At 45.3% G+C, this 144,179-nt stretch overlaps 1 protein-coding gene across 3 annotated transcripts; it reads right to left on the bottom strand.

Annotated features, from left to right (window-relative positions):
- Nucleotides 1-55,693: 55,693 nt before the first annotated feature.
- Nucleotides 55,694-131,184, bottom strand: PDE6D (phosphodiesterase 6D). Of its 3 annotated transcripts, none has more exons than XM_066602675.1 (6): nt 131,112-131,184; nt 129,450-129,619; nt 82,157-82,245; nt 71,646-71,771; nt 71,044-71,149; nt 55,694-58,751 (listed from the first exon to the last, which is right to left on the bottom strand). In XM_066602675.1, the coding sequence occupies exons 2-6, from the start codon at nt 129,491-129,493 to the stop codon at nt 58,670-58,672; spliced, it is 447 nt and encodes a 148-aa protein (XP_066458772.1). In that variant the 5' UTR covers nt 129,494-129,619; nt 131,112-131,184; the 3' UTR covers nt 55,694-58,669. The 3 variants fall into 3 exon arrangements, with proteins under 3 accessions (XP_066458772.1, XP_066458789.1, XP_066458781.1); XM_066602692.1 differs by lacking the exon at nt 131,112-131,184 and adding an exon at nt 130,855-130,926; XM_066602684.1 differs by lacking the exon at nt 131,112-131,184 and adding an exon at nt 129,890-130,286.
- Nucleotides 131,185-144,179: the final 12,995 nt, after the last annotated feature.

Raw genomic sequence — 144,179 nt, 5'->3', positions numbered from 1 at the left:
AGGAAACATGGTGTGCAATTCAGTAATAGTCCAGAATTTACGACCAAGTTTACATCCTGTTGTGTTAAGTGCCCCCAGCCAGGGCGTAAGCTTACATCCTTTGGCATTCTGGCACTAGAAAAAAAAAAAATAATCAAAGTGCTAATGACCAGTTATCCGTCCGTGTGTGCTGTGTGACTTACATGCAGGGCCTTACAGCAAATGTGATGTCAGTTACCGGCTCTTAACTCTGCCCCCTGATCACATGACAGTGACATAATCACAGGTCCTTTATCCTTGTGCATTGAATGTGGGATTATGAGCACACTACATCCCCCACAAACCCCTGCAGTCTCAGCTGCCATGGATACAGCAGTACTGAGTCTGGAAGTTTGTACCTGGTTGTTGCACATGTGTGTGGAGACTCTAAAAAAATGACACCTCACAAATTTACACATAGTTTGTGTACTGCCAGGACCTGTAATGATGTCACAGTCATGTGCTCAGTTACATGGTCTCTGAGTTGAATGAGAGATTATGGGTGGACTACATCCCCCGCGGCCTCAGTTGCTATAGATACAGCAGTACTCAGTCTGGCAGTTTGTATGTTGTGATACAGCTGCACACCTGTGTGGGGAGTCCAATAAATGACACCTCACAAATGTCCACATACATAGCTGGCGGTGCATATTGACCAACAACATTGAAGCATAGTCCTTCACCACTATCTTCATATCTCCTGAACATATCATCCCAAGTGCTAATGCCGCCAACAGCAGTCCAGCCTTTATCTAATTGAGAACCTCTGTCCAGTGCTGAAACAAACCATCGCTGTCATGCAAACATGTCACCACAGAGGGTTCAGCGCCACCGAGAAGCTAATGCAGCTTACATGACACAGAGACAAGCCACGATGCCACCTCAGCCACCAGCTGAAGTTTGTAAATCTCGTGCAGCAGATATGCGAAAGTTACGACCGAACATGTCTCCTCAGCTCATACGCGAAAACGTAGTTGTGTGTGACATGCATGTAGCAGAGTTGTGTGGTGCACTGCGCCACTAGAAACACTGATACTATGATTTCCTAATAATTACTAGTACACAAGGTAACAGTAACAGGAAATATGAAAATGAACTCAAATGTGGTGGGGATTAGCTACTTAAATGTGTGGAATTGAAAAAGATTTCTGATACTTCTGGCCTAGAAGGCAGACAATATATCAGTGTAAAAGGATCTAGTAATTGAACGCAGTGGCAGTCATTATACTGTCCCCACAGCAGGCGTGGTTGATGCTGTATAGAGGCATTGATATAGCAGGTTCTATTATATGGGTGTCCCCACAGGTAGAGAATTAGCTATGGATTTTTGCAACATTTTCAGGCATATCTGCTGCAGACTTCATCTGTTCAATTGAAAGGCTGAAATGCCCAGCAGATCCTTCCCAAAATCTGCACCAAAATCCACAGTGAACAATGTAATACAGATTTTGGTTAGGATCCGCACCAAAATCTGGCACATGTGAATGCACCGTTATAACTGGCAAATGTCTATAGGCAGCAATTTGCCTTGAATTACTATATTGCAGTATTATTTGTAGAGTGTATAGCATGGATGGCCAAACTGCTATCAAGTGCAGAAGTCTTTTTTTCCCAGTGGTGCGAGATCTTTCATAGACATAAAGTTAGTTGCCAGTTGATTTCATTTAGGAGTATTGGCTCTAGTATTCCTAGAGTTCGTTCAGCCCTGTTTAGGATAATGCAGAAACAATCTTAGAGACTGTATGACATTGCTGTGTAGATATGACGAGCACAATCTTCCTGCACCATCATCAATCAATAGACTGTTGAGTCAATGGCTGTGCAACTTTGCCCACAGCTGATCAATTGGAGCTAATTAGCTCACTAGCGTGGTCAACCAACCTGGTTTAGGGAAAAGACCCATTAGCTAAGCTTCCCTAAAGTATCTCTGGCAATATACTAAAGTGTGGCAGCATAAAAGGTGCGAAACAGCTTCTTTATATAGAGAGGTTTTATTATTCCATAGTCAGAAGTGTAGGCCTACACCTCTAACTATGGAATAATAAAACCTCTTTATATAAAGAAGCTGTTTTGCACCAAAACTGGGGAAGGTCCGCGGATAAGGATCCCGTCAGGGGACCTCGCCGGTGGCCTTATTTAAGTAATTTCAGCTCCCCTCACGGATCCGATCCATGACGGGAGGTGAAAATTGGGCTTTCTTTTACTTTTACGTGATCACCATTATCCATTGGATAACGGCAATCACGTGACTGGGAAAAGCGTACCATGGCATCTCATGAAATCTCCAGGCTCTTGGCTACATTTAGTAGCCAGGTGCGGGGAGATTTTAAATTACCCCGCCAATCTGCGGCATTTGCGCCTGCGTCCGCCATTTTGGCGACGGACGCGTGCGCAGAAGCCGGGCAAGGTCCGCGGATACATCTGTGGGCTTAAGGTACCTAATTTCATCTCCCCTCATGGATATGATCCATAAGGGGAGATGAAACAAACTTTTTATCTTTTTTTTTTACACTTTTTAAACTTTTTTTTTTACTTTTACATGATCGCTGCTATCCATTGGATAGCAGCGATCATGTGACCGGGAACCGCATACAGCAGCTCCCAGTGACAGCTCCCTGCTCTCGGCTACTCATACTAGCCAGGAGCAGGGAGTTTTTAAATTTCCTGGGCCTCCCAGCTCTCTGCGCATGCGCGTGACGTAATGCGTCTGGCGCGCATTGCGTTACCGGGGGTGGGGTCCCGCCGCCCTGAATGACAGCTCCATGCTGTCGGCTACCTCCGGTAACCGGCAGCATGGAGCTATCACGTCTTGAGCCTGCAGGGCCTTCTTTTCCTAGAGGATGCATATTTCTACGTCCTCTAGGAATAAAGCCCAGCAGGCCAGGACGTAGAATCCCGATGGGACCGTCACTAAGGGGTTAAAAACCAGGTCTAGTCCAGTTTGTTCTGGTCAGTGTCTTGTTTGTAGGGTTGTCTAGTCCAGTTTTGTTTCCAAGCCTTTGGTATTTGTCCACTCATTCCTTGGTTTGCATTCTTCCAGGCCTTGGTTCATCATTCAGGTTGTGTTTGACTTCTTGTCTGCATCCTAGTGTATACGGGACAACTAAAGCTCAAGTTTGCCATTTCCAACAATTATTCGGATAATAATTGTGACGATGCTGCCGCTAGCCCCATTGAAAAACCAATGGGTGCTACAATAGCACGCAGAAAGATAGAATATTCTGCGATTTGCTTCTTGCATTGAGGCGCTATACAGGAACATTGTTCATGTGCATGACCCAATTCAGAAGACTGGGGTTCATATTTCACACGATTTTGACACCCATGTGAAGGCAGCCTTCCTCTTAATTCCAATGCAGTAAGAATGTGCTTAATAATTTCACACACTGTTTCTGCATTTTGGCCTAGTTTTTGTAAAATAGCGGAGACTGTGAAATTTATAGTGTTGCGATCTTCATCATTAGTTGTATTTACCTAATTTTAAGAGACTTTAAAAAAATAAACAAAGGTATTTTACAAAGTCCCAATATGTAAAAATCATACAATTCAAAAAGGTATTCTTAGTGTTTATAATAAATATATGTAGAACTCTATTTAATGTGCATACAAAAAGCAGCTGGCACATGCAATATATGTGAGCAATATAAACATATCACATTTTTGTTTTTTGCAGGGCAACATTTTTCCTTCGTCGACATTATTTCTCTCTCGGCACAGTAATTGTTTAATTGTTCAATATTTTTTATTGAATATCAAAAATTACAGCACATGTATAAGACGTTTGATAACAAATATCAACATGGAAACTTGTTACAGACAAAATACATCTTGTAGAAATGTTAATAAAGCCAGCTTCTCCTGCTTCAAACTTGGAATGTTCTATACGACAAAACTATCGCAAGTATGAATACTATAGTATATATTGTTATAGCTCTATCCAAATACCACTAGAGTTTGGATGTGCTGTGTAACTTGGACTAACCTATAGAAAGGGTTGGAAGGTTATAGGATCTCTTTTGAATAAGAAAATCTATATTCTTCAAAATGTAATACAGAACTATAGTTAAAATGGAAAAAAAAAATCACACACACACAACCAGATTGCATATATTTGGGAAATTTCGTCACCGAGACAGAAAAGTTCCCTGAGGAACAAAAAGTAGATCACCGAGGGAACCACTAAATAATAAATAAAATATAACCTTTATTAATATAAATTAAAACTATATATACAAAAGGGCGTGATCAATCCTTTCTAGATATCGTGCCTGTCACGACCAATCGGAACCGTCCATAAAAATATGATACCTTAGACAAGTGAACAGTAGTATTAACTTATGCAACTATCACGGTCAAGATTCCCCACACTATTACTATTCTCTCAGTGTGTGTTCACCGTGTGCATACAACCACTGTATATCCAACAGTCTGTTGGGTCTGACCCAACAATATTGGGATAGATCTTTTTATGGTACACGTGATGCACGTGTCCAAACCACAATGTGACCATAGGCAATATGTCGAATTATCCTAAAATGTCTTAGTATTGGATGGACACACTTCCAGAGCACTTCCGATTTTATCTCTATGGCTATAAGCATCAACAGATGGACACTGATGCATGTGCTCAATTAGAAGTATTTATGATCACATCACCATATCCTTTTTCTGGTAAGTATATAAAAGTAGTGATGATGAAATAGAAAAAGAACTATCTCCCATATGATGAAATAGTGATAGGGATTAGTGTATTCATGTGATAACTATGACATACAACAGGTCCTACACTCCAACTGACTGATAAGACCGTGGGGATGAATCTAACAACTGGCCAAGGTATCAGTTAATATGGTGTAAAGCTGTTTAGCTCGGATGTATTGCTAACAGTGTTCATACACCATGCTGCTTAAAGTGCTTATTTATGGTTTTATTAAAAAACACTTCATCAACTGCTAGAAGAAGATCCAATACAAGAGGCAGGACCGATTTATGGTCCATAAATTGCCTAAAAATTGATCCTCTAAATAGTACTAAGACCCGTTTAGGTAGCACAAATAGATCAAGTGTCTCGGGCAAGAAAGAAGTCCAAGAAAAACGCCCAATACTTGATCTATTAATAGCCAGTTTTGCTCACTTAGTCGCACAATAGTGAAATGACTCCAGCAAAAAGCCTATTAAAAGTCACAACACTGATTGCTTAAACAGAAGAAACCATCTACGCGTTTCAACAGCTCAATCATATAAGCTGTATCCTCAGGATGGTATAGTGTGATGCACTCAAGATAGATTGATTGCATAGAAAATCCAGCTAAGTATTGCAACAGTCATTGATGTATAAGACTGTGCTATACAAATAGCTAGGGTTAGCAGATAGATTCAGCTAAGTATTGCAGCAGTCATAGATGTGTAAGACTGTGCAAACTAAATAGCTAAGGTTAGCAGATAGCGAAGTGAACAGCCTGACGGGCTGTGTGTAAATGAGCAGCAATGGTCAGTAGCCCGATGACAGGGCTTAAAAAGACCAAACCACGCCTCCCTGTGTGGAGGGCTCGTCCCCGCTCAGCCAATCTGCTTCATTTCTTCACCCGGCACTTAGCTTACCGAGATCTCGCGATAATAGAGATCCCGCGCATGCGCAGGGCCACACAGCGTCCGTAGATGCCAACCAACGCCAACCAGGAAGCCGGAGGGAGCAGCGGCATCGGGACACTGTGCAGAACTAGCGCACGTAGTGTGCAGGGAAATGCGAGGCACAATGAAGCCCAAACCAGGGCGATATCCATATAGGTGTGGAATGAATGTGACTCTGGGAAAAGGATAAAATAAATCTATTACATATAGACAAGGATTTTATACAATTATTATTAGGCACATACCGTGTATGAAAGAAGGTAAGTATACAATTGAATGGATTACTGCATATATGATGGTGTATACAATAATAGGAGTTGATAAATAATGCAACACAGGCATATTTAGTTAACACCCAGCACCCAAACTAGTGAGATGGTAACACAACACCATTATTATGGCAGTGATAGGTGACATACCTATTGACTATAGAACAATAGTCACAAATGCATAGAAAAAGTTATATATAGTAAAGAGGCATCTCCATAGATGTAATAAGGGAATCAAAGTTATGCCACTCCGAAGTCATCCCAATTCAAGCCATGATGAAATTATATAAACGCAGCAAACGATAGCTGGTCATTTAGGCCCTTCGGACTACAGCAATCCAAGCGGTGTATCCACCTTGTCTCTTTTTGTAGCAATATTCTATCTACGTTGCCCCTTCTTCCATTGGGTCTAATAATCTCAACTCCTTGAAACTGAATACAGTCTGGGTCATTATTGTGTACATCCCGTACATGTACTGCCAAGCTTGTCTTATCACCTCGATTGACGTTCCCGATATGTTCCAGTATACGTCTACGTAGTTGGCGGATGGTTTTGCCTACGTAATCGAGTGGGCAAGGGCAGGTCGCTTTGTATATAACACCACTGGACCTACAATTAATGAAATCCTTTATTTGGTAAGTCATACCAGTGGAGGAACTGGAAAATTCGCTACCCCGTTTAATGTACTTGCATGCCTTGCAACCTGTACACCTAAATGTCCCCTTCGGAGGATCAGAGCCAAGCCATGTTCTCGTAGATGTCTGTACCGATAGATGGCTATGGACTAATCGATCCTTCAGATTGCGTCCCCTCTTATAGGTAATCAAGGGTTTGTTTGGAAGATGTTCTACTAAATCCGAATCTTTACACAGTATATGCCAATATTTATTCAAAATCTGTCTAACTTCAATGGATTGATCGTCATAAGTGCCAATTATGCGCATCTTTGCATCACCATCACCTCTATTTCTCGATTTCAAACAATCCTCCCTCTTTACACTCTTAGCATAGATGTTAGCTTTATCAACTACCTCCGCCGGATAGCCCCTGTTGGTAAATCTGCGGCTCATCTCCTGGGATTTTATCAGGAAGTCATCATCAGAGGAACAGTTACGTCATGTACGGATCAACTGTCCCTTGGGTATACCGCGTTTAAGGGAAATGGGATGATGACTCTCCCAGTGCAAAAGAGTGTTGGTTGCTGTTGCTTTTCAAAATATAGATGTTTGCAAAGATCCGTTTGGCATTTTATTTATGACGAGATCCAGAAACGTGATTTTGAAAGGGTCAATTTCGGACGTGAAGTACAATCCTAGATCATTGTTATTCAGATGATTGACAAATGTATGAAAATCGCCTATTTCCCCAGTCCAGAGGATAAGCACATCGTCAATAAACCGGACCCAAAGATCAATAGACTGGGTCCAGGTCTCATTGTTCTCACTGAATACGGTGGTCTCCTCCCACCAGCCCAGGTACAGATTGGCATAGCTGGGGGCACAGGGGCTCCCCATAGCCGTACCCCAGAGCTGGTGGAAGTACCTCCCCTCAAACAGGAAGTAGTTTTTTGTGAGAACAAAGGACAACAGAGTCATCAGCAAGTTGTTGTGCTGTTTCAAATGTGTGCCCCTCTGGTTCAGGTAGTATTCTACGGCTTTGAGTCCCCCACTATGCGGTATCGAACTGTACAAGGCCTCAACGTCGAGGCTTGCCAGTTTTGTATTCGGGGATAGGACTATATCCTCCAATTTCTTGAGGACATCCGTTGTATCTTTAATAGAGATGAGCGAACGTACTCGTCCGAGCTTGATATTCGTGCGAATATTAGGGTGTTCGGGATGCTCGTTACTCGTAACGAGCACCACGCGGTGTTCCGGTTACTTTCAGTTTCCTCTCTGAGACGTTAGCGCGCTTTTCTGGCCAATTGAAAGACAGGGAAGGCATTACAACTTCCCCCTGTGACGTTCAAGCCCTATACCACCCCCCTGCTGTGAGTGGCTGGGGCGATCAGATGTCACCCGAGTATAAAGGTCGGCCCCTCCCGCGGCTCGCCACACATGCCTTGTGACTTAGCTGAGAGAAAGTGCTGCTGCTGGTGCTGCTGTAGGGAGAGCGTTAGGAGTCAGTGTAGGCTTCAAGAACCCCAACGGCCCTTCTCAGGGCCACATCTACTAGTGTGCAGTACTGTGTTAGCACAGTATTTTTTTTTTTTTTTGTCCAAAATTGGATCTGCAGAGCATTGCGCCCAGCAATAGGGACAGAAGTGGGGGTTAGGCAGGGAGAGTGTTAGGAGTTAGTGTAGGCTTCAAGAACCCCAACGGTCCTTTCTAGGGCCACTTCTATCTGTGTGCAGTACTGTCCAGGCTGCTGTTAGCAGTGTTGCATTTTTTTTTTTTCTTCTCAAAACCGGCTGTGCAGAGCATTGCACCCGGCATTAATACTACAGGGATAGAATTGTGTAGGCAGGGCCAGAAGACATTTATTATTCATTGAATACACGCAGTGGGGTCTTCCCTTTGCTAAAAAGGAAAAAAATTATATTTGGCCTGCCTGTGTCAGTCCTAAGGTCTGCGTGTACGTGTGTGCTGCGTGTACAACGTACAAAAATCTGACGCAACCAGCTACACTTTACTGCAGCCTAGCGCCATTGTGTATCCTGACTGGCAAATACCTGCTCTGCTAGAGTTAATAACTCTGCTACACTATACTTGTGTGACACTTTTTGAGGGCCACACCACAGATATTAAACTTCTTGTTCATTGAATATACGCAGTGGGGTCTTCCCTAAGCTAAAAAGGAAAAAAATTATATTTGGCCTGCCTGTGTCAGTCCTAAGGTCTGCGTGTACGTGTGTGCTGCGTGTACAACGTACAAAAATCTGACGCAACCAGCTACGCTTTACTGCAGCCTAGCGCCATTGTGTATCCTGACTGGCAAATACCTGCTCTGCTAGAGTTAATAACTCTGCTACACTATACTTGTGTGACACTTTTTGAGGGCCACACCACAGATATTAAACTTCTTGTTCATTGAATATACGCAGTGGGGTCTTCCCTAAGCTAAAAAGGAAAAAAATTATATTTGGCCTGCCTGTGTCAGTCCTAAGGTCTGCGTGTACGTGTGTGCTGCGTGTACAACGTACAAAAATCTGACGCAACCAGCTACGCTTTACTGCAGCCTAGCGCCATTGTGTATCCTGACTGGCAAATACCTGCTCTGCTAGAGTTAATAACTCTGCTACACTATACTTGTGTGACACTTTTTGAGGGCCACACCACAGATATTAAACTTCTTGTTCATTGAATATACGCAGTGGGGTCTTCCCTAAGCTAAAAAGGAAAAAAATTATATTTGGCCTGCCTGTGTCAGTCCTAAGGTCTGCGTGTACGTGTGTGCTGCGTGTACAACGTACAAAAATCTGACGCAACCAGCTACGCTTTACTGCAGCCTAGCGCCATTGTGTATCCTGACTGGCAAATACCTGCTCTGCTAGAGTTAATAACTCTGCTACACTATACTTGTGTGACACTTTTTGAGGGCCACACCACAGATATTAAACTTCTTGTTCATTGAATATACGCAGTGGGGTCTTCCCTTTGCAAAAAAGCGAAAACATTATATTTGGCCTGCAGGCTTGCGCCAATTTATTTCCTGCCTGGGAAATCAAATCACTGGTAATAGAGCATGCTGAGGGGTAGGGGTAAGCCTAGAGGACCTGGACGTGGACGTGGCCGAGGACGCGGAGGGCCAAGTGAGGGTGTGGGCACAGGCCGAGCTCCTGATCCAGGTGTGTCGCAGCCGACTGCTGCGCGATTAGGAGAGAGGCACGTTTCTGGCGTCCCCACATTCATCGCCCAATTAATGGGTCCACGCGGGAGACCTTTATTAGAAAATGAGCAGTGTGAGCAGGTCCTGTCCTAGATGGCAGAAAGTGCTTCGAGCAAGCTATCATCCACCCACAGTTCTGCGCCGTCCAGTGCTGCAAATCCGAATCCTCTGTCTGCTGCTCCTCCTTCCTCCCAGCCTCCTCACTCCACTACAATGACACCTGCTCAGGAGCGGGAACACTCCCAGGAACTGTTCTCGGGCCCCTGCTTAGATTGGGCAGCAGCGGTTCCTCTCCCACCAGAGGAGTTTATCGTCACTGATGCCCAACCATTCGAAAGTTCCCGGGGTCCGGGGGAAGAGGCTGGAGACTTACGCCAACTGTCTCAAGAAGTTTCTGTGGGTGAGGAGGACGATGACGATGAGACACAGTTGTCTTGCAGTGAGGTTGTAGTAAGGGCAGTAAGTCCGAGGGAGCAGCGCACAGAGGATTCGGAGGAAGAGCAGCAGGACGATGAGGTGACTGACCCCACCTGGTGTGCAACGCCTACTCAGGACAGGTCTTCAGAGGGGGAGGCAAGGGCATCAGCAGGGCAGGTTGCAAGAGGCAGTGCGGTGGCCAGGGGTAGAGGCAGGGCCAGACCGAATAATCCACCAAGTGTTTCCCAAAGCACACCCTCGCACCATGCCACCCTGCAGAGGCCGAGGTGCTCTAAGGTCTGGCAGTTTTTCACAGAGACGCCTGACGACCGACGAACAGTGGTGTGCAACCTTTGTCGCGCCAAGATCAGCCGGGGAGCCACCACCAACAGCCTCACCACCACCAGCATGCGCAGACATATGATGGCCAAGCACCCCACAAGGTGGGACGAAGGCCGTTCACCGCCTCCGGTTTGCACCGCTGCCTCTCCCCCTGTGCCCCAACCTGCCACTGAGATACAACCTCCCTCTCAGGACACAGGCACAACCGTCTCATGGCCTGCACCCACACCCTCACCTCCGCTGTCCTCGGCCCCATCCACCAATGTCTCGCACCGCACAGTCCAGCCGTCGCTAGCGCAAGTGTTGGAGCGCAAGTGCAAGTACGCCGCCACGCACCCGCACGCTCAATCGTTAACCGTCCACATAGCCAAATTTATCAGCCTTGAGATGCTGCCGTATAGGGTTGTGGAAACGGAGTCCTTCAAAGCTATGATGGCGGCGGCCCCGCGCTACTCAGTTCCCAGTCGCCACTACTTTTCCCGATGTGCCGTCCCAGCCCTGCACGACCACGTCTCCCGCAACATTGTACGCGCCCTCACCAATGCGGTTAGTGGCAAGGTCCACTTAACTACGGACACGTGGACAAGCACAGGCGGGCAGGGCCACTACATCTCCCTGACGGCACATTGGGTGAATTTAGTGGAGGCTGGGACAGAGTCAGAGCCCGGGACCGCTCACGTCCTACCCACCCCCAGAATTGCGGGCCCCAGCTCGGTGGTGGTATCTGCGGCGGTGTATGCCTCGTCCACTAAACCACCCTCCTCCTCCTCCTCAACCTCTGTCTCGCAATCTAGATGTGTCAGCAGCAGCAGGACGTCGCCAGCAGTCGGTGTCGCGCGGCATGGCAGCACAGCGGTGGGCAAGCGTCAGCAGGCCGTGCTGAAACTACTCAGCTTAGGAGATAGGAGGCACACGGCCCACGAACTGCTGCAGGGTCTGACAGAGCAGACCGACCGTTGGCTTGCGCCGCTGAGCCTCCAACCGGGCATGGTCGTGTGTGACAACGGCCGTAACCTGGTGGCGGCTCTGCAGCTCGGCAGCCTCACGCACGTGCCATGCCTGGCCCACGTCTTTAATTTGGTGGTTCAGCGCTTTCTGAAAAGCTACCCACGCTTGTCAGACCTGCTCGTAAAGGTGCGCCGGCTCTGCGCACATTTCCGCAAGTCCCACACGGACGCTGCCACCCTGCAACATCGCTTTAATCTGCCAGTGCACCGACTGCTGTGCGACGTGCCCACACGGTGGAACTCTACGCTCCACATGTTGGCTAGGCTCTATGAGCAGCGTAGAGCTATAGTGGAATACCAACTCCAACATGGGCGGCGCAGTGGGAGTCAGCCTCCTCAATTCTTTTCAGAAGAGTGGGCCTGGTTGGCAGACATCTGCCAGGTCCTTCGAAACTTTGATCAGTCTACCCAGGTGGTGAGCGGCGATGCTGCAATCATTAGCGTCACCATTCCTCTGCTATGCATCTTGAGAAGTTCCCTGCAAACCATAAAGGCAGCCGCTTTGCGCTCGGAAACAGAGCCGGGGGAAGACAGTATGTCGCTGGATAGTCAGAGCACCCTCCTGTCTATATCTCAGCGCGTTCAGGAGGAGGAGGAGGAGGATGAGGAGGAGGGGGAAGAGACAGCTTGGCCCACTGCTGACGGTACCCATGCTGGTTGCCTGTCATCATTTCAGCGTGTATGGCCTGAGGAGGAGGAGGAGGAGGATCCTAAAAGTGATCTTCCTAGTGCGGACAGCCATGTGTTGCGTACAGGTACCCTGGCACACATGGCTGACTTCATGTTAGGATGCCTTTCTCGTGACCCTCGCATTCAACGCATTCTGGCCACTACGGATTACTGGGTGTACACACTGCTCGACCCACGCTATAAGGAGAACCTTCCCAGTCTCATTCCCGAAGAGGAAAGGGGTTCGAGAGTGTTGCTATACCACAGGACCCTGGCGGACAAGCTGATGGTAAAATTCCCATCTGACAGCGCTAGTGGCAGAAGGCGCAGTTCCGAGGGCCATATAGCAGGGGAGGTGCGTAGATCGAGCAGCATGTACAGCCCAGACAGTGCAACAGTCTTTAAGGGCCTGGCCAGCTTTATGGCTCCCCAGTCAAGGCTGAGTCGGCGGGAGCACTGTAAAAGGATGGTGAGGGAGTACGTAGCCGATCGCACGACCATCCTCGGTGACGCCTCTGCCCCCTACAACTACTGGGTGTCGAAGCTGGACACGTGGCCTGAACTAGCGCTGTATGCCCTGGAGGTGCTTGCTTGTCCTGCGGCTAGCGTCTTGTCGGAGAGGGTGTTTAGTGCGGCTGGGGGAATCATCACAGATAAGCATACCCGCCTGTCAACCGACAGTGCCGACAGGCTTACACTCATCAAGATGAACAAAGCCTGGATTTCCCCAGACTTCTCTTCTCCACCAGCGGACAGCAGCGATACGTAAGCAATACGTAGGCTGCACCCGCGGATGGAAGCTACGTTCTCTCTCACCATCCAAAACGGGGACATTTCTGCTTCATCAATCTGTGTCTAATATTCCTCCTCCTCCTCCTCCTGCTCCTCCTCCTGAAACCTCACGTAATCACGCTGAACGGGCAATTTTTCTTAGGGCCACAAGGCTCACTCATTATTTTTCTAAACAATTTTTAGATGTTTCAATGCTCTGAAAAGCGTTGGAACTTTAACTTGAACCAATTTTTCGTTAAACTGGGCTGCCTCCAGGCCTAGTTACCACTTAAGCCACATTACATTAACCAAAGCGATTAATGGGTTTCACCTGCCCTCTTGGTTGGCCATGGCCAATTTTTTTCAGGTACATTAGTACTGTTGATACAGCAATTTTTGTGGGCCCTCGCCTACAGTGTAATCAAATAAATTTTTAGCCCACCTGCATTAAGCACGACATTACTACCTCAGCTGTGTTGGGCAATGCAATGGGATATTTCTATGTACCGCCGGTGGGTTCCAGGGAGCCACCCATGCTGTGGGTCGACAGGGACTTCACAATAGGGAGTTGTACCTGCCTGTGTCTATGAATTAAAAACCGCGGTCTGACTGGGGCATGCAGACACCTTGACAGAATGAATAGTGTGTGGCACATAGGTTCCCCATTGCTATGCCCACGTGTGCAGCTCCTGATGGCGGTGGCACAGGATTCTATTTCTCATTGCTTCTGTACAGCATTGTGGGCTATCGCCCCGCCCCTTTTAAAGAGGGTCGCTGCCTAGCCGTGCCAACCTCTGCAGTGTGTGCCTGCGGTTCCTCGTCATGGCAGACGCACTTCTAAATAGACATGAGGGTGGTGTGGCATGAGGGCAGCTGAAGGCTGCGCAGGGACACTTTGGTGTGCGCTGTGGGGGGGAGGGGGGGGGTGGTCAGCATGTAACCCAGGAGAAGTGGCAGTGGAGTGTCATGCAGGCAGTGATTGTGCTTTGTTGGAGGTAGTGTGGTGCTTAGCTAAGGTATGCCATGCTAATGAGGGCTTTTCAGAAGTAAAAGTTTTTGGGAGGGGGGGGCCCCACTCTTGCCGCTATTGTGGCTTAATAGTGGGACCTGTGAACTTGAGATGCAGCCCAACATGTAGCCCCTCGCCTGCCCTATCCGTTGCTGTGTCGTTCCCATCACTTTCTTGAATTGCCCAGATTTTCACACAAGGAAACCTTAGCGAGCATCGGCGAAATACAAAAATGCTCGGGTCGCCCATTGACTTCAATGGGGTTCGTTACTCGAAACGAACCCTCGAGCATCGCGAAAAGTTCGTCCCGAATAACGAGCACCCGAGCATTTTGGTGCTCGCTCATCTCTAATCTTTAATGTAAGCCGGTAGCAATTCCACAAATGGTCTTAATGCAACGTCTAGGTACGTACTGATACCTTGTGTCAGGCTATCATTGCCTGCAACAATCGGTCGGCCTTTTAGGGGCGTCAGGCCTTTATGAACCTTTGGTAAACCGTAAAATGTCACTATTTGAGGTGTAGAGGAGAATAGATACTGAAATTCTTTATCATCAATTAAGTCATCCGTTTTAGCTTGCATCAAGATATTCCTGAGTTCCGTAAGAAAGGTGTCCGTAGGGTCGTCCTTCAGGATCTGGTAGTTAGATCTATCCAATAATATCCGAAGGCACATTGCCCTATATGCATCACGATCCATCAAAACTATATTGCCCCCCTTATCGGAGGGCTTAATAATTATAGTTTCATCCCTCTCGAGCGTTTGGAGAGCCATTTTTTCATCAAAGGTAAGGTTTTGATGCTTAAATTTCTTGTCTTTGGACAGCCTCTCAAGGTCCTCAATCACCATTGCTTCAAAGATCTCTACATACGGAGAATCCCCAGATGGGGGTAAACTCGTATTTTTTGATTTCAAGTTGGTGAACGGACCCTTACTAGGATCTCTCATATTCTCATTTTCCAGCGCTTCCAAGGCCAGAATGGCTTCAAGGTCCTGATGGTCCAGACCCAAGTCTGCACATTTTTTTTCTATCACGGATGGCACGATATCTAGAAAGGATTGATCACGCCCTTTTGTATATATAGTTTTAATTTATATTAATAAAGGTTATATTTTATTTATTATTTATTTGGGAAATTTACACAATCCATCTGCAACTTTAACTGCTATAGACCACTCTGCTCTCCATGTTCAGAGTACAAAATTAAAACATTTACGTTAAGGCACATTAATGGTTTCAAATGGTTTGCTACATTTAAGAGGAACCACTCCAAACAAATTTAATGTAGCTCATCACTCCACTTTCAAGATTTTCCCCAGTGGATTCCCCGAAATATGGAGGTCTAATGGGAAGCACCACCAAGTCGGCAGTGCATCACTGAATAGAAACTCAGAGACACTGAGCAGGGTTTTACAAATGATAATCATAGTCCCCTTTTTACATAAATCAGGACAGAAACAGCAAATTCAGCCACATTATGCAAGTATACAATTACATACTTTGACTGCTATCTATGCAGACTGGCCTATCAACACTATTGTTTCAGGTTCCAACCAGTTCTGTTTTTGTTCTAGGTGAGTCATACATCTGCCTAAAGGTCCATTTACACGGGACGAATGACCGCTCCTGCTGACCGCTCCGTGAGCGAGCCAGCCCTACAAGCTCACGTGCAACAGCACGGGAGCGCGGACACACAGGAACGAGTGTTGGGCATAGTTTGCCCTACAGTCGGCCCGTGTAAATGGACCTTTAGAAGCATGTCTGATACTTTTTTTTTCCCTCTATGGTACAGATTTTCCCCACTGACTGGCATTAAACCCACATGCAAATGTGCAGCTGAACTGTCAGCTTTCGATTTCTGCAGTGGATTAAGAATCAGATTTTTTAAAAATGAAAAAAAAAAATCGAATGGATCGGACAATTAATTTGTGTCACGGCCTTAGATGGCACTCTTCAGACCCCAACCCCCCCACGGCCCAAGCGTCATATGCAGCAGATCTTATGACGATGGAGACAGAATAACACCATTTGCAAAGTTCACATTTCAGATTTGCTGATGTGGTTCTTCAACATAAAACTTAAACATTCAAACTGGAGTCAAGAATCTGCAAAGCGGGAACTCATGTTAAGATACCGTACAAGACAGACAGAATGGGCAATAGTGAACCAAAGTATGCTGGACTCAATCCTAGAACTTATTCAGGCAGGCATTGGGTGTCAGTATTTAATAAGATCCGTCGCCATCTATTTGCACTTCTCATCTAGAGCAGCATAAGGTAGTGGCTGTTAAACTGTTTGCAGTGATGTCTGCTGCGTGGATCTCTACAGTAGTTTTGGAGAAACTTGCATTTTACTAGTAGTAGCCAGACACAGAAGTAGTCCTGCATATTCATGAGCTGCAGGCTAGTCACACCCACGAACCAATGATTGAAAGCTCTCCACTTGAGTGGTAGGCGTGGCTAGCCTGCAGCACATGAATATGCAGGACTAGTTCTGTGTCAGGGTGCTACTAATAAAATTAGGTGACAGATTCTCTTTAATTATACTACCAGAGGTATACACGCCTATAATCAATACTCTAACCACATTAAATAATGCAAGGTTCTTGGTATATAATTTCAACAAATTACATTGGCTCATCTACCAAAGTCCAGGTGACCAAGCTTTCAGATGAGTCCTAATGCCAGGTGGTTTAATCTCAACCTGGAAAAGTTGGGTTCCTACCTCTTAGAATGCTCCCCTCTTGGGGCTAATACCAAGGATTATACCACCTGGGATTAGCTTTAGGGCCCTTCTGTAAACTTGGTAACCTGGAAGTTGGTAGATGGGCCAATGTAATTTGATCAAATTATATACCAAGAACCTTGCATTATTTAATGTGGTTAGAGTATTGATTATAGATATGTATACCTCCGATAGTAAATTTATTTTGCGTGCTGTTGCCATTTTTGGTTTCTGCTTCTATTGTTGTCAGGGTAATACTGCGTACAGCACCAATCAGGCCCACCACAATGCCCCGTAGTCGGCGGTAAAGAAAAACACCACACACAGAGGTCTGGTATAGTTCTCCACACAGGAGTAACTGCACGCTTTATTGCAGGTTACATGATGTTTTATACCCTTTGTTACGTCACTAGGAGTGTGTAATTGTCTAATTGGTTCAAATCCATCGCATAACCATATATATATTGTCCGCAGTTCCGCCTGAGGCAGGGTTAGTCATATAAGCAGTTAAGTAGTCATTATCCAAATAAGGCACTTCTGGTTTTCAGTCTCTGTGCGAGAAATCACATAGTCAATTCTAAGAAAGCAGCCAAGCACGCGGTCAGCGCATCCTGTTCTTCTCTTAGTCTCAGGATATATTTCTCTGCCTTGCAAAGCTCTGGCATAATATCTGGTCGAGTATTATTAAAGGTCCATATTAAGTTTTTTTTCTTTTTGCATTACAACATTGCATAGAATTGCATACGTATAAAAAGAGGCACCAGGCCTCACACCCTCCCCCTCACTGCTTCCCCACTGCCCACACGGCCCTACTCTTAGAAGGGGAGCTCCCTACCTCACCCCAGAAGGAGGCCATGGATTCCCTGGGCTCGTCTTCTGGGCATCCATACCCTCCACCTGTACAAGTTGACACACCCTAGGATGCCCCCTCACCGGAACCTATGGCTTTCTATACTAGCCCTGGGCAGATGGGAAATCCGCTGACAATCCATCTAGGAGAGAGGGGCAGTCCTAGTCCATCTCTCCATTTCTTTGGTAACATACTGTAGTTGGCATTATCGGGACTGGATCCTCATCTCTTTCAAACAAGGGAAATGTTGGTGTCACGTTGTCCAGTCCCTTACTCAAACTCTTTTTGATCAAGGGGATAATGCACCTACAGTAAATCAGCAGAACTAACAAAATGATGCCCAGGATTATACCCACTTGAATCAGGACTTTCTGCCATCCCTTCAGCCATGAAAAGTATTGGTCCCAGGGATCAGCGATCCCTGAATTCTTTTTAAGTTCTTCTGACAGGCTGGTCAATTTTTTAATGGTGATAGTCACTTTACCTGTAGGTCCGGTGTTGTCAGGAATGTAAGTGCAGCAAGTTTCACCAATCATCTTACATACTCCACCTTTTTCTACTAAAATCATATACAGGGCCATTCTATTCTGGAACATCATAGATGCAGTGGGCCCTAACTTGTCAGCTAACCCTTGTAAAGCATCCCTGCTGTCGTTTACAAACCTCTGCTGATTATAATTGATATAATTTATCCAGTCTATGTTCTTGTTAATAGTGATAGCAAATAAGGACTCAAAGCCTGCCTTGACTAGGTCTCAGGCCTTGAATTCATCTGGCACCCCCCTAGGCACTCCTATTGCATATATATATATATATATATGCATCAAAACCACCACCTGGGCCATTAATTTCTCTCTTGATACGATGTGGTGTAACATATTTATTCTCAGTACGATCTGCTGGTAATATGTGTAAGTGCATTATGGCTTGGGCTATGGCACATTCCCCAGTCCACTCCCCTTTGAGCCTGGCACGTATCTTACCATCTCCACATATCAAGTAGACATCTCCCAAAGACTGGAGCTGTCTTTGAGCCCGGGCACCATCTTTCCTGCTTGCACAATAATCGTCAGTGAAGTTCCCCTAAGATCTGCCAGCACCATAATTAACAAAGTAAGTGTAATTCCCTGGGTAGATCGTGATACCTTCCCCAGGTCGGGGAGCCTCAGTAATGATGGGGTACTCCTTCCACCTCTCACACTTCATCCTGTTTGTGGTGGTGTTAGTAAATTAACTAATAAAACAAGTCTCATGATTTTCAGGCACCTCAAGGGGGACCGTACCCAGATGGGGCCTAGCACTACCGCAGACATAACAGCCAGTTTGATTATGGGTGTCTGCATTGTATTTCATCCATTCCAGCCATAGATTGCGGTCAGAAAAACCTGTCTCTATAGCGATGGTATCTTCAAAAGTAGGATTAGCTATAGCCATAACCCCGCCCTCTATTTTCACTTTGGGGGCAAGAGGATTCGTTGAACCTGCGGGCTCTGATAACTGCACCCATCTAGGGTTACCTTTCATGTCTGCGATTTTAAATTTTCCCAAAGGACTATCAGTTCCCTCATACATCCACGCCCCTATCAAGTAGTTACCTGCATCCCCTGGTCCCGGGTTCTCAATGGTCAATGTCAGCGGCATATTAAGCCCATGGTCCCCATTCCTGTAACTCTTTCCTCGACGTAGCAATGTCATTCGGTTAATCAGTGATTTTCAATTTTTGTCCTTATTTTGGGCGCTCTGTGGCTTATATCCCCAATCTTTCCCGGTATTCCAACCCACCACCCCCCAATCCTTGCATTCTGTCCCCCAGTAATCATCTGTGACACATATATACATTTCTCCTAGAGTATAGACTTCTAGACTTCATATTGCCTACTTGATTGTACAAGCTTGTCCTGATCCCTGAAACAGGGGGCTAGAGTACAGTAGTCAAAGGTGTATGTGGCTACGTGTGTGTTAGAGGAATTGTACAACAATGTCACCTCTCCTTCGTATTCCCCGGACCAAGGGTTCCAGTTTCCCTCCTTTCCTGCCCCTGACCGTGTGACGGCCACTTCTGCCCAGGCCCCCCCACTTTGCCCACAATGCGGAAAGGATATACAGAATCATGGGCTCTGTGCTTTGGGACCCAAGGCCTTTTTGCAGTGCGAGGCATGGATCCAGATGGGCTTTCCTTCAAGCTTGACTGCAGTTGGGGTGGTGAGCAACACCTGGTAGGGGCCTTCAAACCGGGGTTCTAGTCCTTCTCTCTCGAACTTTTTCACATAAACCTGGTCCCCTGGATTCAGATCATGACACTCATCTGTGGGACCTGGGAGAGAAGCGGAGACCGCAGCATGTGTTACTGACAATTCCTTGGCAAGGCCTATGACAAAGTTAACCAGAGAATCATTCCCCAAGCTCAGCTACTGTGGTATGTACCCTCCCACCCCCTGGGGGCTCCCAAACAGAATCTCATAAGGGGACAGTTTGGCCAGACCACCTGGGGTGGTCCTAACGGAGTAGAGGGCAATTGGAAAGATCTCTGTCTAGGGTAATTTCAGCTCTTGTGAGGCCTTCAGGATCTTATTTTCGGGTTGGCTTTAGGTCCCCCAGTGGCACACAGATACCAGAATCTGGGTAAGAAATAGAAGCATGGGAGGCGGAGCCAAGCAGGGAATGTGAGTGGCTGTGTGAGACCAAAGCTCCACTGACTATTACCAGCAATCCATCCTGTGACCAGTCTTACCTGGTAGAATCTGCAAGAAAAGGACTCCTCTGGTAGCTGAGTGGCAGCAGGGAGTGCTGGAACAGCCACAGACGACCATGACCCGCAGGAAAGACAAGGAGGGCAGTGGAGGAGTGAGCAGTCGGCAAATCCAAGATGGCCCCACCATATGTGCAGAGAGAGTGCTGAGAGGAGACCAGACGCCCCGCACTGACATGAGCAGGGAAGCAGCATTCAAGCTAGCCTGCTATGCAAGGGGAGACATGCTGCCTGAAGCAGGCTCAGGCAGCTATCAGAAGCTACAGGAGAGCCCTGAGGAGCTGGTGAATCCCTCTGCAAAAGACATACTACAGGAGATGGAGTGGGAGGGGGAAGGGAGGCTGCAAGCTGGAGGAGCCAGTACTAAGGCATGTGCAGGGAGCTTACAGAAGGACAGTATATACAGTATAGAGCCCACAATACAGAGCTCCATTAAAGCTACAGTCAAAGTCCCTGACACAGCAAAGCCCACAATGCAAGGCACTGCTGGAAATACTGCCAAAATCTATGACATCTTAGAGCCCACAATGTTAGGCAATGCTGGCAATACTGTCAGAGCCCATGGCATAGTAAGGCCTGCAAAACAAATTACTGGGGGAGCTGCTGTTGCAACCTCCATTACAGCAGAACTTACAATGCAGAGCGCTGCTAGAGCTACTCCTGCAACCCCTGAAGCAGTGGAGCCCACACTCTGAGATCTTGGGAGCTATTACCAAGTGCTCCAATACGGTGCAGGCCTTGTATCAGCAATTTGGCACTTTACAAGAGCACATGGGGCTGTTAAGACAGGACGTGCAGAAAATCTCAGAAAAAATGACTGCGGCAGAGGGCAGAATAAGCAACTTAGAGGATAAGGTGCTACCTATGCAACGTGAAGTGAATAAGAATGCGCAGAACATAGCATCTTTACTCGCTAAAGTTGACGACTTAGAGAACCGCTCCCGCAGGAATAATGTGTGCATTGTTAGGCTGCCAGAGAAAATGGAGGGCAATAACCCATGTGATTATTTTGAAAGCTGGATACTGGACTTGTTCGGTAGAAACAGTTTAACACCAATGTTCGCAATAGAAAGGGCCCACCGAGTCCCTACACGGCCTCCCCCTCCAGGGACCCCTCCCAGACCAGTCCTAATAAAACGTCTGCATTTTAAAGACCGGGACGCCATCCTGCACGGCGCCAGAGAGAAAGGCGATATAAGAGTCAATGGCGCCAGGATCTCCTTTTTTCCTGACTTCTCTAGAGATTTAAAAGAGAAGGGGAACTTTTATGGATGTCAAAAGGCGACTGCGTGATCTTCACACACCATATGTCATGCTGTACCCTGCCAGACTACGCATAGTAGCAATGGGAGAGACACAATTCTTCGACAACCCACGCTCAGCGTCAATCTGGCTGGATAGAAACGAAGCTGCACTACGAAATGCCTCGCGCTCACCACAGCAATCTGCAGAACCATTCCTTAGAGCATGACAGGGGAGGAGTCTTCTACAAGATGCTGATTAACACCTGGGAAAAATATGATCGAAGTGAAGAGTCGATGGTATAGGGAATAAAGGATGACGAAAAGGCTATCTGAGGAAGCGAGTTTCATCTGTTGCTTCTACTGCTTGCTTCACATCCTTATTTTTTTAAGTTCAGATTGTTTTGATATTAGACTTCTGAGCAGGCCGCCACTTTTTGCTGTTTGGTGGACTGACGCCTCGGTCTGTGGGAATTTACACAGATCAATAAGTTTTATGTCTAAAACCTGTTTTGTGTGGGAAATGTTTGAGTTTGTTTTTTGTCTCTCTTGTACTGCTGATGACTGCTGTATAGATGTAATATTCCATTGTGGGGGAACGCTGGAACTCTGGGGTGCCGCTGGACTCTTGACTGGAAAGAAGCCTTTTCATCATACCCACATAACAAAATATGGCTGATACATTTACGGTCATATCATGGAATATCCGAGGTATGGGAGATCCGGTGAAGCGTTTAGCGGTGCTTCAGACAATTAAGTAATATCACCCAGTGATTCTTTGTCTGCAGGTGACACACCTTTCACGGGATACGCTCTCCTCCTTTAAAGTTGGGTGGGCGGGGCATGGCTTCCACTCAGTGTATTCCACGTGTTCCAGAGGAGTTAGTATCCTCGTTCACAGATCAATCCCATTTGTGACTTTTGCACAGAGGGTAGACGCAGAGGGTCGATTTGTCTGTCTCCACTGCAAAATATTTGACTATGTCTGTCTTTTAATTTCAGTATATCTTCCACCTTCCTGTAGCAGTGTGGTGATGTGGCAACTTCTGGGCTTCATAGCGGAAACACCGGATGTCCCCATCTTGATGGTAGGAGACTTCAATTCGGTAATTGACCCCTACTGGGATAGAGTGAGAACACAGGGACCACCAGATAGGGGGAGTCTGACATCTCTAGGTTGTTTATTAGAAGAGACACTCTTGCTGGACGTGTGGCGCACTAGGAACCCAGAGGTCAGGTACTATTCGTGCCATTCCAGTACATACCAGACTCTCTCACGAATTGATTTGGCAATAGGCAACACATTGTTGTACAGGGAAGTGTGTGTGGTCCTTTACCTTCCTAGGGTGCTATCTGATCACTCCCCAATGCAAATTGTGGTGAGACACTCTGGGGGTGGTGCACCTACCCGCCCCTTATGGAGGTTCAACGCATATTGGTTAAACATAATAGGACATCAAGACCTGGGTGAAACTCTGAAGGAATATTTGGAGTTGAATGCAGGCTCTGCAAATATTACGGTACAGTGGGAAGCGATGAAGGCTTACTTCAGAGGTATCCTCCTGCAGCGGGTGACGCAAATGATGAGAAGACATAGAGAGCGGGGGGCAGAAACTGAGAGAACAACTGACGGACAGTGAGGCCAGATTTGTAGAAGTGGGTGCAGTGGAGGCAATAGAGCAGTGGATAATGGCCCAGGAAAAACTGAATTTATACACACTAGAGACAGCGGCACATAAACGCAAATTTAAAAAGCAGGCCTACTTTGAGGAGGGTGAGAGAGCCGGGCATATGTTAGCAGTGATTTCTCAAGCTCAGAGAGATTCCACCTACATCACAGGGATGAGAAACGAGCATGGTACGCTGGACACAGATTCGGCAGCAATTAGGGAAACGGTGAGGCTTTATTATGCCTCCCTGTACTCCTCCAGGCTCCATAAAACGCAAGAACAGATCACTCAGTACCTGGCAGACATAGACCTGCCGAGATTGACTGAGGAACAGAAGGAGCTTTTAGACTCCCCAGTGGAGTTGGAGGAGTTGCAGGAAGCATTGGAATCTATGCAGAATAGTAAATCACCGGGAGATGATGGGCTCCCAGCTGAGCTATATAAACAATATGCAGGGGTGCTGCTACCAAAACTACTAGAGGTAATATCAGAGGCAGGCGGACAGACAAACAGAGCTGCCACCATCCATGAGAAATGCAATTATACCAATTATTCCAAAACCAGGGAAGGACCCGCTCCTGCCGGACTCTTATAGGCCTATTTCACTGCTCAATGTAGATGTGAAACTCCTAGCAAAAGTCTTGGCTAATCGACTCTCACAGGTAGTTACGGGTCTCATCCATCCTGATCAAAGTGGATTTATTCCAGCCCGATCCACAGCGATTAACATACGAAGATTGATTCTTAATCTTCAGCTGCCAACGGATAATATAGGACGGAGGGTAATATGCTCCTTAGACGCTGCTAAAGCGTTTGACAGTGTGGAGTGGTCCTTTATGTGGGAAGTACTGAACAGGATGGGGTTTGGTCAGGCATACGTGAGACTCGTACAACTTTTATACACTAAAGTGAAGGCGTGCGTCACAGTTAACGGCGGCTGTTCTGAATCTTTCTCGCTGTACAGGGAAACAAGGCAGGGCTGCCCGCTCTCGCCGCTCTTATTTGCGCTTATAATCGACCCCTTGGCTAGTGTCTTAAGATCCTGTCCAGAGGTGATGGGGTTTAAAAGAGGGGAAGTAGAGGAGAAAATGGGGTTATACGCTGACGATCTCCTACTATTTTTGAGTAATGCAGGTGAATCTCTGGATGCAGCAATGTCGCAGATCAAGCGATTTGGTGAGTTCTCGGGCCTTAATATAAATTGGAGTAAATCTGACATATTACCAATAGATGACCCTGATCTTGCTGCAGCGGAAAATAAAACTCCTATGCAGTGCAAATCAGTTATCACATACCTGGGAGTCAAAGTCTCTAACAGTGTGATGGAATATGAGAAGCTGAATCTAAATCCACCGCTGGTGAAATTTAAGAAAAAACACAATGTCTGGGGCAAGCTTCCCCTGATGATTGTAGGAGGGTGAACCTAGTTAAGATGATATGGATGCCGCAACTGCTGTACCTGCTCCATAATTCACCTCACTGGATTACGCAGGGCCTCTTTTACAGGGTCAATCACCTATTCAGAGACTTGATCTGGAGAGATAAAGGACCTAGAATTAAGTTGGAGACATTGTGTAATCCTAAGGGAGATGGAGGACTCGCGCTACCTAACCTGTATCATTTTTCCTAGCTCCACAAATGCAACATTTTAGGGGATGGTAGACGGAGGACACGCGGGATGGGAGCTTTCGTCTCCTGAAAACTCATTTCCATAATGCACACTTATTTGAAGCCCTGGAGAGTTCTAAGTTCCGCAGTAGCCCCTAGAGTTTCCCAACTTTAACCCTCATGCATAGGGTTTGGTGGAAGATTAGAGACATAATGGGGGATCAAGGGTTTTACACAATATACTCCTATCTGGGAAAACCCAAGGCTACAAGAGTTAGAGAAGTTAGGGGGTTTTCAAGGGTAGAAGACTAGGGAGATTAGACGACTAACTCAGATAGTATCATATAAAATCTTTTGAGCAGTTGAGGGATGAATATGGTTTGCCGCACACTCAATTTTTCAAATATCTACAGCTCCGACATGCATTCCAGGCAGAGAGCTGCCTTGAGAATCTTGAATTCAGAAAATTGCTACCAGCAGAAATTGTAGGAAGTTCTACTAGTAGCAGGGGGAAGATATCTTAGGTATACTCCTGTATACAGGGTCAGATAAACCTGCGCTACCCTCTGGCAACGAGAAGTAAATGGGAGGAGGATATTGGGCCGATTGAGGAATCACTTTGGACGAAGTGTTACAAATGACTCCTAAATTGTCTCTGAGTGAGTCTCATAGGATATCACAAATATATCTGTTACACAGGGTATCCTGCATTTCTGTACAATATTGGTGTGAGAGATACCCCTTTATGTAATAGATGTATGATTCATACAGCGGACCTTATACACATGATGTGGCGTTGTCCTAAGTTGCAGAGATACTGGAGTGAGGTGTGCAGCCTGATCCATGACGTGTATGAAATACAATTGGAATTTATTCCATTGGTATGTGTTCTGGGCTATGTGAACGATGTGCCCCTAGACGAAAATGAAAAGATAGCAATGGCCAGGGTTTTATACTTAGCCAGAAAATTGATAGCACAACATTGGTTGGATGTGTGTCCCCCTGATCTAGTTGAACTTAAAAAGAAAGCCACTCAAATTCTAATTTGGGAAAAAAGTATTTATTGCAAAAGAAAGACATTACAGAAATATTACGGTATATGGTTCAAATGGCTGTATACCTTCGGTTTACTTGAGAATGACTTACTTAGAAGATAATGCTAATATCCACTGGAATGCATATATTGTGGAAGGGAAAGAGAGTGGAGAGGGAAGGAAGTAGTTGCGCTAACCTTTGCATTACAGGTAACATCGAATTACAGGGACTGTACCTTATCTATCTGGAAATATGGACAATCAAAGGACTCTGCAGCGTGTACTTAAATAGTACGAGAGAGATTTTGGATTACGTTTCTTGGGGGGGGGGGGGAGTATTTGGGGTTTTCTGTGTTTGTATTGTATGTATGTTGAAGGTGTCTTTGGGCGCCAGAAAAAGAACCTCTTTCAATAAAAAAAAGATTTGAATTAAAAAAGAAATAGTAGCATGAAGTTTCTGCAACAAGTCAGCCGCCAAGAGGTTGAGAGGGCATGTGGGGGAGACAAGAAACTGTGACAAAATAGTCTGGGTGTGGGGCTCCACCTGGAGGGGGGCAGTAAAGGGGGCCAATCTAGGCTCACCATCAACACCAACATAGGAGACAGTGTCGGGAGAAATAGGCAGGCCGACTCTTTGAACGTCCTCAGCTCTCAGGCTGGATCTCGCAGCCCCCGTGTCCACAAGGAAAGGAAAAGGCATGCCTTTTATCTCTAAAGAGGCAGTACAAAGTGGGCCAGAGGGTTTAAGGGTGGGCAGGGAAAGGAGGGGGTCAGACACTGGGGCTTCTGGTTGTCAACGTGGCTGCTGGAAACCTTGATTTAGAGAGCTGCTACCAGCAGCCTGAGGACCCCCGAATTGTTTGGCGGAATTAACTACTGCACACTGTCCTGACTTGCCATTATCCATAGGTGGGCAAGAGCGGCAGTCTCTTCTAATGTGGCCAAACTTCCCGCAGGCAAAACACTGGGGATTCAGTCCTTGGAGTCTAGGGAGTTGCTGGCCCTGTTGAGGGATATACTGGTGGGAAGCCAGTTGGGGGTGCAGTTGTTGTTGCTGGAGATATTCTAGCTGAGGCGGGAACAACTGCTGCGGCTTCTGGGGGGGGGACTGGTGTCTGTGGAGGAGCGGGCATTGGGCAGTGTGTTGGCACATGGGGGGCGTGTGTCATTGTCATAAGGGGGGCAGTCGGCATAGTGGAAAGGGTTTCTTCTCCTCCTCCATTCGTGAGGCATAACTGGACAAGCTGGGTCACTGTTTTCTTAGCTGGGAGCTTCTTCTCATATGACTTAGCAATAAGCAACAGCTGCTTGGGCTGCATGTCCGGATATTCAGGACATGCCTTAGCCATTGGCTGGCCAATCCTGGGTTTCAGACCTTCAACAAAGGATTTATTGAAGAGAACACGGTGTGTGGGCGTGGAAGCGTCAAACCCGTGGTCAGAAAACAAAAGGTGCAGCCTGGTGTAGAATTTTTCTACCGATTCCGTGTCCTCCTGAGTAGAATCCATGAGAGATGCAGTGGCGTCTGCTAGCCTGTCTTTCGCCCAGACATGCAGCTTATGACAGAAACTAACATCTGATTGATAGGAGGTGTCATTGGGGTCCTCCAGAATTGCAGTTTGGATAATTGTCCAGGTGGAACCTGCGGCTAGGCCGCAGACATGGGCCAGATCGCGGTAAGTTGCAGAGTATATTCCATGCAGTTGGCAGACTGCCCGGTATAAAAGCCATGGGTGACTTCTCTGGGTCTGGGAGTTGCTTCACCATGGCAGCAACCTGGCTAGGAGGTAACCCCTCATACCTGGTTCCCAGTGTTTTGGAGACCTGGATAAGGAGTGTGTCTCAACACTGCGGGGTTGGTTGGGTAGGGGCTGGCTGTTGATCAGGTGGCATAAGACGTGATAAACATGAGGGGCCCCTGATATAAGCAGCAGCTTCCTGCATAAGTGGGAGGACCTCAGGGGAATTTGTGCATTTGGGGATCTCCTTTAGGAAAGGCACAGGTCTGCGCGTCTTAACCCCTTCCCGCCCCATGACGTAAGGGTACGTCCTGGAAGCAGGGTACTTCCCGCAAAATGACGCACCCTTACGTCATAGGGATAGTGCAAGATTATAGCAGATCTCGCGTTATTCCACAGTGGGAATCGGCTGTCACTAGTAGCCGACCTCCTGCTGCGAAAGCGGGGGGCATTGGAGATGCGCCCACCAGCTGTAAACCTCTTCCCTGCCGTGATCTAAGTAGCCCAGCTGCTTGCTATGGCAACAGGACGCCAGACATCGCCATCCTGTATTGCCACTGCCTAAGATCGCTATCATAAGCGATAAGGCATGGCAGGAGAGAAGTTCTGCCATGCCTTATCGTAGCGATCTTCAGTCCTGCAGTGTAAGTCCCTCAGAGGGACACAGATTGTGTAAAAAGAAGAGAAAAATAAAGTACAAAAAAAAAAAGGTAAAAAAAAGTTTAAAAAACCTTTTTTTATGCTTTTTCTCATATTAGCATTAAAAAATCCCACCTATTTGGTATTGACGCGTCCGTAATGACAAATACAATAAATTGAACACGCCTTTTATCCTGCACGACAAAAACCGCTAAAAAACGCAATAAAAGTAATCAAAATAAACGTATGTACCCCAAAATTGTACCAATAAAAACTACAGCTCATCTCGCAAAAAATAAGCCCTCACAGAGCTCCGTCCATGGAAAAATAAAAAAAGTTATAGGGCTTTGAATGCAGCGATTTAGAAAAAAATTATAATTTTAAAAAGAGGGTTTTTATTGTGGAAAAACCTATAAAAAATAAGAATTTTAGTATCATAGTAACCATACCGACCCGCAGAAAAAAATGAAGTGTATCATTTATCCTGCATAATTAACGCTTAAAAAAAAAATCTATGACAGAATTGATGCATTTTCTCTCCCTGCGATCATAAAAAAAAATACAAGTTTTACAATATAGTCTATGTACTCAAAAATGGTACCAATAAAAACTACAGTTCGCCACGCAAAAAACAAGCCCTTATACGGCGCGCCGACGGAAAAATAAAAAAGTTATGGCTTTTGAAAAATGGAAATGAAAAAAATTCCAAAAATTGTTTGGTCCTCGACGCCAAAATAGGCCATGTCCTTAAGGGGTTAATGGTGTCTAACATGATGGCTATACAGTCCTATTTTGGGAATTCGAAAATACCTGTAGGGATCAGGGGAATAGACACTGAAGTAATCTCCGTTGGCAGGTAGCCAGGATACAGTCTATGGCAGTGTTCCCCAACTCCAGTCCTCAGGGACCGCCAACAGGTCATGTTTTCAGGATTTCCTCAGTGTTGCACAGGTGATGTAATTATTGTCAGTGCCTCAGACATTGCCACAGATGTTCTTATTATAGAATATCCTGAAAACATGACCTGTTGGGGGGCCCTGAGGACTGGTGTTGGGGACCCCTGGTCTATGGTATCCTGCAGGACAGCCGCAGAATATTGGTGGTTTCTGGGGTTATAAATGGGTCCTACTGCATGAATAATGACCCCACAGGGGAGGTCGCTAGGGCCGGTTAGAGCCAGGTCCCCTGGTCCGACAGAACCAGTCTCTTCTATCAGCTTATTACAGTTGCGTTGGATAATCTGGCCTCCCTTCCCCACTATCTGCTTGGCCGGCCAACCCCCCCCCTCCCTTGTGGCTAAGATTGGAGTTAGCGGGGTTGACTATAGCATCAGCATTGTGGGTGGTGATGTCACCTAGGCCTAAGGCCAGGGTGCACCGCCTGCCCAATAGGGGTACCAGATGGTGTTCGGTCCACTCCTCTTCCTCGGCCACGGTGGAAACTGGCAACAGGAAATGGACCCAGGCCAGACGCGACCGGTCCCATTGGCCAGGGGTGGACATAACTCCCAGGCCTTCCTGTATGGGGGAGGTCTCAGTGGAAATAACGGGAGGATTGGGCAAGAGAGGTTGGACACGGGAGATGCTTGGCCGTGGAGACAGGGTGGGTGGCTCTGGAGATCTGGCCTTGGAACGGGTCATCAGGAGAGCATCTCCTAGTGCTTGGGCAGTGGGTTCTGAGAGAGGGTCATAGCCTAGATCTGCCCTCCTCTGATTCATCCTCTCCACACACTCTGGGGAAGACGGGAGCTGTGCGAGGTCCATAGACAGGAAAAATAGGTGCTACCTAGAGATGAGCGAGTATACTCGCTAAAGGCAATTGCTCGAGCAAGCATTGCCTTTGGCGAGTACCTGCCCGCTCGAGACAAAAGGTTCGGGTGCCGGTGGCGGGCAGGGAGCTGCGGGGGAGAGCGGGGCGGAACGGAGATCTCTCTTCCCCCCGCTCCCTCCTGCTGACTGCCGCTACTCACCGCTACCCCGCGCCGCCACCCGAAACTTTCATCTTGAGTGGCTAGGTAGTCGCTAAAGGCAATGCTCGCTCGAGCAATTGCCTTTAGCGAGTATACTCGCTCATCTCTAGTGCTACCGTATCCAGAAGCTGAGGATGGCCACCAGGGGGCACATAATTCGAACCATCTTGCAATAGTACAGGATATAAGGATGTGTTGGCCGCAATGATGACACGCCCAGTACTTGCAGCCGTCACCATTCTAGGGTGGTGGCACTTCACTAACATACTTTCTCAAGCAAATAATAATCTTTATTTGTATAGCACCAACTTATTTATTCCGCAGCGCTTTCAGGCATGGATAAATGCAAAACAATACAACAATTACAATATAAGGTACATTGGGTTAGACACAAATGGGTTATCCATCCTTAACGTTCCCCAATTGTCCCTCTGCTCCTCTTCTACCCAACCTTCCTTAGCAATTGCAGCTAGTTTTTCCCTACATTTCAGCACTTTCTAGTAAACCTTTGTCTTTCAAGGTACCACTCTTGGTCCTAAGGACCTCCTCCTAGCCACTATACTGTAATCTACCATGTGAGTCCATGTCACACATCTTCAGGAAGGTTTCTTTGCATTTTACATATTGGGACCCTTGTCTCTCCGCTCGACGGTCCTTAAGGAGTTCCATCCTTTTGAACAGTCGTAGGCCGGCTTCACACGCCCCCCCCCCCCCCCCCCCCCCCCCCCAGAGGCCCCAATACTTACCTCCGGATCAGACGTCCTGCATGACGATTCGGAGCACATGCGTGACACGCCCACAGCGTCACATGACGCAGCTGCTGGTAGGCAGGGAAGCGGTCTCACGCTATCTTCCGCTGTGCTACAGCGGAAGATAGCGTGACGGGCTGCTTCCACTGACTGCAATAGAACCCATGCGCGCGTACACCCGCAGCAAATAGAGCATGCCGCGGGTGAGGACGGGCGATTTTATGGTGCAGAATTCCGCACTGTAAGCATTGTGCTATTAGGTTCAATAGAACCTAATAGCGGATTTCCACCACGTAATCAGTCCATGGGAAGGAGCCCTTAAACATAGTAAAGCAACACGTCTCACAGAGTATTTCCCGCTATCCCAAATTATCCACCCTGTACGGCCAGATTACCAAAGGTCTCTGCTTCTGTGAGGCTAACAACCTCTACAGATATAACAAAACTAGCCCTGCTACTGCTAAAGCACTACAGACTTAAGAGTACAAATAGACTAGTCCTTAGTGGGTGATTGGAGCACTTATGGTCCCAGAGCCTACGAGTTATCGTGTAGAACTCTTAACCCAACCCGTCCGGTTACAGAGCACAGATAGTCCCTTCCGCTGCAAGGCTAAGCATAAAACTCAACATAGGGAAATATGTCAGTCATACCTTGAGTTCTGTGAGTTGATCAGGCTGAGTTGCAGCAGAACAGCTTGCCTGTGGCGTGGATCCAGGTGGTCCCGGTTATCTATCTCCAGTGTCGACACCCCACATTCGGCACCAACTGTCAGGGTAATATTGCATACAGGACCAATCAGGCCCACCACAATGCCCCATAGGCGGCGGTAAAGAAAAACACAAGAGACGGAGGTCTGGTATAGTTCCTCGCACTTTATTGCAGGTTACATGTTTTACACACAGTGACGCAACAAAGGGTATAAGTGTCTAATGGGTCCAAATCCATCGCATGCGCATATATAATTTTATTCAGCAGTTCCGCACAGTTGGTCATATAAGCAGTTAAGTAGTCATTATCCAGTTAACTTACTTCTGGTTTTCAATCTCTGTGCGAGAAATCACTTAGTCAATTCTAAGAAAACAGCCAAGCACGTGGTCAGCGCTTCCTGTTCTTCTCTTAGTCTCAGGATACATCTCTCTCACTTGCAAAGCTTTGGCATAATAGCTGGTCGAGTATTATTGAGGTCCATATTAAGTTTTTATTTCCTTTTTGCATTACAGCACTGCATAGAATTTTCATACATATAAAAACAGTAATATATCCATATCTTCTACTCTATATAGTTCCCTCTCACTGTATGTTGCCGTCATGGTTTAACATGCACCTATAGATTTCTATTGTGATCGGTATTTGAATGAAGTTTCTTTAAAATTACTGCACAGCAGACATCACTAGCCAGTGGGACTGTCACCACCTTGTGCTGCTCTCAGCAACGACTGCAAGATGCTGACAGTCTCTAAGGCCTCCCTTACACGTTTTTGTACAGTATTTTCAGCGCTGCGCTAAACGCTGTACAACACTCCCATTCATTTCAACGGGGCTGCTCACACAAGTGTCAAAACGCGGCGTCTTCAGCACTGCGCTTTGACAGTAACACGTTCTTTCGCCATTTTCAGCCCTGCGTCGCCCAATGAAATGAATGGGCAGCTATTTCAGTACTTTTGAAGATGCGGTACAGCTTGGGGGGGGGGGGGGGGGGGGGTCACGTTTTTTGCAGCGTTAACCACACACACCAGTTTTCGTGGGGAGGGCTTGAAATATAAGCCCTACCCTAAAAATCTGCCCTAGCTACACTAGATGGGCAGATCATTTATTGCTGTAAGCGAGGTTTGAGAACCCCACCTCTAGCAATTAGTTGGCTCTGATTGGTGTATCAAGCAAGCACCGAGAACTAATCACAGCCAGCGAGCTGTGATTGGCTGAGACAGTCAACGAATGCCTGCGATTGGTGTATCGGGCCAGCACCGAGAACCAGAGCCAACTATTGCTGAAGGCAGGGTTTGCAGGGGAAGTCTAGAGCAGCGCCAGAGATCATCATCCAGGATGCTGACGGCACCTGCTAGGTGTGTATTACATCCCCCACCCCAGCTTCCTTGGCTGCGGTTTCAGCTGTGCTCAGGATGCTGGTAAAATGCATGCCAGCAAATCTGCAAAAACACTGGGTTTCTGCAAACAGCTGTGTGGGGGAGGCCCAGTCCTGGAAGTCAATGGGCTCATTCACATCTTTGTCCTTAAGGGGTTAAAAAGACTCACCTTTACCCTGCAAACTGGGCACATGGGCCAAGCATAGCTGACCTGCTGAGTCCAGAGATGTAGGAGTTACTTACTTTCCCCTCAATGGATTCAGCAGAGGCTGCCAGCACTTACAATGAGGAAGTGACAAGAAAGGCAGGTATTAACCCCTGCATCCCCAGACTTTAAAAGTAGGGGGCAGATCCCCAGTAATCTAGGGCTCAGGTCACATTCACATTGCAGTTGTCAGAGAGCAGCAGGAGTATCACTGCAGCAGGCTGCGCTATCTCCCCATCAGCTGGCAGACACTTACATACCTGGGATCCTGCCGGGCTGTGCGAGAGTCATCCAGCCTGCAACAGAAAGACAGTTATAAGCCATGGAACCCTCAGAGAGCAGCAGCAGCTACAGCAAATGTTCCTCCCACTGCGAACCCAAGCCGCCGTATAGGACCGGCTCAGGCTGTCTGGGGAGAGTCACTCTGGCACACCGAGCAGAAACACCCGACCACCTGCAGGCGGGGTGATAGTGAGGCAAGGTGTGCGCGGGAAAGCAAGCGCCAGGCTCACACAACCTACCATCTCCACCACGCTGTACCGACACGTGGAGGACGCTAGGAAACCAGCGACTTATAGCACCGCTGTCGTCACTTCCTCCCCAGGATAGGCGCGCTGCACGCCGGGAGTTGTAGTCTTCTGATTAGCGCGCCAAATGTAGGGATAATGGCATCTGAGAATGAATTGCTGCTGGTGCAGTGTGTTATATCCCGCATAGGGCACTGCAGTGTCAGCATGGAGGCACGAGAAACCGAGAGCTGTATATTGTATAAGGAAGGATGCCACGCCCCCTTCATTAGAGCACAAGTATCAAAAGTAGTTGCCCATAGCAACCAATTTGAATTCCCTTTCTCCCCTTACACATGGCCTAAACACTGCACACATTTTGCAATAGAAAATCTGCTGGACATCTGCATTGGTCCCATCCACTAAATGCTGCGGATTTCGCCATGGTTCTTGCGTAAATGCTGCATTCCAAGGGCTGAAATCAGCAGTATAAATAGACACGCTGCGGATTCATTGTGGAAAATGTCTGCACCCTGTGCAGGAGATCTCTGACATCTCCCCACGGCCTGTACTATAAGGCTGCCTGCACACCAACAGGTTTGCATCGTGGAATCTGTGGTCGCCTGATAGATAAATCTTGTCGCTGCTCCACTCTTTCATTGCATAAATTTCAATAAACTTTCTGCACAGGGTTAGGGTTAGGGTAGTGTCCCACGGGCGATCGCGAAATCGCAAGAAAATCACAGCAATATCACAAATTTGCTCCTGAGATGTCTGAGTGTCAGTGCTGCTCTTTTTTTGAAAAAACATTGCTGCTTGTAATGGGGAAAAGACAGCTGACTGCGCTCGTGGGGTTAATGATTTTTATTATTATAACAGAGCGACGCGTTTCGGCGGACATATACCACCTTTATCAAGCTCAATATACTATTCAACAAGAAAAGACATTTATATACAAACAGTTGCTCAAACAGCTGTTTGCATATAAATGTTTTTTTTGTTGAATAGTATATTGAGCTTGATAAAGGCGGTATATGTCCGCCGAAACGCGTCGCTCTGTTATAATAATAAAAATCATTAACCCCACGAGCGCAGTCAGCTGTCTTTTCCCCATTTCAAGTAATTTCTCAAGCACCTTGCGAGGTGCTTTGCTTGCTGAACACTGCAGCTCTCCGTCGCTCCACGGATCAGGGAGTTAAAGATTCCATTCAAAGCCGAACTGGACATCGGTGTCGGCAGGGTCTATCTGACAGATTTTCCCTGCTAGGCACCAGGTGAGTGCAAAGATGTTTATTAATGCACTGCTCTGAAAATCCTTTTTCCTTAAAGGGGTTGTCCCGAGCCGAAACGGTTTTTTTTAAATTCAATATTCCCCCCGTTCGGCGCGAGACAAACCCGATGTAGGGGTTAAAAAAGAAAACGGGATAGTCCTTACCTGAATCCCCGCGCTCCGGTGACTTCTTACTTACCTGGTGAAGATGGCCGCCGGGATCTTCTCCCTCGGTGGACCGCAGGTCTTCTGTGCGGTCCATTGCCGATTCCAGCCTCCTGATTGGCTGGAATCGGCACGTGACGGGGCGGAGCTACAAGGAGCCGCTCTCCGGCACGAGCGGCCCCATTCAGAAAAGAAGACCGGACTGCGCAAGCGCGTCTAATCGGGCGATTAGATGCTGAAAATTAGACGGAACCATGGAGACGAGGACGCTAGCAACGGAACAGGTAAGTGAATAACTTCTGTATGGCTCATAATTAATGCACGATGTATATTACAAAGTGCATTAATATGGCCATACGGAAGTGTATAACCCCACTTGCTGCCGCGAGACAACCCCTTTAATCTTCTGATAACTTGGCGCACCCCTCATTTTTATATTGCTGCTTGTGATGTTCTTGCAAGAAAGACAATATGACTATCTTATGCAAAAAATCGCAAGTTTGTGCATTGTGATAAACCGAAGGCTCCATAGGGAAGCATGGGCGATAAGAAAGGTCAAACCGCAGAAAGATAGGACATGCTGCCATTTGTTTTTCACGTAACTTTGCATTAGTGAGGAAAAAAAGTTGCAAATGGGAAAGAAACCATTGAAAAGCATGGGTTTCATAAATCTGCGTTTTCACTCACCCTTAGGGCTCATGTCCACGGGCAAAATAAGAATTAAAATCCGCAGCGGATTTTAACTCTTCTCCTGCCCGCGGATCCGCACCCCATAGGGATGCATTGACCACCCGCGGGGTAGATAAATACCCGCGGATGGTCAATAAAAGTGATTTTAAAAAAAATGGAGCATGGAAAAATCTGGACCATGCTCCATTTTCATGCGGGTCTCCCGCGGGGACGGCTCCCGCGGGCTTCTATTGAAGCCTATGGAAGCCGTCCGGATCCGCGGGAGACAAAAATCATATTTTACTCACACGCTCCGGTTCTTCTCTTCGGCGCCGCGCCATCTTCTCTCAGTCGCGGCCGGATCATTTTGCTTCGGCCCGGCGCATGCGCGGGGCACGTCACCGACGTCATCATGCACATCCGCCGAGCCGAAGAAAGAAGATCCGGCCGCGACGCAGAGAAGATGACGCCGCAGCGAAGAGAAGAAACGGAGCGGATGGGAGGTGAGTTTATTCTTATTTATTGTTATTTTCAGCGCTCATGTCCGCGGGGCAGGAGGGACCCGCTGCAGATTCTACATGGAGAATCTGCAGCGGATCTGATTTTCCCCGTGGACATGAGGCCTAAGGGCTCCTTCCCACGGACAGATTTCCGCTGCGTAATACGCGGCGAAAATCCGCCGCGTTGCCCGCAGCTATTAGGTTCTCCTGAAACTAATAGCTCAATGCTCACAGTGCGGAATTCCACACGGAGAAATCTCCCGTCCTCACCCACGGCATGCTCTATTTGCCGCGGGTGTACGCGCGGACGGCTTCCATTGCAGTCGATTAAAGCCCGTCCGTCACGCTATCTTCCACTGTAGCACAGCGGAAGAGAGCTTGATACCGCTTCCCCGCCCACCTCCAGCTGCATCATATGACGCTGTGGGCGTGTCATATGACACAGCCGGCGCGTCACATGACGCTGCAGCGCATGCGCGCCGAAGCGTCATGTGGGACTGAAGACTTCGGATCCGGGGGTAAGTATTGGGGTCTCTACGGGGCGCCGTGACGGGCTCTGCCGCGGAGCCCGTCACGGCTGTGTGCAGCCAGCCTAAGGCCTCATGTCCACTAGCTAAATGGAATTGTGGATTCCGCCGCGGAATCCGCAGCGGATTCTGCCCATAGAGAATCATTTGCCATCCGCAGTCCATTAAATTGATTTTTGCACCCGCGAATGGCATTTTAAAAGAATTGCGTTTTTCACGCGCGGGAGAAGATTCTGCGCGGATTGTATTTTTCAAGTGGACATGAGGCATGTCCACGGGCTTAAAATCCGCAGCGTTTCTCCCGCACGCGAATCCACGCCCCATAGGGATGCATTGGACACCCGCAGGTAGTTAAATACATGCGGGTGTCATTTTTCCAGTCAGGCGCGGATCCGCGCGCAAAAAAAAAAAGGACATTCTCCATTTTAGTGCGGGTCTCCCGCGGGGACGGCTCCCGCAGGCTTCTCTTGAAGCCTATGGAAGCCTTCCGGATCCGCGGAAGACCTAAAATAAGAATAACTTACCCGCAGGGAGACCCGTACCAGAATTAAACTCACCTGCTCCAGACGATGCGGTTCTTCCCTTCTTCGCGGCCGGATCTTCTTTCTTCAGCCCGGCGGATGTGCCTGACGCGTGCACACGGCACGCCGCTGGCGTGCCAAGCGCATCTGCCGGGCCGAATAAAGAAGATCCGGCCACGAAGGAAGGAAGATCCACATCGTCCGGAGCAGGTGAGTTTATTTTGATTTTTAGGCCTCATGTCCGTGGGGCAGGAGGGACCCGCTACGGATTCTACATGAAGAATCCACAGCGGGCCTGATTTTCCCCGTGGACATGAGGCCTAAGGGTGCATTCAGACCACCGTATATCGGCTCGGTTTCCACGCCCAGCCGATACACGGTGTCCTTCTCTGCAGGGGGGGGGGTGGAATAGCCAGGAGCAGGAACTGAGCTCCCGCCCCCTCTCTTCCTCCTCTCCACCCACCTGCACTATTTTCAATAAGGAGAGGTGGGATGGGGCGGGGCTAATTCTCAGAACTTAGCCCCACCCCTGCCCCACCTCCTTTCATTGCAAATAGTGCAGAGGGGTGGAAAGGGGGCAGGAGCTCAGTTCCTGCTCCTGGCTCTTCCATCCTCTCCCCCCCCCTCCCAAATTCAGACCAATATAGCACTTTTAGGTCGGCTTCACACGTGACCAAATGAGTCTTTTTTGCACGCGTATCATTGTATTTTAATACATATTTTGTGATTACGCATGGCAGGGTTTTTTATGCATGGAACACTAACACATCGCGATTTAAAAAGGTATTTAGCCAAACGAGGTCCAAATATGGACCTTAGGCTGCATTCCCACGAAGGTATATTGGCTCGGTTTTCATGCGAGCCGATATACGTCGTCCTCATGTGCAGGGGGGGAGGATGGAAGAGCCAGGAGCAGGAACTGAGCTCCCGCCCCCCTCTCCGCCCCTCCGCACTATTTGCAATGAAAGGAGGTGGGGCGGGGCTAAGCAGCGAGGAATTAGCCCCACCCCCGTTCTGCCTCTCCCCATTGCAAATAGTGCAGAGGGGCAGAGAGGAGGCAGAGAGGGGGCGGGAGCTCAGTTCCTGCTTTTGGCTCTTCCATCCTCCCCCCCTGCACATGAGGACGACGTATATCGGCTCGGCATGAAAACCGAGCCGATATACGTTCGTGGGAATGCAGCCTTACAACTACATACTAGTGATTTTCACACATAGAATTCTCGCAGCGGGACCCGACCCGAGCGTCTGCAGGGACCAGCGCAGCACTCACCTGCTCCTGCTGCTCCGTCTCTGTGATGTGCTGGCTGCCGCCCAGCTGGCGCATGCGCAGAGCGGGGCTGGCGGCCGGGGATCGACATTTCTGTCGAAATGGACACAAATCACGTCCGTCTGCATAGGATTGCGTTTTCTAACGCAATCCTATGGCAGCTTTCACGGGCGAAAATTCTGCGGGAAATTCCACCGCGGAATTTCCACCCGTGTGCAGGGGGCCTTAGTCTTCACATGCATAAAAACGTCTTAAGTGCTTTGAATGGTTTTAATAGTGGAAATCACTTGGCACTCGCCTGCAATTCTAATAAAATGTGAGTGCAATGCCATTTATGAAAGACCCCATATGAAATAAGGGGTGATTCTTTGCGAGGAATCAAATGTGTGAATTCAGCCTTAATCCTACGATTTCTGCTACGAGTTAGATGCGTTTTGCAAAAAAAAAAAAAGAACACATCACGTCACATTTCTGCAGCATGTGATTTTCACACATGGGAAATAAAATATAGAAAAATCGCACTTGCATGAAAATCATATTTTATTTTTTTTGCTGCCATAGGAAATAATGGGAGACTGAAACAAAATTGCCCCAAAATTAAAAAATCACTGCATATTTATAAACACATTGAAAGCACAAGATCTAACCACATTGCAATCAGTCAGATATCGCGTGTGTAAATCATCTGTGTGAATGCAGCCTTATTTAGGTAATCATTGCACCTACTGGTTAAGGGTGAATTCACATGAACGTATATCGGCTCGGTTTTCACGCCGAGCCGATATACGTTGTCCTCGTGTGCGGGGGGAGGGGGGGATGGAAGAGCCAGGAGCAGAAACTGAGCTCCTGCCCCCTCTCTGCCTCCTCTCCGCCCCTCTGTACTATTTGCAATGAAAGGAGGTGGGGCGGGGCTAAGTCGCGAGAATTAGCCCCACCCCCGCCCCGCCTGTCCCCATTGCAAATAGTGCAGAGGGGCAGAGAGGAGGCAGAGAGGGGGCGGGAGCTCAGTTTCTGCTCCTGGCTCCTCCATCTCCCCCCCCCCCCCCCTGCATACGAGGACAACGTATATCGGCTCGGCGTGAAAACTGAGCCGATATACGTTCATGTGAATTCACCCTTAAGCTCCCGCCCCCTCTCTGCCTCCTCTCCACCCCTCTGCATTATTTGCAATGGGGAGAGGCGGAACGGGGGCGGGGCTAATTCCCCCTGGAACTTAGCACCGCCCCCGTTCCGCCTCCTCTCATTGCAAATAGTGCAGAGGGGCGGAGAGGAGGCAGAGAGGGGGCGGGAGCTGAGCTTCTGCTCCTGGGCTCTTCCAGCCTCCCCCCCCCCCCCCCCGCACATGAGGACAACGTATATCGGCTCGGCGTGAAAACCAAACCGATATACGTTCTTGTGAATGCAGCCTGAGGGTGCGTTCACACGAGCGCATAAACGGCGCGTTTTTGCGCCCAATCGTATAAACGTGACCATCTGAGGCGTTGCTTTCCAATGTATTCGTTCTCACGGGCGATTTTACGGCGCATAAAAACGGCAACCCGAAAAAAAACGGAACATAAGCGACCGAAATACGCGCCAAAGCATATTCGATGGCCGAAAAGATAGTTTGCAAAGTAGGAACAAACGATAATACGCTTTCTAGCTCTGGTCATGATCGCCAAAAAACGTTCTTTCCAGCGATTAAACGCTGCGCACGTGCGAACGTAAATACGCCTACGCTCGTGTGACCGCGCCCTAAAAAGAATTTTTTAAGGCCATTGATGTCAGTGGGGAAATGCAGCATACAGGGAAAATAACAAGACTCACCTGCTGCCGCAATCCTCCCTAGTTGCGGGCTCCTAGTCCTTCGGTCTTGTGTTGACAAGCACTGCAGCAGTCATCTGGGTTGTTTACCGTGATCGCTGCAGCCAATAAAAGGCCTGAAAGTGACTATTAGGTTTTTGGGACGTCACTGGGCCTGCTGGCTGTGTGACATCACCAGTCAGATGCTGCAGAACTGGACTGCCGAAATGGTGGTCTGGCGCAATGGTGAGTATACTTGTTTTATATAGTTTGAAGCATGGGGTACCAAAAATATATAGAATAAATAATTCAAAAAAACGTTTAAAGTATCTAGTTGTATTATGTCAAAAGCATAAGAATTGACGGAGATGTAAGAGGTGCAGCAAAGCAGTGAAAGGAAATCTAGCGTCAGAAAATTGCCTGTTGTAACTTATGTTTTTAGGTTAGGCTGCTTTCACATCTGTGATGTGGGTTCCGTTTTCGTGCTCCGTTTTGGGAACACGAAAGGGAAATCCCCTGGTCTAAACGATCTAGCTAATGACGGAACCGAATGGACCTCATTTACTACAATGGGTTTTGTTTGGTTTCCGCTCAGCTGTTCGGCATTTTACTGAACAAGAAAGTCCCGTATTTTGTGCCGTATCTGCGACAGAACCTGTGAACATAGATATGAGAGCGGCCTTGTACGAAATTCACACAAATGTATTTGCACACTCAAAATTTAAGTGCGTAATACACAGATAATAAAACCTATTGATTTAATTGGGTTCATTCACATTTCCATATTTTGGTTGCACAAAAAACCCCGCAGCATCCTCTAATTTTCTGCACATTTGCGCACCAAAGGTCGCCGTAGAAGTGAATGGGGTGGTGTGTAAATGCATGCGCAATACGCAAGGAGATTCGTAATATGCTGCGTAACACATCTAGTACTCATTAGACGTATTAGCTATTTCAATTTGTATGTCTGTTTGCCACACTGAGGTGAACATGCCTGGCAATCACAAAAAGTACAGTAGATAAGGCTGATACGTGCGCAAAAAAGAATTCGTTTCGCAAAAACGCTAAGCTTGTGCAAGTGCAAATACACATACGTTCGTGTGAGGCTGGCCCGTAACATATTTTTTCAAAACTTTTGGTGGTTTTTGAGAGCGTTGGCCGGTGAAAATGTATTCTTTCTGTATGAAGTGATACATTTACTTAGGTGCGAGTGCTGCATTTAGTAGTTTTACCACCAGATGGTATTGTTTCACTAAGCTAGATTTAGAGTTGACGTTAAAGGGACCTTCACATAATCTTTGATGGTATGTTGGTTGGATATGTCATCGATGCTTGAACAGCGGCAGGGTGTAGCTATTGGGACATCCACTGATGGGGCCGTGGCATTTGGTAAACCACAATAACCTCTGTGCGGTTCTCTGGAAAAGCACAACTCCCAACCTAGTAATGAGTCACGTGTATTACTTGGTTGGGAGGATCAGACTAACACCAGTCAATGATGGCTTATCATGGGAATAGTTTTAACCACTTAAGGACGCTACCTATTTTGATCTCAAGGATGCAGCAATGTTATTTATTTATTTATTTTTTATTGTCGCATTCCAAAAGCCAAAATCTTTTTATTGTTTGGCGATATAGCCATATGAGGGCTTGTTTTTTGCAGGATAAGTTGAATTCTTCGATGTCACCACTTTGGGGTACATACCGTGTTTTCCCGATATGACCTACCCCACATTTTCAAGGGGTGGGGTGGAGAGGGTGGGCCTTTAAATATAAGCCCCCACCCCCGAAAATAAGCCCTGGCTAGGCCACATTTAAAAAAACAATACTCACCTCGCGCTGGTCTCCATCGCTGCTGCAGGCTGCCACTTCCTCCTTCAACCCGACAGAGCAGTTCTTCCTGGAAGCGGGGCTTGAATACCCGCCTCCAGGAACCTAATGCTCTGATTAGTTAATACAGTACCGCGTCAGCCAATGAAAGCCGGAGCTGCATTAATCAATCACAGCCATTTAAGACCCATTTACATGCAAAAATGATTGCTCAAAATTCGTTCAAAAGATAAGGAGAATTACAGTTTGAGCAATCATTTTGCATAAGCTACTATGGGCTCTAATGCCCATTAGTAGCTTATTAGCTTCATTTGCATGTAAATGAGCCTCCATGAGCTGTATACAAATAATAGCAGGTGGTTTGTTAACTGCATACAGCACCTATGTTCTGCCATGGGACTGCAGCTGAATACAATGTTATCAGTGCTCATGTGGAAAATCACAGTGTGCGGTCCCTGCTATCAGCTGCATAGCCAAACAATGGATTTTAAACTCAACATAAAATCATCGTTAGGCCAAAATTCAAACGATGGTAGCAATTACATGCAACAATTATCGCTCAATAGGCATTGTTTGAGCGAATTTTGAGCAATAATGGTCCCGTGTAAATGGGGCCTAAGGACATTTTTTCTGAGGGTCAATTTTAGGAAAAGAGTAGGGAAATTTTAGGGACTGATAAGGGATCAGTTTCTTTAATTGTCGGTGCCCAGCTTATGATATCCCGTACTTGTGGAGGGCTGTGTATGACACTGGTAATGTTTTGTTTTGGCTCAAGAGATGAAGTATGGCTGCAGGTAACTAAACTTGGCTTTTGGCTATTATGTTTAACCCCTTAAGTACATGACCTTTTTTTTTCCATTTTCGATTTTTCCTCCCCCTTTTTATCATAACTCTTGTTTATCCATCAACATTTCTGAGGGTTTGCTTTTTGCAGGACGAGTTGTATTTTTCAATGGTACTATTGAATGTACCATATAATGTACTGAAAAAATGTAAAAAATATTTTAAGTGGAGTGAAATGTAAAAAAACCTAAATTCTGCCATCTTTGGGTCCATCTTGTTTCAACAGCATACACATTGCAACAAAATCTTTATGCTTTGCGTCAGTATGGTTACTACGATACCAAATTTATATAGTTTTTTTCTGTACTACCTTTATTTTTTTTCAAAAGATATTTAATTTTTTTAAATTATTTTCTGCTGCCATCATCTGACATCCATATCTTTTTTACTTTTTCATCGACATATTTGTTCAAGGGCTCCTTTTTTGCGAAACGTCCTGCAGTTTGCATTGGTACCATTCTGGAGTATATATGACTTTTTATTATACTCTTACTTGCAGATGGGGGGTGACCAAAAAGCATAATTCTGGCGTTATTTTTTTTCCTTATGACAATTACCGTGGGGGGGTAAAAAAACGCATTATTTTGATAGATTAGTCTTTTACAGATGCAGCAATACCATATAGGTGTTTTTCCTTTATTATTTAGATTATTTTATTTTAAATATGGCAAAGGGGAGTTTTTAAAACTTTTATTAGCTTTATTTTTTTTTAATAATTAGTAAAACTTATTTTTACTTTTGTTTCAGTCCCAGGAGGGGGTAAGTACTTGCAATACTTTGATCGTTCCTGCAGTATGATGTAATGCCATAGCATTACATTATATGACAATCTGACAGGCATTCTATCAAGTCACACCATTGGCACGGCTTGATAGGCATTCTGACATGACAGCCCTGGGGCCTTTCAGAAGGTCCCAGGCTGCCATGACTCCCACATGGAAACCCGCGATCTCATTGCGGGGGACCGTACAGGACTCCCAAACATTGGTCGGTAAATTTAAATGCCGATGTCAGGATTGATGGCGGCATTTAAACAACTCCGATCAGCGGCGCGGCTTATCGGAGCTGTTGCAGGCAGGTGCTGTCTGTAAGAAACAGCTGACAGCCATGCTGTATAGAGCAAGATCGCCCCACGATCTCCCTTCATACATGTCCCGAAGCTGCAGGGTGTAGCTGTACGTACTAAAGCGTTAAGCTACAGTGTTGTGTTATTGTAGAGTTCTATAAGTTGTAAAGTTGCATTATAGGTTATATATATATATACAGTGTTGTGTCTTTGCTATATGCACATTGTTAAGGGTTATAGATAGCTTAGTGGTTTGTAGCGGGGCTTTATTAGCCATCTGGGACAGTGAACACTGGGCACGGACTGTTGGTGAGGTAGGCAGGGTGTTTATATGCTGCAGCTTGGCCCATTCTGGATAGAGACATTGAGCAGGCGTAGCTCCTGAGCTGCAATGTATGGGTGGTATTTGGTGGCTTGGGCTTAGTATAGGAATAGGGGAGGATTGTGATTATGATTTAATTCAATTTTGTTTTTAAGCTTTGTGTGTATTGAAAAAATTTAAGAAACAAAATAAAACAACTATAAAAAAAAATGGTAGTGAATATTTGTATAAGTTGTTTGCCTTCTAGTTTACAGTTGCGTTGATTAGGTTTCTTTTTACCTATTTTATTGAATTGATGTTAATTTATGGTCTGTTTTAGTTACATAATTTAAACCCAAACAGGTCTGAATTGGGTCATCAGACTGGATCTTTGATTTCTGTTGGTTATATTCTCTAATTACGGTTAGGTTAGTGTCCAGTTTCCCATGTTTTTATAATATTTTTAAGTTATAGGGTTGGAAGGGACAAGCTTTTTTAACCGCTGAAGGACAAGACCTATTTTGGCCATAAGAACACAACTATTTTTGGGGGATTGTCATCTTTACTTTTCAAAAGCCATAAACTTTATTTTTCCGTTGACACAGCCATACTAGGGTTTGTTTTTCACATGCCGAACTGGCGGAACAGTTTTCATTGGTACCATTTTTAGGTGCACGTAAGGTATTCTAAAACTTTTATTTTTTTTTTTTTCATAACAGGAAGAGAAAACACAGCCATTCTGCCATTGTTTGTCTTTTTTTCACAGCGTTAAATCATATAGCATAAATTACATGATACAGTTACAAAAATATTATAATTTTATGTTTTACCACTTTTGCACAATAAAACCCCATTTTTTAATTATTATTGTTTTTAAATCGCTGCATTCAAAGTCCCATAACCTTTTTAATTTTTCGTGGTCGGAGCGCTGTGAGGGCTTGACTTTTGGGTGAAGAGCTTTAGTTTACATTGGTACCATTTTGGGGTACATTTGGCTTTTTCAGCACTTTTATTGTGGTTTTTGAGAGCCAAAACTAACAAAATAAGCATTTTGTTCTCAATTTTTTTTTTTTACGTTTTTTGCTGTGCAGGATAAATAGTGTCTTGTACAGATTGTTACGGATATGCTGATGCCAAACATGTCTTACAAATAGGGAAACATGTATACAAATAGGGAAAATGCGCATAAAAGGTTTTTTTTTTTTTTTTTTTACACATATATTTTTTTTTATTATAGTCTTTATGTCCCTATAGGGGACCTGAACCATAGCAGCTCTGATCGCTATGATAATGTATCGTAGGACGTCTTTACTGCAATGCCTTATCGCTTACAATAGCAATCATAAGCAACGGCTAGCTGGGACACCAGTATCTGGGTTCATGTTGCCATGGCAATCCATCAGCTCTCTGCGATTACATCACGTGAATCCGATGACATTACAGAGGAAGTGTGCTCCCTCTGTAAACATTTTACATGCCTCGATCTATGGGGATTAACAGCGGGGATCGCTGTCCTTATGTAACTTCACTGTTGCAGCAGGAGCCAGCTATCAGTAACAGCCTGCTCCCACTGCAGGATCAAAAGTTGAGCTTGCACCATCAACACGATCTAAGTTTATTTTCTCTTGCGTTAAGTACCCCGCAGTCAAAAGTTAAACTTTTTTTGTTAAATGTATTCTTCTAACGTAATTAAACATAATCTGTTTTTGTTTTCAGATTGTAGAATTTATTATTCTGTTGTCTAACATGACTGTGAGAGCTGCTTTCATTTAACAGTATTTTGAAGATAAGCTTTACAGCAGCTTCATCGGCCATTCACACAATAAACAGGAGGCGACCCATTGACTTGTATTGGAGACTGTTCTAGACATGTTTTTATGATCTGTGTAGAGGTCATTTTGAAAGGAGGGGAGTTGATAGTCATAGATAATCACATATTGTGAATGGTGGATCTTGTATCTACATGTACAGTAGGTGTTACCTTTCAGTGTAATCCTGCCTTTTATGTTAATGAGATGACTGCTGCAAATCAGGAAGTATCCGACTATTATAAGGCTTTGTGGTCAGTATGAAAAATGCAGGATTTTAAGTTTAAAAAAAAAATAGATTGTGAACAATTTTCTTTATGAAATCACCAACAATTGTTTACTATGTTTAACACAAAAATTTGATTTATATAACTAGGTCATTTTCTGATGACACATTCCCTTTAAGGGGTTAAAGAGACACCCTGGTTATTCAATATGTAACTAGCCCCCCCAGTATATATAAATCAGCTAGTATTATTTTGCTTAGTTATTAATTTCTATCTGAATAATTCAGATGTGATCTCATGGTGACCCCTATGAATTGCTTGCCTTTCCGTTCTTAAAGGGTCGTCAGAGCTCAGTCACCAGAACTTCATACATGATGAGATTACATGGACTGTACCGGTAATGTTGTATCTTGTCTCCACCGAAACTAGGTTGGCCGCTGTCAAATAGAGGGAATAGCTAGGTGATGTCCACAGCTGGTGATGGTCAGCGCTGCTGCTGATGCGCTGGCGAACCCGCTGCTTGTGCCCTGGCGACCCCGCTGCTGGTAGTGTTGTGCCCGCACATGCCCTGCCAGCACTCCTGATGGAGTCAGCGCTGGCTGTGCCCATGTGTCCACTCTCAGTGTGGCCTCCAGCGCACTCCCTGCTGCACTCTCACTATCATCAGCCGCAGAGTCACTGTGGCTGCTATCCCTGTCCTCAGCACTGGCTGTGCTGGCATGGGCACTGTAAGTGTGGTTGGCGGTGCACTGCCTGCTTCACTTGCAGTCTCGTCGGTTCCGGGGGGTTGAAGGGGGCTCTGATCTCACTTCTTGTCCCCAATGTCACAGTCCCCGGCATCCCCGGTCTCGCAGCCTTCCCTTCTGTGCTTATGGGTTTCAGTGGTCGGCACAGCGCCTATTGGCACTTTAGTGAGGGTGTGTCTCCGGCAGCTAATTAGAAGCTTCATCCATTTCCTTAGCCTCACAGCGGGCAACCCATGTGTACACCTATGGCTCCACCCATCCTTCTGGTGGAGATACAGCAGTACCGACTGTACCACCAGGCTTTTCACCGGGGGTTGGCGGTTGTGGGAAGGCTTCTATCAAAGTTACCGGTGGCGAGCAGCGGCTGCTGCCACACAGTTGTAATGAAGGATATTACTGATTGTATATTTATGGTCTTTAGCTTTCTGAGGTAGATGCAGAGGTTATGTTACCATGCGGCAGAGGCTGCGCACGGGGTCCCGCAGTCAGGGCGCGGGGTCCCGCGGTTGGGGCGCATCCCCCCGGCTTGTTGTCTGGCTGTCGGGGGCGCGGATGGTTGGTCAGCGCGGTGCGCGTGCTCGTGGGTCCGGACAGCGCCGCGCGTGTGATTTGCGGATCCGTGCATGAGCTCCTGCATACTGGATCCTGCTGGGAGATGGTGCCTACCTCTCCCCTACCTCTCGCCGCCCCTGGGTGGAGAATTCTGTTTATAAGGCTGGCAGTGAGGTGCATTCACTGCCATTAATTGGTTTCCTCAGGTTGCTAGCTAGTCTGCATCTGTTGGTCTCCTGCCTTGTCAGCTTGTCTGCTATTCTGTTACCATCTGCCAGGTTGTTCCATCTGCCTCGGTACTATCAGTATTGCGTCGTGTTTGGTTCTTTTACATCTGCCTGTCCTGTCGTAGTCTACCCATTTCATCTTGGTACGCCAGCGCTCCTTCTCAGTCCCTAGATAGCGTAGGGACTGCCACCCAGTTGCCCACCTGGGGTTAGCCAGGAGTGGAGGCAAGTAGACAGGGACAGGGACTGCGGGTAAGATCCAGGGCAACCCGGGCTGGCGTATCCCGGGTAGATTACTGTAACATAATAACTGTTCCTTAAAATTGCCCAGCGGGGTTTGTTGTTTGCTCTCCAACCTCGCAAGTCGGTTGCAGGGTTTGGCGGGCGTGGTCCAAGACCTGTCCGGTCATATGGCGGCCCTGGAGCAGTGGCAGAATGTGTATGTTTCTGCCGAACCTCCCAGCCCTGAGCCTAAGTGTCCTCTCCCTGAGGTGTTTTCCGGGGAGAGAAGTACCGTGTTTCCCTGAAAACAAGACAGTGTCTTATATTAATTTTTGTTCAAAAAGGTTTAACTTTTTTACATGTATAGCTGCCTGGACACTATTTAAATTGACATTTTTAATTAACTGTTAGCAGGGCTTAATTTTAGAGTAGGGCTTATATTTCAAGCATCCTCAAAAAGCCAGAAAAATCATTTGGATCCTCAAAAATTCTGGAAAATTATGCTATGTCTTATTTTCCAGGTATGTCTTATTTTCAGGGAAACAGGGTAATTTCTTTGTTTTTCAGACTGTATTTCCAGATGCGGCCCGGATTCTCCAGTTCAGAGTCCCAGAAGGTGGGATTATGTCCCTTCTGCGGGGTCCCCCCCAGACATGGGCCTACTCCTTGCCCGAGAGTTCGGCTTGCCTGCAGTCTGTTGATTCGTTTTTTCGGGAACTGGGAGGTTTTTTTGATGAGCCGGGCCGGGTGGGGTTAGCAGTATCCCATCTCATGGCGTTACGTCAGGGGCAGCAATGTGCTGACGACTATTGCTCTAAGTTTAGACAGTATAATGTTGAAACCTCCTGAAACGATAGCGTCCTCAAAGATGTGTTTTTGTTGGGCCTTTCTGATGCTGTCAAGGATCTACTTATTTCCCATCCCGCTCCCACAACACTTAGTGAGGCGATGGAATTGGCAGTAAAAGCTGACAGGAGGTTGAGATTTAGACAAAAGGAACGACAGGCCTGTAAAACTAGGGAGTCCTATAGACCTGCTCCTACTTCTCCCATGCCATCTCCTGGAGCCCAGCCTATGGCAGTGGACCAGTTAAGTCCCAAGGAACGGCGACGGTTCTGGATGACACACCGTCTTTGTCTCTACTATGGGGAAGCCAGACATCGGGTGGGAACCTGTCCACCGAGGCAACTGCAACATCAGTCCGAACCGGCGGAAAACTACAGATCCTAGGCGATTGTCGGGAGAATCGCTTAGGATCACAGGTACTCCCTAAGTTGTTGGTGCCTTGTCGGGTTGGCTTCTGGGATTTTTTTCGGTCCGGTCAAGCCTTTATTGATTCGGGTGCTGCCACCAATCTGATTAATTTAAATTTTGTCCGACCCCTGATAATTCTCCACGCTAAAGTCCCCCATACACTTTACCAGTATTGATTCAACTCCTTTATCCGCAGGTGTTGTCCAATGGAGAACTCCCATTCTTCAGTTCACTGTGGGTGTTCTCCATTCTGACAATCTGTCCTTCCTGGTTATGGAAAGGATGTCTGTTGATATAGTGCTTGGTATGCCATGGTTGGCACAGCACAACCCCCAATTTGATTGGTCCACCCGGGAATTGACACATTGGGGGTCGTCTTGTCATACTCACTTAACTACCATATCCCTGTGCTCAGCAGATACCGTGTTTGTCCTGGAGTATTTGTCTGATTTCCAAATTTCCAGAAACTGTCTGAGACTTTGCCTCCCCATAGGGAGTTGGACTGTGGTATTGATTTGATCCCCAACAGTCCCATCCCTAAGGGAGCCATTTTCAATTTGTCAGGGCGTGAGCATGAAGCCCTTAAGTCCTATATCTCAGAGTCTCTGGCCAAACGACATATCCAGTCATCCTGGTCTCTTCTTTGTAGAGAAAAAGGATGGGACATTGAGGCCTTGTGTGGACTATCGGGCTTGGAATAAAATTACAGTGAAGAACCAGTGCTCCTTACCTCTGATTCCGGACTTGTTGGGTCAGGTGGTGGGGGCCCATTGGTTTTCCAAACTGGACTTAAGGGGGGCTTACAATTTAATTCGCATTCGAGAAGGAGATGAATGGAAGACTGTGTTCAACACCCCGTTATGACATTTTGAATGTCTGGTTATGCCCTTCGGACTTTAACGCCCCAGCTGTGTTTCAGGGTTTCATGAACGCGGTCTTCCACGACTTTTTGGGGGTGTTTCTGGTCATATATCTTGATGACATTCTAGTGTACTCCCCAGACTGGAATTCACATGTGCGGCACTTGAGGTTGGTTCTGACCCGTTTGCGCGAGTATCAACTGTTTGTCAAGTTAGAGAAATGTATATTTAGTACCAAACAAGTATCTTTCCTGGGCTATGTGATTTCACCCACGGAGATTCACATGGAGTCTGATAAAGTAGCTGCAATCTCTCAATGGGTCAGACCAGATAACCTTAAGGCTCTCCAGCGGTTTGTGGGTTTCACAAATTTCTACCGAAAGTTCATTAAGTATTACTCAGTTATTGTTCAACCCTTGACCGATCTTACTAAGAAAGAGGTCAACTTGGTGAGATGGTCGTCTGAGGCCCTAGAGGCTTTTAGTCATCTAAAAAGAGCATTTACTGCTGCCCCGGTGTTAGTACAGCCAGACGCGCGGCGGCCATTTTTTATTGAGGTAGATGCGTCTGAGGTAGGAGCAGGAGCTTTGTTGTCTCAGAAAGTCAGTGGGAGATCCGCGTATTGCCCGTGTGCGTTCTTTTCACTGAAGTTTAGCTCGGCAGAACGTAACTATGACGTGGGTAACCGTGAGTTGCTGGCGATCAATTGGCCCTTGAAGAGTGGCGGCACCATCTTGCGGGAGCTAGACACCCCATTACCGTGTATACCGATCACAAAAACTTGGTGTATCTTGCCAATGCTAAATGACTCACCGCTCTTTAAGCCAGGTGGGCGTTGTTTTTCGCCAGGTTTAATTTCGTCGTGACTTATATTCCAGGAGAAAAGAATGTGAAGGCGGATGCCCTGTCATGAAGTTTCGAGTCGCCGGAAAGTGAGACAGTTACTCTTGAGAATATCTTGGCACCTGGGGTGGTGGTAGCAGCTGTAGAAACCAACCTCGTCCCCCAACTACAGAACTGTCAGCAGGACGCTCCTTCGGGGGTACCGGAGGGCAAATGGTTTGTGCCAGAGACATTATGCCTCAGAGTCATTGAAGAATCTCACTCTTCGGTTTTCGCAGGCCATCCGGGTGTACAGGGGACTCTGGATCTTTGTTCCAGACACTTCTGGTGGCCAGACATGGCTCAGGAGATCCGCAACTTTGTTAAGAGATGCTCTGTATGTGCACGCAATAAATGTGAGCAGTGTCCTCCAGAGGGGCCTCTGAGACCGATACCGGTACCTTCGCGCCCGTGGTCGCAGGTATCGGTAGATTTTATCACCGACCAACCGGAATCTGGTTGTTGATCAATTCTCGAAGATGGCTCATTTTGTGGCGTTAAAGAAACTACCTTCGGCAATAGAATTTTCTAGGATTTTTGTAAAAGAAATCACTCGCCTACATGGGGTGCCTGAAAACATTGTATCTGATTGCGGGGTTCAGTTAGTTGCGCAGTTTTGGCAAGTCTTCTGCAGAAACTTAGGAACGTCGTTTTCCTTCTCGTCAGCATTCCACCCCCAAACCAATGCTCAGACTGAGCGGAAGAACCAAGATTTAGTGCAATATCTACGGTTGTTTGCTAGCGAGAGGGCTCATCAGTGGGCAGAGTTCCTGCTGTTGGCAGAGTTTGCGCTGAACAACCGCACTTGTTCTTCCACTGGGGTGTCTCCATTTTTTTGTGTATACGGGTAGCATCCTCGCTTTCTTACAGCGATTCCTACTCCGTCTGTCTGCCCTGCAGCTGACATCACCACAGATACGCTGCAAGGAGTATGGACAGAAGTACAGAAAAACTTGGAAGCAACGGGGGCTCTTATGCAGTTGCGTGGTAAGAGGAATCTATTCGTGTCTGGACCTTACAGCGTAGGGCAGAAGGTATACCTGTCTTCTAAAAATCTCAAAATAAAAGTCCCGTCCTTTAAGCTGGCGCCGCGTTATGTGGGTCCCTTTGTTGTCACACGTGTAGTGAATCCTCTTGCCTATGAACTGGACTTGCCAGCTACATGGAGGGTTCACAGGGTCTTTCATAAGTCTTTATTGAAACGTTTTGTCCCTTCGTTGATGCCAGTATTAGACTACTTTGTGTGTGTGCTTTCCTCTATACAGGCCTCCATGATCTGCCCTCCTTGAAGACTTGGATTCTTCCCTCCTCTCCCCATTCTGATCTGCAGCGTATAATATTCTCTAAGGATCAATTCACGGGCACTGGAAAATTTCTACTACGCCTACCACCTCTAATCTCTTGCAAATTTGCAGAAAAATCATGTGTTAGATGTGGATTTTGCGGTGGATTCACCACAGGTTGTATATCCATTACATTTAAAGTCGTAGAATCCACACAAAATTTGGCAACGATTCTTCAATATTTGCATGCTTGTTTGTCCATGTAAAAAATATTCATGATATTTGTAAAATCTCATCTGTTTGCCTCGTACTGTGATCTGCTGCAGATTTTAACAACGCAAATCCAAAGAGAATTCACGACATCTGAATTTATTCCAAGACTGAGAAGAAAGGAGAAAAGCAGACGGATATAACATAACCAGGAGAGGAGCTTTGTTGAATCTTTCAGAACCAGCAGGACAAACAGCTGAGTGATGGAAATAGACAGACAGTGCAGCAGGATAAGGGTATGAAATGTTTTAAATCTAGACCATTAGGACAGTTGTAAAGTTTTAAAGCCCATTTAGACACAACGATTCTCGCTCAAAATTCGCTCAAAGCCATCTTCTGAGCGATAACCGTTGCGCCTTAACTGCACGGACATCATGCAGTTTTTGTGCACGACTTGTTCCTCGCATAATTCTAGTTTTGTATTGAGCAATAAACTCTTATCAGCGGTGCAGGCTGTTATTACAGTCGGCAGCGCTGATAAGATTTTTTCAGCTAGTGTCCCACTGGTAGTTCACAGGGGACCACGAGCTGTAAGCACAGAGAACAATGTAGCTGTTTGCTTATGCAAAATAGCTGTATTGTTTGCCAAGCGATAACTGCAGTGTCCCACTCTGACTGTATAGCTCTTTAGTAGCTAACTAGCAACTATAGGCTATGCAAAGACGATCGCTCAAAACTGTCACTTAAGCTGTAATTTGACCAATTTTTGAGCTATCATCTTTCAGTATAAGTGGGGTCTTATACTTTGGAAGAAAAAAAAAAATCAGTGCAAAGGTGTTCATAGCCTTGAAAATGATAAACTCTGGCTGTACGGAGCCCCACTAGGGTCAGCATTTAAACTTACGGTGTTGCAGTTTGTATTATAAACTTAATCATCAGCTCCATCTACTGGAGCAGACATTTATCATTTAACTGTATGGTTATGTAAAAAGAAATTCAAAATGTAGACTTCTGAAAACTTGAGCTCTAATCTCCTATAAAGGAAATATAATTAAATGAATTAGCATAATATTTATGCTAAGGCTACACAGAGACTTGGCCATGACAGGGGTCACATGATCAAAGATTGCTCTGTGGCCTTCAGACCTTTCACTCACAAGTCAATAAGGTTGCAGTGCGAGTTACAGTTTGCCACTACATGACTCACAAAAAAAATCCAAGTATATTACTTGCAACCTGTGGGTCGTGCCCATGTCAACTTGTGACTCGCATTGCAAACCCCATTGACCTTAATGCAAGTGTGAGGTCACAGGACTGCACAGCGATCTGTGGTCTTATGAGCCCTGTCACAACCAAAAGCCATTGTGTAGATGTAGCATTATTAGGATAAACTAAAAGAAACAGACTTGAATATGCCGAAGGATTTGCATTTTGTCTTTCAAGATGTTATTGGTTTGTTAAGGTTACCATACACTTTAGATAGAAGCAAGTGGACGGCTCAACAACTATTGAACATTCAATCACCTGATGAATCATCATTTCGCAGACGCACACATAGTTTAGTCCATGTTCACCATTACAGTCGTTTAGACTGGCCATATATGTTTAATATGATACAGGGTGAAGACAAACAATCCTTCACTGAACAAAAATGGTCTTTTGCTATTGGACTGTTCTTTCTCAGATGTTTGTGTAACAGCTGACTGTACCCTATACATTAAAGTATCAGATAAACATTTTAAAGAGGTTTGTTCAGCTCTAAATGAGTGATGCCCTATCCATAGGAAAAGTCATCAATAACTGATCGCAGGGATTTCTCACCAATCAGCTGTTTGACAGGCCGTTGTGTCAGTGCATGGAGTTGAAAGCAGACAGCTCCATACACACTGTAGTATTGACAATGGCATTTATCCTGACAATCTACACATTGGTACTGTTCCTACAACAATACCTCCAAATATATGAAAATAGTCAAAACTACAACACAGATACTTGTCAGTCAGCGCTTAAGGACTGGACAGCAGACTTCTTGGTAATCTGTGTTGGAACAGCCTTGCGATTTGCTTCCATGACTTGAAGCAACGGTTGATTTTCTTCTTCGTCATTAGTAAAAAGTTTGAAAATTCATGGTCTTTGAGCACAAGCTTGTCATAAACATAAGAACCTGAAACTCTGCCCCAAATAAAGGTTTGCTAAAAGGAAAAAAAAATAGAGGGTGTCTTGCCTTGTAGTTGAAAGTTGAGTTTTTTGGGCCACCCTAATGTACACTCCCATCAATTTAAACGAAACATGAAAAATCAAGTGTTCATTAATATCATCAAGAGTCACCATTTTCGGATAGAAAATCCAGCTGTTCTCTTTCTGCAGAACTAACCTGCTTTTGCTAATCAGACATTGATGACCTGTCCTGAAGATAGGTTATCAATTATTTAGAGGCGAACAATCCCTTTCAAACACTGCCGATTTCTTTCCATACAGTATGATCATGGTCTGTCATCATTTGACCAATATGATCATTCATTGTTAAAATTTCTCCCCATCAATTTAGTTGAAGTTGTCCAATTTGATCAATTTTAGACTAATGTATATGGCCACCATTAGTCACAGCTGGGCAAAAGATTTAGTCTAGCAATATCTCAAAAGTATCATTTTGACCTTGAAAAGTGATGCCCCTGAATGACAGATCAGAGCATACACCGAGTCTACATCCTGTTAAAGTCTGATTAATAGAGACATTTATCATGAGCTGAGAGACATTTTAATAAACGCGTCACAAATATATTGCTTATAATGACAGTTTTTACATAGAGCCAGAACTTTGTCCTGCAACATTATTGATATGTCTGTCCACCAAAGTGTATACAAATTTTTGTAGTGATCAGCAATGGCTATGTGGGCAACTGAATACAACCAAATCTATAACTCATATACAGAATAGAATGGAGGTAAGTTGTTTACAGAGAGTCTCCAGACAAAGATCTTTATTAAACCCCTTTATCCTAACATACATATATGACTCCTTTTTACATTTCTCTTTATGTTTAATGCTATAAAATGACTATGAGAAAACCCTTGGATTAATCTATTGCAATTAAAAGTCACTCAAATATACGTGTGATTTCCTGTGTGTATCTGTTCTCACTCGGCATACAATGCATTCTTTGTTTCACAAAGTTTAGGCAACATTATGCCTTAACGAGTCTATGTTTGGTCCAGCAATCAATGGAATGACCTGGATGCTAAAACAGTGCAGCCAGAAAACAAGACATCAATCAAGAACATTAAAAAAAACCTCCTGTACTTCCCATGTAGACAGACCTTTACAGATGTATGGCTCCTGAAAAAAATATGAAGCTTCCCAGGACTTACAGAAAAACACCTGTTTAGAAAGACTGCGTGTCGTTTTATTTCCACAGACCATAAATTAGTACTCCAAGGTATTGTGACTGACTAATGCTCTCCAGAAAGCATCATTTAGAACGCCTCCAGAAAATGGAAAATTGCTCCACATCACTTTTCCATGCCTGGGTGGGCAGACACTTCTGCCCAATTCATCTCCACTATAAGTTTTTTGGAGAAACAAAATAAGCAGAAGATCAGTGAAGTTTGAATCTGCACATAATGTAATGTATACAGTGGGAGCTATTTACTAATACTGTCTAATAATTAGACAGTGCGAACAGACAAGACAGTCTTACAATGCACCAGATTTAGCACCATAGCTCTGCTGATTGATAAATCTATCAGATTTTTAAGACTGCCTGGTCTAACTTTATACCACATTTTAGTAAGCTAAGTTTCTGACAAAAATGGTGCCGTTTTTTGGGTGCACTGTGGCACGTTTAGGCTACGCACCCTTTTCTATGTAGAAACACCCCTTTGTTTCTTTCAAAAGAGTCTAAAACACATAGTAAATGTGGCGTGAAGCATGTTTGACAGTTTTCTGGTACAATTTGCAACAGAAAGCTTGAGTTTTCAATAGCTAATAAGCCCCAGTGTTTACCTGTAAAAAAACTATTTAAAGTGGAACATGTATAAGGGTGACGTTATATACCAGGGCCATTCAGTATAGGTCCCTAATAGAGATGAGCGAGCATACTCGCTAAGGACAAATGCTAGAGAAAAGGTTCGGGTGCCGGCGGGGGGCGGGGAGCGGCGGGGGAGAGCAGGGGAGAACGGAGGGAAGATCTCCCTCTCTCCCCCCCGCTCCCCCTGCTCACTCCCGCAACTTACCGCTCACCTGCGCTGGCACCCAAACCTTTTCTTCCGAGCAGGCAGGTACTCGCTAAGGACAATGCTCGCTCGAGCAATTGTCCTTAGCGACTATGCTCGCTCATCTCTAGTCCCTAACAGTACAGGTGGTAATAAAATGTCTGCTGTGCAGCTATTGGCCAGACCTGCACCTCGCATCCCTTTGCTTCATTTTAGATGCAGAAGAATTATCTGAAAGAGATCTCTCAGATATTATTTGCAGAGAGCATAAGATGGGCAAATCTGGTAGCCAATGGCTGCAGAGTAGGAAGTGATGTCAGAAGGGGCGTGTCTCTTTGTAATATTTCCTGTACAATCCAGTAACATGCACACTTTATGTTATAGTCCTTTAGTGTACAGTGCACCTTGGAAACTTGTATTTAATGACCAAAGTGAAAAAAATGAATGCCACTGGTATGCTAAATTTTTTGTTTGTCCAGTTAAATGAGGTTCTTGTAATTTGAGATCGGCTCGTCTGTTAATACAGCCTTGATGATAATGCATTAGTTCCACAGCCGCTACCTTACCTATGATAAGAATGGCCTTAAATGGTATAAAAAGGAGGTATGTGTCTGCAATAAATAAAGTAGAAGAACTTAAATTAGATATATATTTAAACTAGAAATGGAATTTGACTATTATATTGTAACTCAATTGACTATCTAAAGTACAAAAAGCAATTCAGTGGGGGGCACAATTATGGTAAGGTGGGTGGGGAAAGGGGGTACTCACTGTAAAATCTGACAGTTTTTCCCTGGTAATAATGGAAAGCCACTGTAAGATCTTAGCAATAATTGAGGGACCAATTTCATTTTTTTGTATGGGAAAATGGTTAGTGGCTTTGAGACCCAAGTCTTAATACTGAAAGAGTTATGAACAATGTTGGTCTAAACGTATATACCTGTACATATGAGACTTCGCCCATGCTTGAATAAGACTATACATATAGTTGCAATCAATGTCCATGTATAATTATAGGATTAGGAGCCACTTTAGGACCATGATGCATTCTGGGCAGGTCTCTCACACAGACTAGAACAATGTTGTTCCCCTTCATCAATGTGTAGAGGTAGAGGAGCAATAAATGTTCTAAAAACATTTCAAGCTCCGAACGGGAGAGGTCATTTTTTTCCAGCCACGTGCTCCACAGTCTCTCCGATTGTGTAGTATGAATTGTACAATAAGTGCAATGAAACGTTAACATTTGTTTTAGGACAAGATAACGATAGATGTATACATTGTGCAGCTTGAGGTTTCATTAAGTGAATTCAGAGGTACCTGAGCTTACAGTGGCCTAACCAATTGCTTGCCAGGGAGACAATCATACTACATAATATTAGTACAATGTACAGTGTAATACTACACTTAAAAAAAAAGAGACCATGCAGTATAGCAGTCTATTGTGGAGAATCTGAAATAGTAGTGGAGGATGCAGAAGTCAATGACAATAGCTGAATAAGATGGATTCTGCTCCAAGTGAGGACAGGGTCATGTGCAATGTGCTGCATGGTGAGCCCACGCCTCTGTGTTTGGAAACATGGGCACAGTCCCATAACGTGTTCAAGTCCATAGCACCCGACAAATGTTTATTTCCTTCCCCGGAAGAGAATAAATGTAGATTAGAAAGAGAATGGAGGTGGGTAAAAAAGAAAACAATCAAGTGACTCCTTATTTTTCAAACATAGAAGAGCCTGACCCTCGATGTACTGACAAGAAGCTCAGCATCGTAGAACTTGGTTTCTATAATGACGTTACCACTAGAAATGGAAGAAAGAAAAAGACTGTTAAGTTTCTCTTGCAGCACAGATACAGTATATCACTATACAGATCACATTCACAAATATATCTAGAACGTGAACTATCACCCCACGGTTTGGCAAAGGAAAGCATGAATTAGTTTTGGTTTACTACATTTCTTTCTCTTTATGGATTTCTCTTATTCATAGCTACACTTTGTGATTGTTCTCAGCTTCACGTTGATCTGCTCAAAGACATGAGGACATGTTTTACATCAGAATAGTAAAGGTTTAATGTCCAAAAGGCTTCTTTACTGTAAGAGCAGAGGAATGGGCTACTTCAAAAACTGGTTGCTGGAAGATTCAGTAAATGGACTTCTGGAAAGATATAGTTACTAGAAACCTAATACAGAAGGTTAGTTACATTTATAAATTCTTTGCTTGATCACCACTTGGGTTAGGAATGATTTTTTTCCCTGCTTAAAGCCAAGTGGACACACCTTAATAACCGGGATTAACTAGGATTCATCTTTTTGTTGTTTTTAATCTATTTTCCATGGACATTGTATTTTTTCCTACTATTCGTACCATTAAACTATAACTATAATCAGATTATTTTTAGTAGTCTTCTGGGATCTGAAGGACTACAAATTTATGAAAAAAGCCAATAATTTCTTGTGTAAAAGTCACTAAATTAGATTTTGAAATGTGGCCCTTAATATTTTAAAAACATTAAGTTTACACTACCCTAATGTTTCCATAGTAGAGACTCGCTGCTGGAATACAATTTTCAAAATTAATACAGCAATGGACAATACACTCTTAAAGGCTTTGGCCACTGTATAGGAACATTTTATAAAAGGTCACAAACCGTAGGTTGTGATGATAAAACTATATTTATAGCTTAAGCTCTGCAATGAAAGGTCCACTGCTACCCATGTGCGAGCTATGAAAACATTGTAGAATAGTAGTCTCTATGTCCATGGGACACAAGATTTACCCACATGACCACCTTTTTAGAGGTCTTGGGCTGCATCCACCAAAATGACATCTGTGTAACCAATCGTGATATATTTCAGATTAATTAGTCACTTTTGTAGACCAACGATATGCAATAGCTGGATAGACCATCTTCATTCAGCGCACTTGGTCTTCATCTGTCGAATTGAGTGGCATCAATTTAGTCTAGTTTTTTCTCTTTATTTATCTAGTATATGTGTGTTTGTTCTTCCTCTTTTTTAATTAATTGTAATAAAAGGTATTTTTTAAGATTATTAGTTGAAGGGGTCCACGTAGTAAATTTCTTGAGATTAGTTAGTTGGACTAATACTGCCTCTGTAAATTCTTGGGCTGCATCCCCTTTTGCACAAGTGCTGAATAGTAATTGAACGTGTAAAGGGCCACTATAGCGAAAATACATTTTTCCATCCCTGCTCCCTCACCTGGCTGTGACACTCTGGAGGTCTCCTTTGTGTATTGCAGCCACTTCCCTGCAGTGCAGCCTCCTGTCTGATGCTTATTAGGCACCATCTTCACTGCTCAGTGCCTACACAGAATTGGATGCAGCCAGGGACAGCCAAGGAAATCCTATCTTGTAGCCCAAGATGCTGCCTGCACACAGCCAAGTCGTATTCCGCATTCAGGATCCCGCAGCAGAATCTGACAAAGTGCCCAGCCGGTGACCCCAGCGCACCATCTGCAGCCTTCAGAATCTGTGCCATGGACGTGCCAGCTGGCCCACCGGCACACATGTGCAGTACAGATTATCCTGCGCCATCGCCAGGAGATGATGCAGCTCCCGCAACCTTTCTGTAATGAGGATAGTGGAAGGCCCACGGGTCAGACGGCTTCTATTGACTTCAATGGAAGCTGTCCACATGGAAGTCGTGCAGAATCGCTGCAATTTCTCCTCCGCTAGCGCGGGGGGGGGGGGGGGGGGAACAAAAACAAAATGCAATCGATTTCCGCTTGTGTAGAGGAAATCACATTTTGCCATAGCATACAATGGGTAGTATTTGCCGCGGAATCTGGAGGCAGAAGCCCACTCCGGATTCCGCAATGCAAATCCACCCGTGTGCAGGCAGCCATAGTCTTATCATTACAACTTAAAGGGGTTGGCCAGTTTATAGAAAAATTTCCTAACAGGTCATAAACTGCTAAGTGCAGCGTGTCACATCTCATAGTGACAGATGGCTAAATAAGTCAAAACTTACTGCTGTTAGACCCAGGTGAGTCAGACCACAGATCCTATACATTATGTAACCAGACTCAAAGTACTGCAGACAGCCTGATATTCTTTTCTCAAAATACATGGATACATTGCGAGGCACACAAAAATTGCATGGAAATAGAACCCATTAATTTCAATGGTTCTATTTACATGTGCGCTTCTCCTCTTGAAGCAATCTGCTATGGATGAGTAAAAATCGTGAGTGTACATGCGAGTTTCATGTGAGTGTGATAGGCTTTTAAAAATTTTCTTATTGTTAATGTATGAAAAAAAACAACATATGTTCAGTGATGTAATTGTTACGTTGTGCTGCTAGGACCTGTAGTACAATGGATTCTAGTAGCACAGCTACACAGGTGGTGAAGAATTAAGCTGGCTGGGGGTGGTGACTTCCTGCTAGCCAATCTCCTGGGTCTTGGCTTACATATAAACCCTGCTCTTGTCAGTGTCTGACTAGTGTCCTGAGTGAGCAGTCATGTATCCATGTCCGTTACAGCTTGCTGTGTGTTTGGTGTTCAGGGTGAGCAGTCATGAATCCTTGTCAGTTACAGCTTGCTGTGTGTTTGGTGTTTTGCTGGGTCATGCTGGTCCATTTGTACATTTATTTCTGTCAGTTTTGTGTCAGTTTTTTATGCTGGACTCCTGGTTAGTGTAGGGACTAGCGGTATAGCCAGGAGCCGTGAAGTGGCCCGCTAGCTTCCACATTTTGATCAAAATGTCAACTAATACCTGGTATTTATATATAGCTTCTCACCTGTTACTAGTGGTTGCATTTTGGCTGCTGTATGCTGTGTTTTCTGGCTCTGTGTGTCCTGTTGTTCTGTCCCTGTTAAGTGGCATGTGTATGTATCCTGTTCTGGTGCATGGTTCCTAGGAGCAGCTAGGGCCCAGATCCGAAGACCTCTGAGCAGCCCTTTATTGGGGCAATGTCCCCGCTTAGGTAGGGCCATGTCATCCTCCCTGTAGCACAGGGTCAGTTGCCTGTGTGATAGACATGATAATTATTTAGTATAAAATGTCTATCGCTATTTGTATATAACCCAAATGTATTTTGCTATTGTAATGACTTTCAGCTCTGAGGAGTTCAAAGGACACACACAATCTAATCATGGTATTTGCTAGCCAATGGATGGGTGATGTATTTGCTCTAAATACATCGAAGTTGCTCAACCAGTTTCTAAGAAGTTAAAGGGCCATAGTGTCGTGTATATCCTGTGTGTTTACCTAGGCCCCCTTCCACTCTTCAAACACAAGCTAGTTAAACACATCTTGTCAACTACACAGAATTCCTTAAGGTTGTCTGCATGCTAAAGAATACAAAGTCCATACTATGGCGGACGTGAGAGAGGGTGGGCAGAGAGGTGGGCAGAGAGGTGGGGGATTCTGTATGATCCGACAAATGAGAATCCTATATGTTACTGATGTAACCTGTTGCACGCCCATTGTGTGTCTGTACAATAAAAGGCCCTGTCTGGCTGTTTCTGGACGGAGAGCCATTTTTAACATGAGATTCATACCTTGTGTTTGACTTGGTCAGTGTGCGCATACTGCTTCCACACAATTAGGAAAGCGACAAAATACCCCAAAGCCTGCTGGAGAAAACCGTAATCCAGCACAATTGGCGTCCCTCGGTGGGCGAGTGGATCTGTGAGGTCACAGCCTGGAACGTACAGAGATCGGCAGATGGCACGCAGAACTCAGGGGCCCGAAAATCTACAGAACACGGTAAGATTGCTTTATCTACCTGTGTCAAAGCTGGGTTCTGACTGCTTTTCTGCCTGTTCCTGAGCCAGACTGGACCTTCACTGAAAGACAGGTAATAACTCTAGTTCTGTCCACTCGGGAAAATCACCACGTTACCTGTCTAGGGGTATTTTGTACGCTGTGTATGCTGTTATGTCTGAGACGGTTAAAAATTGTGTATACAAGACCAAGAGATAAATTCTGTGAGGGTTAATGTGTCGGGAGGGCGGACTCGGCTGTTTAAGTCTGAGGGAACACGCCAGTGACACGTGCTCCTAGGTAAAACTAGTGTGAGGTTAGGAAGATTTATGATACGTATACTTACCATATGATTGAGCGTGTTATGTTCTCATATGTGAAAAGGTATTTACGGGTGAATATAGCCGTGCTTTGTGACGGCTGAAGCTCCAGAATATTGTTGAGGTTTTGGTCATTGAAAATAATCGTCAGTCTCTGTGTATAGCTAAATGTCCTGTCTAGATCGTGTACAAGAAGTGCTCTTGGGGATTACTAGACGGTGGGTTGATATAAAGGTAGATGAGATATATACCTTGGGTTGATATAAAGGTGGATATATATATATACCTTGAGCCGTTGTGGGTATTCTCCAGTAATCCCGTCTGTCTGCTATTATAGAAAGAATGTGCAGTGTTGATTATTGGGGGAGGGGTGCTGGTAAGAGAGTGGACTGAAGTTAAGCCACTAAGAGCACTTCTCAATTAACCCTTTCTGTTTACTTTGTCTTTCCCTGTGTTTTATAGAATTAATGCGTATTGTAATCTGAGTGGGAAAGAAGGGTTATATGGGAAGGATTTGAAGAAAGCAGATTTTACAAAAGAAACAGTACTGTGTGCAGAAACTTTGAATAGAATAGAATAAGCAGGTAGCATAGAGTTGAGCAAAGTGAGCAAGGACAAAGGTCATAGAGCTTGTGATTTGGTTACTGAACAATGGGAAAGGATCAGGAAAAGTTGCAGAAAGAAATGTTAGGTCATGGACAGATAAGATAGGCTGTAGAAAGTTTTCAGAAGATGAGCAGGAAGCCTAGCAGAAAGAAAGGTGTTTTTAGATTGCTAGAAGGAGGTATAATGTAGTTAAGAGATTGAAGAGGGGAAAGCATGTAGGGGGGGGTATGTGTATTGCTTATGAACAATGTAATGTCTTTGTGTTGACTGCGGCCCCTCCCTGTAATGGCGGCCGCGCTTGCAATGTTTACAATCCAACATAGTGTGACTCTGCAGTAAATGTAGTGAGGCCTGCCCCCACCCTGAAGTTACTTCCCCCCATGTGCTCACTTTCAGGGTGTGTGATGTTACTTCCGGTCCCTCCCCATCCGGGACAGGACCTGGCCCCGCCCCTTCCTCCTCCAGCGGCCATCTTGCCTCACCTGGAAGTGCTGCTACTCAGCAGCCATTTTGCCTCACCTGGGAGTGCTGCTGCCCCTGGCCCCGCCCGTTCCTCCGGCAGCCATTTTGCCTCACTTGGGAGATTTGTAGCCCCGCCCCTTTCTGCCTTCTGCATTTGGGAGGCCTATATTTCCCAATGCCACTGTATCCAGTGCTAACATCATGATTGTCTGAACAAAGGTTTTGTTTGACCAGACTTTGTTACGCTCCAAGATGTGGCCACTTTGGATGTGTGATAAGTTCAGGGAAACAAACCTTTGTGGAGATGCAGCTTGGGACATAGTAGATGACTAAGCTGGTTTATAGTGCATGGAAGATTGGAGTTGATGCATGGGGGGCAGAGGCTGGGAATACATGACAGGGGACGCTCTCTCATGTTCCCAGGGGCTCTGTTTTCCACTGCCCGCTTCTCCAATGGATGCTCAGACAGATGATGTTATGGAAGGCTCCTACAGATGGAATAATTTCCCTATAGTCACCCAGCAAACTTTTTTCATGCAATTTGATGAAGTAATTTTACTTTTAATGTGAAGAAAGAGGGACTGAATTGCCCAGAGTAGGATGTTAATTCATCCGTATTCTTTAGTTTTTCTTTAAGTCTTTTGTATATTCTAGTGTCAGTCTACACTGAAGCTATAATTATATTCCGACAGGAGAGTAAAAGCTAAACGCTGGTCATACCCTGAAATACTATTACACTGGGTGACGTAAAATTTGAATCGTGTGGCGCCCCCTTGTGTTAAAAAATGCTAACTGCGACCTGAAAAAAAAAAAAAAAAAAAAAAATTTTTTTTTTAAGGAGATTTTCGCTCAGACTTCGCTGCATACAATGTCACCTTGACCTACAAAGTGCTTGTTTTTGTGCCTCTTGGTTTACTAGTTTGAACGCAATGACTCTTTTTCCATTGAGTATTGCGGTTCAAAAGGGGGGAGGCATAGGTGATCTGGGTCATAGATGATCTAGGTGTTGTAGATCAGCTATTGGGTTTGGAAAAAAAAATAAATGATTTTGTGCTACAAGATTCCGAGCCATGTGAAATAGAACATCAGAACGATTATTTAGTACTAATTCAGTAAGAAACTGCAGATATGCAAACAGTTATCAGAACCCCTGTTGATAATGCATATGTTGAGCTTTTTGCAGATGGTACCAGGGTGAGGATTGATGACTCCACATCGGATATGCAGTGGTCACACAACAAGATGTCCTAGAAGCAGAAGCTCTGCCTCCGCATGTCACAGTACAATAAGCGGAATGGAAGGCCCTCACTGAGGCGTGTAGAGTGGCGAGAGGTAAGACCGGCAATCCTTTACACTGACTCCTGGTATGCATTTGGCATAGCTCATGATTACGGCCCAATATGGAAGGCCAGACAGTTTTTTACCTTAGCAGGACAACCAATTGAGAATGGTGCAACGGTACAGAGTCGCATGGAGGCCCTACTTCTACCTGACAAAGTTGAGAGTTCGCACCGATTCCTACACTGGAGAGGCGAGAGACGACACACTCGCTGACAGCGCAGCAAAGGCAGCGGCCCTCAAGCCGTGGAAGAAAGAAGAAAGATACTGACAGCATGAGTCAGTGGCAAAAAACTTTGGACATTGACAAAAATTTGGACTTTGATATGCTAAAGACTTTTACAGTTACCAGCCAGCAAGGAAGGAAAGAATAAATGGACTAATATGGGAGCAGCAGAAACAGGACAGCGTGTGGTGAACAGTCAACAGCACTTGCCCACCACAGTTCCTGTATCCCATGATGGCCCAGCTGATGGACGGAAAGACCCACCTAGTAAAGCAGTAATGACGACGACGCTTGAAAGAGGTTGGGCGACTTCTAGGTTCTCTGTAGCTGCTGCATCATTTGTCCGGTTTAGCATGATCTATGCCATGGGTAAGTCAGGGCAGAAGTAAATTTGCCACATCACACTTGCCGGGACCACTCTACCCATTTCAGGGATTGCAAATTGACTACGTTCAGCTCCCACTTGTTGGGAAGTATGAATACGTGCTTGTTGTTGATGTCTTTGCAGGTTGGAGGCCGACCCTGTTACCAAGGTAAACAAGTAGGTAACCGCAAAGAAGCTCATGAACGAGGTAAACTGTGAATATGGGGTACCAGAGGTGATTCAGAGTCAGACAGAGGTATAAACTTCGCAGGTGAATGTAACATGTCATGTCTGCTCTGGGTGTATCCCAGGCCTTTTACATACTGTACCACCTTTAGTGTAGTGGAAAGGTGGAGAGACGTAGTGGCACGCTAAAAAGTAAGATACTTAAAAATGACGCCACTTTGGAAAGACTGTCCTCCAATAGCCTTATACAGTGTTAGATATGAACCCAGGGGGGATTATACATTATCTCCCTACGAGATTGTTTGGGCTAGCCCCAAGACTAGGTCGTTACTATCCTCAGTGGTTACAATTACAATCTGATGTGTTGACTGAGTATGTGATTTCCGTTGTTAAAGAACTAACCAAAGCCTATGCACAGGTGTTCTCTTCCAGACTCAGAGGCAGACACTGGGACACATATCTTGCAGCCTGGGGATTGGGTGTGCGTCAAGAAGTTCCCCAGGAAGCACCCTCCTGAGCCCCGATTTGATGGCCCCTACCAGGTGCTTCTGACTACTGCCACAGCTGTGAAACTAGCCGAAAGACTTACATGGATCCACGCTTCATACTGTAAGAAAGCTTCAGATCCGGGAGACCAGTCTTAGTTGTGCCAAAGACGTTACTCTGGTTAGGGCTAGTGAGAGAAGAGGGTGGCAACTGGAATCCTTAGTCGGAAGAATATGTGGGTATGGTTACCTTCTGGTATAACTCGTTCAATGCTCAAGTAGCCGCATATTCCTTCGACTATTGTACTGTGGTCCCGTGTCTAGGCGCAAGATCCCACCGCAGGCCAGATTTAGCTCAGTCCAGCTGGTTATATGACTTGTATACCCGGGGAATACAATATGTTTGCGCCACTGATAACGTCTGGGGAGAAGACTGCCGTTATTGGGGATTAGTGGGATGGAACGCAGGAACAGACTAGTCCTATAAACCGCGAAGTGCCTTAAATAAGAAAAATAGGAGCGGGAAATCCCTAATTAGTCGTATAACCCTCCTTGAGAATAATAAGGACAGCAGGTATTGGAAGGCTGAACTTAGTATGTTGCTTGGTTTTAATGCGGTTTTTACATTAACCATGGGAGATCCAAGCCCGGGGGACGGGGAGACTTATAGTCTGGGGACATACCGGTACGGGAGGATAGATCCCTTAGGGAAGTTTAAAATAAGGGGTATGGTAGATGCAGCCGAATGGAAGCCTTCACTTAGTCCCGTGCCCATAATTAACCCCCTCCGCCGTAAGATAAAGACCTTGACGAACATGATGATCATAGCCGACCCTACCTTTTGAGGACACCTTGACAGTAGCGACTGGCTACTCTGACCAGAATCTCTGGTTGGAGTTGATGAGGTACAATGCTAACAGGAGCAACAAGTCTAACTGTTGCGTGTGCGGTAGTGCCCGACCACACTCGGGGATGGTCCCCCTAAATCTCCCTGTAGATGCTGAAGAGTGGTTTATTAGTCTCTTCACGAACATTTCCGCTAATTACACTGTCCGTGAGAAATGGAAGAAGGAATACTCTATAACTACTTAAGTGTTTTGCACCGGAGAGAGTATTACTGACTACCCTGGAAACTACACCTGCCGGGCAAATAGGCAGGGTGGAGGGAGATTTTTGGGGAACTCACCAACGGGTATTGCTCCTCCTACAGTATGATAGGAGGGGAATAGATGCAGAATCAGGTCCAGTCCTTAGGAGACGTTTACTGGCTTTGTGGAGACATGAGGTAGAGGACCCGCCTGGAGGGTAATTGGACAGGGGAGTGTGCCTTAGTAAAGCCCTTATGCTCCTCCACATCCTGTCAGACACCAACGTTTCCCTTGTTTGAAAAAGATGAAGAGCCAGTTCCGATAATGCCAACCACATGCGCTACCAAAGAAAAAGGAGAAATGTACTAGTACTGCGCCTGCCCCGATCTCCTAAGATGGATTGTCAGTGGAATTCCCATTTGCCTAGGGATAGTGCAGAAGACCTTAGGTTCCGGCGAGGGCACACCCTGTGGGGTGTTAACTTGTACAGATAGAGGGTATGGATGCCCGGAAATGAGCCCAGGGAATCCATGGCCTCCCTCTGAGGTGAGGTAGGGATCCCCCCCCCCTCCTAGGAGTAGGGACTTACGGGCAGTGGGAAAGCCCTGACGCAAGGGTGAGGCGACTTGGACGTGTTCACCATTAGGACTATCTCCAGGAGGGACATTGGTGTGGGTGAAGATTAGGGAGTCCCACGCCGTGCGTACCTGTGTACGCTACTAGTATTGTAACATTATGCTAGAGCGAGAAGAGAGACCCCTGGTGGTAGTTTTGATCTACACGTGTACATTGACGTCATAGGATAGCCAAGGGGGGTACCTGACAAGTTTTAAAAATTAGAGACCAAGTTAAAACTAGATTCGAGTCCATTTTCCTGATCATTATGGTAAATAAACGTTGACTGGATTAATTATGTTTATTATAATTAGCAGTGGTTTATAAATTATACTGGAGACGCCTTATAGGGACTAGTCGACCAATAGGACCTACCTCGACTATGACTTTTTTAAAAAATAGAATGGCCTTAGAGACGACTTTAGCTAAAAAGGGGAGTGTCTGAAAGATGATAGGGGAGACTTGTCATACCTACATCCTAGACGACACGTGACCCGCGGGTAAAAACGCACTTGCCATTAAAGAAGCTGACCGCACTAACTAAAAAGAGCTAACTTTTGGGACCAGCACTCGCCATGGATGAGCGGGTGGTAAAGGATCCTGGCACAGACGGGCGTCGCTGTTGTATGTGAACTGATGGTTATCTTTTCTGTTCTAGTCTGCTGTGTTATCCCCTGTGTCAGAGAGACCTGTGAAACTGATGCTGGAAAAGCCGCTCCCATCATGAGTTTGCTGGATGCATCCCCAGAAGGAGTGGACAAGTCCTACACCCCCTTGAAGACCCTAAAACGAACCTTCAACGCGCTCCAGTTATAGGCTCACGCGCAGAGAACTGTGAAAATTAGAGGATAGACATTTTAAGGGGGGATTGTGATAGACATGATAATTATTTAGTATAAAATGTCTATCGCTATTTGTATATAACCCAAATGTATTTTGCTATTGTAATGACTTTCAGCTCTGAGGAGTTCAAAGGACACACACAATCTAATCATGGTATTTGCTAGCCAATGGATGGGTGATGTATTTGCTCTAAATACATCGAAGTTGCTCAACCAGTTTCTAAGAAGTTAAAGGGCCATAGTGTCGTGTATATCCTGTGTGTTTACCTAGGCCCCCTTCCACTCTTCAAACACAAGCTAGTTAAACACATCTTGTCAACTACACAGAATTCCTTAAGGTTGTCTGCATGCTAAAGAATACAAAGTCCATACTATGGCGGACGTGAGAGAGGGTGGGCAGAGAGGTGGGCAGAGAGGTGGGGGATTCTGTATGATCCGACAAATGAGAATCCTATATGTTACTGATGTAACCTGTTGCACGCCCATTGTGTGTCTGTACAATAAAAGGCCCTGTCTGGCTGTTTCTGGACGGAGAGCCATTTTTAACATGAGATTCATACCTTGTGTTTGACTTGGTCAGTGTGCGCATACTGCTTCCACACAATTTGGAAAGCGACAAAATACCCCAAAGCCTGCTGGAGAAAACCGTAATCCAGCACACCTGAAACCTGTGTGCATGCATCTCTCTTGGTCACGATCATGTGGGCTCCGTGATTAGTTTGCCCACATGATCGTAACAATAATGCAATATTCTTGCAAATCGCATCTGCAGTAAAAATTGCATTTTTGGAAGTGCCATATCGGTTTGAGTTTCTCAAACAGATGTCACGCTAGCCTTTATAAGTACGACCTTATAAAAGGTTCAGTGTTCTTTCTTTTTGTACTTAACAGTCTTCTACACAAATAGTTTTTTTTATGCTGAACAATTCTCAGTGTTTAAGCATTGCTCCTTCCATTGGGTAACACTATAATATTTTCCATACAGACCCTATTCTGGTATATAGTAGCTGTGAAAATCAAGTGAAAATCAAAATCACAATCTTGATGAGAAAATGGACACTGAAATTGAGAGAACTTGAATGCCTTTACACGCTCTGGTGTTCTCTTGTTCAATAGAGTCTTCGCTACTGCTCTTAAAAAAACCCCTCAAAACAACGTTTGCATGTGAAGATTCTTTGATATTGTGATAGAATTGTAATCACAGTCGCACAGTGCAGACATGGGGTACTCATGTCTATATGGATGGTTCACTTGCTAGACTATTAAACAATTACCATTTATACACAGTGATTTACGAATCTTATGATCAAAATTTTTGGCATACCCAATGATGTGCAAATTGGATTTGAACTCTATTGTGGAATGGTATGCGTTATCAAAATATGTAAAGGCAGTTTTACTGTGCAGAAAGGAAGCAGGCTATTATAAATGCCTACTTAGATTTTAGATGTTAACTCAAACGAATGGTATATTTAAAAACCTAGTAATATAGTAGGTTAGGCCGAATGAAGACAATGTCTATCTAGTTCAGCTTGTTCCTCCCCCCCCCCTTGTTGATCCAGAGGAAGGCAAAAAAAATTAAAAATGAGGCAGAAGCCAATTTAGCCCATTTGGAGGAAAACAATTCCTTCCCAACTCCATAATGGCAGCCAGAATAATCCCTCGATCAACGTTTGGGTTCCTACCCGACTCCAGGACCTGGATCAACAACCCTGGTCTGCAAGATTGTTTACTCTACAGTCTGATATCAATCTTCAACTTCTAATGATATTTTAAGAAAGCTTCCCTATGCGTTTTCCACCACATTAACATATTTGCCAAGTTCTTACGTTAAAACATTAGCTGGCATCATTTGAGACTCCGGTGCTGCTTCTATCATGGACTGCCAGGTGTTCACAGAGTTGGGCATTACAAAACCAAACTCAAAGGACCATTCTGAAAAAAAAAAAACACAACAAAACAGCTTGAATTCATAATGTATTTGAATATCACTGATCATAACAAAGAACAAAAAAGCTGGCATGCAGATAACAGTATAATGGACAAGGATAGGATTCTGCTTTAAAACAGTGGTACAGTAAAATTTATTCAATGTAGCATCATCATAACTGATGAAATTTCAGATAACAAAGCAGTAAAAAAAAGCTAAAAATATAAATAATATATCTGCTTTTACTGAAAATGTTACTGCCATCTAGCTGGTACACAGCTTATTACTGGTTAGATGGTAAGAAAAAAATATAAAAAAAACATAGAAGAGCAAGGGGGGAAAAAAGCTGAGGAGGCCTTTTTACAGGTTAATGCATTAGATTTAATCAAAAATAGTGAAAACAATTGACTGGATGCCATAAGCAAAGGTTTCAATTTTGCTACTAATTGTGATGACTTTCCAAGATAAAAAGTAGCATTAATATGAGAATAGTCACCATACCTTCTAAACACTGCCCTTTAAAGTAGACTTTTTGTTCTAGCCTAAAGTTCTCCATCTCTTCTTCAGATGCAAAGTTTATCTCTCTGGACACAGATTTACATTTTAGGATTTTCTTGGGAACTCGAGCTATAGGAAGAAGTAAACAATGTAAAAATACATAAAGAATCATAAAACCATTACGCCATTTAGATTTACCACTTGTTAAAGGGCCACTCTGGTGATTTTTTTCATTCGTTATGTAACTAGGGCCCAATAATGTTTCTCAGTCTGTGTGATGCTATTACATGGACCCTACCAAAGAAACTGCTTAGGAGGGACACAGACCCTTCCATCACAGTTACTGATTATGATCACACAGTTTGTCACACATTTATAATACAGGAGATCACAGCTCACTCTCCTGACTGTATACTTATGGCCTGTAGCCAAGTTAGAAGAGTATAGATGGTAATGATAAATAAAATTTCACCAGGCAGGCAGAAATGGTCTAGCCTCTAGCTAATGCTGTGCTGATGAATCATGTGATTGATGCGAAAATGAAACCAAAAATCTCACCAGCAAGAGGCTGTAGTGCAGGGAAGTGACTGCAATAATACAGAGGACACCTCCAGAGTGTGACAGGCAATCAGGTGAGAGAGACACAAGGATGGAAAAATGCTTTTGCCGGAGTGGCCCTTTAACATTTTGATTATATAGATTACTAGCTGATATACCCGGCTTCGCCCGAGTTAATTTGGTACTGGTGTTTATCTGGTGTTCACACGGAAAATCTTATGAAGTCGTGGTTACTTTAGAGATACCGGAAAAACATATGTTCACCATTTTGCATAGTTCTCTGCGTTACCCAGGAAACACCACGGGGAGATAACCATGCGACGTTTCCTTTATATAAAATGACATCAGGAAGTGAGAGAATTAGATTACATACGTAAAATTTGGACACTAATTCTTTTGCGCTTAGAATTGAATAATCGAGTTGGGACCCATTAGCTTTTCCTATTTATGACATAATCAATGCTCCTCCCAAATTTCCCGTTTCTATGACACCGGAAAGTGAAAAAATTACATTCCGTACGTAAAATTTGGACGCTAATTCTTTTGCGCATAGAATTGAATAATGGAGTTGGGACCCATTAGCTTTTCCTATTTATGACATAATCAATGCTCGTGCCAAATTTCCCATTTCCATGACACTGGAAAGTGAAAAAATTACATTCCGCACGTAAAATTTGGACGCTAATTCTTTTGCGCATAGAATTGAATAATCAAGTTGGGACCCATTAGCTTTTCCTATGTATGACATAATCAATGCTCGTGCCAAATTTCACGTTTCTATGACACCGGAAAGTGAAAAAATTACATTCCACACGTAAAATTTGGACGCTACTTCTTTTGCGCATAAAATTGAATAATGGAGTTGGGACCCATTAGCTTTTCCTATTTATGACATAATCAATGCCTGTGCCAAATTTCCTGTTTCTATGACACCGGAAAGTGAAAAAATTACCTACCGCACGTAAAATTTCGACGCCAATTCTTTTGCGCTAGAATTGAATTATCGAGTTGGGACCCAATTTCTTTTCCTATTTTGGAGATAATCTATGCTCGTGACAAAATTCATGTTTCTACGATATCGGGAAGTTGGAGAACTTTTGGCGAGTCAGTCAGTCAGTGAGTCAGTGAGTCAGTGAGTCAGTGAGTCAGTGAGTCAGTCAGTCAGTCAGTGAGGGCTTTCAGCTTTATATATATATAGATAGATGTGCTCTCATTAAAAGCAAATGTAAAACGCATCCAAAGAATGTCATGACTCTGGTTTAGGTCTTTAAGATTCTTTGTCAAATATTTTTTTCTTTTTGTAAATCAATTTCTATCTCCTCTTCCTGTTAAACATTCCTATTGGGTCTGAGAATAGCCATCTATTGTTTACTCCCAGAAAAGTTCTTTACATACTGGCAAGGAGTATGATAATGCAGGGGGTATTGGGGGCGTGGGGAGTGGGAAACAAATATTTTGGTTGATAATTATCTTAAACATGATGGGTGCTATATAAATAAATTACCTGACTTCAAAGTATCTGTTATTAAAAGGGAAACAGTCATCATTTTTGGGCTCAAAGGGGAGGGCATGGGGAGTTTGAGGAGCTGTATTCCATACTCACCAGATTCCCCATTCCTGCACTGTGTCCACGCAAAGTTAGCGCACACACACATATGGCTCTGTGCATGAGCTCTGCCATTCATCTCTTCATACATGAACATGCGGCCCCTTCCCTGCTCTGTGCTAGAATGTATATTAGTTAGCATGGAGCGTGAGAGATCAACATCAGCTCAGCGGTTGCGAACAGGTGGAGGCGTGTGAGAGGTTGCGTATAGGCAGAGGCGCATGAGCGGTTGCATACGGGATAAGCGGTTGCGTACGGGCGGAGGTGTGTTTGGAGTGTGATCTAGTCAATCTTCACTACTTCCATAAGTAAATTATAGATCCCCATTAGGATGAGCTCCATGCCTGACAATGCCATCCAGTGTGCTGCTTGTGCAATGTATGCGCTCCTTGACGAGCCAGTCAAGGGTGCATACTGTTGCGCAAGATGCGTGCACGTCGCACATTTGGAAGCCCAAATCCTGGATCTAAATGAGCGACTGGCAACACTGAGATCCATTGACAACATGGAAAGGAGTTTGCTGCTCACTGAGCAGGCACTCCCTTAGGTAGAGGCGGAGGCGTATGGTAGTTTGGAAGAGCAGGGGGAGCAGGCAGCTAGCTGGGTGACAGTTAGAAGGGGTAAAGAGAAGAGAACCAAGGAGGCTAGTTCTGAACTGGCACACCCCAACAAGTTTGCAAAGTTAGCAGATGAGGGGGGATGCCATTGCAGAGCCAGCACTGCTGCAGCACGACATGCCATCTGAACGCCAGGGAGATGACTGCTCCAGTGCGAAAGGGACGGGGAGCGCAGGGCAGGTTAGACAGGTCCTAGTGGTGGGGGACTCAATTATAAGGGGGATAGATTGGGAAATCTACCACAAAGACCGGAATCGTCGAACCGTGGGTTGTCTTCCTGGCGCTTGAGTTGGACACATTGCAGATCAGATTGACAGATTACTGTGAGGGGCTGGTGAGGAACCAGCGGTCATGGTGCACATTGGCACCAATGAACAAATTAGAGGTCAATGGAGAGCCCTCAAAAACTATGTCAGGGACCTAAGATCCAAGCTTAGGGCAAAAACCTCCAAGGTAGTTTTCACAGAAATACTACCTGCTCCACAAGTCACACTAGGGACGGGCTGTATCTTCATGGGGAGGCTGCAGCTGTGCTGGGGAAGAAGATGGCTAGAAGGCTGTAGGAGTGCTTAAACTAGGGACTGGGGGGGGGGCAAAAAGACAAAACAGGGAGGGGGGGTAGACAGTGTAATGGGAATGGGGGTCAAGCAAAAGAGACCGTGGGGGTGGTTTGGGCCTTGGTTCTGAAGATATGTCAGTGGAGTCTGGAAATGTGGGAGATCAGGACTCTTTTGAGGAAGCTCCTTGATAAGGGGTCCTCTTGACCCATTTTCAGAAGCGCCTGATGCTCAAGGACTGCTCAACTCGGGACCTGGTGGTAGGGTTGCATTTATTGAATTCAGACAGGATCCCCTTGAAGTTTTGGGACTTATAAGCACCACTTCCACTGGTGACTATATGTAAGGGGTAACTTGAAGTACAGGAGAGGAGCTCTGGGGATAGGAGTTGTACCCATGTAGAGAGCGACAATGTGCTGGAAAGAATGGAACATTTCCTGCTTCAGTGCTCTTTTAATATAGAGGTGTACAATCAGGTGGGAGCCTCTACTGGTTAGTCTAGGTTGGCAGGCCTTTCCTATGTGAAATGGGGCATTCAGAGACCTTGGTGGTAGGGACTGATGAACTTTATTGCTAGTCAGCCTAGTGGTCATGTTTCACATGTGGAACGCATGATGTTTAGTCTCAACAGAGCAGGAAATCCTTCCATGGATGAGGTTATAGAAACCTGTTGGATGACCTGGTAAAGGTGTATTCTTTGAATCATGTGAGGTCGGGCAGAGATCTGGCATCTCTCCTGTGGAGATTGTCTTTCATTAGGGTTATTTTAGGGACGGAGTAGATAAATTTCTGGACAGTTTTCTCTGAGGGTCCGTTTTACAGAAGGTTCAGGGAAATTTTAGAAACTGGTAAGTCTAGGGATAGGATGTCTTAATTGTCAGTGCCCGGCTTAGCAGATGCAGTCCTGGTGGAGGGTTGTGTGTGACATTTGTAGCTTTTTGTTTAGGTAAAGAAATTAAGTAGTAAATAAATACAGTGGGGAAAAAAGTATTTAGCCAGATACCAATTGTACAAGTTCTCCCACTTAAAAAGATGAGAGAGGCCTGTAATTGGCATCATAGGTAGACCTCAACTATGAGAGACAACATGAGAAAACACATCCAGAAAATCACATTGTTTGATTTTTAACAAATTTATTTGTAAATGATGGTGGAAAATAAGTATTTGGTCACCTAGAAACAAGTGAGATTTCTGGGTCTCAGAGACCTGTAACTTCTTCTTTAAGAGGCTCCTCCGTCCTCCACTCATTACCTGTAGTAATGGCACCTGTTTGAACTTGTTATCAGTAAAAGACACCTGTCCAGAACCTCAAGCAGTCACACTCCAAACTCCACTATGGTGATGACCAAAGAGCTGTCGAAAGACACCAGAAACACAATTGTAGCCCTGAACCAGACTGGGAAGACTGAATCTGCAATAGGCAAGCAGCTTGGTGTGAAGAAATCAACCGTGGGAGCAATAATTAGAAAATGGAAGAGCTACAAGACCACTGATAATCTCCATTGATCTTAAGCTCCACGCACGATCTCACCCTGTGGGGTCAAAATGATCACAAGAATGGTGAGCAAAAGTCCCAGAACCACATGGGGGAACCTAGTGAATGACCTGCAGAGAGCTGGGACCAATATAACAAAGGCTACCATCAGTAACACACTACGCCGACAGGGAATCAGATCCTGCAGTGCCAGACGCTTCCCCCTGCTTAAGCCAGTACATGTCCGGGCCGACTGAAGTTTGCTAGAGAGTATTTGGATGATCCAGAAGAGTATTGTGATAATGTCATCTGGTCAGATGAAACTAAAGTAGAACTGTTCGGCAAAAACACAACTCACCGTTTTTGGAGGAGAAAGAATGCTGAGTTGCATCCAAAGAACACCATACCTACTGGGAAGCATGAGGGTGGCAACATCATGCTTTGGAGCTGTTTCTCTGCAAAGGGACCAGGACGACTGATCCGTATACATGAAAGAATGAATGGGGCCATGTATCGTGAGATTTTAAGTGCAAACCTCCTTCTATCAGTAAGGGCACTGAAGATGAAACGTCTTTCAGCATGACAGTGATCCCAAGCACACCGCCAGGGCTACGAAGGAGTGGCTTCGTAAGAAGCATTTCAAGGTCCTGGAGTGGCCTAGCCAGTCTCCAGATCTCAACCCTATAGAAAACTTTTGAAGGGAGTTGAAAGTCCGTGTTGCCCAGCGACAGCCCCAAAACATCACTGCTCTTGAGGAGTTCTGCATGGAGGAATGGGTCAACATACCAGCAACAGTGTGTGCTGACCTTGTAAGGACTTACAGAAAACGTTTGACCTTTTGTCATTGCCAATAAAGGATATATAACAAAGTATTGAGATGAACTTTTGTTATTGACCAAATACTTTTTTTTCACCATAATTTGCAAATAAATTTGTTAAAAATCAGACAATGTGATTTTTCTGGATGTGTTTTCTCATGTTGTCTCTCATAGTTGAGGTCTACCTATGATGTCAATTACAGGCCTCTCTCATCTTTTTAAGTGGGAGAACTTGTACAATTGGTATCTGACTAAATACTTTTTTCCCCCACTGTATATATGACTCTGTCACCTACTTTCAGCTATATAAGCTAAGCTTATGGGCTGAAGGTAGGTGACCCACTGAGTCAAGGGATGTAAGTCTTATACTTACCTTCTCTGTCATTTTACCAGTGTCACCTCTGAAAGCCACTGCTCAATCCGTGGAGTGGCACACAAAGTAGACTGCCCATTCCAATTTTATAATGGGCGGACTACTTAACAGAACTTCAATACACTGAAGCGGCAGCTTCCAGTGCTCACACTGGGTGAATGACAGGAGAGGTAAAAAACACTTATATTCCCGAACTCAGCGGGTAACCTATTTTCAGACCATAAGCTTACCTTATATAGCTAAAGGTAGGTGACAGAGACTCGTAAGTTTTTAGTTTTTTGTTAAAATAAGTCATCATTTGGTTTATGGTTTTTGTTGTGAAGATGTGATCATTCAATTGCTTGGATCATTCACTGCATTACCTATGTAGTGCATTTAACTAAGCCTAGGACAGCAGAGTATTAGACTCTGCCAGAGGCAGGGTCTAATAGACTGAGTTGCATGGTAAACATGGAGGCCTTTGTCAGGCTTTTGACTGCCATGACAACCCTTTCGTACCTTGTGATCACATTGTAGGGTACCAATGGGTGACAGAAAGCTCCTTCCCCTGTCATCCGTTTACATGTTGCAGTTGCTATTGATTGCGACATGTAAGGAGTTAATCTGCCAGAATCAGAGGTTTCTCCTTTCCTGGCGGTTAGCGCAAGAGCCTGCCAATAGTCAGCCAAGCCACTGCCTTAAAAAAAACGTATGTGCAGGTTTAAAGCCCATTAGGGAGGTCAGTAAAAAGGCGTATTCGCTGTCACTAAGGGGTTAAGCTAGATGGGTCAAGGAATAAACATCAACATGCAGAAACATCCCATGCCTATAAAAAAGTGATTCTTAAATACATACTCCTGTAATTGGAAAGACCAACTACTTATGAGTCAGTTTGATGGCAAAAATACACCATGATGACAAAAGAAGGATAAAAGAAATTTTCCAAGTCACTGAATATCCCTCTAGGTACAGTAAAAGTGCATTTCAAGAGAAAATCTGTAGGGGCATGTGTATCAGGGTTCACCATTAAACAGCTACACATGCCCATCACATCTATTGTCTGAATAGCTGTTAAGTAACTCATTTTGTTTGCAAAAAAATGTGGATACGTTTTGTGACACAAATGGGGGGGGGGGGGGGCAGGGGAGTAAGTGAACCCTTTGGAATACTTACTACCTATCCAGAGCATAAAAGATAAAAGTTTGATTGGTACAAGTTTTACCACTGACCATGCCCCATCCTGCTTATCAAGATATGACATATGCCCATATAATTACACATACTATACTATACATGCACACTTTTTATTTTTTTTAAGACATGCCGATGAAACTACTTTTGTATGATTTTCTGCGATGAGATATTCCTGGCCATCCTCTCTGGATTTTCTACAGTAGTCCCCCATCATATGTGTATGCCATTGTCCGCAGTTCTGTTCTTCCATGTTCCTTATTTCCTGGTGAAACCTTTTACCCTGTTCTTCACTTACATCACCAAGACAATCTGGAAGTCCATCCAAAATGGTTGCAGGTCCTACAATCTGATGCTCATGTTACACCAAATGTTTAAAAGTAGAAGCATAGTTCACGGCCTTACAGTACCCAAGGAAATACTTTACAACCATACAAAATCACGACCTCAAAGTTGTCCACTGAATCTTGGAAACATTGGGGGACCATAATATATGCTAGGGGGCCACAAAGAAAATTTAAGTTTGCATACAGTATGTTGAAATAGACTTGTGCAATGACATTAAATACTGGCTGCGTGCCGCACATAATATGCGCCAAAATAGAACATGCCGCAATTTTCTTGCGCATGTAATTTCGTGTAAGTGGCAACTTTGCCACCTATGGGATATTCAAACAGCGTATTATGTGCGTGTGTAATATGCCATGACCATACCCTTGTGTGAGACATGAGCTATACAATGGTTTGTGTGCTATTAGTTGAGTTAGATTCTGTTTGTCTATAATTTTGACTAGGATAACAATTAGACCACTTTTATTAGTAATTTAAGGGGTTTTCTGAGACTTTACTATTGATGACCTATTCCCAGGATAGGTCATCAATAGTTGATCGTTTGAGGTCTACTACTCGGGATCCTGGTTAATCAGCTGTTTGACCACATTGACAGCAAGCCAGGCAAAGGTGGAAGCCAACAGTGCTGTCCACGTTACTGTGGCCCGGGTTACTATTGCAGAAACAACTTCCTGGGTTGCTGCAATATGTACAGTCTCGAAAACCCCTTTAGTGCAGAGATCCAGATAATTCCAAAGGGTTCACTTACTTTTTCTTACAACTGTATGTAACTTTCAGAGCCAAGCTTTTAAACAAGATTTACAACACGACATGTTCATGTTCATCATAGCATTTTAAAATGGTTTTCCAGGCCGTAATATATGTAAATTGTATATTCATTTTTGAAGAGCAATTAAAGCAGTTTGCATATGATAAAATCTACAGAAAAACGTAGTACTTTTTAAATACATCTCGTTACTAATGCAGTAATAAGGTGTTTTGTTTCCTTACATTGTATTAACTCTGAAGGATTCTGAGCTACAATCCCCAGTAGTTCACTCTCACTCTGGTTTGCACAGAACTTGAGCTCATCATTTGTATTCAGGAAAGGGCGCATTTATTAAGACTGGCATATGAAACACCAGTCTTAATAAACCGGGTGCAGGAGTAAAGATGCACCTCTTAACAAATTAGGTGCATGTCTGACTTCCCATACGGCTGAATGGAAATGTACTATATATTTTCTCAGTTTCTGCTTGAGTTACAGTAAATGTGGCGCAGCACTGTAGCTTCGTGGTTAGTACTGTTGCCTTGCAGCTCTGATTCAAATACCACCAAGGACAACATCTGTATGGAGTTTTTAGGTTCTCCCCATGTTTGCGTGGGTTTCCTCCAGGTACTCTGGCTTCCCTGCATACTTCAAAAACATACTAAGAGAACTTAGAATGTGAGCCCTAATGGGGACAACAAGTGATGTACAGTGCTACGGAATAAATATGCACCACATAACTGTAAAAAATACCTAAATCTGATAGATCACAGGTGGGCTTGCTGCTCCTGCTAATCCCTACCGCCTTTTCTTACCACATTTCAAAAATGGCATAAAAAAGGTAAGTCACAAATTTTGGCACAAAACATGGTGTATAAAAGTTGCAAGTTTTGCTGCACATCAGTTAAAACTCTTAAGTAATAAATCGGTCCGTTTCCCAGAATGCAATGCAAGAGAAAGTATTGTATTATTGGGGCAACGAGAAGAAATCTAAATGCTGCTCTGGACTATAATACAGGCTGTAACTTGGTAGTGAAATAGATTTCCAAAGTTCTAAACTGCAATAGAAAGTTAAATATTTATATATAAACTAGAAAATAGTATTAAATCAATGACATATAATTAGGGCACAGTCAGACAAGTGTGTTTTTTTGTGCACCAAAAAATGCGCTGCTGAAAACGCGTGACCAGGCAAAGTTTCATATGTGCAGTGCATGAAACTTTGCCTGTGCACTGGAGCAGCTATGCTTGTAGAAGCGCAGCTGCTCCACAAAGAGAGAAGCCCCACAGGGCTTTGTGATTTCCCCAGAGCAGTGAGAGAGTGAGCAGGACTGTGGGGAAGCCCCCCATAGCTCCACTCACTGTCCCTGCTCTGGGGAAATCCCCTATAGCAGCGCTGTATCTCTCTGATATGGGGAAATCCCAAGGGAATTCCTAATAGAGCAGAAAGGGGGTAAGGCTAGCAGGACCCCCCCCCCCCCTTCCCCTAGTCCCACCTCTAGCCAAGCCCCTCCATGCTTTGCTATGGGGATTCTCTGTGAGAATCCCCATAGCAAATCATGAATAGGCGAGGCTAGGGGCAGGTCCCGCTAGCCTCCCCCCCCACACCATGGAAAGCGTCCACTGCGTTACTCGTGGCCGGATTATCTAAAGCTATGTTGATTTGCCAGGGATTTACCTTTTGGACCCTTTGTAGTGAAAATCTGCGGAATTTATAGTAGCAGTAAAATGGATGAAATTTTAAAAATCTTGTCCACATGCTGCAGAAAAATATCCACTGCAAAAATTGACCCGGGGAGCTGATTTTGGATCCGCAGCTTGTCAAATACAGCACCGGATTTTTGTTGCAGATTCCACCTCTTCAAATGAAGGCAGTGAATTCTGCATTAAAATCTGCATTAAAATGGGTATGAAAATCTGCACCTGATGCCGTGATTTTTGATGTGCATTTTCTGCTGTGGAATGTCCATTGCAGACATTCCACAGCAAATTGGTTGCGTGCCGACATAGTGAAACGGTAACACAAGGCCATGGTGTATAATTGTCACATGGCAATATCACGTAATGTAATAATGCTTGTGGGCCAATGTTTACACAGCCGAAGTTTCAGCTCCAGCCTTCCCTATAGAGGGCAAAACCAAATCCTATCATTCTGAACATATAGGATGTACAAAAAAAACAAAACACACAGACACAATAGAATACTAAAAAGTGAATTTTAAAAGAAGATAATGCAACTTACCTTCATGTTCAACTCCTGGAAATGACAAATCTTCTGCTCCTTGCCACATAGTCTTCCCCGTTTCACCATCTCGAAGAATCATTGAATTTCTAATAAAGTTAAGGAATACAACCTGTTGTGGTCTGGAAAACAATTGCATTCAGCCATGCATACATTAAGGACCCTGAAACAAAGATGCAACTGGATCCCTTGAACAGGTGTCTGCAGAACTATGACTTTATTTCGGACAAGGCTGTGTATTTTGTAATAGTCGCCAGGTTGCTTATCTCCCCTATCCCCCCCCCCCCCCCCTCCCTCAATAAGAAACAACTGAAGTCAAACTTTCACTGCAGTTCAGATGCAGCAGAAAGTTGTCATGGAAGTAAGCAAGGAACCTCTAGTACAGTATATGAATAGAGTTTGTTATTGTGAGACAAACCCTTTAAAAGGGGTCTCCTCACCAAAAATGTTTAATGGCAGGTCAATATAAAACACTTAGACCTTACTGACACAGGCCAGTTCATTTTTGGTTAGTGGAAAACTGATCGATTACGCTGCAAGTGTATGTGCTTTTTGCATTCGTTTTCGTAAATTTTTGCGTTTAACATTTAACCCTTTGCAATCCAATTTTTGATTCAGGGTTTCCTAGGGGGCTTTCTCTTTCTGCCATTATACAATGGCGCTGTTTGCTGGCTAGAGCCAGTACTGCAGTATGGGACATGCTGGAGAGGCCCCTGACAACAGAGCGGCCAGTAATTTGCAGTAAGAATACCCTGCTGGACGTCTTCCGATATCGGAGCTGTACAGGCTTCAATCAGAATGTCTTCAGACGTCAGACGGTGGATTGGAAAGGGTTAACTGCCATCAGGGTGTAATCAGTTTTTCACACATTTGATAAAAACGGAAGGTGAACCATCAGAATTCTATACAATTGCACATTCTTGTAAAACCTACAGTGCCGTTTGGTTCCGTCATATGACAGTTCTAATCAGGCACAGGTTGCAGTTTTCCTGCTCCATAATGGTGCAGGAAAGTGGAACCAAAACAAGCCAATTCTTGTTAGAGACACCTGCCCTTTCTTAATTGGAGCCTCCCTGTATGAAAATTAGGCACGTGACTCTGGGGTGCACCATAATGTCAGATGAGCAAGATTTCAGTGGATCAGTTTCAGTATGAATCCACATTAGAACGACTTCGAATGAGGCCTGGTTATCTGTGTTAGGTTAGCCAGAGACTGTTTAAAAAAAACTACCAACTTTCTGTAATTTTTCATGCAATGACTACGATGATAACGAAAATGGTATGAACAAGGAAAACATTTACCAAAAGGGGATCCTGTGGATGTAAATAAATCATTGAGGAAAGGGGTCAGAGGAGGAGGTCAGGAATTGTTCTATGGAACAGGCGGAACACAGTCAAGCAAATGTCCTCCCTTTTACATTATTCCTCAAAACCGGATTCCTTCATTCACCAGTAAGTTCATAAGATCAGTGCATTGTCTAATGACCTTCTATTTGTATCAATAAATCTGTTTAAGATAATGTGCATTCTTATTTTAACCCCTTAAGGATTAAGCACGCTAAATATATGGGCAACAGCAGAAGTATGGCACAGGATTAAAGCCTCTGCTTCTGCAATCAAGCAGGAGTAGGTCGGGCCATCAGCTGTCAGACACAGCTGAGATTCCGGGGGAAAAGGGAGAAGCTGTTTTTAATGGCTTCTGCCTTCTCCTTTCAAAGCTACGTAGTGCTCAATGAGCATATTAAAGAGTGAAAGTAGAAGTATTACTTCCATTATGCAACCCAGCCATCATGTGACCACCGGGTGCCCTCTGTCTCAGAAGAGCTGCAGGGTGCTAGCAGACCCTGATCAGGGTCTTTCCTCTGTAACTGGGCTCCTATGGATGTCCCAGCAACAGTGGAAAAGTATGAAATAAAAAAAAAATTATTATTATAATACAGTGTCAGTGTCCCCTAGATGTCTTATAAGAAGTCATAGGGAATATAGCTGGTAAAAAATTAGTTAACAAAATAAAAAGTAAAAAAATTAAAAGAATAAAATAAAAATATATACACATTAAAAAATAATAATAATCCACCGCCAACACCAACCAAGATCATTGCCGTATGCGCCTTGGAATCCAAAAGGTATACATATTATGTATCAAAACGTCAGAACCAAAATGAGGAACCCATTCCCATGCTTTATTTTAGTGTGAATATACAAATTTTTTTTAATCTTTTTTTTAAAAATCTTTTTACCCTCAATAAAACAAAAAAAATGGAAAGAAAAGTCAGTGAAAAAAAAGATATTTAAATAGCCCTATATGTCACAGAAAAACAAAATGCAACAAAAATAATTTTGGTATCTGAAGAAAAAAAAAATAGGGCAGTAAAACCACCACATGGGTAAAATCCCTAAAAAGTGTCTGTTTCTTTAGGAACAAAACAGCCTGGTCCTTAAGGGGTTAAAAGCTGGAGCAAGGTTACTGCAGTGTGTGGAGTAATAAGTGTGCGCACTCTGGAGTGGAGTGTAGGCCCTAACAGCATGGTTGAGGCGTCATCTCTTAATGTGATTTAAACAGCTTATGTTTTCTTCATCCTGACTAGAGACAGTGAGTCGCTATTATTAGTAGCTTCACACTATGGATTCAAGGAGAGCGAGAACCTCCAGAATGACAGACCATGGGTATGTCGGATGACTGTCAAAGATGGCCGTACCCGCCATGCATGGAGCACGCTCTTCTCCCAAGCCCACTCCATACAATGACACCCGACATGTGCTGTTCATGTATGATGCATGTCGGAAAGGTGTTCAAAAGACAGCTGGGTCATTGTACAGAACAAAACACTTGTACCTTTTCTGTTAACCCCATTTCCTCGTAGACTGTAAGCCTTGGTGAGCAGGGCACTCACTCCTAATGTTCAAACTATTAGTTTGGCACTGTACATAACTGATTTTGCCTGTACATGTGCCTTTTAATTTGTAAAGAGTTGCGGAATATATTGACACCCTGCAGTGCACTATATGAGTGATCAGACGGCCACATGTTCAAATCCCTTAGTCGGCCAAAAAAAAAAAAGTTTAATAAAAGGTTAAGGGGGCAAGTTAAAAAAAGCTAAAATCAAGATATGGCACGGCCCCCTAAGGTGACAGATTACAGCATTAAATCCACGCTAACCAATTAAGATATGTAATTGTTCATTTGATGTGGGGAAACTAACAGGCATCATACATGTTTGAGTCAGTGATAAATGCTTTTATCCTACATTGGTGGGACACATGTGACAGTATCAGAATGCAGATGACTGGAGCAAGAATGGTAAAAACCTATTCAATATCAATAGATTATACAGTGTAAACATCTCACTGCACCCATAATATAATAACCCAGTGTTGGATGCCTAAGCCTAATTTGGTTTTTCCACCAATTGTGCAAACCTGCTTCAATTACAATGTTCTTGTTACCCTGACTTCTGCCCTAATTTTGACTATTCTGACTCTTGTATCCCTGACCTCAACCACATTATTTGTCTGTTGCCTGTACTGACCCGGACTGTATTACCGTACTACTGAAGCTGTTCTGCCAGCCCTGCCCTACTGCCTGTGTTGATGTATATGCTGCCAGCCCCGACCTCAGTTAGTCTTCTATGCCATGCCTGGGTCTTATGTAGCGTCAGTAGGAATACTACTGACACGATTTTTTGCAAGTAACGGCTTGGGAACCCTACAACAGAGACCAAATCCCACTTGGTAGGGGTCAAGGGTGAAAACCAGGGTTTTCCAAGTGTTGCTTCCAAAACTACACCTGAGCCAAATTAGTATTTGGCAAAACAGATCCACATCTGCTCCCTGACAGTATACTTCAAATATTTTGGTCACGTATGACCTTTCTCAACAGTATTCTACTCAGCCAAAAGTGATATTCAGAATGAGCCTACTCTCCATGAATGTTAGTGGCTGTTTATCAGTATTTTGCACCTGTGTTACCTCCCCCACATGGCATTTTGCCTTTTCTGCATGCTGCTGGGAATTGGGATTTGTACCGGTCCTTGCACCTTTCTATCAATAAGCATGGCATTTTTTTGTGAGATTTAAAAAAAAATAAAAAAAAAAAAAAAAAAAAAAAGGAGGATTCCCCTCCTTACCCACATCATAGACCTCTCACTTGCCAAGCCAGACTCCTACTGCACACTGAGGGGCAAACACCCTGAAACAGCTGTCCGTGTATGGATTCTGGCTTGGTTTTCAATTCCCAATCATTGTTGCATAGACCTGTATAAAAGGGTCAGATATTGATTTGTAGGAATGCTGCTTTCCAATAGGTGGCACTGCAGAGGCATTGTTCCATCTTCCTTATTTGCATATATTTTCCAGAGGAGCATGAATGGCTTTATAAGTCTCCTCACTCACCTTCTAGGTGCTCTCCTTAAGGAGTGATGATACTCCTGATTTAAGATTTCCGTTACAGTCTGAACAGCTAGTCACACCATGTCATGCAGCATTCTGAAAAATATCAGACCTTCTCATATGTGCAAATAAATTGTCTGGGAGATGAGTGACCGCCGCTCTTTATCAATACATATAGACAAAACTAAAAGGTCTTACAAATGATACATTATGACATGCAAGAACGCTAAAGACATTAGTTTAACCATTTACAAAATAGCAACAGCATTCCCAGATGGAAATTTAGTAAATCAGAAGAAGTTTCCAACGTGAGGATTATGTGCGTGGGGTTTATATGGAATACATGTGCTGAAAAGGGAATACATGTGCTGAAAAGCTCCAGGCAGACGCATGATTGTGATAGAACAGGTTGTTATTATACTCTCAAGAGCGGCCCCTTTCCCAGAGCTCTCCATATACAGCAGGTGCTGCTCTGGGGACATCGGACACGAAAACGGAAAAGTGGTTAACGCTAGAATTACAGCAAGTTGAGTCTAGGATAACAGTACTCTGTAACCTCTAGGAATTAGTACTGTAATCTGACAGACAGCTAAGAGCTGGGGGGGTTGGAGTTTAATTTATCAGTAGCATCGTGACCACTGCTGGAAAAATAGAGCACACCTTAGATGTGTACCACAACTGTGTTATTGCTGGCTCAGAAGTACGTGACGATCTAGAGAAGGGGGAAATCACATACACAATGAAGTCTTACTAGATGGAGACAACAACCACCCAAATTACTATGGAGTCTAGTCGATTACACCAAAGTCATCCATCTTATCCTGTGTGAATAAGGCCGGGCACACACGATCGTATGTTTACTGTGTATTACGCAGGCTCTGTACATCCATGTGATACTCTGTAACTCGCAGCCAATCAATTACACTGCCCTACACAGTTCCGCTCACATTAGTGTGTTGGAATTGCTTAATACGGAGCACAAAATGGTACACAGCATGTTCTATTTTGCTGTGTATATTCGTAAGATAGAGCCCATTGTTCTCTATTGTTGCATATATACATGCGCCCATATGCAATTACACTGTGTAAGGGCAGCAGGTATACGCGTCATCACTAAGGGAAGGCACGGAAATCTAAACAAAGAACAAACAAACAGGTGTACTGCGCATGATGGTGTGCATGAGTACTTGGTCATACGCAGTACAATTTTGCTGCTGTATGCAGGGTCATGCCAGGCTCCACTGTTTATGGTCGTGTGACCCGGCCTAACACCATTCTCAGGTATATGAAACACACGTTTGTGACTTGGTCAGAGCAGATAGTCAATTCGGACAATGTACACCGAATAATGAATTATGGCAGGCTGAAGCTCTCAAATCAAAGGCGAAAGATAGGCTTATGTGCCCATAGCAGTGTGGCAGCATGCCCAGAAAGCTGCTTATTTTTTACCATATTTTGTGAGGACAGTTCTTAAAAAATCCACTTATAATAAACACATCTAATACTGCAGTGACCAAAACACTCCAAATACAGCCTGTCTGACGGTTTGCTTTCGGGTGGAAACCCATCCACAGAAATCTAGGCAGCACTAAAGTTAGCGGCAATTTTTTAAATAATAGAATTGCAATCTCCTTAGGCTAACTTCACATAGGCAAGGGCTATATGGGGCCGTGAAACACAGCCCAATATCGCCCTCACAATCCATGTGAAATCCCTGAGGATGCAGGATGAATTCATGTGAAAACAGCCTTGCATCACTTCGAAGGTTCGCAGAGTTTCTCCCAGTTTTCAATGGGAGATCTCTCATCGAATCGAGTGTACATGGTGCGCTGCTGCCGCTGTCCCCATTGAAAGCAATGGGTGTTGCGATGTGAGAGCATGCACCAGATAGGACATGCCGCTTTTTGAATCCCACATCGCGGTTCCATATAGTAAAAAATGGCTCATGTGTATGACCCCATTCAAAAAGATATCTCATGCGATTCTCGCCTGTGTGAAGCCGGCCTTATTCATGTAGATTGTAAAAATTGCACTTATCCTTTACTTAGCCATTCCAGCTTCTGGGATAACTGTATGGCAATATGCCGGCTGATGTGCAGCCTTCACAGAGACTGTCACTCTCCTTTCTCTGGTTCCTGTATTGCAGTGATATAATCCTTGCTGCCCTATTCATGGATACCTGCCATTGAAGAGTTTCAGAAGCTGCATTACAACTCCTGTTTCCATACCGGTAGCTTTCCTGGGTACCAACTGAAGTGAATATTTATCTACTATGTGACCGAAGGCGACAATTTAAGGACCTATAATGCTCTCTAACATCTCCAACCTCCATTAGCTAAGAAATCCAACCTAAGCTAAGGATGATGATAGTTGCGATTATGAGCCAGCTGCTGTGCTCTTCTCTCTACCGTACAGTAAAACTGTAGCTCCTACAACAGTTACTGCTGGAATATATTTTCCCTTTTAAACATAATCTGCTCTGGATACAGTCCTAGAAACCTCACATAAAGGAAAAAATAAAAATAAAAACAGATGGAGCAGATTTTTTTCCAACATGTTTAACAGATTACACATTTTAAATATTTAATGCCGAGTAGTTGACGGCAGGCTCAAGTCAGGGTTCTGCCCGAGTTATTGGAATATTATCCGTCTCCCTCCATCTATCCCATAATGACACCATGTATTAGCAATCTTCCTGAGAGCATTAAAAGCACATCATACTTATGGCAGAGGAAAGCTCTGCAGAAAATAGACCTGGCCCTAGTCACTGCTATAAATGACAACGAGATGTGTACACCTGCATTAAAACATTAACAAGAATGTGTGCCTGTCATGAACACACCGCAGTGGCGCTAATTTCCTAGATGCACCATAAATTCCACCTCAGTCTTGCCATGCGTGCAGGCCACTCAATAAACCGACACAATGAGAGCCAAGGTCTTCTTGCTACCCGCCATGAGCGGTACTAAAGCTAGCTTTCATTGTGGTCACAAAGCACTTCATTTACTGAGCCAGGGCTGTGAACACATTCTATCCACAAGCTGAAAGCATTACCTAATAAGGCTACCCACTTTTCCTACCAAAAGGAGATTCAGTGTAGTGGTAAATCTCAATGATTTATTGTATCTGAGGTTTCTCCAAATGTGATATATGGCAAGGATATAGCAGGTAGGATTATACACCTACTCTCTAGAACTTGGTATTCTTTCTAGTAATTCTGAGAAGTAAGGTCACAGATATATAATATATTACACACACTGAATCGGCACTATTTGAGAAACACATCTAGTTGTGCAGTGGACCTCCTTTGGCCTTTAGCAGCGCAGCAATTTGTTGTGGCATAGCTTACACTAGATGTTAAAATCTGTCTGCAGGAATATTGGCCCATGTAGACAGGATAGCTTCTTGCATGTTACGGAACAGCGAATGTGGACCCACTGTGCCAAATAACTGGTTTGGCTGTGGGCATTATCCCGAAGGTTCCCCGGTATTCACCCTTTAATCCCTGTATAGGGATCTGGACTCTGCTGCGGGGAACCAAACAGGCCGCTACCTCCTGGAATAGTCCTGGTATAGTTGGTGGCTACACCATGGGCGTCGGCGACACTGGGTCATCGTATCACGTGAAAGGCCAAATGGTAGTGTCTTGATAAAGGACCAAATGTTGGAGCTGGCGGGGTATAATTAAATCCAGATCACTAGTGCGACGGTTGAGGAAGGCAGAATTCGAGCAAGTCCAGGTCATGATTCCAAGAGTCAGGGCAGGCAGAGTTCAGGCAAGTCCAGAAAACAGGTCCAAGGTCGGTACACGGTAGATCAATATCAGAATGTCTTGTAGGGAACAGGAAACAAACACCAATACTCTGGCAAGGAAGAAGTACCCCAGCCCAGCTTAAATAAGAGAGCAATCACCTATTAACTCCTGCATTGCTGATGGAAAGCACACAGGACTGCGGAGAATTAACTCCAGCAGTGCTGATAGAAATTAAAAGAGTTATTCATGGAGGGACATGGCGACACCCATGTCTGCCTGCAACAGCCGACCCAACAATGCAATCGCAGTAAACTTGATGGAGGTACTGACTGACATGTTCTTAACAGCCGACAGGCAGGGTACATCAATTCATGGTGCTTAAACTAAATCCTGACCATTGTTCAGTGATCCAACTTGTGTGTTCCTTTGAGTACTGGAAGCATGCCTTTCTGTTTCTCTTAGGGTCCATTTCGACCTGCCTATTTGTTCACTCAGGCAGGTGAATGAGAAGGAGTGAACGAGCACTATTTAAACCGAACGAGCCAATGATGTTTTTTTGCCTGCAGGAAATGAACAATGAATGAAAAGCAAACAATTTATCATTAATCATTAAGTGTAAACAGAGCCAATGATCGGACGATCGTTCCTTTTCGATCGTTGAGCATCAACTATCTCGGAAATGCAAATAATACAACCTTGCTGGCAGAGAGTCAAGAAAATCTTGAATAACCGATACTAAAAGTTAATTGGAAGTAAAAAAACAGGCCTATACTTGAATATCAAAAAAACTAAGATCATGACAACAGCCAGTTACAGTACAGGAAAAATCTAAATCAACAATGAAGAAATCAAAACAGTTCAAGACTTCATCTTGCTCGAATTAAAAAAAATAAAAAATAAAAATAAAAAAAAAATCAACCGCAATGGAGAATCAGGACTCAAAATAGAATGGCAAATAATGCTAGGTTGCAGCGCAATGTTAAGTAGGGATAAAATCTGGAAAAACAAAGATAGTCATTGTAATCACAACTTATGGCTGTGAAAGTTGGCCAATGAAGAAAACGGGCTAGAGCAAAAGCGATGCCTTGGAACTTTGGTGCTGGATTTTTTGGACCACCAAGATCATGAACAAAAGAGTCCTAGATCGCATCAAACCAAAGTTTTCATTAGAGAGCAAAATTACAAAACAGAGATTTTCATACTTCGGCCACATAATGCGAGCTAATTCATTAGAAACATCTGATCAGCGGCAAAAGAAGATCTGGCCAAAGGACACAACTGGCTTGATACTATCAAATCCAACACCAACATGCAAATGCTCGAACTAGAAGAAGCCCTACAAAACAGAACCACGTGGAGAGGACTGATCCATAAAGTGTCCGAGAGTCAATCCTGACTAAACAGATAAAGTAGATCATTGTCAGAGTCCTCAATCAAAAGACACATTTCATAAATGTAAATACAGAAGGTTCATGTCAAGATACAAACCACTGGGAACACTCAAGAATAGTGAAGTCTTTTCTAGCAAACATCTAAAAAACCACCCAGTTCTGGAAAAATATTCTTTGGACATATAAAACAAAGATGAACTTGTACCAGAATGATGGGAAAGGAACAGTATGAAGAAAAAAAGGAAGGGCTTATGATCTGTCAAATATGGTGCCGGTGGTGTTATTTACAGAATCTCCATAAGTTTAGAAACACTCCTTAAAAATGTTAAATTGTGACTAGTCAAAAATGTTGATGCTTTAGGATATATGAACTATAAGCCCTTCCCGGAAAATAAGATCTAGCACTGACACAGAACTCTCCTTCTGGTGACAGGGCTTTGAATACCCCGCCTCCAACAAGCGAGTGTTGTGATTTAATCGAGTGCCAGCCGATCAGAGCCGGCAACCAATCATTCGCAGCCATTCAGTGAATGACATCACTGAATGTCTGTGATTGGCTCATCAAGCGCCAGCTCTGATTGGCTCACGAGTGCCATGGCTCAGCGAATCACAGCACTCGCTTGCTGGAGGCGGGTATTCAAAGCCCTGTCACCAGAAGGAGAGTTCTGTGTGAACGCAGAGGACACTGCAGCCTGCCACATCGCCACCAGAGATCAGCAGCGCCAGGGACTCAGACGCCACGGACCAGGTAGCTTATCCCATCAGGTTCTGAAAGGCCTGAATCCGAGAACAAAGTTCAGAGGAGCCAATGGGCCGTATTATAGTAGTTATAGTCTTCTACATAGGGGTGATGTTATAGTAGTTATAATCTTACACATGGGGCAGTATTATAGTATATTCCTGTACATAGGAGGCAGTATTGTAGAGGTTATTGTCTAACCTAGTTATTATAAGCAATATGAGCTGTAAGAAGGAAAAAAGGAGGAATCTGAAAAGGAGAAATGCGGGCACTACACAAAGTAGATCTTATTTATAACAAAGTTAATCATATATGCATTTAAATTTGCCAACTAAAAATTGTAAAGATTTCTTGATTTAGGAGTCAATAGCCCCTAGGTAATGATTTTTTTCTGAAGCACTGCAACTGCGGTCTCCATTCTGTGTCCATCTCTGTGCGGGATTTTTCATAAGAGACAGAATTATCATGCAGGACGCAGCAGTATTTGACATCCTGTGGAAAATTCTGCACCGAAATCTAATGTATGGATATTGAGGTGGAATTGAAAATTGCTTAATTCTGTCAGCAGTTCCTCATCATGTGAAAGGCCCTAATTGTTCCACCTACTCAGTCTTGCTTCTTTTTCTGCTCCACTGAGTATTTTGTGGGGTCCCTGAAGTGGTGAGCAGTTGTTTCTGAAGTTGCTGTGTCTTTTCTTTTTTCAGACGAGAAATTGAGCAAGTGATAAGAGAATGAGACAGCGTTACTGCAGAGAGACAAGATTGAGTATATGTGAGCATATGTGACCACCTTAAAACATTTAGTGAGGTGAACCTGACACAGAAAAGCTCTTCAACAGAACAGCAGGTGGCGCTATTTACTCATTAGGTCTATAATTTGAGGATTAATAAAATTAAAAAAAGGTTTACATTCAAAAAAGGTTTTATAATTATGGGCTGGATTTAACTAGAAACAATATTTTTCGTGGGACCACCCCATTAAGGCAAATAATTGAAATATTCACCAGACCTCAACATGATTGGCGCAGCTTTTCATTTAATGAAGACAAAACTGGAGAAAGCAAGAGCTACAAACAAGTAATAACTGAAAGTGGCTGCAGTAAGGTCCTGGTAAATCCTAGAATTATGTTAGTTTGTTCAATTACGTTTGGGCCTGTGAAAAAGGAGGGACTATGTAAAAAATGGCTTCAATTCCTAGCTGCTTAATGCAATATTTCTCTAAAACCTTTTTAATTAAAGGGGTTTTGTCAGAAAAAAAAATCCTATACTTACCTATTCCTCACCAGGCACTCTTCTTACTGCATCTTCTCCTCCCCGATCTTTTCCTGGCTCCTGCAGTCCCCCGGGTCACCTCACCTACAGCCGGCCGGATCCTTTTCTTCCTGTGATGCAGCGTCCATTCTTGGCATTCTGCTTTCTGCAGGTCAGTGTATGCTATGTCACTAGTGACAGTGTTCACTGCTGAGCAGGGAATGCTGAATTCTATGGTGGGCTAATGCCGCGACTGCACATGCGCGCTGTATCGCCGCGAGTGTCGTATACTATTGCCGCAAACAGCGCGCACTGACGTAGCGCACACTGACCTGCAGGAAGCAGAATGCCAAGAATGTACGTAACATCACAGGAAGAAGAGGATCCAGCCGGGTGGAGGGGAGGTGACCTGGGGTACTAGAGGAGTTAGAAGAAGATCGGCGAGGTAAAGATGCAATATGGAGACTGACGGGGAGGGATAGGTAGGTATTGATTTTTTTTTTCCTAATGACAAAACTCCTTTAAAGCTGAAGGTCTACGCTTCAATCACATATTGATGGATTTGTTGTTAATCCTTTCAGGTGGTATACAGGCTAAAATTGTGAAAAATGATGTCACTGTCCAAATACTTCTAGACCCAACTGTATATAACCGCTTGTAAAAATGACCCCCAACCTTCTTTGTGAGGACCACCCCTTTTGAAGATCATTGTGCACCACAATTTTGTTTGGTCATGTCAAAGAGGCTTCATCATGAATCAATCGTTTGCCTGCTGCGTTACAGTGACACTCATGAAGAATGGGCCATATCCCTCTCATAATTTAGAAGCAACAGCAAGGAGATGCAATGTCAGACAAGGTTGGCCCATTGCTAAGGCAACCACGTCACCACAAAAGGCTTCTACAGAGCTCTTGTCAAACAGACCGGCCTAGAAGTCATGTGGCTCAATAACCACACACATCAAAGTCTCTATGATAACAACTATAGACCATGACAAGAAGAAACACCCTTAGATATAGTGTGGCATGAATAACTACATAATTGCTATATGACAAACAAAGCAATAAATAAAAGGCTACCGGCAACTTGTCTCAGGGTGGAAACAGGTTTTGGTCATTATATATTACACATATATACATATATATACACACACACACACACACACACACACACACACACAAATTCTTCTGGAGTTTCCCCTTTTTTGTCTTTAATATTGCTATCAATGGGGAGCAAACACAAACAGAAACTATCCAGATTGTAATTTTTCATACTTTCGTTTCAAGCATCTGTTTAATACGATTGACAGATCCATTTGCTTCAGTTTACAGAGAAAAAAAAAGATGGATTCGTTAATAATGGATCAAAGTACGTTGATGTGAGCAAACCCTTAGAATTTATGCTACACATTAAGGATTCATGTACATGTAAAAATCCATGTGCTTTTACTTTCTGTGAAACCACAACATTTCCGAGTAAACATGTTTTTGCCTGAATCTGTATGATATGGTTTCTAGGATGTTCTGTACAAACCTCCCACATTTCAAATCAATCAATATGATACAATTATGATGAGTGATGGATTATAATTAGCCATAGAAGAAAAGCTTAAAAGAATCTGGGGCCCCATTTATCAAACTTATCTAATAGTAAAAGGGTCTTCATTGCCCCTAGTAACCATTCACTGCTCAGCTTTTGTTTTCCTATACTGCTCTGATAAAATGAAAGCTGAGCTGTAATTGGTTGCTATGGGCAACAAGAACACTTACTATTAGACAGGTTTGCTAAATGAGACCCAAAATTCTTTGAGCTTTTCTGTCATCTAGTGCCAATTAAAATCTTTCATTATAATTTAATTATATGGATTGACTGAAATGTGGAAGTTTTGAACAAAATATCCTGTATATTTAAAAACAATATATACATACACCAGCTATGTACTAAAAGATCGATGAATAAACATTCCCATATCCCCATTAAACATTAAAAAGAAAGAAAAAAAATAAAATAAAGAACTTCCTTGTGAGAAACCAGCATAAGGGTGTGTTCACACGTTGCAGTTCCTCTATGGAATCTTCATAGCAAAAAATTAAAAAAAATAAATTAAAAAAAAACAAAAAAAAACGCCCACTGTTCATTCACAAATCATTATCGCTGGCTTCTCGTTCCATGTAAATGCTTCCCGCTCAGAGCTTCACATAGAAGGTGAAGCGCTGAGCAAGAAGCAAGCAGTCCAGCGGTGAACTCTGCCAGTCTAAACGCTCTGCACGAGTGCGAACGACCTTATCGGTGACGTCAGCGCTCGTGCAGTCATTTAGCTGACTCTCAGCTCATGTAAAAGGACCATTTTAGCAGAATTTGGATAACTAGTAGAGATGAGCGAACGTACTCGTCCGAGCTTGATGCTCGGGCGAATATTAGCGTGTTCGAGATGCTTGTTACTCGAGACGAGTACCACGCGATGTTCGAGTTACTTTCACTTTCATCTCTGAGACGTTAGCGCGCTTTTCTGGCCAATTGAAAGACAGGGAAGGCATTACAACTTCCCCCTGCGACGTTCAAGCCCTATACCACCCCCCTGCAGTGAGTGGCTGGCGAGATCAGGTGTCACCTGAGTATAAAAATCGGCCCCAACCACGGCTCGCCGCAGATGCGTTCTGACATACTTTAGGGAAAGTGCTATCTTGGTGGAGCTGCTATAGGGAGAGTGTTAGGAGTATTTTAGGCTTCAAGAACCCCAACGGTCCTTCTTAGGGCCACATCTAACCGTGTGCAGTACTGTGGAGGCTGCTTTTTGCAGTGTTGCACATTTTTGGGGGGGGTATATCGGCCGTGCAGAGCATTGCGCCCTGCAGTAATACTCCAGGGCCAGAAGCGCTTAGGCAGGGACAGAAGACATATTGATTGAATATAGGCAGTGGGCTTTTGCAAAAACATTTGGGGAAAAAAATCTATTTGGGCTGCCTTTTAGTGTCCTCAGTGTTCTGGGTCTCTGCTGGGTGTAGTAGTTCTCCAAATTCATACGCAGCCAGCTAAGTGTTACAGCAGGCTTGCGCAAAATTATTTCCTGGCGTTCCATAAGCGAAGTCAGCCTCCAACCACAGGCCAATAAGCGGCACATTTAATTACAGCGTTCTGTTTCTGCATTACTGGTAATACAGCATGCTGAGGGGTAGGGGTAGGCCTAGAGGACGTGGACGCGGCCGAGGACGCGGAGGCCCAAGTCAGGGTGTGGGCACAGGCCGAGCTCCTGATCCAGGTGTATCGCAGCCGACTGCTGCGGGATTAGGAGAGAGGCACGTTTCTGGCGTCCCCACATTCATCGCACAGTTAATGGGTCCACGCGGTAGACCTTTATTAGAAAATGAGCAGTGTGAGCAGGTCCTGTCGTGGATGGCAGAAAGTGCATCCAGCAATCTATCGTCCACCCACAGTTCTGCGCCGTCCACTGCTGCAACTCAGAATCCTCTGGCTGCTGCTCCTCCTTCCTCCCAGCCTCCTCACTCCATTACAATGACACATTCTGAGGAGCGGGTAGACTCCCAGGAACTGTTCTCGGGCCCCTGCTCAGATTGGGCAGCAGTGGTTCCTCTCCCACCAGAGGAGTTTATCGTCACTGATGCCCAACCATTGGAAAGTTCCCGGGGTCCGGGGGATGAGGCTGGGGACTTCCGGTAACTGTCTCAAGACCTTTCAGTGGGTGAGGAGGACGATGACGATGAGACACAGTTGTCTTGCAGTGAGGTAGTAGTAAGGGCAGTAAGTGGGAGGAGCGCACAGAGGATTCGGAGGAAGAGCAGCAGGACAATGAGGTGACTGACCCCACCTGGTTTGCTACGCCTACTGAGGACAGGTCTTCAGAGGGGGAGGCAAGGGCAGCAGCAGGGCAGGTTGCAAGAGGCAGTGCGGTGTCCAGGGGTAGAGGCAGGGCCAGACCGAAGAATCCACCAACTGTTGCCAAAGCGCCCCCTCGCGCCATGCCACCCTGCAGAGGCCAAGGTGCTCAAAGGTCTGGCACTTTTTCACTGAGAGTGCAGACGCCCGACGAACAGTGGTGTGCAACCTTTGTCGCGCCAAGATCAGCCGGGGAGCCACCACCACCAGCATGCGCAGACATATGATGGCCAAGCACCCCACAAGGTGGGACGAAGGCCGTTCACCGCCTCCGGTTTGCACCGCTGCCTCTCCCCCTGTGCCCAAACCTGCCACTGAGATCCAACCCCCCTCTGAGGACACAGGCACTACCGTCTCCTGGCCTGCACCCACACCCTCACCTCCGCTGTCCTCGGCCCCATCCACCAATATCTGTCAGCGCACCGTCCAGCCGTCGCTAGCGCAAGTGTTTGAGCGCAAGCGCAAGTACGCCGCCGCGCACCCGCACGCTCAAGCGTTAAACGTGCACATTGCCAAATTTATCAGCCTGGAGATGCTGCCATATAGGGTTGTGGAAACGGAGTCTTTCAAAAATATGATGGCGGCGGCGGCCCCGCGCTACTCATTTCCCAGTCGCCACTACTTTTCCCGATGTGCCGTCCCAGCCCTGCACGACCACGTCTTCCGCAACATTGTACGTGCCCTCACCAACGCGGTTACTGCCAAGGTCCACTTAACAACGGACACGTGGACAAGCACAGGCGGGCAGGGCCACTATATCTCCCTGACGGCACATTGGGTGAATTTAGTGGAGGCTGGGACAGAGTCAGAGCCTGGGACCGCTCACGTCCTACCCACCCCCAGAATTGCGGGCCCCAGCTCGGTGCTGGTATCTGCGGCGGTGTATGCTTCCTCCACTAAACCACCCTCCTCCTCCTCCTCTTCCTCCTCCTCCTCCAACGCAACCTCTGTCTCGCAATCAAGATGTGTCAGCAGCAGCAGCACGTCGCCAGCAGTCGGTGTCACGCGGTGTGGCATCACAGCGGTGGGCAAGCGTCAGCAGGCCGTGCTGAAACTACTCAGCTTAGGAGAGAAAAGAGGCACATGGCCCACGAACTGCTGCAGGGTCTGACAGAGCAGACTGACCGCTGGCTTGCGAGCTGAGCCTCCAACCGGGCAGGTCGTGTGTGACAATGGCCGTAACCTGGTGGCGGCTCTGCAGCTCGGCAGCCTCACGCACGTGCCATGCCTGGCCCACGTCCTTAATTTGATGGTTCAGCGCTTTCTGAAAAGCTACCCACGCTTGACAGACCTGCTCGGAAAGGTGCGCCGGCTCTGCGCACATTTCCGCAAGTCCCACACGGACGCTGCCACCCTGCAACATCGGTTTTATCTGCCAGTGCACCGACTGCTGTGCGACGTGCCCACACGGTGGAACTCTACGCTCCACATGTTGGCCAGGCTCTATGAGCAGCGTAGAGCTATAGTGGAATACCAACTCCAACATGGGCGGCGCAGTGGGAGTCAGCCTCCTCAATTCTTTTCAGAAGAGTGGGCCTGGTTGGCAGCCATCTACCAGGTCCTTGGAAACTTTGAGGAGTCTACCCAGATGGTGAGCGGCGATGCTGCAATCATTAGCGTCACCATTCCTCTGCTATGCCTCTTGAGAAGTTCCCTGCAAAGCATAAAGGCAGACGCTTTGCGCTCGGAAACAGAGCCGGGGGAAGACAGTATGTCGCTGGATAGTCAGAGCACCCTCCTGTCTATATCTCAGCACGGTGAGGAGGAGGAGGAGGAGGGGGAAGAGACAGCTTGGCCCACTGCTGAGGGTACACATGCTGCTTGCCTGTCATCCTTTCAGCGTGTATGGCCTGAGGAGGAGGAGGAGGAGGAGGAGGAGGAGGATCCTGAAAGTGATCTTCCTAGTGAGGACAGCCATGTGTTGCGTACAGGTACCCTGGCACACATGGCTGACTTCATGTTAGGATGCCTTTCTCGTGACCCTCGCGTTACACGCATTCTGGCCACTACGGATTACTGGGTGTACACACTGCTTGACCCACGGTATAAGGAGAACCTTTCCACTCTCATACCCGAAGAGGAAAGGGGTTCGAGAGTGATGCTATACCACAGGACCCTGGCGGACAAACTGATGGTAAAATTCCCATCCGACAGCGCTAGTGGCCAAAGGCGCAGTTCCGAGGGCCACGTAGCAGGGGAGGCGCGGAGATCAGGCAGCATGTACAGCACAGGCAGGGGAACACTCTCTAAGGCCCTGGACAGCTTTATGGCTCCCCAGCAAGACTGTGTCACCGCTCCCCAGTCAAGGCTGAGTCGGCGGGAGCACTGTAAAAGGATGGTGAGGGAGTACATAGCCGATCGCACGACCGTCCTCCGTGACGCCTCTGCCCCCTACAACTACTGGGTGTCGAAGCTGGACACGTGGCCTGAACTCGCGCTGTATGCCCTGGAGGCGCTTGTTTGTCCTGCGGCTAGCGTCTTGTCAGAGAGGGTGTTTAGTGCGGCTGGGGGAATCATCACGGATAAGCGTACCCGCCTGTCAACCCACAGTGCCGACAGGCTTACACTCATCAAGATGAACAAAGCCTGGATTTCCCCAGACTTCTCTTCTCCACCAGCAGACAGCAGCGATACCTAAGCAATACGTAGGCTGCACCCACGGATGGAAGCATCGTTCTCTATCCCCATGTTACCATGCAGGGCGGCGCTGGGTCCCGCGGCCGGCGCGCGCCGCTTCGAGCTCGGCTTCGGCGTCCCGGAGCTGTGCTGTCAGGGATCTCCCGGCGGCGTGGAGCAGCCAGCATGCAGCAGCGTGGAGCAGCCGGCGTGCTGCGGCGTGGGCGTGTCCGCCCGTAGGGTGCCGCCCGCTCTCATCCACCTCCCTTATGCAACAGTGGGAGAGTCGGCTCCTCCCACTCTCCGCCCCGGGGCGGAGGCTTTTAGTTAAAAGACTGGCAGTGACCTGAACTCACTGCCAGTTATTGGTTCTGCTAGCCTCTAGTCAGGTCTATTCTAGTCTGTCCTAGTTGCTTGTCAGTATCCTTCGTTTGCCTGTGAGCTTCACCTCCAGCCTTGATTCACTCTGTCTGTTTTTGTTGGTCTGTTCCACCTGCCTCTCCTGTCGGCACTCTGTCCCCTGTTAGTAGTTCCATCTAGGTAGTCGCCAGGTCCCTAGCCAGTGCAGGGACTGCCGCCCAGTTGTCCGCCTGGGGTTAGCCAGGGCCGAGGCAAGTAGGCAGGGACAGTGGGGTGCAGGAGATCAGGGCACCCCAACTGGCGCTCGGGGGGCAGAGTGCCGTAACATAATAACTGGCCCTTTAAAACCGTTTTTGTCATGGAGGCGATCAGTTCCCTCGCGAACCAGCTGCAGGCCCTGGTGCCTGTGATCCAGGATTTATCCGCCCGCATGGTGGCCCAGGAGCAGCGGGGAGTGTCGCAGGGGTCGGACGCCTCAACCAGCCCCGAACCCAAGTGCCCTCTTCCCGAGGTGTTTTCTGGGGAGAGGAACAAGTTTTTTGTTTTCCGACAGGCGTGTCGCCTGTTTTTTCGCATGCGTCCCCGTTCTTCCGGGTCGGAGGCTCAGAGGGTCGGGCTGATAATGTCCCTGCTGCGGGGCTCGGCACAGACATGGGCTTTCTCCATCCCCGAGGGTTCCTCCTGCCTGCAGTCCGTGGACTCCTTTTTTCAGGAACTCGGGGGTATCTTCGACGAACCGGACCGAGCGGGGTTGGCGGTTTCACGGTTGTTGGCGCTGCGGCAGGGGTTGTCGTGTGTGGAGGACTATTGCTCCAACTTCAGACGCTATGCGGGGGATACGACATGGAACGATAGCGCGCTGAAGGACGTTTTTCTGCAGAGCCTCTCGGACGCAGTTAAAGACCTGTTAATTTCCCATCCCGTTCCCGGGTCCTTAAGGGAGGCTATGGAGCTAGCGGTGAGAGCAGATAGGAGGCTCAGGTCTAGGAAGCAGGACAGGCAGACCCGTAGAGTCAGGGAGGTCAGTGGCCCTGGTCCCTCCTCCTCCTTACCAGTCTCTGCGCCCGATCCGATGGAGGTGGACCCGCTGGACCCCAAAGAGCGACGCCGGATCCGTTTGTTGCATCGTCTCTGCCTCTACTGCGGGAAAGCTGGACATCGGGTGATAACCTGCCCACTGAGGTCTCAACGCCCGCAGCCGGGACCGGCGGAAAACTCCGAGTCCTAGGCGATTGCAGGGAGGATCGCCTAGGACTTCAGGTACTTCCTAAACTTTTGGTACCGTGTCATGTTAGATTCGGGGATTTTTCCCGATCAGGGCGGGCGTTTATTGATTCCGGAGCAGCCGCTAACTTGATAAGTCTGGGTTTTGTCCGTTCTCTGATGGCGGAATTTGTGGCGTTGAAGACGCCAATTCATTTTACCAGCATTGATGCCACCCCTCTCTCTACAGGCTTGGTACGATGGAGGACCCCAAGATTACAGTTCACGGTGGGGGTCCTCCACTCGGAAGAACTGTCTTTCTTGGTTATGGAAAAAATGTCGGTTGATGTGGTGCTTGGTATGCCCTGGTTGGCACTGCACAACCCCCAATTTGATTGGTCCACCCGGGAATTGACTCATTGGGGGTCATCGTGTCACAATCACCTGTCTACCATAGCTGTGTGCTCCGCAGATACGGTGCTCATTCCGGAGTATTTGTCAGACTTTCAGGATGTGTTCTCCAAACGACTGTCTAAGGCTCTGCCCCCTCATAGGGAGTGGGACTGTGGTATCGACCTGATTCCCGACGGTCCCATCCCTAAGGGAGCCATTTTCAATCTGTCCGGTCGTGAGCACGAAGCCCTCAAGTCCTATGTCTCGGAAGCTCTGGCCAACCGACATATCCGGCCGTCCAGGTCCCCTGCCGGGGCAGGTCTCTTCTTTGTAGAGAAGAAGGACGGGACACTAAGGCCTTGTGTGGATTATCGGGCCTTGAATAAAATCACTGTGAAGAACCAGTGCTCCTTGCCCCTAATTCCTGACTTGTTGAATCAGGTGGTAGGGGCTCGCTGGTTCTCCAAACTGGACTTAAGGGGGGCTTACAATTTAATTCGCATCAGAGAGGGAGATGAATGGAAGACAGCGTTCAACACCCCGTTAGGACATTTTGAATGTCTGGTCATGCCTTTTGGACTCTGTAATGCCCCCGCTGTGTTTCAGGGTTTTATGAACGCAGTCTTCCACGACTTCCTGGGGGTATTTCTGGTCATTTATCTGGACGACATCCTGGTGTACTCACCTGACTGGGATTCACATGTGCGGCACCTGAGGTTAGTCCTGACCCGTTTGCGCGAGTATCAACTCTTTGTCAAATTAGAGAAATGTACATTTGGCTCTAAACAAGTATCCTTCCTTGGTTATGTAATTTCCCCCACAGAGATTCAGATGGAGTCTGATAAAGTAGCAGCAATCTCCCAATGGGTCAGACCCGACAACCTCAAGGCTCTCCAGCGGTTCTTAGGTTTTGCAAATTTCTACCGCAAATTCATTAGAAATTACTCAGTTATTGCTCAACCTCTGACCGACTTGACTAAGAAGGGGGCTGACTTGGGTAAGTGGTCGCCTGCAGCCCTTGAGGCCTTTAGCCGTCTAAAAAAGGCATTCACGACTGCCCCGGTGCTAATACAGCCGGACGCACTACTACCCTTTTTTATTGAGGTAGACGCGTCGGAAGTGGGGACAGGAGCTGTATTGTCGCAGGAAGTCAGTGGGAGGTCTGGCTATAGCCCATGTGCGTTCTTTTCGCGAAAGTTCAATTCAGCAGAGCGCAACTACGACGTGGGTAACCGGGAATTGTTGGCTATCAAATGGGCTCTGGAGGAGTGGCGACACCATCTTGAGGGTGCTAGACACCCAATTACCGTATATACTGATCACAAGAATCTGGTATATCTCGCCAATGCGAAAAGACTCACTGCTCGTCAGGCCAGGTGGGCGTTGTTCTTTGCCAGGTTTAACTTCGTCGTGACATATATCCCCGGAGAGAAGAACGTGAAGGCGGACGCCCTGTCACGGAGTTTCGGGGTACCAGACAGTGGGACCCTGACTCCCGAGAATATCTTAGCCCCCGGCGTGGTGGTGGCAGTGTTAGAGTCTAACTTCGTCCCTCAACTACAGGATGCTCAGCAGGACGCTCCGTCAGGGGTGCCGGAGGGCAGATGGTTTGTGCCAGAGACCCTACGCCCTAGAGTCATGGATGAGTCCCACTCGTCGGCTCTCGCCGGGCATCCAGGGTTCCAGGGGACCCTGGAGCTTTGCTCCCGATACTTCTGGTGGCCAGGCATGTCTCAGGAGATCCGCAACTTTGTGAGGGGTTGCTCGGTCTGTGCTCGCAATAAGAGTCGGCGGCGTCCTCCGGAGGGTCCCCTGAGACCACTACCGGTTCCTTCCAGTCCCTGGTCTCATCTATCAGTAGATTTCATCACTGACCTACCAGAATCCCAGAAGTGCACCACTATCTTAGTGGTGGTCGACCGGTTCTCAAAGATGGCACATTTTGTGGCGTTAAAAAAGCTACCCTCGGCAAAAGAATTTGCCACGATTTTTGTAAAGGAAATAATTCGCCTACATGGGGTTCCCCAAAATATTGTATCTGATCGCGGGGTTCAGTTTGTGTCGCAGTTTTGGCGTGCCTTCTGCAGAAACCTGGGAACGTCGCTTTCCTTCTCGTCAGCGTTCCACCCGCAGACTAATGGTCAGACTGAGCGGAAGAACCAAGACTTAGTGCAATATTTGCGGTTGTTTGCCAGCGAAAAGGCTTACCAGTGGGCAGAGTTCCTGCCGTTGGCAGAGTTTGCACTAAACAACCGCCTTTGTTCTTCTACTGGGGTGTCTCCATTTTTTAGTGTATACGGTCAGCATCCTCGCTTCCTTACAGCAATCCCTACTCCGTCGCCCTGTCCGGCAGCGGATGACGCCACAGATACGCTTCGGGGAGTATGGAAAGAGGTGCAGAGAAACTTGGAGGCAGCGGGGGCCCGTATGCAGTTGCGCAGTGGGAAGAGTCTGTCTGTGTCTGAACCGTACAGGGTGGGACAGAAGGTATACCTGTCGTCCAAAAATCTCAAATTGCGGGTCCCGTCCTTGAAGCTGGCGCCACGTTACGTGGGGCCGTTTGCCATCACACGTGTGGTGAACCCACTCGCCTACGAGCTGGGGTTGCCAGCCACATGGAGGGTTCACAGGGTATTCCATAAGTCGCTGCTGAAACCTTTTGTCCCTTCGGTGATACCCACCTCCGGTCCCCCTCCGCCCACCCTGGTCCGGGATGAAGTCGAATACGAGGTCCAGGAGATACTGGACTCTCGTCGGTGTCGAGGAATCCTACAATACTTGGTGGCCTGGAAGGGTTTTCCACCAGAAGATCATTCCTGGGTGGCCGCATGTGATGTTCATGCTCCCGTGTTGGTACGGCGGTTCCACCGTCGTTTTCCAGATAAGCCTGGTCGAGTTTCCGGGGGCCCGGAGGTCCCCCGTCAGAGGGGGGGTAATGTTACCATGCAGGGCGGCGCTGGGTCCCGCGGCCGGCGCGCGCCGCTTCGAGCTCGGCTTCGGCGTCCCGGAGCTGTGCTGTCAGGGATCTCCCGGCGGCGTGGAGCAGCCAGCATGCAGCAGCGTGGAGCAGCCGGCGTGCTGCGGCGTGGGCGTGTCCGCCCGTAGGGTGCCGCCCGCTCTCATCCACCTCCCTTATGCAACAGTGGGAGAGTCGGCTCCTCCCACTCTCCGCCCCGGGGCGGAGGCTTTTAGTTAAAAGACTGGCAGTGACCTGAACTCACTGCCAGTTATTGGTTCTGCTAGCCTCTAGTCAGGTCTATTCTAGTCTGTCCTAGTTGCTTGTCAGTATCCTTCGTTTGCCTGTGAGCTTCACCTCCAGCCTTGATTCACTCTGTCTGTTTTTGTTGGTCTGTTCCACCTGCCTCTCCTGTCGGCACTCTGTCCCCTGTTAGTAGTTCCATCTAGGTAGTCGCCAGGTCCCTAGCCAGTGCAGGGACTGCCGCCCAGTTGTCCGCCTGGGGTTAGCCAGGGCCGAGGCAAGTAGGCAGGGACAGTGGGGTGCAGGAGATCAGGGCACCCCAACTGGCGCTCGGGGGGCAGAGTGCCGTAACACCCCATCAAAAACGGGGACCTTTTTGCTTCATCAATCTGTGTATAGTATTCCTCCTCCTCCTCCTGCTCCTCCTGAAACCTCACATAATCACGCCGAACGGGCAATTTTTCTTAGGCCCACAAGGCTCAGTCATATAATTTTTCTAAACAATTTTTATACGTTTCAATGCTCATTAAAGCGTTGAAACTTTCACCTCAACCAATTTTTATTTTAACTGGGCTGCCTCCAGGCCTAGTTACCAATTAAGCCACATTAACCAAAGTGATTAATGGATTTCACCTGCCCTCTTGGTTGGGCATGGGCAATTTTTCTCAGGTACATTAGTACTGTTGGTACACCAATTTTTGGGGGCCCTCGCCTACAGTGTAATCAAATGAATTTTTAGCCCACCTGCATTACAGCTGACATTACATCAGCTGTGTTGGGCACTGCAATGGGATATATTTATGTACCGCCGGTGGCTTCCTGGCACCCACCCATGCTGTGGGTCCACAGGGAGTTGTAACTGCATGTGTCCACTTCTAAAGAACCCCAGTCTGACTGGGGCATGCAGTGTGGGCCGAAGCCCACCTGCATTAAGCCCGACAATACCTCAGCTGTGATGGGCAATGCAATGGGATATATTTATGTACCGCCGGTGGGTTCCAGGGAGCCACCCATGCCGTGGGTCCACAGGGAGTTGTAACTGCATGTGTCCACTTCTAAAGAACCCCAGTGTGACTGGGGCATGCAGTGTGGGCCGAAGCCCACCTGCATTTAATCGGACGTTACCTCAGCTGTGATGGGCACTGCAATGGGATACATTAATGTACAGCCGGTGGGTTCCAGGGAGCCACCCATGCTGTGGGTGCACACGGAATTCCCATTGCGGAGTTGTACCTGCCGGTGACTATTTATAAAAAAACGCGGTCTGACTGGGGCATGCAGACACCTTGACAGAATGAATAGTGTGTGGCACATAGGTTCCCCCATTGCTATGCCCACGTGTGCAGCTCCTGATGGAGGTGGCACAGGATTGGATTTCTCATTGCTTCTGTACAGCATTGTGGGCTATTGCCCCGCCCCTTTTAAAGAGGGTCGCTGCCTAGCCGTGCCAACCCTCTGCAGTGTGTGCCTGCGGTTCCTCCTCATGGCAGACGCACTTATAAATAGACATGAGGGTGGCGTGGCATGAGGGCAGCTAAAGGCTGGGCAGGGACAGTTTGGTGTGCGCTGTGGACACTGGGTCGTGGGGGGGGGGGGGTTAGGCAGCATGTAACCCAGGAGAGGTGGCAGCGGAGTGTCATGCAGGCAGTGATTGTGCTTTGTTGGAGGTAGTGTGGTGCTTAGCTAAGGTATGCATTGCTAATGAGGGCTTTTCAGAAGTAAAAGTTGTTGGGAGGGGGGGGGCCCACTCTTGCCGCTATTGTGGCTTAATAGTGGGACCTGGGAACTTGAGATGCAGCCCAACATGTAGCCCCTCGCCTGCCCTATCCGTTTCTGTGTCGTTCCCATCACTTTCTTGAATTGCCCAGATTTTCACAAATGAAAACCTTAGCGAGCATCGGCGATATACAAAAATGCTCGGGTCGCCCATTGACTTCAATGGGGTTCGTTTCTCGAAACGAACCCTCGAGCATCGCGAAAAGTTCGTCCCGAGTAACGTGCACCCGAGCATTTTGGTGCTCGCTCATCTCTAATAACTAGACATTAATTCAATTGCAGCACAGAACCAGAATTAGCATTTATAAAAAAGAAAATACAGTCGCACCAGTCCTCTTACTAAAGGCCATATACCTCTACTATTATACCATCTTGGCAGTGCCCTGTCTAGGTCTTGTCTAGTTCTTCCAGTATTGGTGCAGTGGGAGCAGTAAAACAGGAGGCTGTAACATACAACAGTTACTTAGAGCAGTAATCCCTTTTCCCCTGGTCTCTGCATGACGCAGGTTCATGTCTAATACGATTGCCAATAATTCAAAAAGAATGTCAGAAGATACAAAAGTTTGAAAGCAAAGCAGCGTGGGCCACACATGATCTATCCATGATCACTTCACAGGAAAATTAGCATCCCTTCCATTCACATTGGAACAAGAGAGCCTTTATAGAAGAATACTCCAATATCAACATGGTTCTACTCATAGTGACAAAACGAGCTCTCACTCTGTCCATAGACGCATTTTTCATGGAAAAATGGCTGCCAGTCCTTGATGCTGGAGCGGGGAGTTTTTTTTAATTTTTAAACAGTGCTGGAATTGCTACAGACAGAGAAAATATAATCAGGGAGATTTACCAGTAGTTTAGTAAAATGTATCAATTTTCGAAACAGCAAAAATTGATCAAAATGGGTCACATAGTAACTTACTTCATAATTATATTACCGTAGTTGAAACTTTCTTCTTTATACCACTTCATTTTTGTTCTACATGTTGGCCAGTCTCATGCTCCAAAACTACATCTCTAATAAAGGTTTCACATTTTAGGGTTTTTTCAGCACAATTTTTTAAGGAGTGGTGACAGGTCCTCTTTAAAAGTAGATACAAAAAAGGTTTAAAATGCATATAAAAATTGGCACACACCATCTACTTTATTTTTGATAGCACTGTGCCTAGCAAATCCCCTACAGTATGTTCTTTCATCCAACTATACTCCAATATTTTTCGCAACGGCATTTACATTTTTTTATTCCCGCCAAGAGCCCCAACTTTTTTTTTTGCCAGCATAGCCATATGAGCGATCTTGGAAAGCAAAGAATAATTAAGTTTTATCTATCACTTCTTTAGTTTTAACAAGGTCTTCCGTGAAGAGCATGTCACGCATAACATGGAGTGTTTTTTTTTACCCAAAAGCAGAAAACTTAGCTCCATACCAAATGCCTGCCTTATTTTTTCACCTGACCCTGCTGCTCATCTTTGGGACCTGTCCTCCTGGATTATACATTGACCAGACACAATCTTGCTATTTCATATCCTGTATCACGGGTGGTCCTGTCTGCTACACAGAATAACCACTGGTGACCACAGCTGTTTATTTTATATAGCGTGGCCACAGACACAGGTCACTGAAAAAGGAAGCCACCCAGAACATACAGAATGGAGTTGTAATGGGAAAACACACAGTAGTAGGTTACACAGTATTATATTGGTATAAGATTACAGAAAAGTGGTTTTACAAGTTGGGCTAAGCTTTAATAAAGACCAACTCTTTATGTGATTAAGGCAAATTTTCATTTAACTTGGCACCAAGACAATAACTAAAGGATTCATCGGGGAATGTGGATTCACTCCCTTCCTTAGCTACACAAACATCTGTGATCTTATGCAGACTATCAAAATGGAACTGAGTTATAATCTGCAATGTGAAGTTCACCCCAGCTGCAAACAGATGTATGTGTGGGTGTCATTTATGAGAAAGTCTCATCAGCCAATCAAACAGGAAAAAGTCAGACTAAATGTGATCCCCAAGGATTCAACACAATGCAAGTTGACCTTTGTCCTGTTCCTTACGATCTTGGCATCAAGGCTTGTTTTTATGGATTGCACAAGGTGGTCACTTGTAGCTGAGCTTCTCGTTTGGTGCTTTGTAATTAGACAATAAATAGGAGATGTTACATAAAAACCATTACTATATGTGTGGCGAGAATGCAAGAGATTGTTGCATCATCACTGCGAGCAAATGACAGGAAGGCTAAATCAGAAGTGTATGACAAGGGACAGGGACTCCAAGGACCACTTGGCAGTAAACAACTTATTGTCTGGTCTGTACACAGGGACATATTAATCAGAATGGTGAACAGGCCACCTCGAAATGGAAAGTATCAGGCAAATCAATCTATTCTCAATTTATTTTTAAATCAAACTATACTGTCTGAAAGGTGAGGTACTATTAAAATAATATACATCAGAGTGCCAAGGCTCATGCCGGCATGCTGAGACAAATGGAGTGCTAACTTACACACTTAGAATAGAAATGTGGCCTTGTACACTTTGTCTGAAGAAACAGAAGTCGGTAAGAAAACATTTAAGCTGGGACAAGTCTTCCTCATCACTAGTTGAAATCTCATTTTTGTAAACACACACACACGCACGCACACACGCACGCACGCACACGCACACGCACACACACAGGAAATACAGCCCTGTAAGTGAACCTTATAACTGTGCACCAATTTAATAATCTGTCGTAATGTGGTCTTCTATTGGAGGGTTGCATGTCAGACCCCCCGTTACATTTTACCCTTCACAGACTAGAATCTTTCAAATAATAATATTTATTAGAAAATACCTAAAAACATACACACCAGCGCTAGACTGATGGGACAGGGGTATGTGTGCGATCACAGACCCCCAGAACCCAATCACAAACACGCATATATACAAACTCAGACACAAATAAAAAATTAGGAAAGACATCGCTCTCAAATGAAGCCCCCTAGAGGGCTCGATATAGTTATTGCAGATTAAGACCCAATGTACACCCGTATCCCTAATATACGGGTCAGGTATAATGAACAAAGAATATATTTTTCATAAAACTGAAGGCACATTGGGGTTAGTGGCTGTCGACAAATGGGCATCCCTAAGGGCTCTACGCGTTTCACCACCTGTGTGGCGGATATTCAGGAGGTATGGGTGGGTAGGTCATAACCGACTGAACTTTTTTATGATTGTGATCTGAGAGGCCAAACAATATGGGGCAGCATCATTGTTACAGTCATCCAAAAGGAAGATAGGTCCGGAACCAACACTCAACAGTGGTCCACTGCCAGTGTCCTCATTATAGGAATCTCAGTTGCCCTCCCCCCAAAAAATAAGCCCTCATATGCTCATATTGATGGAAAAGTAAAACAAATTATGGCTGGTGATGAAATGGGGATGAAAATCCCCCCAAAAATCGTTGCAGCCTAATGACTAAAATAGGCCCTGTGCTTCATGAGTTAAAGCAATTAGTATGAACCATAGTAAACTTCCAAAAAGAAGCAATCTGTCTATGGTGTGCCATTAACAATGTTTTATCTGTAATTCAGTGTTATTTCCCTAGGATGACAACAGATGTTTGGTGTCCCTTTATGGTCATGACATCTGCACTAGGGGGAAAGAGAGGATTAAACAAGTTGGATTTGCCTGATCCTGTTCTCTCCAGGATATGATATAAGTAGCACCAGAGGTGTCTGCCAGCTGCTTGCCCCCCGTTCCCAACAAAAATAAATGGCACAATCAGTTTTTGGAAGAGTTAAAGCCCTTTTAGATGGGATGACTGTTGGGCAGACGATGCCCCACATTCGTCCCAACACATACTAGCTCCCATGCACCTGCATGGGAGCTAGTGTCGCTGGCTCACAGCGGGGAGGCTGCACGAGATTTCTCTTCTTGCACTCCCCCGCCCCTCTTAATTGACATAACACAGAGGCTGTTCAGTATTGAATGGACGCCATTTACACTGAATGCTGAGCGATCAGCTGATCGTCCATCCTTTATGCAGCATAAACAATGGACAATGAGCTGATTGCTCAGCATTTAGTGTAAATAGCGTCCATTTAGTACTGAACAGCCTCTGTGTTATGTCAATGGAAAGGGGCAGGGGAGCGAGAGGAAAGAACTCTCCTCCTGCCGCCCTGCCACCCTGCTGGCCGCTCTGTGAGCGAGCCAGTGATACTAGATCCCGTGCAGGAGCACGGGAGCGAGGATTCACAGGGACGAGTGTCGGACATCATATGTAAACCCAGTTTTAGGCAGGATATCTGACAGATGACAGTCACTGTAAGATTCTAGTATTAGTCAACTGGAAACACTCATCTGAAGACATTTGCTTGAGGCTTTATTACCACAAGCGCATATACGCAGCGTTTTCACGCCCAGGCGCATATACGGTACCCATGTGTACCCTCTCTTCCTCTCTCTACTTTCTCCTAACTCCTTCCTAACCCCTCAAACACCAATCACACATAGCAGGTTAAGAGGACAAACAAACAGACTTCATCAAGGTTGATGACACCAACAAATACACAAAACACAGACTAACTTGCACATAAAGACAAACGGACCATGAGTGCCGGAGCGACCCTAACTCTGGGTCACTACAAGTGCCATTAATAACTGACAGAATAACAGTTTGCTTGTCCCGCCTCCCAAAAACAGGAATAAGAAGTAATAAAAAAGTCACAAGTAGCGCCAAAATGGTAGCAGTAAAAACTACAAGTTCTCATGCAAAAACAAGCTCTTATACGTATATGTAAGCTGAAAAGTAAAAATGCTCTTCAGGTCTTACAATGTGGCAGCATAGAAAATCGTCCTGTGGTAAAAATCAGTGGTTTCATTAAGCAAAATTAGTAAAATATAACAAAACTGTATAAATCTGTTGTTATCTGAATTGTAACAATCCGTAGAACAAAGGTAAATATTATTTATACTGCAGCGAGAACCCTGAAAAAAATAAATCTACCCCCCCCCCCCCAAAAAAAGATGAAATTTCCAGGTTTTTTTTGCACATTGCCAAAAAAAAGTGAATAAAAAGTAATTCAGTACATATGTACCCCATAATTTGTCCTGTAAAATACAAGGTCTTATACAGCTACATTTAACCAAAGTTAAAGGGTTCTGTGATTAAAAAAAAAATAAGTAGACAAAAATTCTATACTTACCCTTTCCTCCCCTGCCAGTCTTCTTACCGTATCTTCTCCTGGCTCCTCAAGTCCCCCAGGTCACCTCACCTTCAGCCGGCCGGATTCTTCTTCCTTAGACCAAATGCACATTCATGGCATTCTGCTTCATGCAGGTCTATGTACACTACGTCACTATTGAAGTACGGTTCGCTGCCTAGGAAGGAATGCCGAATCCTCGGCAGCCTGCTTTTGCACACAGGTGCCGCTATACATACTATATGAACACAAGCGGCACCTTATGAAAACCAATATTTGTGTCAGTCTCAAATCTTTTGGCCACGACTGCATATTTAAAGGGTCTGTTCTGTGGTCTGACAGTGTGAGGGGTCTGAATATATTTAGCCATGCTTTTTTGTATAAGCCACAGCCTTGGAAAGGTCACTCCTATTTTGACATAAATTGCTGCTCAAGTATCACCATATGAAGGGTTCTCCCAGGGTGTCATTCACAAGTGTCAAACAACGTTGAAGTCAGTGTCACTCAAAGTCATTGAAGTCAATGAGCGAGTGAAAAGAAAAAAAAAAAAAAGAGCGCATACACGCCATGCAAGTGTATTCTGTTTTTATCACGCACTCATTGACTTTTATGGGCGATTTCAGTACATGACAACACACCAAAATAAAAATGTGTGAATAACAACATCCACTTTAATGGGTCCAAGTTCTGCAAGTGTTGTCAGATGAAATTTTGGAAGTTAAACTTGGCCATGTGAATAGGCCCAACGTCTATAATACCTACCCAAAGTAAACTGGGGTGAAGCACACAGTCACACAAAACCCAATTCAGGCCCTGTGACAAGCTTATGACAACTGCTTGTATATAAACACCTAGGACCGCCTTCACTCGGGCGCCAAAATCACGTGAGATTTGTGCATTGCGAGAGGCACAAATATGAACCCCATTCTTTTATATTGAATCATACACATGAGCGACATTTTCCTGCAATTCATCGCGATGCTATGCAGGTAACAAACTGCAGCATGTGCTATCTTGTGCGTGCTCTTGTATCACACCCTCTATTGTTTTCAATGGGATGGGCAGCAACATCGCACCATGTGCAAAGTGCACGCGATGAGAAGTCTCCCATTGAAAACAAATGGGACAGCCGCAAAGTTCCCTGTATCCCCAAAGTGATGCGAGGCTGTTTTCACATGGATTGAAAAACGCGATAGGGGTCCATGACTCCTGCCCCGCTATCTCGCTCACCCCTGTGTGAAGTTAGCCTAAAGAAGAGGATCAGTGACTGTGATGTATTTATTTTAGGTTGAATTGACACTATATTCTCAGAATTTGCTCTTCCAAACATCTTTTTTTTAGCAAAGATGGGAACTGATCCCAGCACAAGAAACACTCCCAGCGTTTCCCCGTTTACAGTGATCCATCATCCACAGAAAAGTGAAAATTCAGAATTCACTGAGCATATGTATAGTCTCAGCGTAGACTCAGCCTTCCATCCTTCTGAGGTAAATTGAGTACCCAGCTTGGGGGTGGGTGGGGGTAATAAACAAATAGAATTACCAGAAGGTGCTGCAAAATAAGTTGGTGCTATACAAATAACAAGATTAACAAAATTACTTTTATTCCCTATTACAGGGCTTTATTGGTTGTGGAACACATTCTGCACAGGTATACTGACTGCTGCCAAGAACTCTGAGTAACTTATCTCAGTTACATTGTTTCTACTTAAACATAATTTGACTTAGCGATCCTGCACTGAGCAGGGGGTTGGACCCGATGACCCTGGAGGTCCCTCTCCAACTCTACCATTCTATGATTCTATGTCTGGGATGGTTTAGTGAATCCTGCACTGAGCAGGCGGTTGGACCCGATGACCCTGGAGGTCCCTTCCAACTCTACCATTCTATGATTCTATGTCTGGGATGGTTTAGTGAATCCTGCACTGAGCAGGGGGTTGGACCCGATGACCCTGGATGACCATTCTAACTCTACCATTCTAGGATTCTATGTCTGGGATGGTTTAGTGATCCTGCACTGAGCAGGCGGTTGGACCCGATGACCCTGGAGGTCCCTTCCAACTCTACCATTCTATCATTCTAGTCTATTAACACAAAACAAACCATGTATCATGGTGCCAGTCTAGAAAAATCACTTATGTGCCTTTGGCTTGTAAACCTAAAAATGTAAACGCCAAATGATATTTTTGACAACACTAGTAACCACTTTAGTCGCAATCTGAAGCCCTGTATACTAATATGAGCACAAAGTGTATAGAATCACGTTGGCTTCTTCTTTTGTTGTCATGGTCGGTGATTGATGACACAATGGGTATCCCCACAGAAGACTCATTGGGACAAATAACAGGAATGTACAATACTAAAAAGCCATGGAGCTATATATGCCAGGAGTCACATACGCTGAATGGCCATTTTATGAGGCACCCATCTAGTAATACGTTTGACCTTCTTTGGCCTTCAGCACTTGTTGTGGCTTCAGTCCACAGGTATCAGATGACCCAGAGTGTGTCAAAAAAATTCACAAAATACTACCAATTAAGAAATGGAAAAAAGCCCATCCATCACACGAATCTAACCTGCATCAGACAGCATTATAATACTGCTTTGTCAAACAAATACAAAATAATTTGTCAGCGATGCTTGTTCCCTTGTAAAAGCACAAGAAGGATTATTGCTGGGACGGGCTGTCGGGCAGCTCTTGCTCGATAGATCATCTGTCCCACGTAAAAGCACTTTTTGATGGCTGTCACTCGACATGATACGTGGGGAGAGGCCGATACGGTGCCACCCCTGTGACTAAGAGCCTCGTTTCAACTGTATCTTCTAATATGTTTATTCTAAAATGCCAAAGCATTTCAGATAAGACACAGATAGACGCAGTTTACATTCGGGCACTGCAGCCAATAACAGAGCTCAACAATCGAGCGCCGAGCTCAATTATTGGCTGTGGCGACTGTGATGTCCTGTAAACCTGGCGGGACCGCAGCATGTAAAGAAAGGTACAGAGGACCGAGAATCGACAAAGGACATAGTGGGAGCGGGGAGAGGCAAGCATATGCCTCTTAATTATTTTACATGGGAAAGGCTTATACACTTCTGCCATTGTTTGAATAGACACTAGGTGTAATAGGAGCTGATAGTTATCCATTAACCACCTTTTTTCTACTAGATCACCAAAGTTAATGACGGTAGCCCACTTTGTTTAAATTAGTATAAAATATGTTTTCCAGTTTTCTGTTGTCTAAGCCTGGCAGGCGCCTTAGGGCGCCTGCACACGAGCGGAAATTCCGCGGGATTTCCGCCGCTGGAAGCCTGCATAGGATTGCATAGAGTCCTCGCCGCCGGATCCGACCCGCCCGTCTGCAGGCAGCCTGAAGTGTAAGCAGCAGCAGGTCGCACATTCGCTCCTGTCATTTCGGTGGGACTGTCAGAGATAGCAGCGCACTTGAACTTGGCCATCTCTGAAATGAATGAAGCAATGAGGTGCATGCGAGACTGCAATTGCCCATGCTTCAGAATGCGCAGGGCTCCTTTCTCAGGATAATGGGGGTCTCAGCTGTTGCATTCCCACTAAATCAGCAACTTACCCCTTATCAATTGTTCCTTTAACCCCTTAGTGACGGGCCTATTTTGCACCTTAAAGGGGTTGTCCCGCGAAAGCAAGTGGGGTTAAACACTTCTTTATGGCCATATTAATGCACTTTGTAATATACATCGTGCATTAAATATTGGCCATACAGAAGTTATATACTTACCCCCCCCCCCCCCCCCCGGTGTTGACGCCCCCGTCTCCATGGCGCCGACCGAAGCCTTCTTCTGCCTCAATTAGACGCGCTTGCGCAGTCTGCTCTTCTGTCCCGTTGAATGGAGCCGCTCCGGCGTGCTCGCGCCGCACAGGTCTTCTGCGCATGTGCAGACCAGCTCTCCGGCGCGAGCACGCCGGAGCGGCCCCATTCAACGCGACAGAAAGGCAGACTGCGCAAGCGCGTCTAATCGAGGCAGAAGGCGGCTTCGGTCGGCACCATGGAGACGGGGACGCCAACACCGGGAGGGGGGGGGGGTAAGTATATAACTTCTGTATGGCCAATATTTAATGCACGATGTATATTACAAAGTGCATTTATATGGCCATACAGAAGTGCTGAACCCCACTTGCTTTCGCGAGACAACCCCTTTAATGACAAAGGCATTTTCTTGATTTTTTTTTTTATTGTTGCAAAATAAGTTGTATTTCTTTAATGCCATGACTCTTGGGTATGCATAATTAATATAAATTTGGGTGGAGGGTCAGCACAATTCCAGCAATACTGAATATATACATACTTTTATGTTCTGCTGTTTTTGTACACTAAAAACACCTTTGTCTTTTAAAGATTTGCTTTTGTGTCGTCGCATTCTAAGAGCCATAACCTTTTTTATTTTTCCATCGACAGAGCTCTGTGAGGGATGGACTCTAGTGTTCATTGATCTCACTTCTTGGGAACATATAACATTTTGATCGCTTTTAATTCCATTTTTTCTAGAGGCAAGATAAAATAAAATACCATGCCAGAATTGCAGATTTTGATAATTTTTTTTTATTGGCGTTCATCATGCGGTATAAATAACATATTAAATTAAGGCCATCAGCTGCCGTTTAAATTATCAAAGCATATGGATTTGTGGGGGCATCCGGAGTTCAAAGAAGGGCAAGATAATAAAATGTTTGAGCTATGGCATAGTAGGGGAATTATGGAAGTCCAACACCTTCTTCATCATAGAGAGCCTAGATACAAAACTTTTGAAGAGCTTCGTTATGTATATGGCCTACCCGCATCACACTTTACCAAATGCACAAATAAAGGGTTTTCTAAGAGCTAGACTTGGGAATGTCTCAAAAGAGGCAATAACGAATCTAATTGACATGCTCATGCAAGGATCATCACAAAGGCATTCCATATCTGATCTATACTACCGATTCAGAGAGGGGTGGGCCGAAAACAGATAGTACACCTTAGTTTAGTAGGAACGGGAACTACAAAACCCAGAACTTTCTCAAAAACTGGTGGTTGGTTGGATCTCTATAAGAAAGGCTATAACCAATGAGAAATGGAGGAAAACTTATTTTAAAATCATACATGGAGTGATTTATGGTTTCAACATTCCCCCGCACCCCGGGAGCCCAACCAGACTACAGGTGTGCCCTAGATGTCAACAACCAAAAACAGATTTTCTGCATGGAATCTGGTATTACCCCAAAATCGAAACACTCTGGACAGAAATTAAATCACTGGTACAGGAACTTGCAGGAATTACTCTACCATTGAGCCCACAAGCTTATGTATTTCACTCTCTCCCTAGCCATATAAAAAACACTAATTTGATACACACTATTATTATAATAAGCAAGAGGAACATGTTAGGAAAATGATTGCAGGCCAATCCCCCGGGAGTACCAGATATCATACAGCAACACCTTCTAAAAATGGAGAGACTGGAGACAAAAAAACATGCAGAATCCCAAGCATCAAAACTTTTTGTGAAATGGCAAGTTTTCATAGAAAGATTCCTGGACCCAAATGAGATCATAGAATGCATGGACCCATTTAGTAACACATCCTGGTATCACACTCAAGCAGGAGCGGATAGATTAGGAAGATTAAAAATAACAAAGCAATATTATTAAATCACATAGGAGATGAGAAGATGATATTTTCAGGCGATATATAGAAATTTTTGTATATCGATACACCATAGCATATAGTGAATTAAACAAGAGACACAAAGTTATACTCTCAATATCCACTGTTTGATGTCCATTGTTTGTTTATTTTATTCTATGTTAACAATTAAAGCTAATGTGCTATATATGTATAGAATTGGTAACCATTGCGATGCAAGTATTCAAAGATGTTGAATACGTAAGACACAATGCATTCAATTTTATTTAATTGAGTTATATCACTAACTAATAAGTGAATTCCATCCTGGGGGAGTGTACTTTTCTAATGGGAACATGTACATGTGTTCAAGATGTAAATGTAAGTTGATTACGCAAAAATTAGTTTCGTACCGTAATGTGAGTTGATTATAGGTTTTGTTTTTTGATTATGCTAAAAATTGTAATTAAAAAAAAGATTTTATTTTAAAAAATAGAATTAAAGGGGTTGTCCCGCGGCAGCAAGTGGGTCTATACACTTCTGTATGGCCATAATAATGCACTTTGTAATGTACATTGTGCATTAATTATGAGCCATACAGAAGTTATAAAAAGTTTTTTACTTACCTGCTCCGTTGCTGGCGTCCTCGTTCCCATGGAGCCGACTAATTTTCGCCCTCCGATGGCCAAATTAGCCGCGCTTGCGCAGTCCGGGTCTTCTGCTCTCTTCAATGGAGCCGCTCGTGCAGAATGCCGGCTCCGTGTAGCTCCGCCCCGTCACGTGCCGATTCCAGCCAATCAGGAGGCTGGAATCGGCAATGGACCGCACAGAAGAGCTGCGGTCCACGGAGGGAGCAGACCCTGGCGGCCATCTTCAGCAGGTAAGTATGAAGACGCCGGACCGCCGGGATTCAGGTAAGCGCTGAGCGGTTTGTTTTTTTAACCCCTGCATCGGGGTTGTCTCGCGCCGAACGGGGGGGGGGGGGGTTAAAAAAAAAAAAACAACGTTTCGGCGCGGGACAACCCCTTTAAGGCCCAATGCACACGGGTGTATTTGCATTGCGGAATCCAGAGTGGGTCACCGCCTCCAGATTCCTCAGAAAATGCTGCCCATAGACATGCTATTGAAAATTGCTTTTCCATGTCCACGAGTGAAAATGAATTGAACACCGTTAAAAGTAAAAATAAAAAACATGCCAGATTTGCAGATTTTGTTAGTCTTGCGTCTAGAAAAAAAAAAAGGAATACAAAGCAATCAAAATATTACATGTTCCCAAAAATTAGATAAATGAAAACTAGAGTTCATCCCGCAATAAACAAGCCCTTATAGAGGGCCGTTGGTGGAAAAATAAAAATCCCATGGCTCTTTGAATACGGCGACACAAAAGCAGATCTTTGGGAAAAAAAGTATTTCTAGTATACAAAAATAGCAAAACATTATTTTTTTTTTCTCATAAAGCTACATTCACACAAGTGAGTTTTTTGCAGATATGAACTCCATTTTTCTGAATGGAATCATACATGAGCGATTTTTTTTCCGCTCAGGCCTCTTTCACACAGACGACAACGATATCGCTACTACAAAATTGCCACAATGTAAACAAATTTTGTAGCGTCAGTGCTACTACCCACGATTTTATAGCGAGAAAGTCAATATGACTTTCTAACGTAATGATCGCATCGCACGAAAATCGCAAGTTCCTGCTATGTGATAATCAAGGAGGCTTCATAGGTAAAGATGGATTACAAAACATAGCAAATCGTGGCTGTATAGAACATGCCTCGATTTTGTATTCTCACTATGTAGCAGGCTACAAAACATCGCTCGTCTGGAAGAACCCATTGGAAACCATGGGCTTCACATAAATGCGTTTTGTAGCACTGTCACATAGCTACAAAAATCGGGCGATTATGTTGCTTCTTTGAAACCAGCCTCACAATGATGCTGCGAGGATAAAAAAAAATATCTGAATATCCTATTTTTTCACGTTTTCAACTGGACCGTCAAACACGTCGCATGCCGTGCAATGTGATGCTTCCCATTGATACCAATGGAAAACACTGGCTGATCCTCAGATACACATGAAATAGGCGCCGTAGGGTCAGAATTTCAGATGAAAGTTTTGCATGAAAAATGCCTCGCATTTACAGGTAAAATACAATTTGACAAGCGCGATATCAGGTGGGCTTTCTTGGCCCAACATCGTGCTCGCTCATGTGAAGGTAACCTTAATGAGATATTGCTGGAATCATGCTCACCTAGAGAATAATGTTATCACATTATTTTGCATGCTGACCACCATAAAATTAACTTCCTACCCAAAAAATGGCAGAATCTTTTTTTCCACCCAATGCCCCTAAATAAGAAATTAGTAAAAGTTATACTGTAAATCAGATGTACACCAAAATGGGGTCATTAAAAAATACTACTTGTTCTGCAAAAAACATGCACTCATATTGCTGTCAACTGAAAAAAAAAAGATTAAAAATGTGGTTCTAGGAATGCAACGATCTATGATTCTATGACTACCATTACTTTGCCTGGCTACATAGCAGACACCATAACCGAAACCTGACGGATGCCATTATAGTCAATGGGGTCTATAATGATGGCGTCTGTCATATGATGGTTCGCTTACTACCGTTATCTTTGTTATTCTGCTCCTGTGACTGAGCAGAGCAACAAAAATTGTAAACGCTGGTATGAAAGTAGCCACACGGGACGGAGTATTCCACAGAATGCTAACGTGGAAAAATCCACACCAAAATCAATGTGCAGATTTTGATGCGGAATTGAAAATGGCAGAATTCTACTAGCAATTCCGCATCAAAATTGGAGTTTAGACCTATGGACTTTTACACAGATTTTGACAGTGGAATATTTCGTCCTGTGTGAACGTATCCTTAAAGACCTTTCACAAGGGCAGAATTAGCCCGCATTACGCAGCCACAACTGCAGCTTATTTCACACCAAAACCTCACTGCAAGTCTCATTGCTCAGAATTAAAGGGGTTGTCCCGCGGCAGCAAGTGGGTCTATACACTTCTGTATGGCCATATTAATGCACTTTGTAATGTACATTGTGCATTAATTATGAGCCATACAGAAGTTATAAGAAGTTTTTCACTTACCTGCTCCATTGCTAGCGTCCTCGTCTCCATGGAGCCGACTAATTTTCGCCGTCTAATGGCCAAATTAGCCGCGCTTGCGCAGTCCGGGTCTTCTTCTTTTCTCAATGGGGCTCCGTGTAGCTCCGCCCCGTCACGTGCCGATTCCAGCCAATCGGGAGGCTGGAATCGGCAATGGACCGCACAGAAGCCCTGCGGTCCACCGAGGGAGAACATCCCGGCGGCCATCTTCAGCAGGTAAGTAAGAAGTCACCGGAGCGCGGGGATTCAGGTAAGCACTCTCCAGTGTTCTTTTTTAACCCCTGCATCGGGGTTGTCTCGCGCCGAACGGGGGGGGGGGGTTGAAAAAAAACAAAACCCGTTTTGGCGCTGGACAACCCCTTTAAGCCATTTTTAATTCTGCATCAAAATCTACATGGAGCTATACAGATTTTGGTGCAGAATTTACCGCATCTTGTGTGTGTACCCTGCGGGCTAATTCCACCTGTTTGAAAGGCTCCTTAAGGTACCTTTACACTGGATGATTATCCCTCAAATTCGCTGTTTCCAGTGAAAATTCATCCATTGTCCATTTGGCCACTGACAGGGCACTGAGCGACAAAACTTGGCAGAACCAAAAAACAAGCATCGAAGCAAAAGGATAATTTATTACTAGAGATGAGTGAGCACGCTCGTTTAAGGCTGCTACTGAATCGAGTAGCAGTCCTATTGAGTAACTGTGTACTCGCCCGAGCAGCATGCTGGAAGGTGGGGGGGGGGGGGCAGTGCGGGAGATCTCTCTCTCCCCCCGCTGCCCACCACATGCTGCCTTAAACGAGATGTCATACTCATGGGCATCGAGGCTCTAATACCCTGTTGTACCACCTGTAGCTTGGATATAAGATGTGATACAGGTGGGCATGGAGGCTCTAGTACCCTGTTGTACCGCCTCTATCTTGGATATAAGATGTCATACAGGCGGTCATGGAGGCTCTAGTACCCTGTTGGGTTGCCTCGAGCTTGGATACAAGATATGATACAGGCGGGCATGCACGTTCTAGTACCCCGTTTTACCACCTCTAGCTTGGATATAAGATGTGATACGGGAAGCATGGAGGCTCTAGTACTCTGTTGTACTGCCTCAACCTTGGATGCAAGATGTGGTACGGGTGGGCATGGAGGCATACAGGTTCCATATGATATCCTGCAGCATATTGGTCCACATTTGCTGTAACTGAGCCTCTAGATTGAGCAAACTCGTAGACTATTGAAGTTGGCCTCCGGATGGTCCCATACATGTTCTATTGGTGAAAAATCTGGAGACCTGGCAGGCCACTAAAGCTTGGTAATGTTATGGGGGGGCATTCCTGTGACACCCTTGCTGTGTGCAGCCAAGCATTATCCTGCTGAAAAACACCTCTTGGAAGCCACCATGAGAGGAACACACGTGGCTGCAGGATGTCCTGAACATATTGCTGAGCGGTCATTGTCCTTTGTACCACTACTAGTGCTCACCGACTGTCATTTGCTATGGGTCCCCATAGCATGACACTAGCAGTGGGGCAGTGTGCCACTCTACAGCAAAGGGTAGATTGAGATGCCCACCCTGAAGTCTCCAGCCACAAACACAGCCATCGTCAGTGCTCAAACTAAACCTGGATTTGTTTTTGAAGACAACCCGGTTCTGCTCTGTAGCAGTCCAGTTTCATTGTTCACGGCACCACTGCAAATAAAGGCAGTGATGAGTGGGTGTCAAAGGCATTACATGTAATTAAGCCAAATGTCTTTCAGCCAAGTGCCTGGAAATGGTTCCAACAGACACAGGGGCCTGTAACAATGGTGCCACCTGTCTCAGGATGGAGGACAACTAAGCAGTTGGAGCTGCTGGTGCCAATTGAACGGTTTTCTCTACTGGTGGTCTGTCAAGGGCGTCCTGAGCCCAAACGCTTTGTGTGTGCCCTCACGCATCCACTGGTCCCAACAGTTCCTAACAGCTTCTCACATTCCAATAATGTGCCCCCCTCTCAAACTGTTAACTGGATGAATTATCTTTGATTGCCCACTACATACAAGTAGCCTTTTTACATGCCAAGGTTGGAACCACTTGTAGGGCCTCAGGTGGCAAGACTGTTCATATAATTAAGCCACAACTCATTTGCATATCTGCAAAACAAGACCAACTAGGCTCGTTTTGTTTTCTGCAGTTGGTCACTGAAGAAAGACATTGAGTGGTTGTTTCTCACAAATCCCTTGCTGTGTAATGTGCACTACTGACAGCATGCTAGTTTTTGCTCAGGAGAGAAAGCTATGGGAAGGAGCTGAGAAGCAGCCTCAGTTTACTCTCACTGACTAATATGTCAGTCCTCCAATCTGCAGTGCTTTGAAAAACAGTACAAGCATAGAAAGCAAGCAAAAATGCACACAGCCTTTGAGAGCTTTTTTCCTGAACAGCATTGTAGCTGTTGCACTGCGGCTTCATAACTAATATCAACTTTGACCAAATGCAATTTTGACACAACAGTTACAGAAGTCCAAACCTCATGCAAACAACTTTGCAATTATAGACTGCACTGCAAGCAGAGTGTAATACCTCGATTAACACTGAATGGACATATGCCATTTTTCAGCCTTACATACTTTACCTACTTCTGCACTGCTGCACGCCCAAACAGATCTGGCACCTTGAGCTACAGGAAGCCTGGGTAACTACATTTGCAGGAGAGGTTTGGTTACATGCACACTGTGAATTATATGTGAAACGTCCGTAGAGTAATACAATACCAGCGAAGTATATGAGATGTGAAAGATACGTGCTAAGGATATTTTCCACACAAATTAAGCAGTGGTGCGCATTTGGAAATCAATTCATTCTGCAGATTTCACCACCGTTTTTGTCTTTTGTAATGTATTGGGTTAATTATGTATATAGCGGCGAAATTGTACTGCACATGACAGCGTAGTCACACACGCTGTCATGCGCAGTACACCCATTTTGTTTTTTGTTCACATTTCCAACGCCATATATATTATATATATTTACGCGCCCATAGAGAACAATGAGCTCTATGGCCGCCTGCAGACGGCTAGGTAGGATACCGCTGCGAGAATTCTCGAAGCAGGATGCGGACCCGTGCCCCTGCACAGCCCTGCGGCTCACCCGCTCCCGGTGTCTTTTCTCTGGACTATGTGCCAGCTGCCGACCAGCCGGCACATGCGCAGAGCAGAGCCGGTCCATCACTAGTGACTTTTCTGTGCGGGCCTCTGTGAGACCCACACAGAAATAGAACATGCCGCGATTTGTTTTCCGCGCGTGTTCTCACGCAGACAAATTGCAGCCGTCTGCATAGGATTACATTATCTAATGCAATCCTATGTCTACGGGCACGGGTGGAATTTCTGCCCGTGTGCTGGGGGCCTATCTCGCATATATACGCGGCAAAATTGAACATGCTATGTTATTTTTTGCACTCACATATCACACAATTCAGGCACGCTGATATGAACTGCACTTCATAAGGCAATGTAATCGATTGCCTGTGAGTTACTGTATAGAGCCCGTGTAATACGCGGTAAACATATGCCTATGTGAACCTGGCCTTAGGGAAAGGGTCTCACACGAGCGGATTTGAATTGCAGATTCCGCAATCTTTCTTCCATGCGGATGATATGCTGTCCATACGGACACATCCAGAAAACATCACACATACGTGACTATACACAATTTGTTTCCACAATCATTTGCAGGTTTTCCGTTACGGATATCTGCGCGCGAAATCCAACTCACTTGTGTGAGCCCAGCCTTAGTATGATAGCCAATGTATAATAACCAGCGAAAGTGCAATTCACTTTATTTACCTAAAATTATGGATTTTGTGTCGAAAAATCACTTCAAAGTACCACAGATCGCTCTTCCCTCTAAGTTGCAGTCACCAGAGGGACTGCTGCAGCTAATAGTGAGTGTTTACTGTCTCACAGCTATTGAAATCACATCTACACTGCTCAATACTGCTGTGCAATGTCCTATGTAATGCTATTTATTTTAAAAAAAAGAGTGTGCTAAAGAGAAAGAAAGAGAAGATATCCTGCCCTGCTATGTGTGCAGTGTATGAGAGACATCACAGCAACTAGTCTACACCCACCAGCTCAGGGAATATTGACAATTATAGATACATCATGCAGAGATGATAACTGATGAAAAATGCCAGATAGAAGTCGTATAATGATCAGAAATTCTGCTTCTGCTCATGTACACATACATGGAGTTTATTCTGAAAAGTGACCTGAAAGTTTAGATTTGCTTTCACAAATTATTAACTGAAGACATCTCTGATATTTATGGCATATCTAAAGGATATACCATAAACATCTAATTGCTGCGTGTCTCACCTCTCTGTGTATATTATATAGATGCGTATATTATATATACATTTTTTTTGGAGGAGGGTGAGGAAGTGGTGGAAGGAAAAAAAAAATGTCATCATTTTTTCTTTAACTTCATTTTTTTTTCATTTTCCGTAAAAATTATGTAACATTCTTTGGGTCAGTATGATTACCGCGATACCAGGTTTAGGCCGTGCTCACATGGGTGGATTCCAATCCACAATCGGCATCCGCGTGGAAAATCCGCGGACATTGAAAAACATGTAAATTCGCTTTTCCGCTTACACTCGTGGATAGGAATTGCGGATTCTGTGTGTGGAGCGGGAAAAAAAAAATAATGGCAGCATGCGTCGACGGTCTCTTTTGAAGTCAATGGAGGCCGTCTGACCCAAAGCCCATACACAAATAAAATTGCATATGGGCCGTCGGTGCCCACGTCTTCGCTAAGTGAAAGTGCGATAAATGCTTTCAAGAACAAAAAAAAACTGCACTGCGCATGACAGACGGCGAGCCACTGCGGTCATCTGATTACAGTACATTCAGGAACGCAGGGTCGCCAGTTGGGCTCGCATGCAGAATCTGGTCCGCCCGTGTGAGCCCAGCCTTATACAGTGTTTTTTATGCTTTTTAGGGTGAATGCAGACGGCCGGGTCAGATCCCGCTGTGAGGATTCTCTCAGCAGGATGCGATCGGTGCCCTTGCAGTGCCCCCCAGCTCACCTCCCCCAGGGTCTTCTCTCTGCTCTGCGATGTGCCTTCTGGCGCACAGCCGCACATGCGCAGAGCCGGCGCGTCTGCGGTGACACTTCTGTGCGAGGCTCTGCAAGGCTCACACAGAAATAGGACATGCCGCGATTTGTTTACCATGCGAGTTTTGACGCAGTATACTTGCGGCTGTGTGCATAGGATTGCATAAACCGATGCAATCCTATGGCAGCTGGCACGGGCAGAAATTCTGCGGGAAATATAGTAGCAGAATTTCCGCCTGTGCGCATTCACCCTTAAAAAAATATTTGTTTCTGTGTCACCACATTGCAAAAGCCAGAATGTTTTCATTTTTCCATTGAAGGAGCTCTACAAGGGTTTGTTTTTTACGGGATAAGCTTTAGTCTTCATTTACACTATTTTTGAGAACATAACATTTTCATCACTTTTTATTCAGTTTTTTCTAAAGGCAAGCTTACTGACATTCTGCCAATTCTTTATGGTGTTCACCTTGTGGTATAAATATTGTTAAATTAATTCTGCTACTTTTTTACATTTTTTTTAAAGGATGTATATTTTTGTATTATCACATTTAGGCTGCCTGCAGACGGGCGGGTTGGATCCGGCGGCCGGCAGGGACCAGCACATACTCACCCGCGCCCGTGGCTCCAGCTGTTTGATGTGCCGGCTTGACGGGCAGCCAGCGCATGCGCAGACCGGAGGCGGAGGCAGGTGAGTGACGTTTCTGTGCGGGCGCCCTTAAATACATAATTTTTTCTGTCAACTGTGTGGTTTGAGGGTTTTTATTTGTCAGAGGAATTCTACTTTTTATCAGTTCTATGACTTTTTGATTGCTTTCTATTTTTTTTTTAAGGCAAGATATTTGAAAATAGCTATTTTTTTTTTGCGGGGTGGGGGTGTTTGTTTGTTTTTTTCAGGCCGAGCAGCATGTGGGTTTAATAATGTACTAACTTCTTTACGGGTCATTACAAAAACAGTTAATACCAGATTTGTAATTATTTTCTTTTTACATAGTAAATGGGAAAACGTTTTTATTTTAGTTTTTATCCTCATCTTTTTATTTATTTTTGTCCCACTATGGGACTTCAATATGACTATCTTTGATGCTTCCTTTATAACACTGCTATACTTCAGTATAGCAGTGTATTATATAGCCAATGTAGCTCAGCTAGAGGGCTCCAATGGGTGACAGAGGGAGCCCCATCTACCAGTCTTTACATGCTGTGATCGCATTGACCACATAAATGGTTAAACAGCAGTTATTGGAGGATCCTCTGGTCCTCACCTGTTCGAACAAACACACCCCATTCCCTCTGACATGGGAGAGCCATGCCAGTCTTCTGATGCAGCGCCATAAAAAGAAGTATGCATCAGAATAAGGCCCCTTAACGGACGCCGTAAAAAGGTGTATAGGTGGTTGCTAAGGGTTTAAAAGTGAATGGGAGTTACAAAAACAGTATAGCTTGCTGTGCTTTGGCGTTTTTGTAACTCCTATTCACTTCTATGGGAATTACAGAAACAGTATAATACAGCAGTTTCAGAAATTCCAGACACACTGATATTTCCATCTCAGCCAAGAATAACTGGGATGGGAATACCCATTTACATTTTTCTAGGAGTTTTTTTTATACTGAATTACTCCTTAAAGCATACCTGCATTTTCAGCTAACTTTTCAGAATACACTATTGTGTAAAGCTTAACTTGATGGCTTCATACACTACAGACATTGGAGAGCAGGATATTGTCATCTCTACCTCTCTGTAGCACACCCTTCTAAGTAACAGCATCAAGAAGAACATTATACAGGACTACTGAGCAGTGTAGATGTGATTGCAGTAGCCATAACACAATAAATAACTCACTCTTAGCAGAAGCATCTGTGCAGGTCTCTCTCCCTCCGAAGCTTCCTCCTCTCCATAGACTTCTAGGTGCAGTATAATTTTTTGTCCTCTACTTTCTGCTATCTGTCTTGGTGCCTATGTTATTAGAGATGAATGAAACATGACAACAGACAGTGGATAGCAAGTTAGAAGAATGAAAGACCCCAGCAGATTTTACCCTTTCAATTGAATGGGGTAAATTCTGCTGCAGATCCGCAGCAAATTCCACTGCAAAATCTGCATGAATGGTGCAGATTAAGCTGCAGTTTTCAATGCGGAATTTGTTGTGAATTTGGCCTGTTTCACATGGCTGAGAATCTCGTGTGAGATTTGTGCATTGCGAGATTCACAAATCTCGCACCAACATGAACCCCATTCTTTTGAATGGGGTCGTATACATGAGCGATGTTCCACATGTCCTATCTTTTTGCGTTCTTCGGAACACGTCGCTCATTGTTTTCAATGGGACAGTAAAACACATTGCATGCAGGGCAATGTGATGTATCCCAATGAAAACAATTGGAAACACTTGCCGATCCTCTAATGCACCTGAAAGCCACATTGGAGGATCACTACTTCACAGAAGTGATGGGAGGCGTTTTTCCCAGAAAAATGTCTCGCATCGGCATGAACATGTATGTTGGCTAAATCGTGTTCGCCCATGTGTAGGTAGCCTTTTAGTGTGGAAAATTTGAACCAATTCCGCAACTTTTGAATGCACCCGTAGGGCAAGTTGCACATTGCAGAATTGCTGTGGAATTGGCAGCGGATTTCATGCCAAAATTCCACAACAATGTACATTACAATGTACAATGTGAATGGGGACTCCTAAAACATCATTTACAGACCAGTGTAAGTGAATGGTGTTTTAGGAGTCCACATTCACTTATAGTGAAGAAGAAGAAAAAATGTCAGCTATGGAAGAATGTCATGCTGTAGATTTTGGAATTCGCTGCATGCTCAATTTGTTGGCGTGGATTTTCACCACGGAATTCATTCATTGCAGTGAGCGAATTCTCTGGTTAAAATCTGCATCAAAATCCACCTGCATATTTTCGTGCAGATTTTTACGCAGATTTTGACTGTGATGTGTGCACATACCCTAATAAAAATGTTCAGTTTTCACATTAGCGGCCAAGAGCCCCACCATCATGAATTCAACGGGAGCTGCGCCTGCAATAGCAACTTGAGGTACTGCAGTATGGTCAGCGCCTCCAGCTTCCTGCACCGACTACAGTGACAGCAGCCCTGGGAATCAGCTGATCAGTGGGGATCCGAGCAGCAGGTCCCCCCTGATCATCTATGGATTACCTGTCAGTCATGAATAGAAAAAGTTAAAAATATACCTCCTTCCATACAACCGGCACAGTTTAGACTTATTACCACAATACACGTGTTCGGATACAGTTTGAATCCCTCCATAATCTTCTTGGCCCGCTCGTTCGACATGTTGGGTCTTCCCAGAGTCTATTCTGGATCAGAAGAGTTTCTGAAGATTCTTCTACTTTGATAAATCTTTTCTTCTCTGGTAGATTAGATTCTGCTGAGGCGCAACAAGTCCAGATATCCCAGAACCTGTGGATGATGCAGAGTGAAGCGGGACACTAATGGAGAGGGGCACCCAGTAACCACATGCCAACCGGCGCTCGTCACTTAGACCGGGTACATGTCAAACGAGTGGATGATACAGAATTGCCAGCTAGGACAGGAGAGAAGAGGACAATGCTGGGTTCTAGGACTACTCAGCGGGATGGCTGAAGCAGTGACGGCTCAGCAGTGGCCATAAGTGAGGACACAGCGTAACACTACAGGGAAATCTAAGCCAGCGGCCTCAGAGCTGTGTACCTTTCTGGGCCGGTGACAGGTGCTTCACTCCTGGGAATAGCGGGGACCAGTCTCGTGTGTCAAAGTTTCTGTGCGGTCGATTCTTGACTGAAGTCCCTGACACCCCGAGTCTGCGGTCACTACTGACACCCAGAGTAGCAGCTTTACGTAGACTGTGGCAGAAAAGACCTTTTAGATGCTACAATCCCAGTTTGGAGGCCGCTATTCATTATCATGTAGTCTCAGGCTTCAGATAAGCGGATTTATCGAAGCAACTGCAGCACCTCCTCCCATTATCCGTAACGCCTTGCGAATTCAACCAAACTCAGTAGCAGACCAATAGTGATGGGTCGCTTGCAAACAAGCCAGCTCTATGAGCCGGCTCCTTCTGGTGAACGATGGGAGTCAGCTTCCGTCTGAGAGCCGGAAAGGGCTCCTGTAAGTTACAGGCTGTAACCCTTGCACTGCTGGGCAGGTGATGTGCTCCTGACACGGCAGGCAAGACAATTAGGAGTTTAAGGGTTAATCAATGTACACATTCCACTCAGCCCTGTAGCAGATATAGCAAGAGGGGGGATATTATACACTGAGCCCTATAGCAGATATAGCAGGGCCCTGATGGGGGGGCATATTACTCACTGAGCCCACTGAGGGATATGTGACAGACGACTGCTTAGGGACCTCCTGCAGTGACGAGAAGAAGAAGAAGACAGCATGTTGTCGGTCATTAGTGGGTTTGTGCAAGTCTTCCACTCAGGGGAGTGCAGTCTATGCGTCACAGCCCCCTTTTGCCAATCTATGCAGTAACAGTATACCAACAGTAACATAATACCATATACTTATAGCACTGTACTCACATATTCTATATATGTAATCACATATACATATGTGTATACACGCATGCTGTATATATGCATAAGTGCAGACATATACACATGTACAGATATACACTGGAACATACATTTTTTTTGCACAAATATACATACATGTTACATATCTCCAGGGTGGCCACAGAAAAGTAGCTCGGCACCGCAATGTTATGAAAGCTTGTCTCTGTTGCCCATAGCAACCAATCACAATTCCGCTTTCATTTCCTATACTGCTGAGATAAAATGAAAGCTGCACTGTGATTGGTTGCTATGGGCAACAAACATTTCCTTTTAGACACCTTTCAAAAGAGTGAATTGCCAGTCTAACTTTCCATGGCACACCCTGTATATATATTTACAAACAACACTCATACCTTCTCTACATTTAGCTGGAGCCTCATACTAGCAGCCTGAACAGTCAATAAAGAAAGCTTCCTTGTTTGTAGACTCCCTCCTGCTCCTCCCTCATCTGTCAGCCCTGACCCAGGAGAGCTCTAAGATACTGCTTGTATCAAGCTACAGACAGCACAAGAAAAGGCTCAGTGGAGGAAGACTACAGCAGGGATGGAAGTGAAGGCTGCATCTTGCACCTGTCCACTATGCTACCTAAGCCAGCGCCCAGGGCACATGCCCCGACTTCCATACCCAACCCCCTAGCTTTGCTCTTGGCAAGTGCAGAAATTCTAGGGTAAGACTTCATATATTGCTGGTATAAAATACATCTCTGCTCATGTGCTGCTGCCGCTCTGGTCGCTCTATTACCACATGCCTGCTGCAGTAAGTAGGAGGCCCCAACACTGGATGCCATCAGTGATGTCCCATAAATAGGCAGGGCTTCTCCATTAAAAGCCTATGTGACCTGTTTACAGGATCTTACTGAGGCAGAAAAACCTGTGGCATCACTAATCAGCTGCTGTGTCTCCATAGCGCCAAAACAGTGCTCTGGCGCCATGGTAAGTGAATTGATAGAATAGAGTTTTGAGCGGTGGGGAGGACCAAAATTAAAAAAAATAAGTCAGACAACCCCTTTTAGGCTGGATTCACATGGACGTTTATCAACTCGGTTTTCACACCGAGACGATATTCGTTGTCTCTCTCTGCAGGGGGGGAGGCTGTAAGAGCCAGGAGCAGGGCTCTGAGCTCCCCCCACCTCTCTGCCTCCTCTCCGCCCCTCTGCACTATTTGCAATGGGGAGAGGCAGGACAGGGCAGGGCTAATTCTCACCATTTAGCCCCACCCCTGTCCCACCTCCTTTCATTGCAAATAGTGGAGAGGGGGCGGGAGCTCAGTTCCTGCTCCTGGCTCTTCCATCCTCCCCACCCCCTGCAGATGAGGACGACGTATATTTGCTCGGCGTGAAAACCGAGCCGATATACGGTCGTCCGAATCCACCCTAGGCTGTATTCCCACGAACGTATATCGGCTCGGTTTTCACGCCGAGCCGATATACGTTGTCCTCATCTGCAGGGGGGGGGGGGGAGAAGGAAGAGGCAGGAGCAGGAACTGAGCTCCCGCCCCCTTTCTGCCTCCTCTCCGCCCCTCTGCACTATTTGCAATGGGGAGAGGCGGAACAGAGGCGGGGCTAATTCGGGAAAGTTAGCCCCGCCCTGTCCCGCCTCCTTTCATTGCAAATAGTGCAGAGGGATGGAGAGAAGGCAGAGAGGGCGTGGGAGCTCAGTTCCTGCTCCTGGCTCTTCCATCCCCCCCTCCTCTGCAGATGAGGACGACGTATATTGGCTCGGCGTGAAAACCAAGCCGATATACGTTCGTGGGAATGCAGCCTTAGGGAGTGATTAGTGAGCCTCTTAATTCAATACAAAATTTAGTTCACAGCAGAACCATCCTAGCAACCTGGTGCTATTCTGCTCACTCTCTTATTATGCTGGGTAATTGTCGCAGAATTTCGTGCAGGCTTTCTGCATGGAAATTCCACCTGCGACTTTTAATCCCGGGATTGGCCAGCAAAGTGGACGAGATTTGCAAAAATTTTTGCGGGATTTCAGTCCCGTGTGAACCCAGCCTTACATTTCTGCACTTGCTCCAAAAGTATTGCTGTTTTTTTTTTTTTTAATCCTCTTTTAAGGATCAAGCTTAAAACTGGGAGTGAATATAATAAACAATAACATATAAACTCACCTTAAACTGCACGTCCCTATGTGGAATACCCTACAGAAATTTACAAATGACTGACAACATGCTGCCTTCTTCCTGTCACTGCAGAATGCCCCTGAGCTGACGTCTGTAGGAAATCCCTCAGTGGGCTCAGTGAGTAATATGCCCCCCCATCAGGGCCCTGCTGTATGTGCTAAACCTGCTACAGGGCTCAGTGGAATGTTTACATGCTTTCACACCTGTGTTATGGCTCAGATCAGGGTTTCCATCTCTGCTTCCTTTTTTGGAGGAGAGAAACTAAAATAAAACACACCCAATTTTTTCACCATTGATTTCAATGGGGTTTAAAAAAATGGAAAGACTTCCATTTGCTTCCATTCTGTCAGGTTTCAGGTTTTTTTTAACGGAAATATAACGCTGCAGACTGCACTATTTTTCTGTCCAAAAAAATGGAAACCTTTTATTTGAAAGGGTGAAGTCTGCTGAGGATCTACAACAAAAGGCAAGTCAAAAGCTGCACCTATAGCACCGAGTTTGATAGACTTTCCATTGAGCTTATGGTGCAGAGTTTAGTGCGGAATGCCTGTTGTGAACGTTTGGCAACATTTGCTTTTCAATGATTTTTACTGGTGTTTTGAATAACATAACATATAAGTTTATTTATGGTTGTGGAGATCTTTTTCCACTAAGTGGGAACATTCCCTTTAAACTCCTAATTGTCTTGCCTGCTTTGTCAGGAGCACATCACCTGCCCAGCAGTGGAAGGGTTACAGCCTGTAACTTACAGGAGCCCTCTGAGCTGTATAGATGGGGGTGACTGCTGCAGTAGTGACAGTGTGGACCCCACAGGGGGCAGGATTCCTGCCATCAGCAGGGGAGAGGAGGGCAGAACTGCAGTAGTATTAAATAAAGAGCTATTTGTGAGCTAAAACAGTCAACTCTTTTTTTGGATAAACTGAGCCAATACAAGTCAGGTTACTTCATAGCAAAATGCAATTGTAACCAATCCGAAGCCAGTTTGCCTCTAAAGCTGCCCTCAGTGGGCATGGCATAATCTACAGAGGTTAGGTTGTGTACAAAACGTTCTAGTACAGAATATGCGCGTCACTCTGCCCAGCAACGTGACGTTACATAGAAACGGATAGATGCCTACGGGAAGAGAGAGTGGACAGAAGTACAAAGGCAGCTTGATGGTGATAGCAAGTGCAGAAATGTAGATCTTATCTTAACCCTTTACAAGGCTATTGTTCTCTTATCTTAGCACAGCAAAGCTTATTGTAAAGTAATTCAATGTGTAATCGCCCTTTTACAAATTGCTGCAGGAATTTGAATGATTATCGTCCCGTGTAAACGCACGCTGAGACTGAATGAGAGTTGTTCAGTCATTCAGTTTCTGCATGCAGAAAACTGAATGACAGGCCATTTAGTGTAAACAGCAGTCATTCACTTCCAAACGATTGTCTGCTTACTGTGAATGGAGGTGGACGGGTTCCATTCCTGCAGCTCAGTGAACGATGCCAGCAATACTCACTCCTGTGTAACAGCACAGGAGCGGGCATCACTGGAAAGAGTCAGGCATTGTTTGATAGCACAGTACACCATGATACCACATCCGTTAAAGGGGCTTTTACAAAGAACGAATATCGTTTGGATTCCTACGATCCAGGGAAAATCTGAACATTATCATTCAGTGTAAACGCCTGCCCCGAGTGAAACCGCGAACAAGAAGTCTTCCACTTCACGCTTGTTCGTTTTCTGCATGTAGAAAGCTGACCAACGTATTGTTCCTTGTAAACAGGCAGTCATTCATAAGTGAACGACTGCCTGCTTACTGTGAATGGGGGTGAGCGGGCTGGAACAATCACCGGCCCCTCTCCGCCTCCATTCATTAGCGATGCTTCTTCCTGTGTAATAGAAGCACAGGAGCGATTATTGCTGGGATGGCCTGTCGGGCATCTGTTGCCCCTCAACTGTGGAATGCATATACATACATATTTATAAATATATATATTTGCTTTAAACTAGAAAGGGCTTGTAACTTCTTCTCACTGAATAATGGATGTTACAGGCCTTGGAGGTGGTGCTACAATGATCATCTGGCCGTAGGTATAGCAGTAGTTCAGCTGCCTGAAGTCAGCTGGGCTCACACACAGGGAACTGGAAGCCAGGACTGGAACTAGGCCGTTACGAGCTCATGCCCACAACTCTGTTTTCATTGCATATCATGCGTGGATTGCCTAGACGCGTCATACATGCTCAATAGAGTCAATGGACTTTCATTGATCCATGCACACTGGCATGTGGACACTGCATATTGACACGCAAAAGTAATAAATCGCAGCATGCACTTGTGTGAGCTGCGTATGATACGGTGTCCATAGGTAACGCACTGCGTATGGGCAGCGTTTCCATATGCATTCCCACTCTGAACAGAGCAGGGAATTTAAAGAAATAAAAAAAATATTACACCGCATGTCCAAGAGCATGTTAGCTTCCAGTGCAGCCCCCCACAGGTGGTAGTTGATTGAGCTGGCTTGGTGTGGATTTCTCCAGCCAGTCAATCCCCCAGGTCTCAGATCCCTGTGTGTTGGGTGCCTGTGTCTCTGGAGGCCCCTGTTTTAGGGGGGAGGTACTGTTAGGGTGTGTTGCTGGGATCTGTTGTTCTACATGAGTTTGTAGCAGTGCAGCTCCACAGGTGGGGGTTGATTGAGCTGACTGGGTGTAGATTTCTCCAGCCAGCCAAATACCACCGCTCTGCTGCTCATATATACCAGCTCATCTGCTAGAGGCTGCTGGGTTTTCCACTATTTGTTCAGTGTGAACAGTGTCATGTTCGTACGTGTCAGGGCATGTGCTGGACGTGTGCTGTGAACAGTCCTGTTCAGGGTGCATGGTTTGCTGTGTTGTATGCAAATCCCTGGCATGTTGGTGTGAGCTGCGTTCAGTTCTGCTGTGTTTTGTTTGTCATCTAGGTCTAGGTAGGTCCCATGATACACAGTGCGGGGCCATCACTGGGATGATTGCCTTACTTGCAGGCAGGTTTCATGTGGAAGTTGTGTCGTTAGAGTAGGAACTGCGAGACAACAAGGACCCTTGAAGTGGGCCCACGGGCTTAAGTTGTGATAGACATGATGATTAGTCAGTGTAAAATGTCTATCGATTTGTACTAAACTAGACGTATTATGTGTGTTTTGTGACTTCAGCCTAATGTGGAACTCTGCTGCATAAGGAAAGAGTTAAATCACAGTGTTATATGTCATTGCTCGTGTCCATCTTGAGTGTTCTCCCAGTCCTCCCCATCCTCCACACAGAATCTTCTTCAACAAAGAGATATCTACTTTCAGTTTCAGATTTGAGCACATGTTTGTAAGACAAAGACTTGCTTATACATTGGAGTTGAGAGAAGGTGGGCAGGGGGGAGGCGGGGAATTCTATATAACCCAGCGAATAAGAATATATATATGTTACTGATATAATCTGTTAAACGCCCATAAAGGGCAGGTGTTATGCTTTTTAATAAAAGGGCCTGTCTGGATGTTTCTCCCAGAAGAGCCATTTTTAACATGAGATTGATACCTCGTGTTTGACTTGGTCAGTGTGCGCATAGTGCTTCTACCCAATTTGGAAGCTACAAAATACCCCGAAACCTGCTGGAGAAAACCATATCCAGTTCAGTGGCGTCCTTCTGGGTGGGCTCAAGTAGAGATTTTGATTTCTTTCATTCTGGAAAAATACAGAGATCGGCAGATAGCACGCAGAACTCAGGGGCCCGAAAATCTACAGAACACGGTAAGATTACTTTATGTAAATCTACCGATGTGAGCTGAATTCTAACTGCTAATCTGCCTGTTTCTGATCCAGAGTGATAAATCAATGAAAGGCAGGTAATATAGTTCTTTCTACTCGGAAAAAATCACCATGTTACATGTCTAGGGGTATTTTGTATGCTGTGGCTGCTATGTCTGAGACGGTTAAAAATTGTGTATACAAGACCAAGAGACAAATTCTGTGAGGGCTAATGTGTCAGAAGGGACGGACTCGGCTGTTTAAGTCTGAGGGAGCACGCCGGAGAGACACTTACTCCTAGGAAACTAGTGTGAGGTTAGGAAGATTTATGATACGCATATTTACCTTTATGATTGAGCATGTTATGTTCTCATATGTGAAAAGGTGTATATACGCGGGAATTATAGCCGTGCTTTGTGACGGCCGACGTCTCCAGGATATTGTTGAAGTTTTGGTCATTGAAAATAATCATCAGTCTTTGCGTGTTTCAGATTAGTTTAAAGAATGTGCAGTGTTTATTATTGGGGGAGGGTTGCTGATAAGAGAGTGGACTGAAGTTAAGCCACTGAAAGATTTTCTCAATTAACCCTTCTGTTCCCTTTGTCTTGTGTTTTGTAGAATTAATGTGCATTGTGATCTGAGTGGGAAAGAGAGGTTATATTGGAAGGATTTGAAGAAAGCAGATTTTACAAGAGGAACACTACTGTGTCCAGAAACTTCGGATAGAATAGAATAAGCAGGTAGAATAGAATGAGGGATCAGTACAGGATGTTTTGGAATATGCAAAACATGTAGAAACGTTTTACAAAGAAAAGGATCAGGAAAAGTTGCAGAAAGAAAGGTGTTTTAGCTAGTTTTAGCTAGCTCTTTGGTATAACGTAGTTAAGAGATTCAAGAGAGGAAAGTATGTAGTGGGGTATGTGTATTGCTTATGAACAATGTAATGCCTTTGTGTTGACTACAGCCCCTCCCTGTAATGGCGGCCGTGCTTGCAATGTTTACAACCCCACATAGTGTGACTTTGCAGCAAATTTGGTGAGCCCTGCCCCCACCCTGAAGTTACTTCCCCCCATGTGCTCACTTTCAGGGTGTGTGATGTTACTTCTGTCCCTCCCCATCCGGGACAGGACCTGGCCCCGCCCCTTCCTCCTCCAGCAGCCATCTTGCCTCACCTGGAAGTGCTGCTGCTCCTGGCCACGCCCCTTCCTCCGGCAGCCATCTTGCCTCACCTGGGAGATTTGTAGCCCCGCCCCTTTCTGCCTCTGGCGGCCATTTTGCTGCACTTGGGAGGCCTATATTTCCCAATGCCACTGTATCCAGTGCTAACCTCATGATTGTCTGAAGCAAGGTCTTGTTTGACCGGACTTTGTTACACTCCAAGATGTGGCCACTTTGGATGTGTGATAAGTTCAGGGAAACAAACCTTTGTGAAGATGCAGCTTGGGACATAGTAGATGACTAAGCTGGTTTATAGTGTATGGAAGATTGGAGTTGATGCATGGGGGACAGAGGCCGGGAATACATGACAGGGGACGCTCTGTCATGTTCCCAGGGGCTCTGTTTTCCACTGCCCGCTTCTCCAATGGATGCTCAGACAGATGATGTTATGGAAGGCTCCTACAGATGAAATAATTTCCCTATAGTCACCCAGCAAACTTTTTCACGCAATTTGATGAAGTAATTTTACTTTTTATGTGAAGAAAGAGGGACTGAATTGCCCAGAGTAGGATGTTAAGTCATCCGTATTCTTTAGTTTTTTCCCTAAGTCTTTTGTATATTCTAGTGTCAGTCTACACTGAAGCTATAATTATATTCCGACAGGAGAGTGAAAGTTAAACACTGGACGTTCCCTGAAATACTATTACACTGGGTGACGTAAAATTTTACTTGTGTTGCGCCCCCTTGTGTTAAAAAATGCTAACTGCGACCTGAAGGAAAAAAAAAATCTAAAGGATATTTTCGCTCAGACTTTGCTGCATACAATGTCACCTTGACCTACAAAGTGCTTGTTTTTGTGCCTCTTGGTTTACTAGTTTGAACGCAATTACTCTTTTTTCCATTGAGTATTCCGGTTCAAAAGGGGGGAGGCATAGGTGATCTGGGTCATAGATGATCTAGGTGTTGTAGATCAGCTATTGGGTTTAAAAAAATAATTAAATAAAAGGAAATAAATGATTTTGTGCTACAAGATTCCGAGCCATGTGAAATAGAACATCAGCACGATTATTTAGTACTAATACAGTAAGAAACTGCAGGTATGCAAACAGTTACCAGAACCCCTGTTGATAATGCATATGTTGAGCTTTTTGCAGATGGTACCAGGGTGAGGATTGATGACTCCACATCGGATATGCAGTGGTCACACAACAAGATGTCCTAGAAGCAGAAACTTTGCATCCGCATGTCTCAGCACAAGAAGCGGAATTGAAGGCCCTCACTGAGGCGAGTAGAGTGGCGAGAGGTGGGACCGGCAGCCCTTTACACTGACTCCTGGTATGCATTTGGCATAGCTCATGATTACGGCCCAATATGGAAGGCCAGACAGTTTTTTACCTTAGCAGGACAACCAATTGAGAATGGTGCAGCGGTACAGAGTCGCATGGAGGCCCTACTTCTACCTGACAAAGTTGAGAGTTCGCACCGATTCCTACACTGGAGAGGCGAGAGACGACACCCTCGCTGACAGCATAGCAAAGGCAGCGGCCCTCAAGCCATGGAAGAAAGAAGAAAGATACTGACAGCATGAGTCAGTGGTAGAAACTTTGGACATTGACAAAAACTTGGACTTTGATATGCTAAAGACTTTTACAGTTACAAGCCAGCAAGGAAGGAAAGGATAAATGGACTAATATGGGAGCAGCAGAAACAGGACAGCGTGTGGTGAACAGTCAACAGCACTTGCCCACCACAGTTCCTGTATCCCATGATGGCCCAGCTGATGGACGGAAAGACCCACCTAGTAAAGCAGCAATGACGACGACGCTTGAAAGAGGACGGGCGACTTCTAGGTTCTCTGTAGCTGCTGCATCATTTGTCCAGTTTAGCATGATCTATGCCATAGGTGAGTCAGGGCAGAAGTAAATTTGCCACACCACACTTGCCAGGACCACTCTACCCATTTCAGGGATTGCAAATTGACTACGTTCAGCTCCCACTTGTTGGGAAGTATGAATACGTGCTTGTTGTTGTTGATGTCTTTGCAGGTTGGAGGCCGACCCTGTTACCAAGGCAAACAAGTAGGTAACCGCAAAGAAGCTCATGAACGAGGTAAACTGTGAATATGGGGTACCAGAAGTGATTCAGAGTCAGACAGAGGTATAAACTTCGCAGGTGAATGTAACACGTCATGTCTGCTCTGGGTGTATCCCAGGCCTTTTACATACTCTACCATCTTTAGAGTAGTGGAAAGGTGGAGAGACTTAGTGGCACGCTAAAAAGTAAGATACTTAAAAATGACGCCACTTTGGAAAGACTGTCATCCAATAGTCCTATTCAGTGTTAGATATGAACCCAGGGGGGATCATACATTATCTCCCTACGAGATTGTTTGGGCTAGCCCCAAGGCTAGGTCGCTACTATCCTCAGTAGTTACAATTACAATCTGATGTGTTGACTAAGTATGTGATTTCCGTTGTTAAAGAACTAACCAAAGCCTATGCACAGGTGTTCTCTTCCAGACTCAGAGGCAGACACTGGGACACATATCTTGCAGCCTGGGGATTGGGTGTGCGTCAAGAAGTTCCTCAGGAAGCACCCTCTTGGGCCCCGATTTGATGGTCCCTACCAGGTGCTTCTGACTACTGCCACAGCTGTGAAACTAGCCGAAAGACTTACATGGATCCATGCTTCATACTGTAAGAAAGCTTCAGATCCGGGAGACCAGTCTTAGTTGTGCCAAGGACATTACTCTGGTTAGGGCTAGTGAGAGAGGAGGGTGGCAACTGGAATCCTTAGTCGGAAGAATATGAGGGTATGGTTACCTTCTGGTATAACTCGTTCAATGCACAAGTAGCCGCATATGCCTTCGACTATTGTACTGTGGTCCCGTGTCTAGGCGCAAGATCCCACCGCAGGCCAGATTTAGCTCAGTCCAGCTGGTTATATGACTTACATACCCGGGGAATACAATATGTTTGCACCACTGATAACGTCTGGGGAGAAGACTGCCGTTATTGGGGATTAGTGGGATGTAACACAGGAACAGACTAGTCCTATAAACCGCGAAGTGCCTTAAATAAGAAAGATAAGAGCGGGAAATCCCTAATTAGTCGCATAACCCTCCTTGAGAATAATAAGGACAGCAGGTATTGGGAGGCTGAACTTGGTATGCTGCTTGGTTTTAATGCAGTTGTTACACTAACCATGGGAGATCCAAGCCCGGGGAATGGGGGGGGGACTTACAGTCTGGGGACATACCGGTACGGGAGGACAGATCCCTTAGGGAAGTTTAAAATAAGGGATATGGTAGATGCACCCGAATGGAAGCCTTCACTTAGTCCCGTGCCCATAATTAACCCCCTCCGCTGTAAGATAAAGACCTTGACGAACATGATGATCATAGCCGACCCTACCTTTTGAGGACACCTTGACAGTAGCGACTGGCTACTCTGACCAGAATCTCTGGTTGGAGTTGATGAGGTACAATGCTAACAGGAGCAACAAGTCTAACTGTTACGTGTGCGGTAGTGCCCGACTACACTCGGGGATGGTCCCCCTAAATCTCCCTGTAGATGCTGAAGAGTGGTTTCTTAGTCTCTTCACGAACATTTCCGCTAATTACACTGTCCGTGAGAAGTGGAAGAAGCAATACTCTATAACTACTTAAGTGTTTTGCACCGGAAAGAGTATTACTGACTACCCTGGAAACTACACCTGCCAGTCAAATAGGCAGGGTGGAGGCAGATTTTTGGGGAACTCACCAACGGGTATTGCTCCTCCTACGGTACGATATGAGGGGAATGGATCCAGAATCAGGTTCAGTCCTTAGGAGACGTTTACTGGCTTTGTGGAGACATGAGGTAGAGGACCCGTCTGGAAGGTAATTGGATAGGGGAGTGTGCCTTAGTAAACCCCCTATGCTCCTCCACATCCTGTCAGACAGCATTGAGGATAATGAGGTTACCCCCAATAGTTAATTTATCTCGATCCAACTCAGTCTGTGTTTTGTGGTTATCCTGTCATGTTGGTCTATCCTTGTTTTCCGCATAGGTACGGCAGTTCCTTCCAGTCTTGTCACTAGGTAGTGTAGGGTCAGGGTGAGGCGGCCTGGATGTGTTCACCATCAGGACTATCTCCAGGAGGGACATTGGTGTGGGTGAAGATTAGGGAGTCCCAGGCCGTGCGTACCTGTGCACACTACTAGTATTGTAACATTATACTAGAGCGAGAAGAGAGACCCCTGGTGGTAGTTTTGATCTACACGTGTACATTGACGTCATAGGATAGCCAAGGGGGGGTACCTGACGAGTTTTTTTTTTTTAAATTAGAGACCAAGTTAAAACTAGATTCGAGCCCATTTTCCTGATCATTATGGTAAATAAATGTTGACTGGATTAATTATGTTTATTATAATTAGCAGTGGTTTATAAATTATACTAGAGACGCCTTATAGGGACTAGTCGACCAATAGGACCTACCTCGACTATGACTTTTCAAAATAGAATGGCCTTAGATATGACTTTAGCTAAAAAGGGGAGTGTCTGTAAGATGATAGGGGAGACTTGTTGTACCTACATCCTAGACGACACGTGACCCGCGGGTAAAGACGCAGTTGCCATTAAGAAGCTGACCGCACTAACTAAAAAGAGCTAACTTTTGGGACCAGCACTCGACATGGATGAGCGGGTGGTAAAGGATCCTGGCACAGATGGGCGTCGCTGTTGTATGTGAACTGATGGTTACCTTTTCTGTTCTAGTCTGCTGTGTTATCCCCTGTGTCAGAGAGACCTGTGAAACTGATGCTGGAAAAGCCGCTCCCACAATGAGCTTGCTGGATGCATCCCCAGAAGGAGTGGACAAGTCCTACACCCCCTTGAAGACCCTAAAACGAACCTTCAACGCGCTCCAGTTATAGGCTCATGCGCAGAGAACTGTGAAAATCAGATAGAGAGTTAGAGGATAGACATTTTAAGGGGGGATTGTGATAGACATGATGATTAGTCAGTGTAAAATGTCTATCGATTTGTACTAAACTAGACGTATAATTGTGTGTTTTGTGACTTCAGCCTAATGTGGAACTCTGCTGCATAAGGAAAGAGTTAAATCACAGTGTTTATATGTCATTGCTCGTGTCCATCTTGAGTGTTTTCCCAGTCCTCCCCATCCCCCACACAGAATCTTCTTCAACAAAGAGATATCTACTTTCAGTTTCAGATTTGAGCACATGTTTGTAAGACAAAGACTTGCTTATACATTGGAGTTGAGAGAAGGTGGGCAGGGGGGAGGCGGGGAATTCTATATAACCCAGCGAATAAGAATATATATATGTTACTGATATAATCTGTTAAACGCCCATAAAGGGCAGGTGTTATGCTTTTTAATAAAAGGGCCTGTCTGGATGTTTCTCCCAGAAGAGCCATTTTTAACATGAGATTGATACCTCGTGTTTGACTTGGTCAGTGTGCGCATACTGCTTCTACCCAATTTGGAAGCTACAAAATACCCCGAAACCTGCTGGAGAAAACCATATCCAGTTCAAAGTTTCTTGGCAAAAATACGAACCAATACCTTGCATCATATCTATTTACATCTGTTTATGCGTGCGGGTACGCTTCACTCTTCCCTCAGCTCTGGACTCTCAGTAATCTTGAGAAAAGTAGCCGGGGTTGGGGGAACAGCGAACAATCGTGACTGGGCCCCTAAGCAAGGAGGGCCCGTGGGCCTCCCTCTCTCCACACTATTATTTCTCTTGTAGTTGCTGGGGGCCTGTGCATCACTGAAGATACAATTGTGAAGTAGGGGAGGGGGTTGCAGTCTCAGGGTAACTGGTGTTGGAGTTCTCCTTTAAATTTAGAGTCAGCAATAAGGCTACCAGGATCTGAGTTATCTCATGTATCCAAAATAATTAATGATGATAAGTGGGGATAGAACAAGAGACATCACCTGTGTAATGTCACCACTGTGCTCTTTCCTGAGGACCAGCCTAGTGTTAACTTTATTTATAGTGCAAAGCAAAACAAAGTAAAGTATAATGTCCAGTCGCAGTGGACCAACACCCTAAGGGCTTATTCAGACGACCATATATTGGATGCATATTCACGCCGGCCGATATACGGCGTCCCTCTCTGCAGTGGGAGGAGGCTAGAAGAGCCTCCACCCCCTGCTGAGAGGGACGCCGTATATCGGCCGGCGTGAATTCCCTGGTCGATGTACGTTTGTCTAAATAGGCCTTAAGTTACAATTTATTGTTGTAAAAAATGTCAAATCATTACAAAGTCCAACACTGACAAATGAATGCATAATGTGACATGTTGCTTACTTTATCTTAGTAAAAGAATGTGAATACAATGACTAAATATGGTCTTCGGGAAACGCTCAACCCCCAC

Source organism: Eleutherodactylus coqui, chromosome 1 (genome assembly GCF_035609145.1).
Source record: "Eleutherodactylus coqui strain aEleCoq1 chromosome 1, aEleCoq1.hap1, whole genome shotgun sequence".
NCBI classification, from domain to species: domain Eukaryota; kingdom Metazoa; phylum Chordata; class Amphibia; order Anura; family Eleutherodactylidae; genus Eleutherodactylus; species Eleutherodactylus coqui.
The sequence above is the reverse complement of the archived record's forward strand: the minus strand, read 5'-3'. Positions and strand labels throughout refer to the sequence as shown.

What these genes read in the sequence shown, in the direction of transcription:
- PDE6D (XM_066602675.1), bottom strand. Translation starts at nt 129,493, where the DNA reads ATGTCGAACGAGCGGGCCAAGAAGATTATGGAGGGATTCAAACT. An exon ending in ATTATGGAGGGATTCAAACT is followed by an intron (nt 82,246 to 129,449) that starts GTATCCGAACAC and finishes TAACTTTATTAG; the next exon opens with AAATTCAATGATTCTTCGAG. An exon ending in TCCAGGAGTTGAACATGAAG is followed by an intron (nt 71,772 to 82,156) that starts GTAAGTTGCATT and finishes TTCTTCCTATAG; the next exon opens with CTCGAGTTCCCAAGAAAATC.